The 144,179-nt window shown below is 44.4% G+C and overlaps 4 protein-coding genes across 9 annotated transcripts; 2 read left to right on the top strand and 2 right to left on the bottom strand.

Moving 5' to 3' along the window:
• Positions 1 to 7,860: 7,860 nt before the first annotated feature.
• Positions 7,861 to 8,787, top strand: LOC309594079 (G-protein coupled receptor 55-like; the record flags this gene model as incomplete). The annotated part of the gene is made up of 1 exon (XM_082319357.1): positions 7,861 to 8,787. The coding sequence occupies exon 1, from the start codon at positions 7,867 to 7,869 to the stop codon at positions 8,785 to 8,787; it is 921 nt and encodes a 306-aa protein (XP_082175483.1). The 5' UTR covers positions 7,861 to 7,866.
• Positions 8,788 to 26,081: 17,294 nt separating this feature from the next.
• ITM2C (integral membrane protein 2C) lies at positions 26,082 to 75,000 on the bottom strand (the record flags this gene model as incomplete). Of its 6 annotated transcripts, XR_014229031.1 has the most annotated exons (11): positions 39,401 to 39,510; positions 53,975 to 54,048; positions 56,179 to 56,408; positions 57,479 to 57,600; positions 59,903 to 60,116; positions 60,904 to 64,873; positions 67,502 to 68,575; positions 69,319 to 69,447; positions 69,570 to 69,597; positions 73,489 to 73,607; positions 74,923 to 75,000. XR_014229031.1 is itself a non-coding variant. In XM_082320104.1 (6 exons), 6 exons carry the CDS (start codon positions 52,134 to 52,136, stop codon positions 28,347 to 28,349), a joined length of 804 nt encoding a protein of 267 aa, XP_082176230.1. In that variant the 3' UTR covers positions 26,082 to 28,346. The 6 variants fall into 6 exon arrangements, 3 of the variants coding, with proteins under 3 accessions (XP_082176230.1, XP_082176229.1, XP_082176231.1); XR_014229030.1 differs by lacking the exon at positions 39,401 to 39,510 and adding an exon at positions 36,763 to 36,876 and having other exon boundaries at positions 59,903 to 64,873; XR_014229032.1 differs by lacking the exons at positions 39,401 to 39,510; positions 53,975 to 54,048; positions 56,179 to 56,408; ... (6 more) ...; positions 73,489 to 73,607; positions 74,923 to 75,000 and adding exons at positions 26,082 to 26,290; positions 28,275 to 28,438; positions 29,757 to 29,907; ... (2 more) ...; positions 36,739 to 36,876; positions 52,014 to 52,136.
• A 1,063-nt stretch (positions 75,001 to 76,063) lies between these two features.
• On the bottom strand, positions 76,064 to 120,325 carry CAB39 (calcium binding protein 39). Its single transcript, XM_082319825.1, has 9 exons — positions 120,190 to 120,325; positions 98,545 to 98,701; positions 89,798 to 89,962; positions 85,733 to 85,851; positions 81,962 to 82,130; positions 81,131 to 81,190; positions 80,461 to 80,526; positions 79,458 to 79,601; positions 76,064 to 78,556 (listed from the first exon to the last, which is right to left on the bottom strand). The coding sequence occupies exons 2-9, from the start codon at positions 98,656 to 98,658 to the stop codon at positions 78,368 to 78,370; spliced, it is 1,026 nt and encodes a 341-aa protein (XP_082175951.1). The 5' UTR covers positions 98,659 to 98,701; positions 120,190 to 120,325; the 3' UTR covers positions 76,064 to 78,367.
• Positions 120,326 to 135,258: 14,933 nt separating this feature from the next.
• Positions 135,259 to 136,980, top strand: LOC309594650 (transcription factor HES-4-A-like; the record flags this gene model as incomplete). The annotated part of the gene is made up of 4 exons (XM_082320852.1): positions 135,259 to 135,321; positions 135,771 to 135,866; positions 136,002 to 136,080; positions 136,535 to 136,980. 4 exons carry the CDS (start codon positions 135,259 to 135,261, stop codon positions 136,978 to 136,980), a joined length of 684 nt encoding a protein of 227 aa, XP_082176978.1.
• Between the last annotated feature and the right edge of the window lie 7,199 nt (positions 136,981 to 144,179).

Raw genomic sequence — 144,179 nt, 5'->3', positions numbered from 1 at the left:
CAATTTCTGCTACCTTAGGAAGACCAGAAACCATGATTCAGCCAGCAACCTACCTGCTTTTTCTGTTAAGCAATTCTAAAAAACACACTACTACTGCTAAACACTGGAAAATTTAAGTTGTAGTACCATAAAATTTCTTTTTTTTTTCTTTTTTTAAGAAATGTTCCTGAAGCAGCAGTTATTAGGTAATATGGCTCATCAATATCCAGCTGGTTCCCTAAAATACCAAAGATACATGGATAAAACATTTCGGTATTTTCAGCATAAAGATGCTAGAATTGTCTGCTAAATAGACATGTGCATATCATGTTCAATGCATGGCATATATCCGTAAAGACTCAGTAGAAAAACACTGTGGGATATGGGAAGAGGAAAGTCTGGAACCTAACTAAGGGAGCCTTTATGATCAAGCTTTCCTTATTTTCTAAACTGCTTACTGCTGGAAGCACTATCAGCAACGGGAACACAGTTTCTTGTGCTCTTCCCGTAATCATCCACTGCTGACTTCATTCAAAGACAGGATGCCATATTAGATGCACTTTTTCTCTTGCCTAAAATGACTCTTATGTTCTTCTTCAGTTCATTATTTTCTCATAATGACATTCAACGAACTTCCCTCCCTGACATGAGCGCTACCGTAAATATGCCTAACAATTTCTCACACACACACACACACACACACACACACACTGTGCTGTTACACAGGCCCCAGAAACGAGGCAAGGAAAACTGACCTTTCCCATTAAGAAGAAATGGAGCCGTGAGCCATGTGGGGTCTGATTGAGATTCTCCCAGTCACCACAGGGTGCACCCCAGAAGGACGCAGTTCCTCGGCCATACGAGCAGCCCAGTTGGCTCAAAATGTGTATGAGTGCCTTTTGGAAAGGGGGTCCAGTTATGCAGTTACTTTCCTAGAGTTGTACGTGCACTTCAGCACTGTGAAAAATAAAATGAGATCTCTTTGATCATCTTCAGTCACTGATTTTTTCCCCACCTTGCAAAATTACAGCTGAAGTGCCTGTCTCATCATGCCGGGGGAAAGGGGGGGTGTCTTATGGTTTGGAGGTTTGTACGATCTGTTGGGAAATAGTTGATTTACGAAATGCTGTCTCAAGTCTTTCAAAAGTAATTATGAGTTGAAGACCAGTGTAGATAATGGTTTGAGTAGGAAAAAAAAAAAAAAAAATACCTTAGAGGTGTCAAAATGACTCAGTCATTAGGCTGGAAAGAGGTATGTGCTATGATGTGGTACGTAGGGCCCTCAGCTGGGGTGCACGAGTCCCACTTGAACACCTGCTCTGGGGAGTCGGAGAACAACTAAAAGTGTAAAATCTGCAACACAGGAGACAGATCTCCACCAAGTTGTTGCCATTGGTGCTGCAGCTTGAGAGTTAGCAGAATAAGGATGTAGGGGAATGAATGCCTGAATTGCCTGGGCCTTAGATCAGAATGTATTAGAAGATTTGGGAAAGAAAGTTTATTTTCCTTTGGGTTTATTCACATTTCACCAGTTTCAAATTTCACCAGTCTCAGAGCACTGACACAGAAAATACCCACCCTGCTGACCTGGCCTCAGGAGCCCCACAGGAGCATCGCCAGCTGATTGCTCTGTGGAAACTGAGACATGTCTCTCAACAAATACTAGATCACTCCAAAACTAAATGTGTCAGGGCTCAAAGAGAGAAATCAGCTCACCTGCTCTCCCAAGCAGCAGATTTAGCTCCTTCAGTGTTGAAAGGACTCTTCTCTGCTGGGACACTCTTGGCCCTGGTGCACAGCCAAGGTTTGCTGGTGCCTCCCTCAAGCTCTAGGGTCCTTCCAGAGGACACTAAAAGCCAGTGAGAAGGCCATCGCCTGTGGTCAGTCCTCTTTATTAGCACAGCAGCTTCCTGACCCTGGCCTCTTAGACTCACCAGCAACCCACAGGTAGTACTTATGGTTACTTCCTCTACAGAAAAGCTCCATTTCAGCTGTTCCTGTGCTTTGGCCCTCTCCACCCATCACCATCAGAGCTTTTGGGTCTCTGTTTTCTCATCAGTCCTGGGCTGTCCATGGTGTGGACGGTGGAGCAAATGCAGAGGCCAGTGAAGACAAGGAGTCTAGTGCTCACCTGGTGGAGGCAAGTTGTGGGATAAGCTGGCTGAGCTGGATAAGCTGTTCCTCCTCATGATCAACCACAGATAGACAGAGAGACATTACAGGGCTGAAGCCATGTTTCTCATTTCCCCTGTAGCCACGAGATGGAGCAACTCAATAACAAACCGCTCTGCAGAGCCAGCGGATTTAGGTGATGGGACATTCTATCCCAGTTCTGGCTCACCCAGAGGCTGCAGGCAGCCTTGGCAGGATGCTGCAATAGCCCAAGGCGAGTACATGGCCCATGGTCCAGGGCGGGCAGGAGCAAGCTCTAATAGTCTCCTGGCCTATGTCCCAGGTGGGACACAGGGAGAGGGTGGTGTTCCGGGGTGCCACCCAGCGAGGCCTCATAGCAGGACCAAGGAGCTCAGACATGCTCTCAACCCCCCATGGCAATCCCAACCAAGCACACTTTAGCAGTAAAAACTTCTCTGGGACCATCCCAAGGCTCCACACATTGCTCTGTTGTGACCTCTGTTGCCCAACCTCCTGCTGTTTCCTTCTGGCTGGCTTCCGAAGCCTCCTCCCCAGCACAGAGCTAGAGCAGCCCTTCAAAAAAGAGAAAATACAGGGGGCCTGGGGATGTGGGAGGGCAGGGGGGAGGTGAATGAAACTGGAAAGTGGAGAAGACTTTAGTGGCACCTGGGGGAAATCAAGAAGAAAGCAAGGGGATCACAGCAGTGGATACTCTCTCTTCTCAAGCAGAATAAATATTTTCTCACTAGTTAGACTCTAATTTAGATCAAGAAAAAACCTCCATGTCTCCACTGCACAACCCTGTGTCATGCAATAGTTACTGCTTTAGCTCCTGAACTGGTAGGATGTCAGCAGCACCAGCCCCATATTGACACACTTCCTGAGAGCCAGGGCTGACAGCTGAAGAGCCAAGACCATGGCACTGTTGTCTGTGGTGCAGTCCGGTGTCAGGGCACAGCAGTGGACCGGCAGTGCCTTGGGATGACTGGCACAGCCCAGCACTGCAAGGAGAAAGTCAGCCCCAAGGGCAAGCACAGAGAATCAGCAGTTTCACTGGTTGCCACTTAGGGATGTGCACGTGGCCTGAAGGGGAGGTCTGTGTGGCAGCAGCAATATGGCAAAGTCTTCAAGACTAACCAAAAAATGCATGTGAAACAGCTCCTTTGTCAGGAAAAAGGAACAAGATTATGCATTCAGCATTTGAAATTGCATGATTCAGGTGCTGGTGGCATCGGTGACATGCATAGAGGCACCAACGACAGAGCAGAGTTTGCAGGGTGCGACCCTCTTCTCCCCTTTCTGCAAGAAAAGGGACAGTACACGTGGTCTTGAGGACTTAGTGAAGAGTCACGTCCCATCAGCATGGAGTAGGGCCTGCAGCAAGAAAAGAAAGGTACCTTGCCTGCCGACAGCTTCCTCACCCCTTCATCACAAGTTAAGCTATTAATCAACACTCAGAGTCCTTCATGGACTATCCCAGCCTTTCCATTAAGCTGCTCTCTCAGTTTCATTTTCCCCTCACCATCAGCCCTCAGCATCATCCTTTTTCACCCTTTCAGTTTTGAAGGGAGAGGAGCCTTCACACCTTGTCCCAAGTGCATTTGTACCCCCTGCATGTCTTCCTGGACATTTCTCCTCAGATCCGTCCCTAAAAAACTAATGAGGATGTTTGCTGGAAAAAAAAAGCAGACCAACCACTGGTGGCAGCTAGACTATGACACGCCAACCCTGGCATTGCCACTTCCTCATCCTCCCCTTTCCAAAGCATCTTTCTCCAAACGTGTAGCTGCACAGGGCATTGTGCCGAAAGCACGCCCAGGGAGGCATGCTTCTGGGCAGCCTCTGGCAAGGTGGGCAGCACTTAGGTGGCATGAGAATGTGAGTATCAATGAGAAAATCAGAGAGAAGAGAAAGCTCCAAGTGTGTGCGAGGAAAACCTTGAATGGGGAAGAGAGCATCTGCTCTGAGCATTGGTGGCTGTATCAGGACTGGCATGCACAAACCCAGGACCTGGGCAGGAGCACAGAGAGCACTTTGGCAGCTGGGCGTATGTCCCACGCTCACGGCAGCCTCAGTTCCCACCACCCAGGCTGGCTTGGGCCCCAAACGCCTCTTCATTGTAGTGGTGCCTGCCTGTGTTGGGGCGAGGGGGTGGTGGTGGTGTTATTTTTTTTAACATTCAAAATGCAGTCATGGTCACAAGACCACCACTGGATAGACAGAAGTGAAACCTAGCTGAGGAATGCAATGAGGCATTGTTCACTCAGACATTCTACCATGTTTTTTCCCCTTGGTGGTGTTTCTTTTTTTTTTTTTTCCCACTTAAGTAGAGTCATCTCAACTAAAATACCATGGGGAAACCCCAAGTACTATTTTTTCTCTCATCTCCTAACCCCCATCTCTTTCACAGATGCAGTTTGAACTCAGCCAATACAACCCTCAGTTCTGATATTTAAGGGGTATGCAGAGGACCAAGCAAAACTACCCCTCTGCCCTTTCTTTCTCCCTTTGGTAAGAAGATGGCAAACACACATAAAACGGGCAAAAAAATCTTTTTTCTCCTTCCTCCCTGAACAAGATCAGCACATGACACTCTCCATGAGTACACTCCCTGCTCCCTAGGAGTATAAACAGATTTAAGACTAACTCTTGTCTTTTTTTTAAAATACCAACTTGAAGTGAACATATCAGATCACCACTGAAAATCAATGATCACTTTTTCCTTTTTGGTATCATGAAAAGTAAGGGAAACAATGACAGTGATAGCTCAGGATTTAGCTTAAAGCACATTTTGACAGCTAATACTCTACCCACAGATGTTACATACAATCAAGAAAATCATGTCTTGTAGAAAAAAAATCACAGAAAGGTCTGTAAGGCCAGAATTTCCTTCTCTGTTACTGAATGGGTGACTCAGAGACGCTACCCCCACAAAGCCATCTACTTATAGCCTTAAATGAGCTCTGTGTGGCATACTATGTACATAGTGCGTGTATGCAGACATAGCGTGGGGAGACCAATGTTGTAATGGAAATACGTCATGAAACGAAAAGCAGGAGCACTTCAAGCTTTGTGACATCCTGACCAGCAGTTACTTTGCATGCAGCTCACACCACCGCCTTACAAGAAAACACAAGACTCAAGAATTCTACAAGCTGAGAAGTCAACAACCAGAGCTAGAGACATCCCAAAGGTAAGATGACAAGAGAATATTTCATTGTAGTGAAACCTTGCCTTAAAAGCTTTCTTCTTGCTACAAGATCTGAAAACTAAGTATATTTTACATAACTTGTTTTGCTTATAGCATATTGACTATTTTTTTTAAGAATAAACAGAGCTATCCTTTGTATTTATGCTTTAAATAATATTTTTCTGTTTTGTTTAGAAATCTATACAACAGACTAGTCTAAAATGCCTTTTTATCATAACTAGATTCTTCTCAAGTAAAGTCTTGGTAAGAAGCTGAATTTTTTTTTCTTTAGACCCAGAATTTCCTAGACACACTACCATACCAAAAAAAAAAAAAAAAAAAAAGAAAAAAAAAAAAAGAGAGAGAAAAAAAAAAGACTGAAGAAAAAAGGACTAATGAAATCTCCTGCAGAGGCAATGAAGTAAAGGACTTTGTCGATATTTATTACTTTTTAGGAATTCCTTAAATAACTCTTTATTCCTTTGTCTCTCAGTAACAGGTTCCTTCCCAGCATTAGACTCTCAGTGCTTCACTCAATGAAGGGGACTCAGCAGAAAAGCAGCATATTGGGTTGCTAAGCCTAGGCCACCCTCTTGTACCAGGCAATATCTCTGCCCAGGTAGTCAGTGTAACCCCTTGTCTGCCACGGGCCACCTAAATCTGGAGGTTCAGGGACCCAATCCACCTCCAGACAAACTCCCCAGCCCTGTGGCTGCAGGAGGGTTTAAATCCCAGGCAGTGAACAACCTGCAGCATAACAAGGGGTGCTTCTCCCCTCCAGCCACTCAGATCCCCAAGCACTTCACAAACTCAGGCTTTTCTGCCCCTTTTTTATTTGGGCAAGGGAATTTCATTATTTCCCCTCAAACTTCCCTCAGTCCCTCGCAGATGGCAGCAGAGCAAGTGCTGCTGTCAGGGCTGCTGCCCCCTTGAGCCATGTCTCCCCATGCCTGGTGGGCAGCGGTGCTCTGCAAGGAAGGAGGCTGTTAAGTGCTTTACGCAGCCAGCGGCACTGCCTGATGCAGGGACCTGAATAAAACCGGTACCTGCTACAGCAGGACAGAAGCTGCAGATGGATCCCAGCACCTGACCCTGCCAGAAGTATGCTCTTCTGCACCCACAGCCCTGCCAGCACCCCATTCTCCTCATCAGGCTGGGTTTCTGGATCTGGTTTTCTCATTTCTGTAATGTAAACTAGTAACTTACAGAATCATTTACCTGGCATTTGTGTGTCCTTAAGAAGCAAACAGCCAACCTAATCTTGCTTCGTAACAGTAACTGCTAGTTTTTAAGTAAGAAATAAATTTCCTTTTTCCTGATCCTAATCTCTCTCAAAGAGACCCTAATCTCTCTCAAACCACAGCATGGGAGAGCTTACCTCTGAAACACTGGGGGAGTGACTTGATCTGCAGAACAGGAACTTCTACTGCACAGTTGATGACTGGTTGACAAATCAGAAATGAAACAGCACCAAGATCAGTAACTTGTGTAGGAAAGGCACTAGGTAGAAGTAATAACAGTTACACAACAGCAGACGAAAGTAATTTCTGGGCACTGACAGAAAGATCTTTGAAAGGCTTTATTTTCAGGTTACATTTGCTGTGACAGAACTGGCAGGAAGAAAGGACCAGGTATTCCTGTGTATTTGCATTTGTAAGCAACTCTGGCTGAGACAGAGACCAATGAGAGCCTTTCCGGTCCTTATCAGGAGAGTCTGAGGGCAGGATCAAACCAGCACCCTTCTGCTAAAGAAGAGAATTACTTCATGACCCCTGCTCAGAGAGTGACTACCTCGACATTTTTAGTCACATCTTTGCAGAGGAGAAACAAGCTGCATGTTTGCTGCAACCCCTGTCTCTACAGACACAAATTTATGCACTGTGGTAAGTCTGGCTGGTTTAGGCAAAAGTTTGGGTTCTTAAATCTCATTCTTCTTCTAAAGACTTAACCTCTGCTAGAAATAGCCTGTTTGAAACTTCCTGCCTGCCTCCTTTTAGCAAGCTTGTCAGAAGGGCCGGAGGTAATCACAGCCCCTCTTTGCCCCGTGGTGGTGGGAGAGGGTGCAGGATGGCAGCAACTGTTTGGGATCTTCACGTTACAAATATGGGGGACCCTTGTGCTCTTGGCTCCCTTGGTCTCTTATGATAGCTTGATTCAAGAAATCTGATCCAACTAATTGCCTCCATCCCTACAATCCAAGCAACCCTAAAATCAGGGGCTACTACCCTAGCTCTGCAGAGATTGCATCACTGCAAGGGGATGGTGCCTAGCCTAAATCATAGGGCAGCACAGTTTAGGGTAACAGGTAACAGTGCAAGTGAGGCTTGGACCCCAGAAAGCCTTCCTCCTTGAGGCACAACCTTGCCCTAAGATCCCTTGGCACTGAGCACCTCCATGTTACTGGGAACTGCAATTCAGCACACAGCAGCCCCAGAGGAAGAAGTGTCTCCAAATCTGTGGACACACAGAGACCTCTCACTGGCCTTTGTACTGGGTCTTAAATGTGATCTGTACCTTTCCTTGTGGTGAAGGCGATTTTCTTCTCTTCCAGCATACCTGGAGATATGAATGACACCGATGCCAAAAGCAGCAACATCAGCGCTACCGTGGAACTGTTCCAGCTCATCGTGTACACCCCCACATTTACCCTGGGATTGCTGTTCAATATGATGGCTCTGTCTTTCCTGTTTTTTAAGGTTAAAAAGCTGTCAGAATCTACAGTCTACATGATAGCCCTTATTTTCCTGGATACTTTGCTGCTGTTTACTCTTCCTTTTAAAATCATTTCCTACCACCTTCAGGACAACTGGAACTTGGGGTCTGTGTTTTGCTCCACCTTGGAGAGTCTTTACTTTGTAAACATGTACGGCAGCATCCTCATCTCACTCTGCATCTGTGTAGACCGGTACATTGCTATCCGGTACCCTTTCATGGCTCCCACCCTGCGATCTAACAAGAAAGCTGCTATGGTCTGTGCTGTCATCTGCCTGGGCACCTCAGTCGGGACAGTCTCTACTTTCCAATTGCATGGACAGGGCCACAATATCTCGTCCTGCTTCCATAGCTTCTCCAAGAGCACATGGAAAAACACAGGCTTGTTCAGCGCCTTGGAGACTACCTTCTTCATCACCATGGCAGCCATGACCTTCTGCACTGTTCAGATCATCACGTGTTTGAGAAAGCACAGAAAACCAGCCAACCCCCACACATGCTTCACCAGAGCGGAGAAGATAGTGGTGGCAAACCTTGTGGCATTTTTGGTCTGTTTCACGCCTTACCACGTGGCGTACTTCCTGTACTTTTTGGTGAAGAATAACATCATTCACAACAGTTTTCAGCAAGTGCTACGAGACATGGTTCAGGTCACCCTTTGCTGGGCAAACCTGAACTGCTGTCTTGATGGGGTGTGTTATTATTTCATTTTAAAGGAGTCCTTGGAAGACCCATTACAAAACAGTGGAAAAACAGCCATGCGAAAGCCTTGATCCACGTGTTGCATGTTAGTTACTTGTGATGATGTGTGGAGATGCTTTCATGGAAAGTACGGGGTCCTGAACTACTTACCTAAGCAATTTACTTTAAATATTCAGATCTGAAAATATTTCATAAAAAACTGAACTAAGTCCATTCCCAGGAGACTGCTCCTAACTTTTTTTTATTTCCTTCCGTAATGTTTTATGTCAGCATTTAAGGGTAAAAAGAAATGGAATTATTTCCTGTAAATGATGATGCATATCTCTTTGGATGTGATTCCTCTTTACTTTGAAAAAAAAAATTGTTCACTTATACGTGGTAGCATCTTTCAGCCTCCCTGTCTATATAGCACCTGCAACCCTCCCCAGGCCTTCAGTCACTACAGGCTTGGGCTGCTGAGAAAAAGAGATTTAGTTTATGGTAAAAGCTTCAGACTAAATTCTCTTGCCTCCCCTGCCCTGATTATGTATGCTCATGTTCACATACATGCACACCTGCAAGGTTTAGATTTGCACATGCTGTTTAAAAAAATAAAATTATTGTAACTCTAAGTCCAAAAGCAGCTTTAGGTTAACATGGGTACGGCAAGATCTCCATGCCATTCCTCCACTGGCTGACTTGCTCTGGAAAGTGCAACGCTTGTTTTAGTGACAGGTCTTGTGCCTACCACATCACACTTCTAACTAATATTGCCACTAGCTCAAGTCACCGGATAGTTCAGATTAATTGACTATCCCAGTTCCAGGCTTCCTCACCAGCTCCTCTCCTGCTTGCAGGCTTTTCGCATATCTGTTCCTTCCTGCTTGGTTACAAACCTAGTTTCATGAACAGAGCCAAACCAAACAAGAGCATGAAATAAAAAGCCCGAGTCCAACATAGCAGCAAACACATGAATCTGAATGAACAACCCCCACCTTACTGGGGGATAAGATAAGATCAGCCCTGATCCCTAAAGCAGCAGCCAGCAATATAGGATCCCAGGGGAAAGCAACCTTTCGGACCGCAGAGCTAGCTGAGCACTACCACTTCCCAAACAAACAAGGCAATAAAAAATAATCAACCAGCAGGAGCCTAACATGCCAGTCAGTTACTTATCAGAGCACACAGGCATCTAGATAAACTGAATGACAACATGCTCCCAGCCTGGAGAGAGGCAGCTCACTGCTCTGGGGAACCCCCATTGCTGCCCCTACCACTACCCTGGTGGCCAGCTGCCACTTGCCTGAGCAACGAGGATGATGACAACTAAAGTAATTAGTTTTCATATTCATGTTGAGCTGGATCCTTGCAGTATATCTTCTAGGCAGAGATACTAATCCCAGCCTTTGAACTGTCTTTCCTTTGTACACTTTTGAGAAGGATAACGCACAAACCATGTATTGATTTCTTCCTTGAGCTAGCGACTTTGCATGTGGAGACTCTAGTCTGTAAAAGTGAAATTTTTTGAAGTCACTGTATCTATATATGAGATTGTACCAAAGAAGTCCAGTTGCTGAGGAAGGAAACACTGACCCGACATAGACATAAGTGTCTGCTAGTGTTTACAGAGTCCTTTGGGTGTTCAGCCGATGAACTGTGCTTCTGACGATACAAGGGCTGTGCATTTACACTAGCATGTCCTGGTTATGTCCAAGTGCATGGAAATAAAACCCACCAGGATATTCCAGCAAGAATTCCTTCTCCATATCAATTGCCATTTCCATTGGCTCTCTCAGTAAATTCAGAATATCTGACTAGCTTCCCTGCCAGCAGACACTGAATCCTCATCATCTCCTTGTTTATAACTTATCCCTTAACTAATTGTGCTTCAATAGACACAAAGGTTTTACCACTGAGATTTCAGACTCCTTTTGGAAGCAGAGTTAAAAAATAATAGAAGAAAATAGTGCTGATGCAGGGGATTTATTTTACATTTCAAAGCAGCGGGCCATACCAAGAGGGCCTCCACTTTAACTGATAATGCCTGTACATAGGGAACGGGGATTTTGTCAGTACCTCAGGAGGCAGGAAATGCCAAAGTATATGAGGAAACTGATCTCAGTTGCATTTCTATAGCCCAAGGCAGCTCCATTAGTTTTATTGACATGACTTTGGGCTTACACTGCTATAATTGAGACTAGAAGCTCACCTGTAGTTTTATGCTTCCTGTTGCTCAGCTTTTCTTCCATTTTTAAGTATGCTTGTTCTTATTTGTTTGTTATCCTGCTGTCCTTGGTCCCACAGATCATAAAGTAACTTGCACTGTAATTTCATTTAGAGTGCTGGTAGACAGTAGCTAGACGAATAGCAAATTTAAGAATTTTTAGCTTGGCTACCTTCCTCAGCAATAACATACTGCTTAGAAGAGGCAGGAAAAAACTGTTTGAAGGACAAGTTAAAAGCACTTGAGGCATTTCTTCTTCTCCCAACACCCCTACCCCCCCACCCCCTGATTTCTCCAGCACTTCTGGCCATTGCTTTTTTTCTAGAAACAGACAGGCTGAGGTATGGAAAAGCTACTACCTCCTCACAGACAGGGTACAGCCAACCACTGTCTAAGCTCCCTGCCTCTACACATGCCTCACAGTGCTTCTGACAGGTCTCAGAGAGCACTAATTATCAGGACAGGGTAACAACTTTCATTCTAGATTTCTGGGGGAAATGATAATTTTGCAAAGGCAACATTTTCAACTCAAAAGTTCTCTGCTGGATCTTATTGCTTCTAGGCCTTTGAACATTCACTTTCCAGGTCAAATCTGGTGTGGTCTGATCCATTCTCTTTGCTCAGGCGGGTAGCTGTAACAGCTTTTTCATTTGTAGAGCTTTATGACACTGGGAGCCTAGTGAGACTACAGAGATTTCTGTTTGCACCAAGAGAATACCGAAGATCTACAGTGCTAAGAAATAAAAGGAAAAAAAAAAAAATCTCGAAATCTGCAATCTAAAGCCATCACAGGCTTTCCAGAATACAGGTAATGATTCATCTGAGGAAAAAAAGAAAGCAAAACCCAGGATTTGTTTGGAAATGATTCACCTCTAAGAACGGATGACTCATTCCTAACACATACAGTTCTTAGCTAAAAATCATTAGTTTATTCTGAAAGAATGAGAATGGGTGCTAGAGAGCTGTTATGGAGCACTTCTTTCCATTTGCACTTGTTTTTGCATTTGGATAGTGAAAAGGAAAGGGTTTAAACCAGCACTGAAAGCATAGCAGGTCATGGGAGGTGGTGAAGTTGCTCTGCCGGGGAACTTCACCCTTTGGGCCAACCAACTCATTTCATTTGAGAGGCCTTTCACAAAACGCACCCCGAGGCTGCCGGATTTCTTGCCAAGAGATCTGTCTTGCAGACATTCATGCATGTATTGTATTCACATAAGTAGCTTCCCTACTCATTTATTTGCAGGTTTCACTGAAAGACTGGGCATGTGTTTCAGCAGCTTTGATATTTCACACTTAAACAAGCCAAATGTCCTATTTCCTGCAGACTCACTCACCTGGGAAAGCAGTGAAGCTCAAACTTAGGTATCCGCTCTGCACATCTGTCCTTTGCTTTCCAAATTTATTTTCTTCTAGTACAGCTATTATCTTGTGTTTCAGGCTCGGGAAGTATCTGTTTGGATTCAGAAGGAAAAAGGTTTGAAAGAAAACATCACTGATGATATTTGCATATAACCACAGAAATCCCCAAAAAAGCATTCATCTCCCAAAAACAAAGAATCAGCACAAGTACCAGGCATGCATTATCCCCTACAGATTTCACTACTGTCTTTCAGGTTTTATGAAAGACGTCCACATACAATGAATGGAACAAAATATTTACTATGAGCAATGCCACATCTGTGGTCAGTGATAATGAGAAAAACCTCAGAAAAGCATGTCTCAAGAGAAATGCATATGCTTTTACAGCAATTTTCGTATGCATATGCTCCTCTCAAAGTGGTTTTAACATTTCTATTGCCACTAGAGAGGGTTAAAATTGTCCTTTGTTTTCTCTGCAGAAAGACAGCACCATGAGCTAAAGATGACTTTGTAGCACTCTAGATGCTAGGGAGAAGCCCTCTGAGAAAACTCTCACAGACAAGAAGTGTGAAATAGTTACTTCTGCTGTGAAAGTGGAGTACTACAGATAGGCACATGCAGAAATTGCACCCCAGCTCACCTCAGTTATTTCCCCACACAATAAAGCTGTTTGTGTGCTTTTTTCATCTGCTGCATTTACTGATGGTATGAGATGGAAGTCTCAAAGAAGCAAAAATGTCCTAAGTGACACAATATAGTGACGGAGCATTCCCATTGCTGACCTAGGTGTGACAGAGACATGCAGAGCCCTGGACATGTCTGGTTTCTGTGGGAGGATAGTCTGGCTCTCAAACTCAACCTGTGCAGCTTGCTCCTAGATTTGCAACTGGCCAGTGCAAAGCTACAAGGCAATCAAGTGCTCCAGCTCGCCTTATCCCTGTCTTCATCCTTGCTTCCTTTTCATATGCCTCTGTCTTCAGCTTTTTGGAGGCACTGAATTCTTTGGAAATGCTGAGACTTTTCCCCCCATCGGGTTTCTTGTTCACTGAGAAACTTCTACCATAGCAACAAAGTCTAATGAATCAGTGTCTTTAGCTACTGTGAAAGGCAAAGGACACCTACAACTCCTCTGTTTATCCTTCATTTTATGTCAATTCTTCTTATTCTGATTTTTTATATACTGTCACTCCATAAGAATGACATTTACCACATCATCTAATATGATAAAGAAGTTGCTGTGGGATACTGATACAACCAAAAATCTATGAGGAACTAGAAATGTTTCCCAGGAAGAAAAGCTGAATCAGTGCCATTTGCAGACACCAAAGGATGTAAAACCTCACGTCTGCTGTATGCCACAGATTCCTATTGATCCTTCTCTCTATTCCGAGACAAAAAAGGCATTAAACTGGGATTATACTTGAGAGCAAGCATCAGCAGTTTAGAGTTATAAACACTGCCAGGCAATTGTTAATCTAAAACTAAGCATTACAAACCCAGGAATCCCAGTTTAGATTACATTTCAGAGTACACCAACACAATCCCGACCATTCCCTGTTAAGTATTAACTGTGTGACTACAAGTAAAGCCATCTCCCAGAGACCAGCATCTAACCTGGTCCTGCTCAGCCAGTCATAGTATCTGAGATGATGAAGGAGACTACTTGAAATAGCTTTATTCAGTTTAAAGAGGAGCTTAGGAAAGCACGAGAAGTTGCAGACAGCAGGGACCAGTCAAAGTGCAGTGGCTCAAAAACATCGCAGCTGGAAGGGGGCAGAAATAAAGCAATGGGACTTTTGACAGACCAAGGTCAGTGTGGCTGTAAAAACCCTGCAGATAGATTTGTTTCCGTCATGCAGAGTAAAATAATTTGGTATTAATAATAAATATGTTTATGTAGACCATTTTATATGAGTAGTGAGAAGACAAAAGGAAGCCTGAGCTATAAAAAACTCTTCATCTCACTCTGAGCTCAGGCTCTCACTGTTGTTCCTGCCTACAGCTGCACAGAGACGCGTTGGGACCTTGGGGCAGGACCTTGCTGCGTGACAAGGCGTGTTTGCTCCCATTTAGGATGCCCTGGTGTATTCCACCCAGCTTTCAATGTCGAATCAAATGGGGATGGGCTATGCTGGGCCCTTCTCACCTCTACCTGTCTCTCACTGCAAAAACTATACAAAAGGAGCCAGATCAGACTTAATGCAAACCCACAGCCTGACATACCTTGCCTTATGATTCCTCTGAAAAACACATTTAGGCTACCAGGAGTGGGAGGAGGTAAAGCAATGCGCTGGACACATTTGCATTTGTAACCATCTGCATGCTATAATGGCAAGACAAAACCTAACCCTACACTCAGTAGCAACAGTGAGACCTTTAATGCCCCTGGCCTTTGCAACACAAAATACAGAGGCAAGAATAATATGTTCCCTTGTTTTGGAACAACAGGGCAGAAATCAAGAAGTATCTCTAAGCCTTATCCTAGATTTCATTTCTGGACATAATCACACCCTTCACATCGTTATTATACTTCATGCTATTATGGGTTATTGCTCTCTCAAATTAGCCTGTGTCACTTGCCTTGGGATGCCCACATACACCTATCACAAAACACCTTTAAAAGACATCCCAAATCTCTCTCCCACTTTTTGGCAATCAAAAATTTGATCGTATGGGTAATATATCCATTCTAAATTTTGCTTTATCAGGTTGTCTAACTTGCACAACACAGCAGCAGGACTCCCATGCTGAAAACTATTTTGTTTGCATCAGATGAAGTGTTTGTTTTTCCAGAACTCCGCTGCATACGTCCAAGAATCTTCTTTTCAACATTCTTCCTAGTCACATTAGGTTTACAATCCAGCTCCCACATCATGCTTACACATCCTTTAAACACAGATGTAAACAAGACCGCATAGGTCACAATCTCTCTTACCAAAGTTTTGGCAAAACTGTTCAGGCTACAAATTATTATTTTCTTGGATAAACACAAAATGTCAAAGCAGCAAGGCTTGAAGGTCATCCTGACAGAAGGCCGAGAGGAAAGAAGCACTTTGCTGGTCAGTTCAAGGACACCTAGAAAAGTCTTGCAACATTTTGAGTATTAATGAAGACAGCACAAAGTACCATTAGGCAAGTTTCCCAAATCCAACGAGATGAAGAGTCATAGAATCATAGAGTCGTTTATGTTGGAAGAGACCTTTAAGATCATCATCATCTACCTGTCTTTTAAATACCTCCAGAGACGGGGACTCAACTACTTCCCTGGGCAGCCTGTTCCAATGCCTGACTGCCCTTTTGGTGAAGAAGTTTTTCCTAATATCCAACCTAAACCTCCCTTGGCGCAGCTTGAGGCCATTTCCTCTCGTCCTATCGCTTGTTACTAGGGAGAAGAGACCGACCCCCACCTCGCTACAGCCTCCTTTCAGGAAGTTCTAGAGAGCAATAAGGTCGCCCCTCAGCCTCCTCTTCTCCAGCCTAAACAACCCCAGCTCCCTCATCTGCTCCTCATAAGACTTGTGCTCCAGACCCTTCACCAGCTTCGTTGCCCTCCTCTGGACACGCTCCAGCACCTCAATGTCCTTCTTGTAGTGAGGGGCCCAAAACTGAACACAGTACTCGAGGTGCGGCCTCACCAGTGCCGAGTATGGGGGCACTATCACCTCCCTGGTCCTGCTGGCCACACTATTCCTGATACAAGCCAGGATGCCATTGGCCTTCTTGGCCACCTGGGCACACTGCTGGCTCATAGTCAGCCAGCTGTCGACCAACACCCCCAGGTCCTTTTCTGCCAGGCAGCTCTCCAGCCACTCTTCCCCAAGCCTGTGGCGTTGCATAGGGTTGTTGTGACCCAAGTGTGGGACCCAGCGCGGAGCCTTGTTGAATCTCATACAGTTGGCCTCAGCCCATCAATCCAGCCTGTCCAGGTCCCTCTGTAGAGCCTTCCTACCCTCCAGCAGGTCAACACTCCTGCCCAACTTAGCGTCATCTGCAAACTTACTGAGGGTGCACTCGATCCCCTCATCCAGATCATTGATAAAGATATTAGAAGCAGCACCACAAACCTATGGCAGGTGACAAACCAGCCATGGACTAGAGCCACGTTGTAGGTGGCCCACTGGAGCAAAGGGGCATCAGATCAGGCACCTGCAGCTCCAGGATTCACAGCCTCCGGGGGAAAAGTGGGGCTTCAAACATGGCCAGAAACAGCACATGCAAATTTCAGTTCTTTAACAGCTACATTTGCCCCTTGGAGGACTCTGGGGAAGCATCCCTGTCAGAAAGGTAGTTCACTGATGTAACTTACATTTTCTGTATTATTGCACCTCACTCTCCATTACAACCATGTTTGCTCAACTTCTGCTGCATAATTAATCCACCTGAAGTTAGAAACCCTTTTCTATATCACAGTCAGTTGCTGTGGAAATGAGCCCAGTATCCCAGAGGATTAGAGTCTGGAGGGTCTGATTTAATTGCATTCCCTGGACAGACTCAGACTCCAATGGTCAATGTCCAAATGAGGAATAAGTAACAGGGATGGACCAGCTCTTGAGAAACACAAGGTCCTGTTTTCATGCAAATAGCATTCGTTAGAAAGAACAATGAAGGAGAAATAAAAAAAAGTCAGAGACAAAGCAGCAGAATCCTTCTGGGCTGAAGGTTTTTCGAGAGGGATCAGCTGCTCTTTAAACTGTAAACAAAATTTCAGAGCGGTTTTAGAGTTGCTTTTGCATCCCTAGGTAGGAGTCGGTAGATGCAACCAAAAGCAAGTGTCCGATTTGCTTTAACTTTCTGTCACTTAGCTCCTATTCACAGCCTTAGATGGGAACAATTTTCAACATCCGTTACCAAACCTTTAAAGGAGAAAGAAACTTTAAGAAAGAAAGAATAAAAAAAAGAAGGAAAGAAAAACACAGTGAAGAGTGGCGGCAAACGACAGCAGCTCTCCTCGGCCGGTGCCAGCTGTGAAAATCTCCTTTGGAAGATCTTGGCAACAGCACCCTTGATCCAAGGCGAGCGAGTGCCGCTGAAGGCTGACAGTGGGAGATGATGGAGGGCTGAGGGAGCATCTCGGAGCAGGCATGGCGAGCTAACAAGCGGTGGCGCAGCGGTCAGCAATGCCTGCAGCGGAAGGCAGAGAGCATTTAAGGCCTTGTGCAAAGCACTGCTACATCTGTGGGGAACACTCCAGCCTTAAACTGCCAACTGCCACAGAGGGAAAATACCAAGAAAAGGTATATACAGTGACAGGTCTTTGAATAAATCATGTATTTTGCATGTATTTCTCTCAATGGCTTTGCAATTTTTCCCGTGTTAAGCTCTGGTGACATATGATAGCTTTTTTCCTCTTTTTTTTTTTTTTTTTTCTTTTTCCCTTGCAAATTACACCACTGACATCAGAGCACAGTAGGTGCAAGTCACATCCAACACCCACATCGAGAAGGGCTGGCTGCCGCCCAGTGTTTCACTCCAATCATGCCAGCTACTTCTTTTACCGCGTTTTTTAAAATGACAAAGCAATGACAAGTGACAAAGAAACGTGGCCCCTCGTGGTGCCACACATCCCCTGAGAGCAGGCTGCAGCGCCAGCCCTTTCTCCTCCTGCCGCCCTCTGCCACAGCTGGCTTGCTTTGTTTAAAAAAACAAAATGAAACAAAAAAAAACCAACCACCTTTGAATACTTTCCAAAATACAACACCACATTTGGGATTTCGTCTCCATGAGATGAGCTGGGGATCCTGTTTTTGGAATGGCCCCTGACAAGAGACCAAGGGACTGGGAGGGCAAGCCCAGCCACAGGCAGACTGCGCCTCGATGCAGTGGCCCGAGGGTTACTTTTAAATACGGACAGCAAAGGATTTAACTTCTTTCTCCTCAAAGCCATTTACCAAAAATAGTTTCAGTCAGAAAAGCAGTATTACCTTTAAAAGTTTCTTGTACACAGGGAGGATTTTGCACAGAAACACAGCTCCAGTGACAAAACTCTGCCCACAGGGCCACATTTCTGTGAGGAAATAATGTGGGTTTTGACATTGAACTATTTCTTTAAGCTTCCCCCACTTACTTCATGTTTGGGTGAGCACCAGGACATGAACACAAGTGAATATAAAACCAAATGTGAGCAGGATCGAGGCACGGGGCATGCAGGCCCGAGCTGGCAGCTCCTTCCCTCCCTTAGCCCCACCGCCATGAGCAGCCAGCCCAGCACATCCCTCGGCCAGCTGAGGCAAGTCGCAGCCAGGAAACCTGTTGAATGATGGGGCTCATTTGATGAGCTAATGACATGCTAATTTATGCAAGCAACCCCACATGCTATGGCACAGGTGCTGAGCAGCCCTCAGCCCCGCTCGCTGCCTGGGACTGGAGCCATGATGGTGGCGGCCGCCGAGCCCTTGGAGGCACGTGTCAGACACGGAGAGCCTTCTCTTTGCTCGAAAAATTCACTCTTTTTGGCCAAGCCGGTGGACGCAAGCAGCGGCCACCCTGCCCCATCACAGCTGCATGCATCTAAGGTTACGCGGCCCACAAGTTTCACAGCAAACGAACTGAATGCGCTGAGAAGTGCAAATATTAGCAGGAATTAATCAATTTTACAGCTTCTGCAAACAGCCACACACAGAGCTGCCCTTCCAGCAGTCATAGCATAAAAACAGCCAACCACTTGCTGTTAATGAAAAATTTGGGGAAAGAAGTGAACTGAAAATGTAAAGACCCACCAAGTCCCTACAGGCAAGCACAAAGCACTGCTCTGGCACAGGCAGCGTTTCAGAAACAGCTATGCTGGCTGAATTCAAATTGTCAAGGAGATTGATACCAAATATTTACTTTTTAGTGCAATTAAACTTCATCAAAAGCACTGAATGAAAGCAAAGTGCATTTCCTTTGCAAACCTCCTTACAGAATTGACATGCCTTCCTCTCCCTGCTTAACGTTTCAACCAGCCAATTTGATATTTGGTACCTGCTGTTATAAAGGCAACTAGGTTTGAGTTTGTTTGTTGTTTGCTCATGCATTTCATAGGCTAACACTAAAATACCGGGGCGAGGAGAAAGACAAAGCATTTCTATCCATGACATCTTAATTGAATCTTTTTTTAAAGCTCAGAGAGAGTTGGGCCAAAACGCTTACTGCAAACCCACCTTACGTTTCATAGGGACCCAAGCTACAGTGCAACTGGATGTACTTTTGTAGCACTCATTTTCCTTGGAGAGGTGGATGAGCATCAATTTTAAATACCTCCTTTCCAAATACTGCAAAATGCTTCTCAAAGCACTTTTATCAGGCAATTCTTTTTCCACTGCTCAGCAACCCAGCCTGCTGCCGCCAAGAGAGAAGCCCCTCCTGGCAGTGCAGGGGACCTGGATGTCTTCAACTGAACTGAGAAAAGTGACCAAAATAGGGCAGGAGAGAGAATATGTTTAATTGGCCCTCATTTCCTTCACAGGTAGTGCGCTCAAGCAGAGGCAAGACAGCTGTGACCCTTCGAACATGCAGCTGTCCTTGAAATACAGCTAAGCGCCAGATAAAGAGAAAGACCTACTTAAGGGCTGCCTCTATGGCTGGTGGGCCAGGGAGGTAGCACACAGCCAGCCACAGGCGCCCGGACTTCGGATGAGACTCAGCGCTCATTCCCAACAGTCACCATCTGGCATGACAGAGGCAGACGTGACAGTCTGCCCCAAAACAGCTGCCATTTCACTGTGGCCATCCAAGCAGGTCCCAGGGGCTAACCACATTTGCCCTGACCAAGACTCCTGATTTAGCGGGCAGTTTCACAGTGACCTTGCCCACAAAGGGAAACACAACAAACAGGTTTAAACACAGTTAGTGCCAGCAGCTGAGTGGGAAATCACCTGCTTGCTGTTCCCAGCCGCATTCATTGCCCCAGGGAGGAGCAGGTGAACCCTCCTGCTCTGTGTCTGCTTCATTTACACCACAGGGACCTGTGCAAACAGGTGCTGCGTGTGGTGCCGCGGGATTTTTCCAGCGTTGCTCAATAACTGGATGTGCTGTTAGTTTTTAAGGAGGAAGTTGTGTTAGCACCTCAGACCCCCGCAGGCAGCCTCGAAGGCAGAGTGCTTCAAGCCCTTTGCGGTACGTGTCCTACAAAGGCATGTGAGCCCCCCAGTGAGCTGCATACATACCATGCTGCATCCAAAGGGACATCTGAAATATGTATTAAAAGCTTCGTATAATGCAGGGAGTCTTCAGTAGCGCTGGGGAAGGCCAAGGATGGGAAGCGCTTTCTGAAGTTTGGAGCCAGCATCCAGCCCCCCACACCGAGTTCCCTACTCCCTTCCCCCTCAGCTAGTCTGACAGCCCTAACTCACTCTGAGATCTTGCTAAAAATCATTGCAAAACCAAAAGCAATCAGCTCCACAACTGGCAACATGAGCAAGCTGGCAGCATGAGGCTGCCAACCCACACAGCCACCCCTGTTTCCCCCACTAGGAGCTAGGGCTGCAGGTGGCTGTGCAAAGCCAGTCACAGCTAATTTTAAAGCCAGCCTGTAGATGTAGGTGTCCGTACATGGTTTATTTCTCTCTTGAGCATTTCTTTTTTTTTTTTTTTTTTTTTGACGTTTTTGTAGTGACCTCCAGTGTTTATTCTTAGCTTGAATAGCAACATCACATCAGTCTACTAGACTGCTCCCAAATATTTGACTTACAAAATGATCAGTCCATTTGGAGACCAAACTGAACCCAGCAGTCATATAAAATGCTGCCTAAAGTTGCTACTTTCAGCACTCAAAACCAAAACCACAGCTGTGTCAGGTCCAAACCTTTCTCTAAAGGGTAACTCCATTGGTCTGTATTTTCCAATACTCCCCCACTGAGACCATTAACATGGTGCTGCTGCTGTAATTACCACAAAGGCTGCTATACATTCAAAATCACTGAGCTGTAATTTTCTTTCATTTCTCAAATCCAGCTTGGCAAATTTCTCAATGATGTGCATTGCTAAGTCACCGCCCGCTCACCCACAGGCGCTGCCCAGGCCTCCTCGGTACCGTCAGACACAGCCATGCCGGCAGGAGAAGGTACCTGGGGGCCAGTGGCAGGCTGCACCCCCCAAAAACCTCTGCAGACTTTGCAGAGGGCAATGCTCTGACAACGCTGCTTACATAGGGAGTTTTCAGAAGGCAGCCCCGTGCATCCACAGTGCCAAAGCAAGTAAGCTTGTAGCTCTTTCGAGTTTCAACATGCAACAGTTTCTGGAGAAGGGAGAACAGCTCATGAGGACTGACTGTCCTTCTAGCAGTGGCAACTACAAAATCACCACCTGAAAAGAGTGAGAAATTAATTCGGGCCTGATCCAAAGCCTTTACTGTTACTTTACTGAGAACAAGTTGCTCTATGAGTAACAAATGGGAGAGCAGAGTGACATCCTAGAGAAATCTCTCTAAAAGATGACAAATTTTATTTTGAGAGGTTTTCTTCAACATTAAGTTGTCTTCTTTCTTGAAACTTCTTTCCCTGGTCAGACCACGAGAATATTTTAATCATTGCAAAACATGATTTCAATTCAATTCAAATACAGATCTAAAAGTTCAAGTATGAAATTACGTACTTGGCCTTTTCACATTAATTAATCCAAATGAACAGAATAATGTACTGGCTTCCACTGGAGAACATCTTTGTGCTAGCAAGAATGGTTAATTAGAGCTGGCACAAACACATTCCACATTCACTATGAATAATAATATTCCCAGAACAAATATTCTCAGCAAACATAAGGAAATATCCGATTCTTGATTCTTCAACCCACCCATTTCTTTTAAGATTTTAGCAAGAGTGAAGGAGTTGAAGTGCTGGGAATTGTCAAGCAGTCCCTGCACCATGCGCTCTTCCTGCCTGCCTACCGCACTCAGCTCCAGCCCGGCCTCTGACGTGACCTGCCTACAGAAGAGGTGTATAAGCGCGTATAATCAGTCACAGTTGCAAGGCTGCCTTGCATGATCATCTCTGCAGTATCCTCCGGTCGCCTCCAGCAGGACATTAGTCACAGCCCACTCATGGAGAGGCTGAGGGCAGGGGCTGAGGAACTGGGCTGTGCTGCACCGCTCCTGTCCACAGGTGTTTTGTCAGGAGATGCCTCTGGGGGACCATCCTCTGCAATGGGGCACTGCCCCATGCCGCCTTGCTGGGGAGAGTTCTGCCCCGCAAGATCCATCTGGGAGCTGTGAAGACGCCGTGGAAAAGGGGCTATACTAAAGGAGACTATGGGGATGGGGAAGGTCACTTAGTGATCAGCTGAAGCTGCTCTGGAGGTGGCTCTAACCTAAATCAAGAGATTTTCCTTTAATACAACAGAGACTGTGAAAGCAGCAGCCACAAGCCACCACACAGGGACACCCAACTGGTATTTCTGCTAAACACTTACCTCCTTACCTGCAGACCCAGCAAGTCAGAGCCAGCTGCGTTTCAGAGCAAGCAGGTCTAGTCCTCAGGCAGAGAAGCAGAAGTGTCCTGCGTACAAGGGGCCACGTACACAGCAGCCAGGAAAAGCAATGGCCAGTATCATCCCATCCTAAAGTCAGTCTTGTTTTAAAAAATGCCAGTCATTAAAAATATCTGACACACAAGGGTGTTCATATTGTCTAACTTAGGAAACTAAGGTATGCAGAAACTCCTAAAGTGAGCACTCAAAATCATCCTCTAGAGATTTCCGTACTCTCTAGGAAGCAAAGGCTCCTAATTTCAGTGTGACAAGCTGGATGGTGTAAATGTCGCTCCAAGCTCCAGTTCCCTTATCAGTTCCATTTGGCCCTGCTGGCAGTAAGGCTGGATACTGGATAGAAAATAAGGGACTTTTCCTGTTGGGATATGAAGCAAATTAAAAAAAAAAAAAAATTCTGGTTCTTTATCTCAGGTTTTTCCAGCACAAAAAAAAAAAAAAGAAGTAATGTTTTGTTGACATTTTGGTCAACATAAATGTTTCTTTTAACACAAAATGTACAGTGCTTGTTTTATTCCCATGTTACTCAACCATTTTAATTCAGCATTTTTAGATAAAAAATGTTTCAAACCAAGAAACAATAACTTAATTACTAAAATATTAAAACAAATGCTTCAGCTTAATATCAGGAAGTTTAGGTGCTTCCACCTACCTTTTTACACTATTTTTATTTTCCCAGCGGAAACGATTCACTAAAGCTCAACCCATATTTGTTAGCGACTCTCCCCTCAAACTCTGCTTTCTGTTCATTTAATCCAGAAAACATTCCCTCCGATGGACCTGCAGTACCTCTTTCACTGGGACATGAACATCACTGTCAGGAATTTTACTTACCAAAAGGACGAGAAACTGGCATTTTCCTGAGACCTGGGACACTAACTTGGGAAGCTATTTTTGGTAGATTATATAGCTTTTTTTTCTCTTGGAAGCTGTGACAGCATCCACAATACTTCCCTGGGTGGAAATCAGAATGATGGCAGCAAAATGCTCGGGAACAAATTGTACATCCTAAGGCACATACGTAAGTATGTATAAGAGTGAGAACAGGCTTTCATTAGCTTGGCATCAACATAATATATCAGGCAGCTGTTCATGTTGAGCTAAACAGGCTGTAGTCAATTCCCAGTAAGGACAACTGAAAGTCTTATAAACCATAATAAAAAGGGGACTGCTCAATTTTCAGATACATGCATCAGGGAGCCATTTCCCAGGGTAACACTTGACAGATATTTTCATTCTTCACACCATAAAAGCGGCCCAACAATCCCTCTTCGTCCCCAAAACCAAAAGGCGATTTGTAGAGAGCAGCTCCCTGCTGCCCGTACCAAGCCAGTGTGGGCAGCACGGCCTTTCAGACACCCAGGACACCCTGTGGACCAGCCACCCCACATCCATGCTGGCAGTGGGCAGCCAACCCTTGGCACCTGCTGTGTCGGACACCTGTGAGCACAGAGCTTCCCGTGCCTCGTGGCATCAGCAGGCTGGCAGCGGACAAATGTGCCCACTGCCCATGCTTGGCTGCCCCTTCCCGAGGGGCATAGCAGCCCTCCTGCCACCTACCCAGAAGCATGCCCGACACATCAACAAGATGCAGCCATTCCCCTCACCAAAAATGGGCTCCCCACCATGCTGGTGAAAAAGCAGGTCCTTCAGCCTCCTTGCTGGAGCCTATGTGGTCCATCATGGCCCAAACATTCCTCATCCCAAGTCTGCAGAAATCCCAATGGGCTGCATTTCATGGGATAAGACTGGACTGTGAATGTAGCTGTAAAAGATTTGTCACAAATCAAGAGCTCATTTACGTTTTAGAAGAGACACTGAGGTCCCTCCGCTCAACTGCTAATTTAATAGGTTTCCAGTCCATTTTTTTTTAAAAATCCACGAGAATCTGGAAGCAGATGCTCCTACAGTTAAACCAAAACTTTGACTTACTTAGCACTGCCTGGCAAAGCTAAATAACAACCCCTGAGATGTACTGCAATATGCAAGTACTAAAAATAAAAGGTAAATTATATTAGATGCTAGCTGCTATCACAGTGACCCATATCTTAGGGTTTCAACTGCCTCTCTGCCACACAGTCCTCCTAAAGCAGGCTTTATTGCCAAGCTTTTATATGTGCCACTGTTCAATCAAATAAGGCAGCCTTCTGCCAGGGAGTGTGAGCAAGATTAGGAAGTAGAACTGACTTAGTTCAAGCCTCCCAAGAGCAAGGGGCAATTAGCACAACCTCAAGAAATGAAAAATTGAGCGAGTGAGTGTTCAAAAGAAAATGCAAAATTTCACAATACGAGCTGGTTTTCTTCACACTGGACAAGTCTCGAGGTGGCTATGTTTAAAGGTAACTAGATTTACTGAAATGCATCAGTCATGTTCTTAATATCAGCATTTCAGCCTTCAAAAGGTGAAAATGTCTAAAGAAGTCAGGTTCCCCATGGGATGATGCAGAGTTGCTTCCTCAGCCGAGTGCCAATGGAAGGAGAGGGCCGTCAGGCAGAGCTGGCTGGGCCAGCCCAGCAGAAGAGGCTTTGGCAAACACAATTACTGTAAGATGCAGATCTCTTCTGCAGAACCCCAATAATAGAAAAAGTATCCAGATACTGAAGAGGTAAATGCAAAATGCAGCAAAAATGACTGTAACAAGTGAAATGTGAACTTCCTCCCTGATTGACTAATTTTGGAAAGAGGAACAGTCAAGTTCAGGAGCAATATTCTAACACTTCCCTACAGGAAAGATGAAAGAGGGGGAGAGAAAGCTTGGAAGAACACTAACAGACCCACATCGCTGCGTGCAGCGAGGAGAAGAGGGCAGCTCATCGAGCCGGCCAGAAGGCAACAGCAGGCTTAGGCCACACGCAAACAGATTTCTACATAGAAGTCAGGCAGCTGGAGAAGCAAGGCTGAGCGTGAAGATCAGACACCCACAAGCCACCCAAGCAGCAGAGGCATCTTGCTGCTTCACAGACCTCAGTCTGGCAGTGACTTCCCCACCACGGGCTGCCCTTCAGTCTCCCAGGGAAGCACAGGGACAGGGGAAAAGCCCCTCAGAGCCTGCAAGCACAGGCAGGTTCCGACACCGGGGGGCTCAGCCAGGTCCCCACGCAGCTCTCCCATCACCATGAGGAAGGGCCTCTGCACTGCAGCATCCTCCCGCTGCCCAGCTCCAAGATGCCACTGGGCTGGCCCCTCCAGGGGTCACCCTCTGGGTGCAGCCTCCCACAAGCAACAGCTTCGTGGAGGGCATGTGCTTTTCGTTCCGAACAAACACACGCTTTACATATCAGAGGTAAAAGATTTTATTATCCCACGGATTTTTCCTAAGAAGTAAGAGTCCTACCAGACAAAATATACAAAGCATCTTATGTTCTCTTTCTAGACAACTGCATTCTCATCCTATGAAACAATGACCACGTTAGTTCACCTTAAAGAACCAAGGTTTGTCCTTACAGCTGCGGGATTGCACAGAGTTAGCATATTCAATGACCAGTTAATTCATGCAGAATCAGAAGGAAGGGGAAAAAGGTCCATATGCTCACCTGAGTGCAGGCTTAGGTTCCTAGAAATGAAGAGAAACGCAGGGCTTAAATTTACCAGTTTGCAGTACTTCCATTAAGCAAACCAATTCTCTGACCCTTCCTGTCATCCACTCCGCAATGAAAGGTTAGGGCTAGTAGCAAGTTATCCTTGGAAAAACACAACACTAGAAAAGCAAATACCCCTGTGGCAGTGCGAAGCTTTCCTTACCAACCTGCGTGAAGTGCACCTAATTCTTCATTTTACATCAAGCTTAAAACAGAATGAAACCAAAGTGTCCTCCTCTACCTGTTAAAACTTAATGTTTATAACCGACTATGTTTATACAAAAAAATAAATTCTCAGTCTCTAAGGACATACTAATTCCTATTGCATTACTGACCATTTTGAGATCCTGTTCTGTTTTCACATAATTAACTCACAGTATTATTACTTAAAAGTTCTGTTCTAAAATATATTCACTTTTTTTGGTTCTGCTGAGTTAATGATTGTACTTGCATGTACTTTATCCTTCCTCTTCTAAAACAACAAGCTCATTTCAACAGATGGTGAACACGTCCAGATTTGCTGGAAACCAATTAACAAGAATGTGCCGAGCTGAAACTCACCCGAGTCTTTCAAGCCAAAAAACTGCCTGCATTTCAAGAACTTAATTAGTTTTAACTATATTTATGGAACAGAGGGAAGAATATTTAATTACTCTGCAATTCTGCTGTCTGATGATCAATAGAAATGCAGTTTTGGTCACACAATTTCTCTGCAGTATATTGATCAGCTGAATCTTGCCTTGTATCAATATCTGTACTACAATGGTGCCTGCAGATAATGTGACTCACGGCTGGACTGCAGCAATTACTATCAAAACAGCTTTCATCAGAGGAGTTCTACAAGAGTACACATTCTGTTAAAAAAAAATAAAAAAATTAAAAATTCTGCTTCTGCACTTGCCAGTAACTACCAGTTCTGCTGCTGACACAACTTTGTACGTGGCATGGCACCCCATCTGCACACAGATGGGATCTCGACAACTCAGGAAGGAAGACCCGTGTGAACATAACTTATCTTTCCAGGCAAGCAGAGCTGGCCAGGACAGACACGGGGCTGGAGTAAACCACCGGCTCCACCCACAGCTACGGCCTATAGATAGGACATCAGTGAGCTTTGGCACCTTGCATCAAAGATTCACCTCTCTATTTACTTGGGGCAAGTGCCAGCAGATCTGCCCAGGATCCACAGCAGATGTAACTGTGTGTTAGAGAAAAGCCTGCACAGCCTTGCACTTCACCCTCTGCTTTGCGGCCATTCCCAGCCCACCTCATTGCCCCTTGTCCCGGCCTCCTGCCCACCCTGAACACCCATTAGGATACCCGGCATTGCTCAGTGGGTCACGCTGAGCCATGCTGCGTTCAGGAGGAGACGTGGTGAGGGGTGAGTCCAGGAGCCAGTCATAAAAACAACACATCGTGGCTGCTTTCAATGTTTGAAATCTGGTCTTCAGGGGGACAGCACATCGCAAGCTGGGACCACCACAGCATGGTTTGGGCAGAAACCCTCCCTCTGCTGAGCTTTCTGAATCACCCTGTCTGTAGCCTCACAACTATTCTTTTCCTAAATGCATCTGGTTACATCTTTCTGGTCATTACATCAGCATCAAAATGGTAACCCTCCTCTTGTACATACACCTTCTGTCCCGGTGCCATGGCAGCCCGAAAGCACTATACAGCCTGAAATCGCCCAGCCAGGAAAAGAGCACCTATTTCCAGCACATCTGTTTCTCGGCCATCCCTTCTGCCCCAAATCTGCTCCCAAAAGAGATTCCTGTCCTGTGGCGTGGAAGAAGCTGCATCTACTCCCAGGCTATCCTTGATCACTGTGTAAATTTAAGCCCAGCAAATGTCTCGGGTAGGTAGCAGGGAGAGAAGAGAATCCACTGGGAGGCCACAACGGACCCAAGAGGTTAGAGCTGCACAAGCAAGGGAGGGAGTAAAAAAAGTAAGACAGATTACCATGTCTAAAGAGAGGGCTGAGAGCATGTGTGTGCAAGCAAAGCCAAGGAACGTTACATCTGGAGAGCGGCTTCATGACTTTTTGCAGATAACAGTTTCGACCACAAAAGTGTTTTCAAAGTGACGAATACGATGACAGTTTTCAGCCTCGCGTCGACTGATACCTAGAAGTGATTGAAAGAGAGGAGAGAGGAAATTCAACAAATGATGATCTACAAGAGCTGCAGTGAGTAGGGGAAGGAAAGCAGATGAGATGCAACCGCTGAACACTGAAATGCAGGAACAGCACAGCCCATATGAAAAGCAGCATAACCTGGTCTTTGGAAGAATAGCCATATTCTCTAGGCCACGGTCCTGCACTAAGAGCTGCCATGAGCTGGGGGACCTGCATGGAAACAGCTGGTTTCAGCTGACAGCATCTCAGTGTTATCTCAGAGACCAGAAAGCCTCATGAAACAAGCAGAAGTCACACGCTGGTACAGAGCACAGCTCTGAATGCAGCCAAGGAGGGCTTAAAATCACCACCCCTCTGGCTGTTTGTATCCCCGCATGCATTGATCCTGCTATGACCTCAGCCTCTCTGGGAAACAAGTAATGCTCCCCACGCCCTTAAACTGCAAGACCTCAACCCTGGGGAGCTCTGCCAGCAGCTACTCCCCTCTTACAGCAAAGCCGGTGGTGCCCTGCTGACAAGCAGGACTGTGCCAGGGCTCCACGAGAGCAGCAGCCAGCGTGCTGGCAGCCCCATCCACAACTGTGCAGCTTCTGTTGGGAAAGCAACCACAAACAACAGCCATGGTGACTTCTGCACCCAAACGCTCTCAGCACCCTGCAGCTTCCCCAGAGATTCAAACCCAAAATGACTACAGGTTCATGTTTCAGGTAAGCCTGTAAGTACACCAGTATCTAAAACAAATAAATACAAATACTGAAATTAAGGAGTTTTTTGCAGCAATATTACCATTTGCATACAAGATACATATTGCTGATTTTCATTAAATCATTTTAAGGTAGTCCAATGTTCCCTCTTCACAACTTTTCCCATATTATTAGGAACTTAATTAATTAAAGGCAATTTGCAGATCTAATCTGCTCTGAATAGCTGCCACTGAAGCGGGTGTCTCCATTAGGGAAATTTTCCAAACAATTCCCAACAGCACTGCTATTAGGTGAGCCCCAGGAGTCCACATGTAAATGAATTGCTGGCTCCTGCAACTATTTTCTCAATGTTTCTATTAATTAGGCTGATAGATGCAGCGCTAGAAACACAGCAGCCTGCACCCATTTGCAGCAGCATCATCCCACATTTGGATTTAGATGAATTAGATGGGAAACACCTCAAAAGATCTCCTGTGTGCTTACACCCCCAGGGAAACCTCCCCTCTCACCATGAAGAGGCCAGCATGGCTGTAACAGCAGAAATAATGACTGTGATGTGGGGGGAAAGCAAGTTAGGACAGCTGAACACGGCAAGGCTCTTACGTCTCCTCGCGCTCCTCCGCTTCAGCCTGTAGGTCTCCTTGCCACTGCAGAGGCGGTAGATGAAGGAGCCGAGCTGCTCCATGTCACTGACATGCTCAGTTGCAATCATCTCCTCCTGGATTATGTATGTCTGAGGCAGATATGTCCCTTTCTGAAATGACAGGGTTTCCACCAAAATAAAAGCACAAACAGTGCCGTGATCTCCTCCTCAAACAGAACTGTCTCACACAAAGCACCAAGAACAGCCAAACTGTGGAAAATTCACTGTTTGAAGGCTCAAACCCCACTTACCGAGGCTGGTTAACATGCTTCCCTGTCCTTGCAGTAAACTGTCCCATACTACTAGTACAGGGCACACAAAATGGATCAGATCCGAAAATTGAATGTTCACGTAAGGGATGAAGCCAGTGTAGGATCAAGCCTGTTATAAACTAACCCCAGTTTTACAGGGGGGTGTGCGAAGCTGTAACTCTGAGAGCACAACGAACCTGTCTGGAGAAGGATGAAGGCTCAAGCAAAATGCCAGGAACTCCACTGAAAATGTGCATTTTACATTTACTTCAAAAGGCAAAACCCAAAAACGCCAGCCCTGCTCAGATTCCAACAGTTTGCTGAGTTTTCCACACTTCCCCCTCCTCCTTGGTCCATTCAGCACAGCCACAATAATCTCCTGCCCTTATAGCCCACAGGAACAGGGACTAGATATGGGCCATGGGCACCACATTTAGAAACGCCCCCCTGCACGGTAGCGGTGGGCACTCAGGGGAAAGTGAGTTCTCAGCACACTTCCATCACCCCAGGGACATCGTCCAGCGACTCTCGGGCAGTGCAGGAAGGCAGCTCACGCCAGGGACCAAGCTGAGGCAAAGCAGCACCCATGAGCTCCCTGCTGCTGGGGTGGAGGCCACTATGAAGACCAGGGTGATGAGTGGGGTGCCTGGTGGGGAGACACAGCAGAAAGCCACCAGGGGCTAGAAAAAACAAGGAGAGAGAAAATGGGGGACCTGGGAGTACCCCAGGGACGGAGGCAGCCTCTTTCCCTGCAGGAAAGAGACCTTCTGCTCAGGGCATCTTGCAGCTGTCCGGGCATCGCTGTGACAATAAGCAGCTGTGTTACAAGTACAGCCTGGGCCGGGAGGCACTTCTGAGCAGACTAGATGCTAACTAGGCCATGAAGCAAAGACTCACTTCTGGTCCTTTTAGCTTAAGAAGAGTCACAAAAATAAAAGAACTTGCAGATCCTGGGGCCAATATAAATATAATCAGGGAGCAAAGCAACCAACAACAGCACAATTTCAAATATCACCTCTTCAGTTTCCGCCACAGGACTGGTTGTCTCCATAGAGATGTACCTGGAAACATGCTGTCTTAACTTAGCGCCGTGCTGTTGGGCTGGCATAACCTACTGGGTCGATAAAGCTCTCCTCTAATGCTGGAGGACTAGACTATTAGTGGAAGTTTGTACTACACTAACACAACAGTTCTGCAAGAAATTCAATTATTGATTCTCAGTGGGAGAGTGCAGGAGAGGGCATGCGATACGTGCAGTTACTGGCAGGAGCTGTCATGTTAACACCCAGGGCTGGGGCTCAGGGTTTGCCATATCCTTGACCTGGCGACAGGGCTTAGAGACCGACACATGCACACAACCCACTTTCTTCATAGTTTTAGATTTAAATAGCTGTGGCAGCTGAAGTAGTCAGGAATCATTGCTCCTCCATTGCAGGACTGTGCAACAAGCATGATACCTTCAAATCTCCTCCAAGAGTTTTAAGAAAACTACAGTACTGAGCGTCTCGGGTTCTGCAAAAGATATGGATCATCCACCATTTAATGGATAGGGGATCCCTCTCTGGAGGGTGCACCAGATAAAATTGAAGAAGGTGCCGCGAACCAACGCAGCCTAAGGGAAGGCCACCCTGACAGAAAAACCACTGGCCCTCCAAGTCATGGGGGTTGGGCAGGAGGCCAACTACCTCCTCCCGGAAAAAAAATAAAAAGTTGCAGAAACGACGAGCATCAACTCGGAGATGGAGAAAATCAGTAATGAAGTGAGGAGGAGGAGATGGAACTGGATCGGTCATGTCTTGAGGAAAAAAACAACAGAAGACTGTGCTGTGGCCCTTGGGTACTCCAGAGCACGTAGCCGCAGACCGACCAAAGTGGAAGAACGATGTTCGCGCCTTGTGTGCCTCCTGGCACGGAGAGAATTCAGATCAGATCCACCATTTACCTGGGTCATCTCCAACTTCCTGCTGCTGCACGGGGGGAGCATCCCTCCCACCCTTTTCTCTCAGATACTTATGCAGCCCTGTTCACCGAACCGTTACACCTAAACAGAATAAAGTCTGCGAGAAGTAGCAGGGCTGCCACTTACAGGCAAAAAATCAGACACAAGAGGCCTGGTAACACATACATGGTGAGAGCAGGGCCAAGACGTGAGCAGGGTCTGGCACAGCCGTTGCCCGCACACAGCAGGGATTGCAGAGCAGGCATAGGGCATGCAGCAACCACACTGCAAAGGGGCACCCCGGCACCAGGCTGGCCAGGGGGAAAAGCGCCAAAGAGCTTCATTCAATCCCTGTGCTGCCACAGTCTGCTGGCGCAAACAACTAACGTTATTTGCTGGACCGAGGTTCAGTCCTAGAAACAGGACTGAAGCCACTGAACATCTTCAAAACTAAACTTTCAGCTGGAAACTAGTATTATTCATTAGGGACTTCACTGGATTCAGAGGAGCAGAGAAGGCAGAGGTGCAAGAGGAGCAAGGCAAAAGTCTCCAAGTCCAAGGACCAATGCAGCTCATCCAGCGTCCAAACAGGAGCACTTCAGAGCAGGGGGACAAGTCATCAGGTGATGAAGGTCCACCGCAGCAGGGAGAAATCTCCCCTCTCTGCCTGACACAGGCCACCAGCAAGGCTGCACCTGTGGACATGAGGATCACAGGCTCATAGGATAATTCAGCTGGGGAGGCACCTCAGGAGGTCTCCAGGCACACCCCCCGCTCAAAGCAGGGGCAGCTATGAGATCAGACCAGGTTCTTCAGGGCTTTATCCAGTCTGGTCTTGAAAACCTCTAAGGATTTCAAGGAGGCAGCACAACCTCCCTGGGCAACCTGTTCCACCGCTTCTGTCCTCATGGCAAAAAAACTTTTCTGAGCTCAAGACCAAGCTAAACACTTAGAAACAGTGTCTCTAAGATGCATGTTAAAACCTCCATAGACAGATTGGACACTCATCCATCCCAATAATCAGAAAGTTATTTAAACCCACATCTGTTTTGTAGTGTCTTTAAAGAATCAAACACGTAAAACCATTTTAACTGTATTTTTAATTCAATTTCTGATAAAGAGAAAGCATCCCTTTGTGATTCTATATCTCTTATTTTAGAATGTGACCAGCATTCCCAGTCTCTCATTTTTTTTCTGGGGCTCTGCTGTCAGCTTGTACAGTCTTGCCTTTTCCATTTCCCTCTGCCCCAGGGACAGGTCATCTGCCATGGTCAGAAGCTGTGGCTGGTTTGGAGCAAGCTATAAGTAGATGCGTGCTGTACCCCAGCAGGGATCCCAGCACATTTGCCAGATGGTCACAGTGCCTGAAACCGGGAGGACTGCTAGGAAACAAACTGGGAGTTTGGCAAGGACTGGAGATCAGACATCTTTCACGGCACAATCTTTTGCCTCCGAGCTTAGCCCCTACAAAGTTCATCACACTGCATGTAGCAGCACGTGAGCAAAGGGAATTTAAGAAAGAGTAAGAGTTAGATTGGGGTTTTTTTTCTTTTCTTTTAAACAGACCATCACAGAAGGAAGCAAGAGACCCAGCCTCAGTGCTTTGCTTTACCTGCAAAAGACTGAGACATATTTGCGTCTTCTGCAGTCTTAAAAATCCTGGGTTTTTTTCCTGCTGCTAAGATTAAATAGTACTCTATTTTAAGACGACTGTTTTCAGTCACTGCAATAGCAGCACGGGCTTCTGAGCTGAACAAACCTGCTGGTACTAAACCCAATTAATGCCTGCTGTGAGCAAAGCTGCATGAGCACAAGTCCAGTGTTGCAACCTGCAGCACAGCGGGGAAGGCAGCACAGATTCCCCCCACAAAGGGTGAAAGCTGAAGGCCTGGTACTCCCCAAGGGACACAGAGTGCTACAGATGGCAAACTGCAGCAGTAACCACAGCAAGAGTGAAAGGCGGGAAATCTTTCTTTTTTTCCTTGATCAGTAAACATCAGAGGGAAGGAATCTGCTGCTTCTCTGTGTCACCCTGGTCAGGTTGATCTGTCATGCCAGTGTTACTGTGCTGTCTGCAAAATTAATACTTCAGCTAAACCCCCTGAAGCCTTCACTCTATGTGAAGGCTCAGCTTGGTCAGGGACAAGGCTTGTTTCCACAGACGAAGCAGTTTTGGTACCCCATGAGCTTCTAGCTGGCACTCAGGAGCCAACTCAAGAAAAGCATGCAAAATAAGCAGGATTGCAGCTGTACCTTCACGTTAACCAGCAGCTCCCACAGGTTGCGAGGAGGCATCACGATAGTGGTGTTCAGCTCAATGACGTAGCACTTATCCAGCGTTATGTCATGGTAAGCTGTCAGACCCTGCATTCCAGAGAAATTAAGGAATTGAGCCCTTCACAATGAAACGTGGCTGTGAAGATGGGTGAAAAGAGGGAATTCAGGGAAGACAGGAAACTGCTTTAAGCAACAAACCTGTCCAAGGACCTCCCTACCAAGCAAGACGAGCAGGTTGGAAAATCTCAGGGAGGACCTTGGGAAGGAGGACAGCTCAGTAACAAGATCATCGTAGATATATATGACAACAGTGATAGCACTAGGCCATGAGCACCGTGCTGGTGCACCCCAGCTCTGCCCCATGCTACACCCCCTAAGGCCCCACGAGCTCCTTACTCGCTGGAAATCGTGAATGATATCCGCAGGGTCGCTCCCTCCAAACTGGGGCACTGGGACGTTGATTTGCTCGTAGTTCTCCTCCATGTAAATCTTGACGTCTTCATGCAACTCCAGCTGCCCTTTGAACGGCGAATAGAGTGAGTCTTCGTAAAGGACGCCGCAGTGAAACACACTCTCGCGGGGCAGCTGTGGGGACGAGATCCAGGTGGAGGTACAACACTCATACACCCTACTAACAACTACAGCAAACACAGGAAGAAACGTAGCCATACTGGGTCAAGACACCCTTTTCAAACAGATGCTTGAGAATATTTCAAGATCAGTCTTTTTACCAGAAACTATTCTTGATGAAGGTAGTGCAAAAGACCCTTGTGAAATGACCACATCTCCCTTCCTGCTAGCCAGGTCCAAAGGGAGTAAAGGATTCCCTGTGGGATTTCACAAGGGGTAATTCAGAAAGGCAAACTGACTGCCTGTAGGCTCTTAAATTTCCTAACTGGGCTGTTAACGTCCCTCCATAGACAGGGCTTACAGTAACTGCATTTTTCTACATAAGACATATAAGCTTGGGGCAAGCAGAGTAACATTTCCAAAGGCACTTGTAGCTTGTATATGGCAAATGGACCAAAACAAAGTGGCTTCGCCTCGCTGCAAAACAGGAGCTGCTGCTCTCCAAGGCTCCAGAAGCACAAGCTACAGGCAAGAAAGCCAACACAGAGTGATGAAGTCTGAGCACGAAGATCACAGGGACAAACTGCAGCCACTAGAGACTGAGACATAAAGGTCCCGTTGCCCTGGTCTCCAAAGCATCTCTGACCATGTTGAACGGGCTTTGTTGTGTAATTGGATATAAGCTGCCATTTGGTATCGCAGGCAGGCAGCGGGGGTGACAACGGGTAGCCCCAAATGGGCCAGCAGGCATTTCCCAGCACCGTTCAGCGTGCGCCGAGGGCAGGCTATTGACCGGGTGATGGACTGAACACTGTCCGTAACCTGGTCAATAATCTTCCCTCAACGCCAGGGGCTTCATCTCATAAGGAAATGTCTACACCAAAAGCCCTGCAACAGGGTCCCATCACACTAACACAGCAGTGTATGGGAGGGTTGAGCAGCCCTACGGTTGTCACAGGTTTCCAGATCGGGTATAAATGAGCATGGGTAATAAAGTGCTGATGTATCTTAAAACAAAGATTGCAAATTAATTTGACAGCAAGAAAATTAATGGAGCAAGGGAGTGTATAAAAAGACTATACTGCTGAGTGGATAAGTGCTGGCTGCAGAGATGAAGGCAGCCGGCAGTCCTGGAAGAACTCATTCACTAATAGCTGCTCTGCAGCAGAATGAGGGCTTCAGTGCAAATCAATGCTCTGGGGTTTCTTGGCTAAACACTCAGGAAGCCACAGAGCTCAGCAGTTTCCTCCTTAAAAAGCAGCTCTGCTCTCTCTCATTCCCTATTCTCTGACCCACCACAACGCTGCCAGCCCAGTGCCTCAGCTAGGCCAGGCTTTGCAAAGACAACATGGAAGAAAAGGTGCTGAATTTAATGGACGTTGAGGGCTTACCTTCCATACCGTCTCTCGCTTATTTTTCACTTCTCCACTTGCTTTATTAATAGCAGCACTTATTTTTCTTACACCTACAGAGTTTTGCTGTGCTAGGGCCTAAAAAGCCTACTGCAAAAAGCTGTTCCCTTGCCTGTACCTCCCTGCTCTCTCCAGGGCTTGCTCTCCCCTTACAAAAAGCCACGCTTTCAGACTGCCTTACCCCTGACAGCAGTGATCTTGGGTTTAAAAGGCAGAACTAGCAGGATATTTTTTATGGAGTTTTTTAAAAAAAGGCAAAACAAAGCCACAAGGGAGGGGAAAAGGAGGGTTTCTGAAAGGCCCTTCCTGGGAATCAGGATGGAGGTGAGCCTGAGCCTGCCACTTAAGACATGCCTCGTCTGCAGTGCCCGGAGGACTGGCTCCCAAATTACTGCAGTGCAAAGCAACAAATAACAGCACCACCTCTTTCAAAGGCTGAAGCAGCTTGTCTGGCTGCTCCGGCTGAAGAGCCAGCTTCCCGACTCGCCCGTACCTGGGTGATGAAGAAGTATCTGTACACATACATCGATGCAAAGACCAAGCCCAGGAGCAGCACAAGGAGACCCATGGTCAGGTAGCACACCCCGCTGAGCGATGACCTCCGGCCCTGCACCGCGGGAGCCGGCTCCTCCTGGGAGATGAAAACGAGAGCATCAGTCAGCTGCCACTGCAAGGGATCAGAAAAGCAACTATATTTTATGCAAAGGCCATGCATGAGTTCGTTGTCTGCAACTGAAGAAGGCAGGCACCATCCTGCAAAGTGGCTTCACATCTGGCAGCGTTCTGGCAAGAGTAAAACACTTCTAATGCATTTTCCTCTCCCAGCCCCCAAATATATATATTTATTTTTTTACATATATGTGCGTGAACATACACATATATATGCATACTCTGCTTCCCACCAACTGCTCAGAACAAAGTCAAGCTTTGTTTCAGTGGGCGATGGATCAACCAAAAAAAAGGAAATGAGGAACTAAGAGTTCCTGGCTACTGAATGTAACAGCATTTACGTATTTACACTCAAAAATTTGTGTTGAAATGCTGCCACTCTTGCAGCATTTTTGAGGTGGAAATTACTGGTCTCAGAGAAGAACCTCCTGGCCATGCTGGGGTGAGCCTACCCAAACAGCTATGTTGATCTCAACTTCCTTTTCAAGCAGATTCCTGCACACGTTCCAGGAACATGGTCAGAGCATCAAAAGAAAACATATCTGCCTTTTTTAGAGTGCTGCCCAAACTACATAGACAGGAGCCAGCTCACCTCATCACAGCCCTCGAAAAGGAAGGAGGGCAGTGCAAAGGCATGGTTACCTCCTGGGGACCACTCATCCCAGCCTACAATGCTCTTGTTTTTACTACCAAAATAACCCTCCGAAATGTTAAGCAGGAAGATGTAAGGCCTTTCAGAAGAAGACGAAAGAAGCTGTTTCAGGGATGCCCCAGTTTCCACACAGAAGAGCTGAAAGCTGCCCTCAGCTGAGCAGGCAGGCAGGGGAGAGGCACGCCAGGGAGGGCTCCTGCAGATTAACTCCCTCTCCACGGTATGTGATCTGATGTGTTGGATTAGAAAGATGCTCTCTCCACGGCTAGCCAGAGACCTGTAGAGGCTGGAGAAACAAATTTAACAGGTCCTTCCAGCCCCTGAGACAAGGGCATCGCTGGGGCGCCCTGATGCACCAGCATCGCTGGGGCGCCCATGGGGGGCCTGCCAGGTGGGGATCCCCCCCACCTCCCCGGCACCTGAGCTCCATCGAGGTACAGAACAGGGGCAGAGCCAGGATCCTGCAACCCCTCTGCTACCCACTCCACTCCACTCCCAGCCAACGCGGACTGCTCCAGCTATCGACCGCTTCTTTTCTAGCCACATTCAGACTGATAACTGCGAAGACCAAATTGCTTTGGGAGAGCCACAATTCCAGCACGCCTCCAGGAGAAATTAATCTATATTTATTTCTTCTCCATCCCAGCTGCTGAAAGCACCTTTATTCACCGCCAGCTCCCTACACTGAAGGATCAGTTTTTAATCAGTTTGTAACTGCTCCTCCAGCAAATAAAGGGATGAGCAAACTGAAAAATACCACATTTTAAGTTCAATTCCAATCTTTCCCTTCTCCTTCTTCTACAGATGAGGGGCAGCAACTGTGACAAGCCACAAAGAAAAGAAGAAAGAAAAAAAAAATCATATCACTAGAGGAAGTTTAAAGGCGCTCTGACATGAACTGCTAGGACAGGAAAGTCATGCTGTATGTCAAGTGTTTCACAAAAACAAATTTCCCCAGACACTTGTCATCAGAGAAAGAGTGCAGACAGTGGGGGTGAAGAGGAACGAAAGTATCTCCTGCTACTGACACTGAAGCACAGCTGAGAAAATGTTTAACGCTCTGCCAGTGAATTACATCCAAAAGGTGCCAGGTTCCCGTGATGGATAATGTACTGCTCGCTTCCTCAGTGAGCTGCAAGTGCTAACTCCACAGAGAGCTTGGGGAGAGGGTTCAGAAGGACACAGCAGCTCAAAGAGAAAAAAAATTACCCCCACTAAAAAGAAAAACTGTGTTTGAAGAATGGTAGGGAGGGGCAAATAAGCCCTCACTGGTTTGCTATTTGCTAGAGCAGGTCTGTGCTCTTTGCACAGCCAAAGACACAGCGAGACATCCCACCCCTCACCGCCAAAGGAGATGAGTTCGGCTCCCTACAAAGCATTCCTGGCTTTGGGAAAAATGCCTGAGCTTTGCATTTTTGGAGGAGGTGGGGGAAGCGAAGCAGAGCTTTGCCCTGGGAGAAGTTACAGAACACTGGGAAAAAGGAAAAAAACCTCATAATTCTGAGGGAGGAAAGAAAAACTCAACAGCAACCATTCTGATGGAGAGGAGATTAAGGCAGCAAAGCTAAAAATGCTGCCAGGCAGGTCAAGGGGAACAATTAACCACAGTCCTGCAAAATACTGCATAAAAATCACCTCTGCAAACCCTCACTGAAACACGCATCTCCTTTCCCAGTCCAGCAGATTAAAAGGCCAGCAGCCTTTCTCACGATGAATGAATTACCATTTAAAAGCAACTACACATCAGTCAGCACCTGAGCTTTGGGCTGGAGGCGTTCTCAGTGCTGACAGCCTGTGGACCGAGCAGTGCACAACCTGCTTTAACAGCATTTTACCCAAGATAACAAATCTTCACCAGGTTGGAAAAATCCAGGCAGCTTCTTCCACAGGCTGCTGCCCCGCTCATGCCGCAGCGTACCTCCTTCCCCACAGGACCGCCACTCCCTGCAGTAGAAATGTGGGTATTTTAAAAAACAGGAAATCCATCACAGCTGATCTCCATCTGTTCTTGCCGTAGGAACGCCGGGCTCCCCAGCAAGGGAGCAGTCTTCCCCTAAGCTAACCTTATCATAAAGAGAATCAGGTGGTCCCAGCAGCAAGCTGCAGGAAAGCCATCCCTGCCAGAAAGACCCCCAGGACCAACCGGCAAACCAAACTATGCAGCACGCTCATGCTGCACAGCAGGCTTTGCAGATCTGGCAGCATTCCCGACCTCCATGAATTTCAGTGGTGGGGAAAAGAATTAGACTTGGCAGTGGGGTTCTCCTGAAGAGCAGACCGCACCTTTGAGACATGTATTTCCACCAAGGACAAAAATCAAAATATTAACACACAAAAATGCTGTACGTTCACCAGATGTTTATCAATATTCCATAAGAATTCATTAATCAGACACTCTTCTTGCAACAAGCCATCCTACTAATTTTCTGCCTCAAACAACTATGGGTTTTTTTAGCCAAGAGAAATGGGAAAGGTTGGGGTCAAAACCATCCCTGGGACAGGTATTTCAGTTCAGCAAATGGGCTCTCCTTTTCTTTTTTCATCTTTTTAAACATGATATTCCAACAGACGGGCATATTTTACACAAAAATCAACATAAGGCCCTTCTTCCCCTCTCTGGGCTGTGCAGAGGACAAACATTCATTTGCTTCTCCATGAATGAACAGATGGAAAAGTGACAGCAGCAGCAGAAGAGCACAATGTCCACAGCCCAGGCATTACAGATGTGCACGCAAGGAGGATGCACAGACAGATCCACAGCTCTGCAGAGTATCCCACTGCGATTTCAGGGCAGGAAAACCCTGCCACTCCACACGATGATCCTTTCTTTGCTCCGTATTTCTTGGCACTGCCAGATGCTCCAACGCCAGTGCAGGCAGCAGAGGCCTCCACTTTGCTGACCCTACAGAAAGGGCCGGTCCAGCTCCCTGTCCAGTGTGAAAACTGGAAAAGGCTGCAATCCAAAGGGAAGGCACAACTCGCTTTTCCTCCGCATGGGTAATGGGGGAAAGCATCTCTCTCTCAAGGAGAGCGCCTGCACGTCTTGGTTTTCTGCCAGGCTAATACTTCCTGCTAATACTTCACCCCACCGGGCAAGAAACAGAGACAGCTCCAGCGCACAAGCCTGAATAACCCAGACGTGCTGACTTGGCTTCAGTTTGCAGGCACGGTTGCTTCACAGACACTCAACCCAGCACCTGGCAGCAGACAGGATACTGGAATACAAAAAGAAATTCCTTTCCTTGGATAAAACGGGCTCTTTACTATGCTTCAGCACCCTGCCTGCTCACGGGGCCAGTGCAGGAACAGGACAGGCAGCAGGTGCCCAGATGGGAGAGGATGAAGTTATGATACAGACCATTTGGTAAAGGAGACTTGAAATTAGCCTGAGGGTTAAAAAAAAAAAAAAAAAAAATGCTAATTCAATCTCTGGGGATTTTCTTCAAAAGTTCAGGTCCTGCTGAGGACACAATGAAAATGGCTGGTGTCCTGTTATCCCTATTTGTTACTGAATGGCTAAGGAGCGCCTCTCCTACAAGGGGGTGTTGGACAGAAGCCTGGCTGTGCTTTACAGGTGCGGTGGCCGGTCCACAGGATGGAAATCAAGTCCAAAAGCCAGAGGAAGACAGAGCAGGGAAACCATCAACGCCTGCCAGGCACTGCCGAGGGCACCTACTGCTGAGCAAAACCCCCCGGGCTTCACAGTGCTGCAGACATGGGGTCAAGGGGAGTTTGCAGCCCGGAGCTGAGCTCCCCAGCCCCAGGTCAGCAGCTCCGGCCCTGCAAGGCCAGGGAAGATGAGAGCCTGCAAGCATTCACTCCCAGCTGGAAACTTCACTCCCCAGTGCCAGTGACTGGGCTTCCACAGCACCTTGTTCACCCTCTGCATCCTTCTCCAGCCTGCAAAGCAGGTCTAATGCCCGCACAAGAGATTTTCTTACAGCAAGAACCGTGTAGATTCCCAGCAGGGCTGCCATGCCCTGGTGTCCTCCGTCTTTTTGAAGAACTTAGCCTTTTAAAAAAATGCAGAAGTCCTTGGAGGTCCTCAGCTTTTGGACACACAACACTAGCACAAGCTGCTAGCAAGAACCATACCCAGTGAGGTGTTGCCTTTGATATTTCTCATTAATACAGTACAGGCTTATGAAAAATAGATATTTGATTCTATCACTCCATCATCACCAACATCTTGCTGAAGATGACAGAAGTGAGGAAATTAAAAGTGTCATGTCACGTCTTGCTCCCCCCTGAATCACACACCGCCTCAGCAGAGATGGGCTCAGCTCATGCCCTTTTCCTGCTTCTTCAGCTTTGCAAACAGCTCTGAGTTCTCCATTTTTCCAGCATTTCTGAAACATGCAGGTTTGATATCTTTCATTTTAGGTGTAGCAGGGCCTGACAAACAAGGAACACAGCCCGGCAAGTGTCTAAATATACATCCCCAACAGGCAAAGAAGCTTGGGGCAACCAAAAATAGTAGGTGCGATTTCGATGACTGACAAGTGAGGAGAGAAATGTGATGCAGAGTAAATACTCAAATGGATGTGGTTTGGAGAGGAGTGCTATCTGAAAGGCAGCAAAATATGTCATCCCTCTCTGGGAGGTTGCTTGTTTCAAGGGAGCAGCAGCCTGAGCTCTCGATGTAGATGTACTGACGTAACTACAGCCACTACCACAGGCAGCCGTGGCTTCTTCAAAGGAAGAAGACTCAAAACCTGAGAAACCCACAACAGAAAAATCTAACTGATCTCGCTGTTTACTCATTTCTGGTAACCAAAGGCCGATATGGAGTATGGGAAAAGAAAAAAATCAGTTCAAGGTCTCTACCTTCAGCACATCAAGTCCCATATTCACAGTCAAAATCAGTTACCGCTTTACAAAATATAAGGACCTGTGATAGCAACACCTCCATTGACTTCAGATGGAAAAACCCCACAGCTGACTGCTGACAAATTGTAGTGCTACTGCAGTGGGTATAATCTGGTATGGACTGACCTCTCCTCCAATGCACTGGGGCTTGGATTTGAGTGTCGCCTCTTGGGAGAGCGACCCCCATGTCTGCAGAGACGCAGCCTGCTCTTCCTGCAAGCGAAGCAAAGCCCTCTCGTCCATCCACCCCACAGACAGCATCCCTACTACATGCAGGTGCTGGGCACTGCCAGCACTTAGTACCACTGCTCTGTACAACAAAAAGCACCAGAGAATTTGTGGGGCAAATTGTAGGGCAAGGAGATCCAGACCTGCCTCCCAGAGACAACTCCTCCCGTATTTAGGCATTCAGACCCAGGGCAGCTTGGTGATGAACAGCCCCCAGGGATGGCCAGAGAGAGCACGGGTGGCCAGCCAGGGTTTGGGTCTGGAGTGATTGCCAAGCTACAGCTCTGGAGAAAGGAAAGTGAGAGACTATGTTCAGGGAAAAGGCAGATGAAGGAAGACAAGAAGGGAAGAGGAACGGAGAGAGATAAGCCATCACAGCAAAGGCAGTTCATCCTTGCATCCACTGAAGCATCTCCCACACTCCAAAAAAGGCTCCTCTGCCAGATGAACAAAAAAAATGAGTCCTGTCCTTAAGAGCAGTTATGCTTGGAGAGAGGAGAGGGAGTGAAATGAAGAGAAACACCAGGTGACACCAAGTGAGGAACAGTGCCTGAGCCATCGCCCTGGCAGAGAGTCACAGGGGTCAGTGCTCAGCACTAGCAATGAGAGGCCCCTGAACGAGCCTACTACCTGGAAGGAGAGTCCTTCCAGGCTGAAGAGCATTAGGTCAGAAAAGAAAATAATGCGCTTGTGCATGTAGATATATACACACACATATACATATATATAGCACACAGTTTCCAAGGCAACTGAACTCCCTGCGCGCAGCACTTGAGCAGCGCTTGTGCAGGGCACGCAGCAGCTTTTCCACGGAGAACACAACCGATGGCTTTTGGACTCAAAGATGCCTGGAAGCCAAAAAAAAAAAAAAAAAAAAAAGAAAAAAGAAAAAAAGGCTATAATTAAGACACTATCACAGCCGAAGGCAAGAAGGTTGCAATAAATGAATCTAATCACATCTTTAAATGACACCACCACACGTGACTAGCAAAGCCACCTGCCTCAGGAGTCACTTCACAGCACTGGAAATTAGAATATCAAAAACAACCACTGGCTAATTAAAACCCCCACCTTTGTTGCTATACAACAAAGACAGTAGGATGTTCAAAATGCAACCTAGCATGTGGGAGCTCCTAAGTGCTCAGTGATCATATTTTCCTTCTCCCCCGTCAGTAAGAGAGATATAAACCCCCGTCTTTTCTCCTTTTTCCATCTCTTTCTGGAACTAAGGGGCTGTTTCTCCTCCCTCTTTGCACAGGGGTAATTCATTTCCATATATATTTTTTATTTTATTTTTTGGCAGAGGCACAACAACTTCCAGCTGGAGTTTTTCCAGCCTCCCTCTCCTCTTTCCCAGGAGTAAAACCATTCAGAGCATTAGCAGAGCCAACAAAGCCCCTTGTAAAAAGAAGCCTATTCTTACCAGGCACATAGCTAGAGTCCCAGGCGTCACACTGAACAGACAGGCAGGCAGAGAGAAAATAAACAGCTGTGATAAAGAGGCAAAAAATGCCCCAACCTGGGTGTTTAACAGCCTGACTGCCAAAATACGGAGTCTGATAAACATGGACTGATTTCCAGAAATCAACAGGAGCTGCAGCCACTCACTGTGACGATGGGGAGAATCAGTCCCTGCCCCAGGGCAGCTCCACCACCACAGCTAAAAGGCTCTGGAGCACCTGTGCAGACCTCACCTGGGACAGGGAAGGAGGAAGCATGGCCAAGTGAAGGCCAGGGGTTTTTTTTGCAACCCTGAAGTGGGAGGTGGCATTAAAAGAATGGGAATTTTCCCCAGAAGAAGAATGAAGGTTAGGCTTTGGCATTGGGTCTCAAAACCTATCTAGAGCAATTAAAGACAAAAGACAGCTCAAGCAAGAGTGAAGCAGAGCGACTGCTCTGGGAATAAGGGAAGCTCTTACATAGAGGGGTTGGCAAAGCTAAAGAGGGAGACTTGATTCAAAGGTAAAGACATATGCAGGTGGGCAGACACCTGGGTCCTTGAAAGATCTTTGACCAATGCCAAAAATATTCAAGAACATTGAGAAACTGATGCAAGGAAATGCCAACAGCTTTCAGCTTGTTCTCAGTGTACTGTCTTTCTTCTCCATCTAGGTGAGTGAAGAGAAGCTGCTACCAGCTGCTCACAAAACCAGCCTGCTTGCTTCCACCTTCATGTGTGGCTTGGGAAGAAGCAAGCTACAAGCCTGACTGCCCACCAAAGCCACGAGCTGTCCCATGGCAGGACAGTGGGACCACATCCTCCAGAAGGAGCTGGACAGACTTCCCTTCCGACAGCCACACACTCACCTTTCTCCAGACTAAAACTGTACAATTTCTCCAGTATAAAACAAAACCACCTACCAACCTGTGCAAGAGGCCCAGCGAGTTCTGGGCACAAGCCAAGAGAACTAGCGATTGATTTTGCAAAAAGTACGAAGGATCGGGTGCTGTCTCAACACATTTGAAAGTGGAAAATGTGACAGGGAAAAGACCACACACATCAAAAGGTTTCACACGATCTCACCTGAAGTTGTTCGCCATCAGTGATGGCTTTGGATCCTGATGAAGTACCACAGCAGAGCAACGGCGGGGCAGAGGACTCACTTGAACACCGCAGCTGGGCTCTAACCGCTGCTTCCCCCCAGGAAGCTCCATGTCCAGATAGTTTTGGGGTCCGAACAAATGTACAATTTAAAACTACAGCACCCACCTCCAAGCTTCTACAGTCAGGCAGGCAGAGATGGTCAAGAGCAAAGTAGGCATTTTGGGTGCTGCCAAGGGCGACAAGCACTGCTGATCTGGTTGTGGCCAATTAAGCCATTGCTGTCCTGCCTCACTCATCCACTAGCAGTGAGAGATTCCCAAAAGGCTGGTACAAAGGAGGACACGGCCATGCCCAAGGCGCTTACCAGCTGGAACAGCCAAGGTACTGCCTTCTGCTGGCTCTGCAGATGAGAGGGGACATCAGAGCTGTAAACTCCTACTGTTCACTCTGAGCAGAGGGGTGAGAGTCCAGCGCTTCCCAGAGTTCAAGCTGAAGCGTCTTAACAAGGAACCAGATTTCAGGTTACAACATTTGCCTCTTCCCTGAAAATCAGGACTTACAGCGTCACACCGTAAAATGAAGTCACTGTTCCCTTTCAGAAACACTGACAGCGATTATCTCTTCTCCCAGCAACAGCATAGGAAAACCCTGACAGTCAGTCCTACACTCAAGAATTCACGACAAAGAAACAGCGTCTAGTTTAACAGTAGCAAGAGAGGAGGCAAATTTACCCTTCTCAGATTTATTGTTCAAACTGACTTCAATGGTAGGGCACAGCAGCAAGGAAGACAACTCTGCAAAAAAAACGCAGAGGGATGGATTAAAAAAAACTAAACCCCTCACACTGTCCTCACTGAAATGGTAACACTGGCATTAAAAAAACCCAAAATATGCCTAGGTTCCCACACATCACCTGGGAAGAAAATACCTGTCCAGAAGGGAAAACGCCTTTTTGATCTCCTGTAAACCCATTAATGAGCAAAGATTTGGTAGCACAAAAGCAGGAACTGCAAAACTGCGCACAAGGGCAACTCATCCCCCCTAGATGCTCCGTCTCGCCAGACCTGGAAGCGATGCTCTGCTGCGCAGGAGCTCCTCTCCTCTGAGCAGCCATGCAGCCCACCTGCCAGGCCACCTCTCCCCAAACAGCCACGCGAGCAGCACAGCGCAACGACAGGGTGAAAACCAGCATTCAGCTTATCACTGCACTGCACAGGGCTTCTTCCAGCAGAGCAAGGAGGGTTCCTGTCCTATGGACAGGACCTATAGCACTGCAGTATTAATACATGCAGCGTGTGCAGAAAAGCTTCTGCCTCTTGCTTTCATATGGTTTATTTGTTCCCTTTTAGAACTACTTCTTTTTAAAGATATTTCTTTGTTTTCTGTGTTTTGCCAGAGAACTTCCTGCACCCAAAGCAGGCAAGTGCAACAGGTTCTTCCCATGTAAAGAGCACCTACGTGCAAAGCTGTGTTGGCTTCGGCTCTCCTCCAGCTTTGGGAGAACGCACACCTCTAGACAGACATTTCAAGTTTCTCTGTCTCCAGCTCATCAGTCTATATCTCTTTGGTGAAAGAGAGCTCTGCATTTCCAAATTCAGTCACATTTATAACATTTCTGCTAGAAATAGTCATTCCCTCTCTTAATCCCCCTGCCAATTTTAGCCAGATCCTTTGTCATGCTCAGTTGGAATATGAAATATTCATGTCTGGAGTCCAGTAAGATATTCAAGTCTAGCACCTCACTAGAACGGATCCTGTAAGGGTCCAGAGATGTTTTTCTAATTCAGCCTTTTTCCTCTGCTTCCAAGGCATCCCAAAACCACGGAGAACTAAGAACCAGCGACAACGCTTCTTTTTAAGCTGATGACTCCATACAGGACACAAAAAGAAGTCATCACTTTAGCCTGCGTGGATACAGGGGCATTGGGCAAAGGCCAGGAATAATCTTCTGTTACAGGAGCCAGCTTCTTCAAATTAATATCTACTGTGTTTAGACCCCTAAATCAAGACCTCGACACGGTGAAAATACCCACAGCTCAGGAGCATCAGCCCTGGACTCACACATGCAAACACGTCAACGAACGTAATCAATCCACATCGCTGCCAGCTAGTTTTTCTCCCTCTCTCTGGATTTACAACTTGCTTTGTGAAAAAGCCTGTTTAAAAGACTTTTCCTCACATCCCCTTCCCTCACCATCTGTCTTCCACCCAAAAACATCCTGCAAGGCGGTCGCTCATAAAACGCAGCACTGCACTGGCACAGCAGCTACCACCAAGCTGGCATGAACCCACTTTACAGGGCCAGCAGAGTTGCCTGCATGGCCAGCAAGAGCTGCCGCTCCTCCGTCTGCCCCATGCGCTGGCACCCAGCTCTGGACCATCATGGCTCACGGCACACCAGTACCTCTGGGAAGGCCAGAAGCAGCATTGCTGCCTGTCCTGCTCCGATCTGCTGCCACCTTCCATGAAGCACGCGTCTTCTCAGGCTCACTCGGGCAGATGCAAAGCAGTCAGAGCTCCCTGTCCCTGCCTGAGCACAAGAAAAGACAGGGGAGTGGGGGCACAGCAACAGCCCCAGCATCACGACACTATCTGTCTGCTAAGAGCTCCACATCCACAGCAGACCTGCTCCTCACTGGGGAGTTTCGCAGTGGCAGCCAGGGAAGAGCTTCCCGGGCACCAGAGAGGCAGCCGCCCCCTCAGGGAACACACTCCCCAAGGGCTTCAGGGCTTTCCCCGGCTATTTCTGTACAAACGGAGCAACCAGGCTTGGTGCGGGAGCTGCTGCCAGCTGCCCCAGGCTGGCAGCAAGGAAGAGGCTGGGGCAGCTTCGCTGTCAGCCGCCCAGGGAGTGGCAGCCCTGCAGCCAGGAGGCTGAAGCACCCCATGGGACGGTCATGCTGAGGTGCAGCCTACAAAGAGGCCATACAGAGAGACAGAAGGGTTGGATGGATCCAGCACCGGGCAGCAAGCAGCTCCTTGTGGGAAGGCATTTCCAGATGATGAGGGTGTGTGTGATCCAAAGCCCACCAAAAGGAAGAGTCTTGTCAAGTCTTGGGTAATGTGGATGAGAGGAAAGGCACGAAACCAAAGCCTGGTATTACTGCAACCAATCAAGCGCAAAACATCAGTCGCACCCACAGGACACCATTGCGTGCACCCTGGAAAGCCCCTTGCAGCCCCTGGGCCTCTGACCCGCTGCCAAGGTGTTTCCAGAAGGCTTGCCAGTGCCTGCAGGTATAGAGAGCACTCTCCCAATCCTCCTGCTTCATCCGTAATGCCCTTCTCTCCCACCAACCAGACCTAGTAGCCACAGCCTGAGCAGACGCCGTCCTCCCCTCAACGTTCATCCTTCTGGCAAGCCAAAAACAAACATGATCGCACGTGCCATCTCAGCACAGCCTTTCCCAGACGCAGGACAACAGGTTTTGCTTTCTGCTTCCTCTCCCCAAAAGGCTTCTGTGAAAGCATCCCCCGACACGCACAGATGTCTTCCCATCGTCTGCAAACTGTCCCGGTCCCCACGGACACACAGTCTGTGCCGCAGCATTTGCTGTAAGGCACGATTCACCCTGGGCCAGCAGGGAGGAGCATTTGGCAGAGCTCTTAGCCAGGGCAGCTGAGCAGCCGGTCTCTGCTACATACAGAGCAAGAGGGATGAGAGGCGCCTCTTCCCTCCAGTTCTTATCATTTACCCCTTGTGAAGCAGAAAATTTTAATGAAACCCCTTCTCCTCCTGCTCTTGCGCTGTCTCTGCAGAATAAGTAGCTGCTAGTATTAGAAAAGGTTTAGAAGGAAACAATCAAAAAAATCCCCAAACCAAACTTTAGAGAGCTCCAGCCATCATCAGTTTTACTCAGCTCCTGTGGATTTCAACATCCATCACAAACGCAAGGAGCATACTTCCCAGAGCAGTACACACAGCGTATGTATTTATTTCCATTTCAGACTGTAAATCTGGAGTTCAATTAAAATTCACTGAATACTATTTTGCAACTGAGAAAATATTTTCCAGCAAATACAACAAATTACTGACTGCATAACCTCAAACTGCCTTCTGCTCAAGGCTGCTACGTCCTCCCAGCTCCTACTAATGACAACAAGACTGTTTCTTTTATAAGCCCTTAAAACGTTGCAATTGCCTCAAAATTACGTGGATTTTTCTGACAGAGTTCAAACTGCATAGTCTTTCCAGTTCAAACTGAGCTGCGCAGGGGAGAAACAAGGCTCAGCACATGCAAGCTTGCTGTCACCTACTACTTGTCGGGACGCATTAGCATCACAGACATCTTCCTGCGTGCCACATCTTTGCATTCATGGAGCACCTGCCAAAATTCACAGGCTGCGGAAGCTGCCGCTGAATCATATCCCAGCTCTGGCTCCTATCACTGGGACTGAAGTTGTGAGATCAAAGAAGAAAGGAATGCAGAGCATCTTGTTTGCATGTCACCAATGCCATTTTGCTGCAAGGCAGCTAGAGCAAGACACACACAGACAGGAATTATTGGCAGCAAGAGAGAGAGCATGGCAAGAAAGCCTGGCTATGGAAAGACCAACCCCACAAGTTGGGTGTTTTACAAAGCAGCACACACCCTCAGTCCAGCTAAGTACAAACTACAACCAAAAGACCATTACAAAAGAATGCAGTGTCATAGCAATACCCTGAAAAATAGCATCAGGAAAAGGCCACCTTCTTGTCAGTGGATGTGCTGCTCCCTGGATGCCCTCATGCTGTACCGACTCACAGCAACCTGCTCCTGCCCTTCTGTCACAGGTCTTATGCTGATTTTTCTTACATGCATGTCTGCTGGAATTAAGAGACTGTTGAAGAGTCTTTGTTCTACATTCACGTTTTTATGTTCCTTTGTAGCTCATGTGGGCTTAAAAGAACAACGTAGTGCCCCTCAGGAGTCAGAGAAAGGCCGAAGGCAATGTAAAGAACCCAAGATTTGTTATTTGCTACCTAAGCCAATTTCATTCATCTGGCAGGACCTGAATTGGAATAATTTTGATTGCTGGGATCTGGCAGCACTAATGATGGAAATAAGCTTCTGTTACTTTTATTTTATTGTTGTTTAAACTCCTTTTCTCACAGTGCATGTGAGAAGGAGCCAGATCCTGCCCGAGCTTGTGCAGGATCGGCAGAACGACCGACTTCCCAGCTGCAGAAAACTGATTTTATGGCAGTGTGCGCTGGAAGTCCAGTGTGATAGTCAAATTTCAGGGTTGAACATCAAAGGTGGGAAAAAACCCTACCACCTTCTTTTGTTCGTAATTACAAAAGATGAAGTCTGGAAATCACCAAGAGATCACAGTTGGCCACATTGCCCCATTACAGGTTTCTATACAGCTCCTAAGCATTACATTAATAGATGCAATCATGACAGACTGAGCACACTCAGACACTGACAGCCCAGCTGAGAGGCGCGAGCACATCCGTGCATGATGCAAGGGATCATTACAATAGAAGCGACTCCCTGAACTCTCTGCAGAACTGAGCAATCTCCTGCAGCCCCTACTGCAGAGCAACTCTCTGGGGCAGGTAATTCCCACTCGCTCAGTAAGGCACGTGAGGAGGGATGCTCTGCACTGCTGCAGGAACGGAGCAAAACTACAGCTTCCCCCATAGTTTTTTGAGTCAGGGAGATAATAGGGTTCAATAAATGATCAAACTGCTCGCACAATCTAAGGCATTTGTGAGGAATACAGAAATGCCATTTTAGTCTCCTGTTCTGATACAGAAGCACTGTAACAAGGCAGACTTGATGCTGTGGGTCAGGCCCACCTCTCTGAGCAACACCCTCCCACTACACAATGCCATATTTACCCCAGCGGGTCTACCCTCGCAGAAGAGCTTGCAAGCTGGGGGCTCTCCAGCACAACAGGCTTCAGATACACTCAACTCTTGGCCAAACGCAACAGTGCCCATTTCATCTTCTCCTCCTTGAGAGGGGCACCGGCCGCACCACCCGCTGCGGGCCAGCGCCTGCCCGTGACTCACGCGGTCTGGATGGGACTTGGCGTAACTCCACCCCAAGGCCCCAGCCATGCTCTGCATCGGCCAGGGGTGCCCCAACGCCTTCATCCACCTCGCACCTGGCAGGATCCCAGCCTCTGCAGGCAGAAGCACTCGCTCCCCTCTGACACCCATCACCTGAAGCCAGCAGAGCGGTTCAACTTCAGCATGTCAACTCCCATCTCGAAAACTGCAAAGCATCTAGAGAGCTGTGCATGCTCTTATCCCCTTGCTTCCTATCTTGCTCCAGCACCAGCCGTTTTGATCCTCTCGCCTCTTCTCCATGCCAACCCTGAGCCTTCAGAGATGTTAGAATTTGAACTGCACCCATGAACGATCAATCCCAAATTACGCTCCCCCAGGCAAAATCACCTAGACCAAAGAGATGAGTTCTGATGCCCCTTGTCCGCACTGGCCATTCACCTCAGTACCCATGGATGTCACTCCCCGTAATGGTGCAACCACCCTGCCCCATCCCCTCCCCACTCTTCCAAACTTCAGATGCCTCCGCGCCCTCTAGGACACGAGCTAACATCCATAAAACCAGATGCTTTTATCTTCCCCCGGGCACCTCTCCTACCAGGAGCAGAGCTCCGAGCAGACACCCGGCCCCACGCACGCACTTTCAAGCTCTGACCGGCTCTAACTTAGCAGAAAAGGGAAAAAACCCGGCGCACAGAGGGCCGCCACCGGCGGCACCCGCGGGGCCCGGGGGGCACAGCCCGAGTGGCACAGCCCGGGGGACACAGCCCGGGCCGCGGCGCCCGCCCGCCCCCGCCCCGCACTCACGGCGCCCGGGGGCAGCAGCACGGCGCCCGGCGCCCCATCGCCCCCCGCCGCCGCCTTCGCCTTCTCCTTCTCCTGCTCCGGCTTGAGCACCGCCGGCGGCTGCTGGACGCCGATCTTCACCATGGCCCCTCGCCGCCGCCGCCGCCCGCGCCGCCGCCGCCGGCACCGGCACCGCCCCGGGGAGGGGCCGCCGCCGCCCCCGCCCCCGGCAGACCCCCGGGCCGCCCCGCCGCTCCGGTTCCCCGCCCGCCGCGCCGGTGGGATGGGGACGGGGCCGTCCCCCGAGCCCTCCCGCCGAGGGCTGTGAAGGCAAACGGGGGTTTGCAGGCAGCAGGGCCGCGCCCGGGGCACCGGCGGGCTTCGGGGCTGCCCGGGGGCCCGCAGGCACCGTCCGAGTCTCGGGCGAGAAACCTGTCCTTAGGGATCCGCCTGCCGCCGGCACCCACGGCTGCTTCCCCATCTCAGCCGAAAGCTGTTCGCTCCCCCCAACAGCCACCGCCAGCTCTTGCTTCAACAGCCTTCGGCTGCAGCCCTCGAGCCCTCCCGCAGGCTTGAGCACACGGAGGGTGCGGCAGCAGCCCCAGAAGGCCCAGCTCTCTGCGGTGCTGAATCTTCAGTACTGCAAGCGGCACCGCTGAAATCGGACAAAACCAAAATAAACTTAAACAACCCACCAAGCCTGATGATGCATCAGCCTGGAGCGGATGCACACAGAGAGGAGAGGTTACTCTGGGGAAAGCTGGGATAAACCCAGCTGCCGCTCGCTTCAAGGCCTGAGACCAGAACCCGTGGAGGAATGGAGAGCATTCAGGTGGGCTCTCCCCGGGATCAGCTCTGGGCACCAGAACAGATGGATCACCTTCATCGTGGGGACAATGACCTAGAAAAAGCCCTTCCCGACAATAGCAGAGTGTGGCATGCAGAAGAGAATTTGAGGCGGTTGCTTTTGTGCCACTGTCTCTGGTCCCGCGGCACTGACTGCTGGCTGGGGAGCAGCAGGAGCAGCGCTGCCTGCCAGGGGCCACGGATGCGAAAGGGCTCTGAGCAGCAGGGACAGCGGGGCTTTACCTGGCGGTACACAGGATTCACTGAAGCACTTGCACAGCAAGGAGTAAAGAACACGTGTTGACAGTTTTGTTAAGGTAACAAAACAGGAAAAAAATATTAACAAAACCCTCTCTGCCAGCTGTGGGTAGTACAGAAAGTAGCAAACTGTCAGTGGAGAAACACAGCAATACCCTTACATTGATTTGGTCCACTTAAACATAGTATTTATTTATAATAAAGTCATTATGAGCATTTGCTTTCGATCCAGAAGGATTCATTATGTACTGAGTGCTTTACATCATGTTATGAACTAACCCATTGATAAATTAGTGCTAAATTTTATTTGCAAAAAGCATCTTTGGCAGGGATTCAATGTTGACTCACAACAATTGCTCATAGTGCTGACTTGCCATTGTTCAATATTTAGAGCCACTCAGTCCTCCTGGCATCCCGCCGTGTGGGTAAAAGTTACATCAGGATTGCAAGTTTTATCTCACACAGAGCTAAGGGGCAGCATTTCCAAAACAGCCCCTAATTTTAGGAACTCAAACTGAGACAAGATGGTCCTGAGTTTCTGGCATCAGGAGTGCTTACAGCCAGATCCAAACATCTCACACTCAACATGCAAGCCAAGAGACACCATCAGAATCTTCTGTGACAAAAGCTATAAGGCAGTTGCTAACTACTCTAATAATGTTTATCCTAAATGACATGTAGTCTTAGAGCAAGGAAGTATCCAGAATAGGAGCAGAGGGGCAGAAATCCCTGTGCCCCAGTCCTCTTGATCGCCAGGTTATCCCACTTTCTACCCCCTTCATTACTCTTGGGCACAGATTCGGTCCTGCCTTTTTTTTAGATTGTGCGAGGAAGAGTGTAGCCAAACAAAGTTCACTGTACGAGAAACGCTATATTACCTCCTTTGTCTCCAGTCCAATGGTCTACTGGGCAGCTCTCATCACAGAGAAGAAATCTAAAGCCAGGATGCCAGCTGGGGAAAAGTGATATGAAATCTCTCAATACATCTGATAAATGGCAGAGAAAGCTTGTCACAAAAATCTTTAGTTTAAAGGCAGAAGCTGTAGAAAACCGGGGTTTGTTCTTTGTGGCAAACATGCCTCCACCCCCCATCCCCAATCAGTCAGTCTGCAGGACTGGTGAAACAAGCCTGCAGTCAGATGAGCAAAGGATCCTCTTCTAATATTTACATCATTTGTGAAAGATACTGAGAGAAATAAGCACGAGGCTCCTGATGTTCATCAGGGCTCCTGACAGAACTAGTCTATTGATTTGCAGAGGCAAACAGACTGAAAGGTAGCATCATGCCATGCCAAGCCAGCAGCAGAGCACCAGGCAGCAGTGACAGCGGCTCTGCCCTTTCTATGCAAGTCAGGTGCTGGCCTGTCAACTACTGAATCAACCTGAGTCTTCTCTGGAGTACAACAACTAATTTCCTGTTTTAAGTGGAAAGTGGTATTGATCAAACATGCGAGACTGACATCGGAGCGTGTGTGTTGGGGGAGTCCCCTGTTCACAGCTCAGAAGCAGCCCGCTTGGACCAGTCTGGCTATTCTCCGCCAGGAAGCCCCACCTGACAGCCCACTGCCCTCCCTGGCCGCTGGTTCTGCAACTCGTGCCCAGGCACACCTTAAACAACATCACCCTGTAAAACACAAACCGGCCCCCGAAAGCACCCGCGGAGAAAAAACTGCTCCCCATGAGGTCAGGAATCCTGCAGGATGCTGTTAATGTTAACATGAACTTTGAAAAAATGCCTTTTTAAAAATTATTTTTTCTTCTTTTAATGGAAATATGCACAAGTGCCTCGAACAATCTACCAGTTTGCAGTATTTGTGAATACAACTGGAATACTCGTATTAATTTTACTGTACCACGAAAAAAATTTGCAGGACTGGTGAGGAAGGCAAGTTATTCTCAGCATAACAATGGACCCAAAACAGGTATTTTAAAAATTTATAGGAAAACATCCAAATCATTATAAAATGGGTCAACATTAAAGGTCTAAAACTTTAAGCGTCTTTACTTATTTAATATCTCAAAATTTAGTATCAGTCACAGCCATGTCATTCTGAGGCATCTCCTGATTTCAATTACATATCTGGATAAATGGCTTTGCAAGCATTAAGAAAAATCCCCCTAGTCATCATATGCCAAGTTTCAGACTAAAAGAATTTTTCAATAAGAAATCTCCTCCAGCTATAGGCCCTTCAGTCTGAGGCTTAGAGGATAAACACTGACAATGAACTTAACGTTTCTTGCTAATGCAGCTTAAAAAATGTGTCTCTTGCCTTGCAGTGGAGAAATGACACGCTGCTTATAAAACATCTTGCTCAAATCTACTGTCTTTTCTATTATTAAGCCAGCAGGTTTCAGTTTAAAACTGCCACCTTACTGACTTCATTAAAGCCACCTGGTATTTTATTAGTCTTTGATAGCAAAGTTTCCATCTCTTGCATGTAATTAAGTTGAGTCCCAGGAACAATTTACTTGACTGTTCTTTCATTAAGCATAGCAGCATGATAGCACTTCTCAGGTAATGGACTGGTGGGAACTTTATAAACCTTTATTAGAGAAACTGTCCGCTACCTTGCCACTTTTCACCTTTCAAAAAAGTACCACTTTATGTAGAAAAAAAAATATTAAAGAGAGAGCACAAGATAACTGCCTTAATATATTCCAAGCCAAGCAAAATGTGTTTGTCATTTACTGAGCTGCATCTATTTCAGAGGTCTGCCTGGTGTATTAATAGTCCTTCACGATATCAGGCTGGAAGAAAATGTGAATTTTAGAGTCCTTAAATCATTCAGGTTTTCCACTGCAGTTCCAATAAGGGTTTGTACTAAATAGCATGCTGTAAAAATGAGCAGAACTCAGTAATATGCTGAGAGTATACTTTTATTTTCCCTTCCTATGCCATACTGATCAGCTGGGTAGAAAGCAAGAGACAGGCTGGGCTAAAGAAAAAAAAAAAAGTAAAAAAATCGTAATCACTCTTAAAGGAACAGATCACAAATGCAGAGGATGCACTGATGGGTTTTGCTATTGCTTGTATAATCTACTTCTGATTACCCCACATAATTGCACGAGGCAAAGTAATTACCTATAGCCAAAGGTAAAGAATCAATCCAGTAGTTTCCATGGAATGTCACAGCATTCATCTGCAGCTGAACTGAGCTGAATTTCTTGTCACTCCTGGGTGTGCATGCTGCACCAGCTGGGGTAACTTGTCAATCCCTACTACAGCTATCATGGATTGAGTCTTTTGTTCCTTCTTTTCTCTTCTTTGAAACAAAACCGACAGTTAGGCAGCAGCAGGAAGCCCTGGGCCACCTAGGAAGGTAAATGGAAATCTATTACCATTATGTACTTCAAAAATAACAAGTGAGTAATTTTCTCCTAATAGTAAGAATTATCCTGGATTAGTCTCCCTCCTGGAAACTAGCAAGCTCCAGGTATACCAGTTATCACTCTTTTATAAACTCTAGTCTATAAAAGGCTAACACTTAACATCCTTCGGTCAGTATTAAAAAATAAAAAAATATCCACTTTTCAAAAAGTTTGCACAGGCCAGATGTACAATGGAATTGACCTGAACCACTATACTCAGTTAACCACTGGTGGCAGGACTGCTGTAAGCCAGAGCCAGGATGCTTGGTAACACCTGGTTGCCTGCTGTGGCACCAAAACCCCCTAGCAGGTATGTGCAAAAAAGTGGGGAGGGATGGTGAGAAAGGGAAGGAAAAAGGTGGCTTAGAGACAGCGCCCTAAATACCCAATCTGTATTTCTATGTCGTAGGATAAGCAGGGAGCATACCAGAGACAAAACAATTAGCAGAACTGTTGTACAGTTTATACTTTTTATGATTTAGAGGGAGTTTTTCTATATAGGTATCCACAATTTTACTGGAAACATGTTAGGGGTTCCACAAATCAAAATACTTTGGAAAACTCCACACAGAGTACTTTGTATCACTTCTGGAAAGGCTGTGACCAGCAGGGAGGGCATTCGAGTTGGTGGGAAAGCACTGGTGAAAAGAACGGGATACAAACCTGAAAGCCAAGAAAGCCCAGGAAGTGGGAAGGGCCCTATTCCTCACCTTTACATATGAATGCAAGTGTTAAAATACAGATTAGGAAGAAAAGCAGGAGATAAGAAATGTAGGGGAGATGCTGGTTTAAGAAGATAAAAGGCATGGGACTAGATTTAAGTAGTTGTGGGAGAAGGCAGGTGGGAGGTCTCAGCCCCACACAGTTCAGCTGCATCCTTCCCCAGTTCCCAAAGAGGGACCCCCAAGTACAAGAGAAGACGTAGTCTCAGCTCTAGCTTTCCCTTTCCCTTCTGTCACCTCATTTCTAGTTCTGTATTCAAGAACAGAACTTTTTGCTCTATGTGCACCAACCTTGTAATAATATTCTGCTTGTCTGATGTTGAAAGAGGCCAACTGATGTGGAAAAGCCCAGCACATGCTTCTTCTCTGGAAGCAACAAACTGAACCAAAGCCCCCTCCTTCTTGCCAGGGACCTGCAAACCAAAAGAATGGGAAGGGATTTTGGGAGGCTGGCTGATACCCCCCTCACCATAAGGACTAATATCATGAAGTCATTAGGCCTGGCCTGGCAAAAACCGTCTTCTGACAGGTGCAGGCAAGTGTTCCCTCATCATGAGCTCTGCCAAAACAGTGGTTGAACCACCAGGCTCATTACATGAAGTTACTTAGTGCAGATGCAGCATAGTATCAGTCTTAGATGTGGGGAGTGAAGCACCACTGACTCCAGTTTCTACGGTGTCAGGTGCCTGGCTCCAAGAAAATGTGCCTGCAATTACAGTTCTGAGCGCAATGTGTATTTCAGTCAGCTACAGAAAGGCTGGGTAGTTTCAAGGTGTGTATTAGCTTACACCAGCAGCCCCCAGTTTTCACCAGCTCATGCTCATCCATCATGCAAGTAACATACTGTGAGCAAAGGCCACCCCACCTTTTTCTTATCTCTCAGTTTTCCTCCTCTTCAGGGCTTGCTAAAAGAGAGCGAGCATGCTCAGCCTGAATAAAATGCTTTCTGGCAAGAGCAGAACACACTGAAGAGAAAGGAGCATGACACTGAATACCAGCACCAGTTCTCCAGCAGATTTTATGCAGGGAAGGAGGAAAGAAAATGTGGTCTTTATCCAGGAGCTTGCCTGTTGAAGAACGGGTCTTCAAAGCTCAGAGATAATTGCTGTGGTGTTTCGTGACAGCCTCAGCCTCTAAATGAGTCTGCCGTCTCTTTAATTAGCAGATCTTGATGACCATTTCAGGTTTTTATGTTACACGCTTAGAAAACTACCATTACCTTAAACCCAAGAGGGATGAAGTATCACAGGACACCATAATAATACTAATAATGCTTAGGAGAGGGAGACTTCAATGTTAACTGCTTGTAGAACTGAGCAAGAAAGAGCCTGAATCTCTTCTCCCCACTTTCGCCTCTTCTGTCTTTACTGAAATTTTTGCCTGGTGCCCAGTCGTTGCCCAGAATATCTGCATAGCAGGCACCCTCCTTCTTGCCCTGGTTCCTTATATTTGGTACTTCTTTTTGGTGCCTTGCCTTTGAACGTAGTACTGAAAATACACACCAAAAAGATGAGAAACAACAACAACAACAACACCATGGTGAGCATGTTAGACATGCAGACAAAAACGTCTCACTGAGAACCCAAGCCAAACAACTGCTTAGACACCCTCAGTTTTGCCTTCTTTTTGGGAGGGTGACTCAGCGAACAACCCTTTTGTTCAGATACCTTGTTTGTCATACCCAAACCTACTGCAAATTGGGTCACATGGAAAGAATCTGCCATCCCTCCGAGCAACACATGGCATCCTATACATACCCGTAACTTAATTAATACCTAAAAAAAATCTCAGTATTGCATGGTTGACAAAAAGTTTTCAGTGCAAGAGACAGAGCCGCTCTTATTTATAGCATCAACACATATTACACAAATTCAAGCAAGCTCAGAGTCAGCAACTGGCAGAAATTGATCTAGTCTTTGCTATGTAATTATCCTCTGCTTTGCAGCCCAAATGAAATAAAAGCCAAAGCAAGCAAATTCAACCACATCTAGTAATTACCATGCTCCCGTCCAGAAGGTCCCAGGGACAAGGGAACAAAGATACCATCTAAGAAGACCTTCACCAAAAATAGTTTTTGTTCAAACCCCGAGCGTAGGCATCTATATGTAGGATAGCTGAGTTCTCTAAACTCAGAGGCCTCTTTTATTCTGAGGCCAGCTACCCTTACGCAGCACTGAGCATGGCCTAGTCAGCTCCACCTTCACCCTTGACTGCTCCTACTAATTTGGCTGGCTTGGCCCGCTCACCCATCAGCTTTTCTGGTGAACAAATAAGACTGTTTTGTAGGCAGATCTGCCACTATTCCCTTAACCCTGAGGGGAAAATCATTGAGAGGAAAAAGGGCACCAACATTTATTCTTAGTTTTAAGTGATGAGAATGATCTGTCCACTTCCCTTTGCACTCACCAGCTAAAACATGTTCAAGCATTAAATAAGCTGAAGGGAAGCACCTGGTCTAGGGACCTTCAGCTTTCCTTTGCTTCAGCTCTATAAAAGTATAAGCAGTTCAATACAGAGCTAGAAGCACTGCCTAATCCCACCTATTCTAGTTGTTCCCTCTTCCCTTATTACTACTATTAACTATCCTTGACAACTTAAAGATGAGAGTAGAACCTGAAATTCAGCTGATGACATGGAAATTGGGTTTATCTTCCAAGCGATCGAGGAAAAGCAGCTGGCTTTCCTTTGAGGGAAAAAAAAGTTGTAGCTACTCACTCCTATTTCCAGTGCCTGGTACACTCACATGACCGGGCTCCAGCTTCACAAATGTGGCAGCAGCACTTCAGCCTGGTGATCTTACAGACCAGGGATTGAGATCAGGGCCCCCTGCAGAATTCAGTCATGAAGAATGTTTTTCCAGGTCTTTAATCTTCACCCAACTTGCCAGCCATAGGCAAATGCTTTCTGGCAGGGTCTGCCTCCTAAGGGACTGAGGAAGAAATAATATTTAATGGTGAAACATTTAGAAGAACAAACTACTATGAAGCCTTTCTCAAACACACACACTTTACTGTTTGTTGTTGTTTCTTCTAAAGCTGGCCTAATCTCACATGACATAGAGGGCAGCTGCTCATTGACTAGAAGAGACTGCTTCATGGGGTCAACCGGCCTCCACCACAAATAGAAGCCAATAGTGCCAATGGACAAGCAATAAAAAATGTAATTAGATTAGCTCTAATCCAGCTAATTACATGGGCACAATAGTCATGCAGCTAAAGCAAGCTCTCTATACATCCTCTTCTTGTCCCCCTACACTGTTTCACACCTTTCTGCCCAGAAACAAGGGCAACCCAAACGATTACAAGTAGATGCCCAAAGTACGCTGCAATCTTTCTCTATCCACCCTCTCATTGTAGCAGAGACAGCAAATCCAGATGACTTTACGTACAGAGCATCCTCCATCTCCCTGTGTTTATCTTCAAGGCCTATTGAATTGTATCTCTCCCCACCAACTACCCTTATTCCCAAGAATGTGTATTCTGCTCATGATCATGTGGACACAGCTAGTCCCTGTTCTGCCAGTGAAGATGCTGGTCAGTAGAGCATTTAAAGAGTCTTGTTAATGCCCAGAGGCAATATTTTCAGGTTTATATTACAGCTGGAGTGCCTTGAACAAATATTCTTCTCAGGCTTTTTCAAAATATCTAACATAGCTGCATCAACAGCCATGCAGTTGGCTGTGCCAGGAGCAGGCAAAGCTTCAGTGCTGTACTTACCCTCAGTAAGTTTGCAGATGACGCTAAGCTGGGTGCGTGTGTTGATCTGCTGGAGGGAAGGAAGGCCCTGCAGAGGGACCTGGACAGGCGGGATCGATGGGCTGAGGCCAACTGTATGAGGTTCAACAAGGCTCAGTGCCGGGTCCCACACTTGGGTCACAACAACCCCATGCAACGCTACAGGCTTGGGGAGGAGTGGCTGGAGAGCTGCCTGGCGGAAAAGGACCTGGGGATGTTGGTCGACAGCTGGCTGACTATGAGCCAGCAGTGTGCCCAGGTGGCCAAGAAGGCCAACAGCACCCTGGCTTGTATCAGAACTAGTGTGGCCAGCAGGACCAGGGAGGTGATAGTGCCCCCATACTCGGCACTGGTGAGGCCGCACCTCGAGTACTGTGTTCAGTTTTGGGCCCCTCACTACAAGAAGAACATCGAGGTGCTGGAGCGTGTCCAGAGGAGGGCAACGAAGCTGGTGAAGGGTCTAGAGCACAAGTCTTGTGAGGAGCAGCTGAGGGAGCTGGGGTTGTTTAGCCTGGAGAAGAGGAGGCTGAGGGGAGACCTTATTGCTCTCTGCAACTTCCTGAAAGGAGGCTGTAGCGAGGTGGGGGTCGGTCTCCTCTCCCAAACAGGAAGTGACAGGACAAGAAGAAATGGGCTCAAGTTGCACCAGGGGAGGTTTAAACTGGATATTAGGAAACATTTCTTCACTGAAAGGGCAGTCAGGCAGTGGAACAGGCTGCCCAGGGAAGTGGTTGAGTCCCCATCCCTGGAGGTATTTAAAAGACAGGTAGATGTGGTGCTTAGGGACATGGTTTAGTGGTGGACTTGGCAGTGCTAGGTTAATGGTTGGACTTGATGATCTTAAAGGTCTTTTCCAACCTTAACAATTCTATGATTCCACTGTACGGTGGGACATCAGAGCACTCTCTTGGAAATTTCAAGCATGACTGGAGTTACCCTCTAGGGTATTTCCACAGAGTTGGTTCTGATGAATGGACTACCCTATTCTATGGCTCCGTGCTTACGTGGAAATTTATCTTGGTGAAGTCCTTGCGTGCACATGCTGGCCCTGCTCCATCTTCATGACAAGCCTAGAGTGCTCTGCGCAAGTGGGACAGGAAGTTGGAAGTCTCGTTTTTAATCACTCGTGGTTTTGATTTCATTAGTGTTTTTCCAGATTTTTATTCATCCCTTGTAAAATTTTCCAAAAAGCAGAAAGTCTAGTCAGCCAGGTCAGATTGTGGAGGATATACCAGTTTGTCCCTTCAAAAGTCATCAGGACATATTCTCCTTGTCCCATCCTGCTGTGCCAAGAGGAAGCTACAAATCTCTTCAGCATTAAGTACCACCATATAGGAATTTAAAAAATCTCCTACTGTCTTTATTGTCCAACTGAAAAAGATGACACACTGGGGGTAATGGAGGGCATATACTGTGGGACTCCTGAAAGCACACAGATAATTTTTATGTAGTCATCAAAAAGAAAAATCAGCAGTCTTATGAGCTGATCTGCCACTCTGTGCTCTTGTGACTTCTGAATCATCTTTCACACATCTCAGTGAGACACACATGCTGGTGCCTGAATCCAAGAAAATCTCTTACCCAGCAGCATATAAGGTCGCATCCCTGAATGAATACACTATGCTGTTGATGAGCTGAAAGCACCTCATGTATTAAAATCACTTCTTTTCTGGGTCAAGAAAGAGAAGTTAGTGTCCCACAATCCACCACAAGCCATACACAGAATATCCATGTTTCAGACATGACCCTGGAAAAGCACATGGCTGCAGGTATGCACGATGGCACAAGTATATGAAAAGTCCATGTGGATGCCTAAAGATAAATACACTGAGCTGGCTGAAACTCCTCTGGATACAAGTCAAAATATCAGCTTCCCTAGCAAGGGACAGTCCTAAGAGGCAAGAGTTCAGAGGGCGATAAGCAATAGCATTATTTTTCTTCAAAAATCTGTATCCGAAGTTTGATGCTTGGGCATAAACATCATGTCTTTTCCGGGACACAATTCCAAGAAAAAAATGGAGAATAAAACCTTTACTTAAAAGTCTCATTTTACAATTCTTGTAAATATTTTAAAAGGGCAACAGAGAGTTACAGGGGACACAAGATACAAACACCTTAAAACATTCCTGTTTGTTAAAATTCATATTTGATGAGTAATGTAGCCTCCAGGTTACTATAGCAGCAAGATCCATCACCTAGGTGACCAAGCACTAATGATGTCAACATTAGCCTATCCCTACACACACTCTCACACTGTGCACATTATCAGACTTTCATTTCTTGCAAGATGTTTGTCTTCATACCAACAGACAGATAGTAACAGGCCATATGGACAGTCCCTGTGAGGAGTGAGCTTTCCTGACAGCATCAGCCTGCCTTGTTAAGGAGGACCATTTCAGAGGGCATCACCTGTGTAAGAGCTGGGCACCTTAGGCATCCAACATGTACAACCTGATTTAGTACCAGAGTAATAATTAGCAACAAAACTTGCGTAAAAGCTCTTAGGAAAAGCTTCTGATGGACAAAAAGGCCACTTAACATACTAGAGGGTCTGGAGTACATATCTGCTCAAAACAGCAGGAATCTCTTGGAAAATGCATTGGCAAGGTCTTCCCCCAAATAAGCATTCCTTTTGGGAAGTCAAACTTTCACTAAGGAACACCAAATGCAATAAAAAAAATTCCCAAATCAATACATTATCTATTACATGGGGATGATCTATTCCAAATAAACCTGTGCTTGCTACCTGTTTAAGGCCTTGCAGGCAAGTATTCACGGCACAACACAGCAGTTCACCAGCTTGCCCCGAACCACTAGCTGGGTGACAGGCAGCAGAGCCGCACCAGGTAATCACACCGGTGAAGTAACTCAGAGAGACCCTGGGTGTCTTCACACAGCACTGCATATGGCTGAGGACACGCCCTCAACTACGGGGTTTCACTAATGCTGTTTAATTCTGGATATCTGAGAAACACTCATGAGTACAGATGTTTTTGTTTACAACCAAGCAACATATCACTTTGATTACAAAGAAGGATTAAACCCAAGACTCCCGAAAAATACTGATTTTTTGGTAACAACATTACGTAACTGATAATTTCCACAGTCTAAAAGGATTTTCGTTGGTTAGGTTAAAGGGAATGAAACGGAATTGGGATTTCCCCCCCCCCTTTTGTTAAAGGCTGCCTTTATATCCCATAGAGAAAGGAACTGAGGCAGAAATCTCTTTCCCTCCACTTTAATAAACACGGATGACTTATTATTTCCCCATTTTGCTTTAAATACCCCGTCATTGTTGTGGTTTGCTTTGTTCAGCTATTCTCTCAACTTCATATATCACCTGCTGTAACGACACAGGAAGTCCTCTGTGGTTCTTTTGCCCCTTTAATATGTCTCTCTTATCAACAGAGCGCTCTGACCTTTAAACATCACTTACTTCACTTGCCCAGCAGATGCTTGCAACCCCCAAAGCCAGTGTTTCTTTGATCACGCTTCCTAGATGGTAGGAGATTACACTGTCTTGACAGAATCACAAAAATATGCCATACCTTTTCAAGCCTTTACCCTCATCGAAGCACAATCAGATTTTGTGCTGCAGTTTAAATTTTCACAAGTAGCGTGAGCTGTTAAAGCTTCACTAACACTTCAGTAGGTAGGGAAACCTCTTGAATCAAATTTATTTGTTTGAAACCTAAGTGTTTGCTTCCTTATCTTTTGACCATCTTTCACTGCCTGCTGCCCCATGTTCCTTATGCTGAGTAAAGACCATGGTGTCTTTTACCTGCTTATCCACGCATAGGTTGAGCAAAGACTGTTAGGAGCCAAGCCCTTCGTAATTCTGGAGAATAAAAGAATAACTCTGTTCCTGGTAAAGCCAGTTTTCTTGTCTCTCTCACCGGCCAATGATGGGATAACACCAGCAGAGGAAAACAAGATCAAACTAGTGCTGGATCTGAGAAGATAAAAGACAAAATTCAGAGAGAAAGGAACATTAGGCAGATGAGAGAAATAAGAAACATTTCTACAGCAAAGGATATTTTACACTAAGGCTAGACAAGGGCAAAAGATGCTAGGAGAAAACAGGGCCTCTCTTGTTTCAGGAAAGAAGACATCTGCTGGCAGAGGGCTACTGGCCCCTGAAAGATTCAACCTCAACACAGAGAACACTTGAGCAGTGGAAAACAAAAAATAAGAGCATGAAAATGAATAGATGTTTTATTGTTTGCTGAGAACTGTACATTCTTTGTTGTGGATAAATGCAGCTTGAATTTTGCAAAGCTTTTCTATCTGCTCGCTTCCATCACAAAAAGGCCCTTCAGAGGTGAGCCACTAACCAGGAACGCCCAAGGGCTCCCACCCCGGTCAAAGGAGAGGCTGGAGCTGTCTGGGAGGCTGAGGCTCAGCCCTGGCTGCGAGAGCCAACTAACAGCAGCAAAGTCCAGATTCTGTGAGAGAAACTGAAGGACGTGGACGCCCTGATTTGCTGTCATCAGACAGTGAACAGCGGTGCTTCGAAACTGTCAGATGAACGGTATACATCTATGTAGTTAACTGGCCAAGGAACTCTCCACGTTTTTCTAGTTCATACCCCTAAGGGTCCTCTTCAAAGGAGTGTATATCCAAGGTCAGCATGTCTTTCTGGACAACTGGGTACCTTTAATGAATAACTGAACTTTAAACAGTGAATTTAATTAAAGTGCATCACTTCGCTAGAGAAAATATTCAGCACTTGTGACATTATGCAATACTGCACTCAGTGCAAAGATACAAGATAAACAAGGAATGTTTGGGGCTTGCATATCGCCCTGCATGACAACTTCCTATTAGTTTCTACCTTTTTCTTTTTAAATACATATTTATATTTATATCTTCAGAAGAGATAACAGACTAACCAAACACTTCAGAACTGCCAACAGCTGCTCAGGTGGAAATCTTGCCATTATGAGATTGCAATCACGCTCAAATCTTCAGAAACAAGACTTCCTTCATTAAGCGTTTGGTTGGTCTTTCCTGCAGGAGCGGTGAAATGCCGAGTGCTTCTAGCTCCATAACCCTGAGAAATTAAATGGGTCCAAAATGCTGCCTAAAAATTACTTTCATTTTTATCACTCTCAAAACCGAGATGCAACAACAGGAAAAGCCAGTAAGAATTAACCTGTTGTTTCAAAGTGCAAGAGCAGCTCATGTCGGTACCTGAAAGGCAGTAGTGTAAAGCTTCATATTTTACCTAAAGACAAACAAGAGAAACTTTATTCATCGGTTTCTTTGTGGGGAAGGCTCACACTAGAGAAAACCCAAAAAACAGGATACAACTGCTTGAACAAAATCATCAAAGGAGGCCTACAAAGGAAGTGGCCACAGAACCTCTGGACTACTTTTTTCCCATTTTTATAATGCATAGAGGACATGAAAGGGTTTTTTCAGTAGTTCTTTCTTACTCTAAAAAGAATTTTTTGCTCCTGCTTCTGTTTTACATTAAAAATTGAAGGCTTGCCTAGAATTGAAGGCTCTGAAGCAAACAGCATCAAAAACATGCACAAGTCAGGATCAAGCACATTGGTAAGGACGTTTGTTTAATGCCCATCTTGCATTGGATCCTCAAGGCTGCAGATGGAAGTCAGCAAATCTGAGGATTCAAAAACCCAACTAAACCAAAGCCTAGTTCAGCTGCAAGAAATATTTTTAAAAGGCCCAAAAAATAGCATCTCTAAGTTGATAAAGGTTTAGTTTTAAAAAAAAAAAAAAAAAAAAAAAAAAAAAGCCCTCAAAAAATTCATAGCTATCCTCGGGTAGAGGAAACTTGTCCTTGATATCTGAGTGAAATTAGTGATAAATAAAACACCTTTTCATTGCCTTTGACAATAACTCATGTTGATGGGTCTGTGGCTGGATATTTATTGCAATTTGTTCTGTAGACAGTCTTTTTAGGTGTGTCTGGAAGAAGTCCCTGTTAAGGAAAAGGAATAATCAATTTCTTCACTCCTGTGCTATTGGGACTTTCAGTAAACAGTAGTGGGACAGTGACCGAGTAACAGCTTGGTCTGTTCTCAGGCTCCAAGAAACGCTTTAAGCTAACTTGCATCCACACAGGTTTCAAAACAGAAGTTCTGCCCCTAAGCCGTGCTGACATAGCAGTGCTGCCCCATGACACCACATATCCAAACCTGAACCAGAGCTGCTTCTTTTGCTCAGTTCATGTCAAAGGCAGGCAGGCAAGCCAGCAGTTTACACTGAAGCTAGAAAAGGAAAAGTACTCCAGTGTCTGGATAGGCTTAACATACACTATAGTCCATGTTTGGGACACAAGTTTGAAATACCTGATCACAGCCTGTGAGCTCAGCCCTAAAAGATGAGCCTGTATGGTCCACACAAAAAACAAAGAGACCCATCAACACACTGTGGAAGGACACTTAAGCATTACCACATCTTGAAGCACTTCACCTGCCTTTCTCCCTCCTTTTCCCTTCCCAGCATGATATTGTCTTGCGCTGCCAAGGCATGTTTCCTGTCCAGAAGCCTGCTTTTTTCGCAGGATGTGTGCTAAATTGGGCAATGCTTCCACGAATAGGCTTTAAGCTACCTTTTGAGACAGGCTTGAATCCCAAATCCTTTTTCTGCTGAAGGGAACAGCACTTTCTCAGTCAGCTGGTCTCTCTTCTGAGTAGGAAGGCAGCAGCAGAGATGTGGGAGAAGGACTTGAGACTATTATTTCTTGTGCGTCAACAGAACCAACTTCAACATTTAAGTTTGTTGTGCCTGCAAACGTGCCAGATAATTTTCTTCCCTGTATACTTCTTATAGGAGGAGGAAACCTTTTTGTCTCTCGGACTGGTTGCTGGTGAAACTACCTGGAAAAAAAAACATAAAAAAAAAAACAAACCAAAAAAACCCCCCAAAAAGTATCTTCTTATTTGTAAAGTGAACACTTTGGATTTGGAAGTAAGAGGAAGCAGATAATGGCGCATCTGATGACATTTTGCCAGCTTTTTTCTCAGGGTAGAACTGAGCTTTCAAAACTGAAAAATGATAACTCTTTTTCCCTGTTCTGCATGTGTGCTTTTGGTGGACTGCCTACTGCATGTTGAGTTAGGGATGCTGAGTGGCTGCTCATGTTCTCAGATTCGTGTGGCTATGTTGCCCTAGTTAGGATTAAATGATACATTACACCCCGAGTTACCCTCTGCTAATGCCTGCTAGATGCTTTCTGGCATCAAGTTTTAGAATTGGAGCTGGTTGGGAATTTTCCATAGGGGAGATCTGAAACAGAATTCTGTTTCTGAGAGAACAGAAATTTTCCATGAGGGGAAAAAGGTTGTTTCCGCCAAAATATATTAAAAAAGGTTGGTTTGTAAAGACGATCGAAACACAGTATTTAATTTTGAATTGACTCGGACTAACTAAACTGTGCAATGCCCCAGAGGATCCCCATCAGTTTTGGATACTTTCAGACGGAGACAGTCCAGCCAGAGAGCCCAGTCTCAGACAAAGCAAGGGCCGTGACTACAGTTTTCAGATGGCCCTGTGTGACTGCCTCATTTCTGAGAGCCATGGCCGCGAGTGCCAGAGATGCCTGCTGTGCAGGGGGTGTTCAATACTCCTCCCCAGTTACAGAGCGGGGCAGAAGGTTACAGCAGCCCTCTGCAGGGATCTCCACCTGCAAGACACAGGCCCAGACACACGTTTTCCAGTGAGGAAGAAGGTACTTCCCAGTAATCCCCAGATGCCTTCTGAGCTAGCATTTCCATCTCCATGTCCTTTCCTCCCTGCTGGAACCACCTCTTCCTCCTCAACCCCCTTCAGCCCTGAGCCATCCTGTGGAAGAGCATTCTCATCTCTCCCACCCCCTTCCTCTCTCAGGTCCCATCCCTGCTCCCTCACCCCTCGTACCCCAACTCCCACTACTCCAGAGTAACGTAGCTGCTGGCTGCTGCCACTCAGCGGCTCCACATTGACCCTGGGAATCCTCGTAGCTGTCTCCTCCTCCCCATCCCACTTCCTTTGCCGGCTGCCTTCACCCCACACAGAGGCACAAACTCTGCTTGGCACCAGTAAACTGGGCAATGCACACATGTAGAGCCACAGTGGCCACCCCCATGCTGATTCCCACCTGTAAGCCCGTCACAGGGAACATGCATGGGAGACAAGTCCATTGGAAAGCAGACTCTCTCCACTCCTTTGCTTATAGAGCAAAAGTTTCTCCTACAGCTGGAAACACTCCCAAGGCTTGGTTTTCATTCATTTCTTTTTGCATTATAAACAAAAACGCCTAACCTCCTGTACTTGGCTAAAAGGAGGCTCTCCTCTGCCCACTCAGTACTGATCACGAATGCCTTGAGACCTGGACTGTCCTACAGGCCAGGTCTAAAGCCCTGCAAGCCACCAGTAATCTTCTCTTACATTTCAGTGGGCTCTGGATCAGGCCACGGTATGCGCAGAAACATCAAGGAAGCCAGATCCAAAACCTGAAACTGATGTCACCAGGAACAACCAGTGTCTGGCCCAGATCTGCTTCTGTGCCCTCCGCTGCTGTGGAGGCAAAAAGGGACAGAAAAGAACCCACTTTGGCACAGCAGTTTTCTTTGAGGCGTGGAGAACCTCAGATCAGAACTGTCAGTACTCTGTCTGGGTAGAGATACCTTCTCACTTACCTTCTGCCTCCTGAAGTTAAAGGCCACACTGTAAGATAAGGACAATCAAATTAAAACCATATCCTGGCTGTCGCAAGACTTCTGACCCTTCATCTGTGGACTTTTTTTTTCCCTCCAAAGAAAGCAAAACCTCCCTGTACAGTGAATGTAAACCTGTAGACATTGCAGACCTCTCAGAAGCAGACCACACATGTCCAGAGGTATAGCAGCTGCAGGCTGAAGGACCTCACTCCAGCAAATCACTCCAGGCAGCATTATTTCCAGCAGCCTTCAAACAGCTCTACACTGTGCCAGAGGATAAGGTTGGAGAGGCGTGGAAATGTTGGCACAAAAAGCAGTTTCACTCAAGCAACAAACAACAGTGACAAGGGTATCATCACCCAGCACTCTCCAGGAGAGGCTGCAGGCCAGTCCTGAGAACAGCCTTCATTTCAGGCCATGAAGCCAGTTGTCTGGGCAATGTTTCGAGCTCGTTTGTCCCTTTGGTGTACCAATTCAAATGCTGTTCCACTTGCAACTGCCTTTTCTTGTCCTGAAAGTGCTAATGAGTAAGACAGTAGTGGAGGGAAACAGGGTCTGGCTGAGATATTTACCTTGCATGCAAATTGCAAGGGTCAGTCTGAACCTGGGCACTAGGGGCATCGATTAGTCCTTAAACCTGTCACTTCTGGTAGCAGCACAGCAAATCAAACTGTTGCAGCAGGAACAGTCTTTTTAGGACTAATGGACCGAGAGAATAGGAAATCAAAGATTTGATCTCTGCTGAGTTCAGAAGATTCTGTGCAGACAGCTGTCTAGTCACAGGACAACACAGACACCATTTGACTGTTTGGAGAGCAAGGTTCACCTGTAATAACACCCTGCCAGCTAGCTTGCGATCAGAAGGAGACTGTCCCAGCCACCTTCCTACAGCACACAACTAACAGGAAAGATTGCAAAAGCTCACTCACTGACAGAGCCCATCATTGACACCAGAAACCCAAATACAAGAGTTTATACAAACAGGGCAGCATTTTGAAAGCAGAGATAAAATACTGGCTGCTTTATAAATCAGTTACCAACTCCACGTATTTAGTGCCCCACATAGCTGTGTGTGGGTGTTGATAGCAGCTGGCTTCCTAGCATTACCTGGTCAACCAACCCCCATGCCAACCTGTGGCACCTCAACCATTAGCAAGATTCACCCTGGTCAAACTATGCTATTTGCTCCCACCCCTCTCCACGTCACCGTCAAAATTCTCGTGTGCCTAACACAGTGCTGTGAGCCACACATGTGCTGTACTCATGATCTACTCTTGCTTTGCCTATTCTCTATTTTCTAATGATATACAAATAGTGGCTTACGGGAAACCACGTTGCCTGCAGCAATGATACTGGATGATAAACTCTTTATGACTGGAGAAAAAATTATTAGACATAAATAACTCCACTTCTTACAGGAGATTCAGCAACTACAGAACATTTCCCAAGATATCCAAAAGAGCCCCTTGGAAAAAGGACAGAAAAGACAAATAGCAGGAACTGGAATGGAAGGGCAGTTCCCAAAAGAAGTGATTTGCCAAGAGGACTGGGATTTTGTAAGTAAACAATCTGACTTGGTAAGCGAGGGATTAACTAACAGAAAACAGAACTGCAGGAAATATCCTTTATGGGCTTGGAAGTTCAGAAGCAAGGAGTGGGAGCACCAGAAGAGAGAAAGAAGATTTACAAATCATCGTATCCCCAGACCAGAAACAGTTCAGCTCACGTGGCTGACTAACCACGGTTATCTGAGTCAGAGACAGGTAACACAAAACTGCTGTTCACACTGCAGTGCTGTGTTATGAGAATGCTGGCAGCTCAGCTGCAAAACTGTGTCTTTTCTGACCCTTTGCTTCACCGACTTACCTTGCTCTATGTTCTTCTCCTGAAGGTTTTTATCTAATGTGGAAGAAGTCTGTGGCATGAGGCACAGCCAGGTCAGCCAGGAGACTGCAGAAAGCTGACTCCACAGCAAGGGGCAGCTGTACCAGCAGCAGCGCCAACTGCCTCCTGCCCAGGAGCTGGCAGCAGAGCCTATACAGCTGGTGGAAACGAGCTGAAGCCACAAGCCACACAATAATATTTCACCTTGGGTGTTACCTGCCTAGCAGATGTTTTTCAAAACTAGATTGCGGTTTACTGCTCATTCTGAGAAGCCATCAGCCAACATAAATATCAATACGATTATTTGCAATTCCTAGGTTTTGCACATCTTTATTAGTAAAAGGAGGACTTTCTCTTCAGAACGGGGATGTCTAGAGCTGTCAATAACTCACTGTACTCATGAATTTAACCTACTTGCTTTTTCCCCGTATGAACCTTATACCAGAGCACACTATAAACTATAACACCACCTGTGCACAGCTGTCATGTGTTACTAATTACCAAAAGTGCAATGTGTAGTCAAGGGAAATTTAATTTACACCAGTCAAGGCTAAAAGAAAAAAACATAGCTCAGAAGAAACATTCAGCTAAAAGAAATGAACTCACAACTTAATGCTCTTTTAAAAGTTTCTGTACAAACGTTTAAATTACCCCATACTAGCTTTCAGTTTATTCTCATATCAAAGATATAAAGGGAAAACATTTTAAAATTGTAAAGTAGCAGTAAGGAATGAGGCATGTGCTTTCCCTGATACTTTAAAAATTTTATTTTTGTCACCATGCCTCCCCCCTTCCACCTGCAGGTTTCACCCAAACTGGGTGAATACCCAAGAGAAGGGAAGACTGGCATTAGGAACTGGAGAGCTGGACTCCAGCTTCCCAAATAACACCAAGAAGCAAGAATACTTTCAGCCACTGTCCATCATAGCTTTTTCACTCTTTGTTCTTTCTAAAATATGTGTTTCTTACATTAGATAAACTGAAGCCAAAATTCAAATCCTGTCTGTATAGTGTGTACCATATTACATGTATTGTACTCTGATGGCCTACAACCTAGCATGGCAAACCATTTCATCTCTTAAATTAAATAACAGATATTTACAAGCTATTTAGAACCTCCAATAATCTTACTCTTCTTTGTAGGTTTGTAACTGTTCCTGCTATGTTAGCTTTATCTGTGCTTTTTTCCTTCTAGAACATTGCTCTGATATGACTTAAAACTAAGATCCAACCCTAATCTGCATGTCTGTGCTTCGAAAGGGCTCCTCAAACATGAAGCACGTGCACCATCACAAAGTTACGTCTAGAGGCTTTCCCTACTGTTCTAATGGCCTGAAGAAACATTACAAAAACCTAGCTCTGTCAATACACTATTTTTGTTTGTGAGATTGTTCTCCTACTTCTTTAAGAAACAATTTCTAGGGCAAAAACGTTTTATGTAAAAATGTATTATTGCAAATCCTCAAATGCTGTTTTCATGTAATTGGATATTAGCTGGCATGACCCAGCACTCTATAATTCCAGAGACGGAAAAAGATGAGGAAATTCAGCTGCTGCAAGCTGTTTTACAGCCAGGTAAACCTTTGCGCCTTTTAGTCTCTCCAGACTGTATTTCTCAACCTGTCTAGATGCCTAGAAGCCTGCAATACAGTCTGATTTCTCTTAGTGACACATTTTCTTTTAATTCTGTACAATCTGTAGAGGCTATTAAAGAGCTGAGGCCAGACACTTGGCTTACTCACACCTCAGTGGTTTAAACACTGTACTACACATACTGGATGCCTTATTTAGATGCCCCGAATTATAGTTACGAAGGCTTATTTAATGTTAGAATACACAACATTCTTAAACTTGCCAAAACAGCCCTAAAAATCTATACAGCTTCTATTCTTGTTTTTTGCTCAAATTAAATGCAAACCTAATCCTCTCCTGCAAGTCTCTAAGTAACACTAAGCAATACTAAATTCAGTTCAACATCTGTTTTAATAATAGAACCTTGTTAAGCAACACTTACATTTTTATCACCCTGAGTTTCTTGATGGTGGGATGCGAGGCATTCCCAAAGGCTGCCACAAGAGGAAGAAACAACAACTGTAACGGGATCCTCCATGACAGCTCAGTATAAGGAATTTGCTGGGGAAGAAATGGAAAAAACCTACTGTTGATTTAATTTTAGGCAAGGAGAACGGACAACTCCAGTCGTAATCATTTATCTCAAATAGCACATACGTAGCTGTTTCAGTAGATATAAAAAGCAGCATATATATTTATCTTGTTTTTTCCAAACAGATCCACCCCCCCCAAAACATATCTAAACTATATCTTTATGTTACAGCACATTGTTTATCTTCCTTCACTCCAAACATGCCCTCTTGATCAATCCTTTAGTGTTACCATTATTAGGAACACGTAAGGCAATTTGGCTAACGTCACCTCCAGACGCGTGACACACTCCCTCAGTGGATGTCACCCTGCGTACCGGAGTTACGCTCAGCCCCACCGCAACGCAGCTGGAAAACTCTCCTGCTATAGATGGTGAGGAAACCTTTAGCATGACGGGTCCATTTATGAAAAGTGACAGAAAGCCAGTTCTGGCCAGGGCATTTCTGAGCAAGAAAACAAAATATCCTTACTTTTGTTGTGTAAACCAGGATCTCCAGTATGAGCCCTCTAAAAAAAGAGCTTGCCTTTATATTTTGCTGTGAATACAACACACTTACCAAAAATCTAATTATATGTTGGCCGTATAACTCAGGAGTTTGTGGTGGTGTTTTTTTTAAATATAGATAAGTCAACAGATATCTCTAAATGGGAAGCCAAACAGGTCTCTTCTCTCATGCAATAGCCAATTTCCTTCAAAGAATGCAATATATTGAAGTGTCCCTCTCCTCCCTCCTTTTAACTTCTTTGCATATTTTGATTTTTTTTGATATTTTGACCTGCCTCCAGTCATATGGGATTTAAACTGGATCTACCGAGGTACACTTGTAAATATAGATCACATACACTGGAAACAACTCTTCACAAGCTCAATGTGCTCAGATTAAGTTGAACACTATTTAAAGAAATACCATGCAAAAGAATAGGGTTATTTTTTCCTTATTATGATACTAACAATCAACTTAAATTACAATATGCTGAAAAGCTAAAAGAAACAGCGCTTAAAACAGCATTACAAAGACCAAAACCTTTGGAGAAAGGAGTATGGATATATCATGAAAAATAACCAAAACGATGACAGAAAATAAAGGTACTGCACCCAATGAGATGGCACCAGCTCAAGTAAACAGCCACGTAAGGGAAAGCAATACGGACAGGAAGATTATTCAACAAAGCAGCCAGCAAAGGTCTAGAATAAAGGAGGGAAAAAAGGGTAGCAGCAAAAGGAAAACCCATGAAGGTGCCTGTTAGGAATGGCTTGGCAGTCCACAAACAGAAGCAAACTTACTGAAAGCAACTTTGTCCATGACCTGCTCGCATGGGCTCTGAGGGCGACTCTTACTCCGGTTGCTAGATGGCAGCTCAGAAGGCAGGTCCTGCTGGTCAGCTCTGTAGGGAAAACAAATTTTAAGAAGTCAGTGCAACATCTCCTTTCATTTCCCATGCCTACTCCCACTAGGGCCGTTTCATCCAAACACCCAGTCAAGTACCCAACTTGACCACTCTTAATTAAAATTTGCAATTTGTTTGACTACAAGTATAAATTATTTCTTCCCCTTGTAACCTGTGATCTTACTGTCAAGTGAGGAAGAAAAATACTAACATTTTCTATAAGGGCTCAAACAGGTATAGCCCTGAGTGGGAGGCTATAAAAGGCCAAATATTTTTGTCTGCAAGGTAAGTATGTTCCTGGCAGGAAACCAGATTTTTCAGTAATTTTGCTAAACAAAACCATCTGAACAATCTGCATCAAAACCTCCTGAATGGTTTGGTTTTTTTAGTGTAACACAACTCCCATGATGTTTGCTACCCTCCATAACTTGGGGTATTACCTGTGAAAAACGGACAGAGCCAGACAGCTTCAAAGGCAATGAGACCACAGGATTTCCTAAGGAAAGAGTAAACCAATTACACACTCTTTTGGCTCCTGAAATTTAGAGAGAAGGGCCAAAAATTACTGAAGACTCACTTCCACTAATCCTATCAGGTCCTGTCTCTAGATGTGATGCAGGAAACAGCATCTCCTCTCTGCCCTTGGTCATGCAAAAAAGGAACAAAATCAGCAAATAATGCTACAAATAGGCAAGAGAGACTACCAACAATTAATTAAAATTGATTATATCTCTAATACAGCACTTTGTCTTAATTCCTTAAGAATGTTTTTGCAAGGTAGAGTTTTTCATGACTTAAAATTATTTCACATTTAAAAGGGAGAAAGCTGAACCCCTCTAAGGCAATAAAGGAGAACAGACACACATCCACAAGAAAACTCATCCTCTTCAGTAACACAGTAAAGAACACACGTTTTTCTTCAAAATTTTATTTCAATTTAAATTACGGGGCCAGCCAGATTTTTTGGATAAGAAATGCATTTTCCTCAGGAGAAATGAAATGCTACCACAGAAGTAGAATTACAACTGTATACATCTCTTATTTAAAAAAAAAAAAAAAAAAAAAAAAAAAAAAAAAGCAAAATCAAGAACCGCTCACATTTAAATAACTTTTAGTAATACCCTTAAGCCTTCAAGCAGATAAGAAACCACTTCCAGAACAATAGGTTTTTAATACAAAGAGCACATCAAATGAGCTTTAATTTAAATACAACTTCTTTTCGAGAGCCAACATTCAAATGTTTCCACGTATTAAAAAAGTCACCATAGCCATTGTTTCCAAGGCCTAATATAGAGTAACCTCTATCCCAGTCCAAATGTTTTCACTTCTTTACATATATAAATCTTTAGCACATCTACATTTTTCTAAAGAGGAAGCCTTATATGTTATGGTGAGTAACTTGGCAAATAATGTTTTCCTCCACTCAGCTATGATAAACCAAAATATAATAGACTGTTAGTACTGAACTATAATACCACCTCATGGCCAATTCTGCCTGCCTGTGTAAGTGATCTTCAGTAAGAGTACGCTATTTTCTTTCCTGTAGGCAAAATGAATCGGTTTGCAAAGGACACATTAAGAACCTTTAAAAGACCAATTATAACGTTAAGAGCAATTTTAAACAACTGAGTGAAAACACTCAGTTTTCTGGAGCTGACTGACTTCCTGGTGAAGGCTTTCAAATCAGCTTAAACATCACTTAGGAGTTTCATCTTGCTGATTGCACAATATTTTAACTAGGAAGAGGACAGGAAGCAACAAACATTTTCCATAGCATTCTCAATCAGACTCAGCCATGCAGAATTTGAACTTTCAGACTCCAATCCGTAAGTTTGCTTGGTTGTGATCTTAGCGTTACTATATGATGGATAGATACAATTTTAATAACATCATTTAGCTATACTTAGTAGATTCCTTTTGTATGGTCACAGTAACAAAAACATGGTGCAAAATCAGTTGGTTTTTTTGTTTTTATAAATACTGATAGTTTGCAGCATTAAAGAACAAAAATCAACAAAATTAAATCATTTTGTTACACTAGGACATCTATGAAATTGTTTCTTGAAGTTGGAGGGAATTAAATCATTCACTTTCACAACTACTGTACTGAGTTATTTACTGTAAGAAAGAAATGATGCACTGCAGGCTCCCCAGAAGTAAGAGGATTCAATATTAATTTAGCATAATCTTTGCCATTTGCAGAGCTGGTGAGCACAATGCTAGTTTAATTGAATAAGGCCAATATTATCCAGTAAGAATGTAGTATAAAGGGTTCCAGTTCTCTATTTCAGCCTACCCTAATTGATGGCACCCCATTAGATAAGTGAATACAAAGAATTTGTTTGGGTTTTTTTTTTTCCTTTTAATGCTGCAGTACTTAAGATTGTTAAATCAGCATTTCCATGTGATCTGAGTATTCAATTACATATGAGCATTCATTTTGCAAAACTCAATATTAGGTAATAGTTACAGACTAATACAATAACATTCCTCTGCTGTACAAATTAAATCATATTTTAAAGAAATGAGCAGCCTAGGAGTTATATACAAAAGAAACCAGCAAGCATTGTTGAAATGAAATGCAAAATGTCACTGCTAGGTCTACTGTCTGAAATACCTTTAAAGTAAAATTAACAAAAACCCTTAGAACATATTTCCAAGTTTACAAGTCAATTCTCAGAAAAATCAAATCATGTCAAAAAAAAAAATTCTATAAAGCAGTGAAAGGCATATATACATTTTCCTTATGAACCTTGAGATTTCACTCTTTTAAAAGTCGCTAAGTTTCAATATCAGTTTATTTGCAAGACAACTGTTTATCCCAATAAGCTCACATCTTAGATACATTTCCCCTTTGATTACAAATAAAGCACTGCGCATTTTTTTTTTTTTAATCAAGGCATATAATCTTATGCTATGGTGCCAGGTACGCACAGGTCACATTGTGCTCATATCTCAAACAAGGTAAGTGCAAACATACAGATTTATTCAGATTTGCAAGCATGCAACCTGTTAACTACATTAATACCTTCTCTCCTAAACCAAACTAGTATCTATATGTTTGCTTTCACGAACCTAGAATCTTTCTTTTCAGGACTCCTAAAACAAGCAGTGTCTTTGAATTCTGAAATGACACAAATATCAAGAAAGTCCACATTGTGCAAGAAAGCAGCAGCTATGTTTTTCAACTTGGACTAAAAAAGAAAAGAGAAAAACAAAAACCGTTCACTGAACAGCAGATTAGCAGTAATGTTCCTCATGAATCGATAAGAGTGCCTGATGCTGAATATCTAACAGCAAATGCTGAATTTGGGTTTAATATTTTAAGGGTTTATTGGAGATTAAGCTTCTTGCTGTGCTGGTCTCTTCAAATCCCTGATCTGTTTAACTAAATAGGTCTTCTCATCATTAAATTGTTCATCCTCGGTCCTGTCATTCTGAAACTTGCTGAGGAACTCAATAAGTTTGGTCTGGTTCTTTAGAAGGATGTCTAATATAGGCTGTGTCTTGTTAGGATTGGCTACAAACACCTGCAAGAAAATAAAAGGCATTTAGCATAACAGTAGGAAACAGAAGGCTATGTTAAAAAACAAACCTAGCCAACAAAACAGCGATGACAACAACTTAAGGTGACATTTTAATTATTCCATATTCCAGTATCTCTACAGAAAAAATTATGGAGTAAATGCAAGTTCTAAAACAAAACAAAACAAACAAAAAAAAAAAAGGAGTAATTTTATTTTATTAGAATAGAAGCTGAACACCAGTACCAAAGGAAATTCAATTTGTGGGAGGTGATCAGCCACTACACCCTCTGCAGAAACCACTGAACACACCTCACGGATAAATTCTATAGCAAATGCATGGTTTCATACTATACACAGCATCAGATGGGTATCTTAAAGTTCACTGAAAGCTTTTATATGTCAAACTGTATCTCCAAGCTCTTAGCTATTTGCTTGTCTGCTGCAGAGTCAGAAGGTATCTGTTACAATGTGCAAACTACAATTTAGGCTTTGAAATGTAGGTGACGACTAAAATACTGCTATCCTTCATAGATCATGCAGCATGATGAGAACACTTTTGAACTCCAAGATGCTTCATGATTTCACATGAAATCATGCATTCCTCCTTATCTTTACTGCATTTCACCTTTCTTAATTCCAGATTTTTCTAAGAGAGATTACAGTGACAATCATATGAAAGTCCCTAAGTGGTTTCTCAACAATTTTCAAAAGATAAAAAAAATAGCTGTTTGTAAAGATGGATCATAATAAAGACAAACATTAGCTCTCTCTTTATTTAACCACTTAGTAGACATTAAGATAAGCTTCGTTTAGGCTCAGCTAAGTAGTTTACTCAACTAAACAACTTCTGGTGGGGTTCTTTTGTTGTTTGTTTAACTGTGTTGGGTTTTTTTTTCAAACATACCTTAAACACATGAAAGGCCTCAAACTGAATGTTACGACTCTTGTCTCGTAGAAGGTTCATCATTAGCTTGAGATTTTCAGGTTTACTGATGTACTTCGTCATAATTGAGAAGTTGTGCCTGTCCAATAACAATTCACCAAGAAGCTAAAAGTGGAAAACAAGCCCAAATGAAAAAATGACTGACACCGGACGTAAGAAACAACTTTTTCATAAGTGCTTTCAAACACACTGAGTAGTTGACACCAGTCTGTAAATATACCAACAATAGAACTCAAATGCCCTTAATTTCTAAGTGCAGGGTGCATTTTCCTCTTATTTCGATGATGCAGTTTCTCTTTTTTCTCACAAGTGAAAAAAAATCACCTTTTGTTCCCCCCTTATTATGAATTGGAATTGAAAGAAAAGTCTTTTACATTCCTTTTCCCCATGATTTCTTTTTTTTTCATTTATACAGAAGCTATACATCATCAATAAGAATGTGGTTTTAAAAGACAAAAAACCCCAAACAAACAAACAAAAAGAGTTAGTATTTCAAATGAGAAATATTTACACTTCTTTTACTACCTTCTTTGTCCAGAAGGGAGTAAAAGGATATTCCCCACAAGTACCACCCTTGCTACAAGTTATGTATTATATTTACATTCACTATTTCTGACCTACTTGAATGTAAGATTAGTATTGCTCTAGTCACACCATGTGAATCTTTATTATGTTATTTAAATGTGTCCAGATTTGTTGAAGAAAAAAACCAAACAAAAATAAACATATTTGCATATAGCCATTTCTGCACAGGGAGAGAAATGACTTGGTGTGTGCTGGACACTAAATAATGGAAGGACTGGACTAAAGAAAACTAGCTGATCCCAAGAATTAAAACGTATGAAAAATTAAAATAAACACTATCCAAGGCAGTTACTGAAGCCATTTCAATTAAAGTCAACCCACCCTGAAATTAAATTAATTCTCTAACTTTGCATTTAAGAAGAAAATAAAATTGCCTTACCTTAAGTGACTGTCTCTTTGTCACATAATTTTCCGAATGAAGTAACTTCTCATATTCACTGAAGAACTAAACACAGAATAAAGAGGAGGGTTAAGACCTTTCCAAGTGTCATACGCACTCTTCTTCCAAATGATTATAACAAACTGGAGGAGATGCAAATTCATAACAAAAATGTAAACAAAATCTGAAATCTCAGTAGGTTCCTGTAAGTCACTACCGTTTAAACATTGTATACGCTTTAAAAAAAATATATACTCTCTTAGGAGCCTTTGAATGCTTAGATTGCAATGTGGTGGAAGAAGTTATCTCATTATTTCTTAAACTATAATAGTTTCTGGTACTGAACACTGTTCATTAATTTTTGTTTGTTATGGGTTAATACAGACAAAAGAGAAAGACAAGGAAAGGGTTCCCTCTAGCGGAAAAATCCGATCTAGTTTTCACAGAACTAGATTTCTGCTGCCTTCTCTTGTTTTTACACCTTTCTACATTCAACAATAAGGTCTTGATTTTAATTCTACTGCTTGGCAGAAATTACTGTAATTTCAATTGGTTTAATATTGTATGTAAATTTCCAAAAACAAAGCTAAACAAGGAATGAAAATACTGACTTATTCAAATAAGATACACAGGACTAGAAAATTCTGAATATTAAAACGTATCTGCTCACCCTATCATAATGTTGTTCCAAAAATTCTGCACTTAGCAGCTTGTGTCTTGTAAGCAAATCCTGTAAAAGAGCAAAAACCCAATATTTTCACTAAAATATTTAAACAGTACATATACATTCTCATTAAACAGCAAGCATACATAAGACATCCAACAGAAAAGTTTGCTATTTCATTAAACAAAGAAATTTAGCACATGAATGCAGTTACCTGGACATTGCTAAGGCTCTTGGTATCACTTAGGAAAGGTCTGCTATGTGTTATGTTTATTCACATAATAAATAAATAGCCTGTAAATAGCCTGTGGAATTATCACTGAAGAATGCCATTTATGGATCAAGGCTATGCTCTGCACAGAACTATACACAATCAAGGTTAAGACCCACTATTTAATACTGATCAGTATTATGCTTATAGTATTAATAACTGATTGTTTTAGGACAAAAAAAAAAAAATTCCCCAGACAAAGCATCAGCATCAAATATACTCAGGTTCATAATGGAATGAAAAGGAGTTTGCTCACTTGAAGAGCTGGAAACACAGATTTAAAAGCCCCTGGCATGGAAGTGCACATATATTCAGCTAACATATGATAGTTTAAATCTTGCTTTCTAGAATAAAAGTTATCAGGAACATAGTGTACATATATTTAAAGGAATGTCTCATGTTCTAAGAAATAAGGAACAACAGTGTCCAGCTTACCCATCTGCATCACACCTTTTTTTTTTTCCTTCTGCCTAGGCTTGTTTTGCCCAAGAATGTAACATACAATGTCTGGGTTCACACAGCAGAGAACTACAGAAATAATAATTCAAATGTTGTATGTAAATTACCTTGAATGTGGCAAATGCATCTGAAGCAATGTCAAATGTTGACATTTCCACGTATCTGAAGAAATCATAGAATTGTTCTGACCACAAGATTATTTTAGCAAGTGGTTCATGCCTGATGCATTCTCTAAGCATTATTCCACAATTTAGAGCGATTTCTGGAGATTCGTACCTATTTAAAAAAAAAAAAAAAAAAAAAAAAACAAAACAAAACAAAAAAAAACCAACAAAAAAACACACCAACAAAGATGCTTTATAAATACTTTCACAAGTTAGTGCTGCAGTACCACACCGCTAATTACAGTTTTCAGTGCTATCAAATAAACAAAAATTCAAAAAATTAGAGGTACTTATTTCTGCATTAAACTCCACTTTTAAATACCTCTACGAAATATTACTGAAATCATTACCAGTTAAATGCCAAATTATAGCCAATACAAATGACTTTCACAAACTGAGAAACAAGACTAAATAAAAATATTTTCTTCATACTCAGAATCAGTTTTCTTTTTTCATATTGCTGGGATTGCAGACATCTGGAAAAGCAGTAAGTGATTTCTGTCTTGAAAGCTGTTTGCTTAAATATGACAGCAATTTACATAAACTATCCATAATATGAGCATGAAGGGTTAATAATACTGGACATGAATTCATGCCTCCTGTTTCATTAAACCATTTTTCAGCATCACTGCCCACTCTATACATCACAGGCTTCGAGCCTGAAATGCTGGCAACAGTGTCTTCTGATTTTAAGGACAATATTGAACACCTTCTCTGTGCCTCAGTCTTTATTGCCTCTAGCAAAGTATCCACACCTTCTTACAAGAGACCTCTGGAACGTGTCCATCACTGATTTGATGGAAGTCATGAAGCCATCCCTGATAGCTTAATTGTCGCTACACTTTCTTGGCAGGCTTTCTTGCTCAAATACTACGGGGTTCTCTCTACTGATTTTAGCATATGCCAACAGCAGCTGCCAAAATCTCACAACAGCATGTTTAAGACACGTTTGATAGAAATATACCGTTATACTTGTTACTAGCTCCTTGTTTTCCCAAGCAAGCTAATAGTAGGACCCTGGAAGAAGATGGGACTGCCTTTCCAAACCAAGAACTCATCCTAGCATGTTGCAATATATGCTATCCCAGTCTACAGAAAAGTTATGTCTGTTGTTCCTACCTGGTCCTGGTGCAGTCAAAGCTTTTTATACACCTTCCTGCCTCCCACCTAAAGAATCCTTCATCCTATACCACTGGAAGCCAATTTAAATTCACCAGAATAATTCAGGAGCAAAGTATCATTGTGCATACTAAGCACTAACTACATTACCATACAAAAACATTTTCTTGTGAACTAATTTTCATGTTAAATCCTGCAGTGCTTTCCTGTCATGGAGATTTGAAAATCTACTGAACTTTTTGCAACTCACTCCATAGTTTAAATTTACATAAATTTGACTCAGTTGGATACAGATGTAACATTTAAGTCATTAAAGCTAACTAAATGCCCATTTCAAACATACTGACTTATGAATATGTGTTTCAACAATTCCTGTCAAAATAATGCTCTCTGAGGAGTGACAAGACAGACTAAAAATTAGGACAAACGTGTTACAGCCCTCATTCAGTCACATATCAATGAGAGCATGCTGAGAATGTAGCTTCATCTCTCTGCACCTCTAATGTCTTTGCCTTATTTTGTAAATTATTTTGAAGAAGTACTGAATCAATATTTTCTTTTGTGTTATGCCACAATTAATAATCCTTTTGTCCCACTAACATTTAAATCTCGCTTCCCCCCAAAATCAGGGCTGTAATGTGAGGGGAGGAGGGGGCAGGGGGGGAACAACAACAAAGCACTTCTGGCAGACAAGTGTACATCTTACATGCGTATGAATTGAAGAAAATATTCCATACCGCTTCTGGTGCTAAACCTTTGGAGTCAGCATGAAACTAAAAGATGTAAAACTCATGCTTTCTCCACAGAGGAAGTGTCTTGTATGATCCATTTTCCAGTGGCTTACACAAATGGCCACGATGAGGTAAACATAGAGATATTACAATAAAATAGCCTAATACGCCATGTATGTGGCAGGTTAGTTGGCATCTCTAATTACTACTATGAACTAGGAGGGAAAAGAAAGAACACAATAAAGCTTCCTGTTTAAACGCTGAAAATATACTTGATTATCCTCACATCTCAGTGCTACCAACATAACACAGGCAAGTACCTCACTGAGAAGCGTGGCCTTTTCATAGAATCATTAAGGTTGGAAAAGACCTCTGAGATCATCGAGTACAACCATTAACCTATCTGCCAGGTCCACCTCTAAACCATGTCCCTAAGCACCACATCCGCACGTTTTTTGAACGCTTCCAGGGACTGTGATTGCACCACTTCCCTGGGCAGCCTGTTCCAATGCCTAACCACTCTCTCCATGAGGAAATCTTTCCTAATATCTAATCTAAACCTCCCCTGGCACAACTTGAGGCCATTTCCTCTCATCCTGCTGCTTGTTACTTGGCAGAAGAGACCAACTCCCACCTCGCTACAGCCTCCTTTCAGGTAGTTGTAGAGAGCAATAAGGTCTCCCCTCAGCCTCCTCTTCTCCAGGCTAAACAACCCCAGCTCCCTCAGCCGCCCCTCCTAAGACTTGTGCTCTAGACCCTTCACCAGCTTCGTTGCCCTCCTCTGGACACGCTCCAGCACCTCGATGTCCTTCTTGTAGTGGGGGGCCCAAAACTGAACACAGTACTCGAGGTGCGGCCTCACCAGTGCCGAGTACGGGGGCACTATCACCTCCCTGGTCCTGCTGGCCACACTATTCCTGATACAAACATATATCCTCTAGCTGTCCCAGTAGGTGGAATAAGTACTCATCAACTGCAGTAAGCTTAACCAGCAGCTTTAACACAAATTATAAAATGAGCACTTGAAATAGCTGCATTTTTAAAAATAGTTTATTAATATTTGATGAACGCTTCTATCCCAAAATAACACATTGGAATTGCAATTTTCAGAACCTTCTTAATTAATGTTATTAGTAATGTGAGCGATTCTTTTTAAATGGAGAGAGCACATTTTCAATTTTTTTTTAAATCTTATTTTAACATGAAAATGTTAGTAACACCTTTCTGCTTTCATGTTTGAGATCCACAGCTCTACATGTGCAACCACGTATTTAGTATGGAATGATCCTCCAATATCCAGCACACCAGATAATACAAGAATAGAGGCAGAAACAGCCGTCTGGCATGCACCGTACGCCCCAAATCATTCTTTGTTTGGTCAAGTTTGAGTTGGCGCATTTGTGTCACTACAGGAATATAAATCACTATGAATAAAACGTCTAAGACCAAACTAAAACTAGGGGATAGGACAGAAAACTAGACATGACAGTGGTTAAAGGAAAAAAACAACAGCCTTTAACTCTTGATGGGAGAGTAAGTTCACAAGGAAATAGTTTAAATAGGATCAAATAGTATTCGGAAAGGAAAATGTCTGCAATACCCCAGTAAGAATATTTTAGGTTACTAACAGTTCTCAATTTTCAGTCATATTTCATGCAAAAGTATATTTTTGGTGGTTTATTACTCAAATTTTCCTTTACTTAGAGGAATTACAGGCCCCAAGACAAAAAAAAAAAAAAAATTTTTTAAAAAGTCAAGCATACTGCAAAGGAAGAAAAAACATTTCAGAACTCACTGCTTCTCCATGAATTTAAAAACTTCTTACTTCATGTAAAAGCATATTTATGCTTCACAGTGTACATACCCTTTTAATAGCATGAACAATATATTCTGTTGAGTGCAGATGTATTCAACTGTGGGAGTTCTTGTACCAATCTGCCTTCTGAGAATGTTGTTGAAAATTTGCGCAACATCTTTTTTGCCCTGTCAAAAATATTAGCAGTTAAACACGTAACATTCAAGTCCACTAGGCAAGTAACAATTAAACATTATCATCATCTCCTGCATTCATAATGTGTGAGTTCTGCAGTTCAGTCAGCCTCTGTCCTCTGATCTTGAACAGATCAAATATTCTGTTTCTTTATACCCATTTCAAATATGCCAAAGCACTCAAAACATTACATCATGTTGCAGTCAGATCACAGGTAATTTACATTAAGAAGTAAAGCCAGTTGATGTTGCATCAGATACTTCTATGTAGCATTAATTTCCTGGGCTTGTTTTATACTTGTTTTTGCTAAAAACATACCAGTTTTTACTGTGTTCTTGCCTGAAAGTGTGTTTCTTCACTACTCCATTATCCTCTCCCCTTGCCTAGGAACATGTAATGCCACCATTAAGAGTATGCAGAGCATTTCTGACTGCAGTGTTAACATACAACTTAAAACTGTAACTTGTGGAAGTTAAATAAAAACTACAAAGAGAAATCATCCACTGACCTAAAATGCAAGTCTCACATTTTTCAATGGACAAAAGAAGTATAAATAAGACCAGGATGCTGAAATTCAGCACAGATTATGCACAAAAAAATGCACAAGGATAGCACCGGACAGTATAAAAGGAGCTGGGAATGTTCTCTTTTTTGAATATATACACATCTATTTCTTTCTTCTGTCAGATCATAGCTGAAGATGACAAATTGCTAGGGACATCTAACAAAAAGCTGATTATAAATATAAGCACTTTTCACTGTCATCCATATGTATCATTTAAAAGCCAGATTTCTGCAATTAACCTTCCAGTTTGGACTGCCATAAAGACAACTTCAGGACTACGTGTTATCAGATCTACTCCAGAAAAAGCCTAGGCAAACTCGTTCTAAGCCTGGACTTGCAAATAACGGCCTGTTAAGCAACTCCACATGAAGGTTCCCTGAATGTTATACACAAAAACCATACGCAGATAATGTTTCTTGGCAGTCTCTAGCTGTACTATAAATGCCCTGAGTAACATCAGCAAGCTTTTGAGTAAAATGCAGGGCATATTTAATTAGCAAGAATTTTAAAAAAACAGCAATTATTCAAAATTATTTCAGTGTTCTAATCAACATCAAGAAGATTGCATAAGGGGAAAAAAAAAAATCACATGTTTATAAAAATGTAGGAGAACTGTAGTTTTACAAATGGCATGTTTGTGAATTACCAGGGACAGTTTTGTTAGCGTTGTTTTCAGGATATAAGAGTTTGTTTGTAAACGCTTGTTTTCTCAATTACAATTCCATTGAAAGCCAGCCCAAAGCAACACCAGAACTCTTTGTTCTCAAATGAGTAGAGCAGTGTTTGCAGAAATTGCTTTACTCAAACTCCACATAATATAGTCATCAACTCTCATTCACTAACATTGCCAATTTTGCGCTGGATCTCACAATTTGCTTTGGATTCACCAGCAAGAACAGCATTTCCTTATTATGCACATAATTGAACTGATAGTGGTACACAGTAATACCAAATCTAGTTATTGTTAAAAGGATGCATTACTAAGTGATCTCATGGCCTAACAAGGGCAAACAGACACTGAACCCTGTGCCAATAGTCACGACTGCAAGAGGTGAGAGGGAGACTGTGCTAGTATTGTCTTCCGAGCAGAAGGATTCAGGCTCCCTGATGCAAAAGACGTTTTTGTTTTTTTGTTGGTTTTTTTTTTTTTTCTTCATTTAAAAAAACAAGAACAAAAAAAAAAAACACAGTTCCACAAGGGATACCATCTCTCCTACAGACACACTAGCGCAAATCAGCAGGGAGATAACTGTAAGTTTATAAGACTGTTAAGTAGATGGTTGTGTTGACTGCTTTACTTAGAAAGCAAGCTTCCAGATAAGGGTATCATTTTAAACAGGCCTTTACATACAGCAAGGTCTGGATAGTCAAGAGAGTTTCTTAATTAAAACATTACAACATTAAATCTGTTACTTTTCTGGTTTTTACTTTGTTACTTTTCTGGGGTTTTTTACCATACTATTCAGATTCAAATACATTTGAGACAGTTTAAGAGTCAGAGTGAACAGTCCTTGTCTATTAATTAGCTGCTTATTCCTGTTCTACAAGGAAACCTTCTTCAGGAATGAGACTGAAGTTCTTGACCAAAAAAAAAAAAAAAAAAAAAAAAAGACATTTACTTCATCATTGAATGACCTCAAGCTGTCATTGAATGATGCTAGATGCTAGATGTCTAAATGCTAGACCTACTCTTCAAGTTTAAGAACCAACAGGAAATCAAGTTCGCATCTCCATTGGTAATGGAGAAATCCCTTTCCAATGCAGTAAACCCCCAACCATAGAGATTTGGGATATCAAAGCCAACATCTGATTGACTTTGTAACAGCTGGGAAGCTAGTGTAGGTTTAGAGTAGAGGTGTGTTGACATTAATTCTAGGTAACAACAATAGCTGCACAGTCTGCCAGATCCCATCCTTAAAAAGCAGACATGGTCCAGCCTAGAAAGCAGCGTGAATGACTTGTTCTCTCTAAAGGGGAACCGTCATATCTTTGTGTAACAAAGCAGCAGAAAGTCCACAAGCAGGAAACCACTCACAATCTTTTCAAGTCCCCTTAGAATATAAAATGAATAGTTCTCCTTAATGAGAGCAAGCCTGTACAAACTGTTATCATTCTTCATTACCAGGAGATAATGAAGCTTTCCTTCGCTAATAACCAGTCTGAGTAAACACCAAGCTGATAAGAATCTAGAGGTCAGCAGAATCCAGATGACGTTTCATGATTTCCTTTCTTCAGCAATTAAAGGCCATCACATTTCAGCATTCCCTCTCGGCTTTCCCAGGTCTCCTTGCTTATTTAACAACTTGAATGTTTTATGTTTGGTATAAACAGTTGTTTGGGTAGGGAAAAAATACCACCATATTACAATTAAACACAAATCAGAAGGAGTTATGGGTGGGGTGGAGGGAAGAGAATAAAGAACAGGGAAGAAAGCTATTGTCCTTTTAATGTCATAATACAATAGGACCTTAAACTCTTGTGTTCGCATTGTGAAGAACTTGTTTATGAACAATACCATTTATAAGCAACCTTAAGTAGGATGGTCTTCATGGTCAAGGCTGTGGAGTAAGATACATGGGTTTTGGCTGCTTTCCTAGACAACCACACGCTTCTTGCAGAACCTCAGGGAAAATAGGAAAATCCAATTGTACTGCAATTTCTTATAACTAAATAGGGTGATTTTTCACAATGGCATCGGGAAGCTAAATTATTCCATGTCGTGTGGTGACAAATCCCAGATAGAGGTTTGTATAGAGATATGTTTGAATAGAAATAAGTATTGCTATTTTGAAGTAATCAATAAAAACTTGGGTTTGCTGTTTTTTTAATGAACAGAAAAAAGATGAGGAAAACAGAAAAAAAGATTGCATCACTTGTTTCTAAAGAGAGAGAGAGAGAGAAATACTGGACTGTAATTAAAACTACCAGCTTTACCTTAAATATTTAAAATTCTTCATAAATGCTATGATAATTCCCTTATTTTTCCAAGTAATTTAATTTAATGAGATGAGACATGCTTTGTAGTATTATAGCTTGTGTTCACTATGGCATTACCACTAAGAGATTAACCCTTCTGTGTACACAACAATTAAGAACTATTCCATAATTTTAACAGAACTGTATCATTAGAATTAAAAGGTTTATCTACTTCAATTTTGTGTGGTTCATGTGCCTAAATTCACAGATTTCATATTCTATATTTGCTTATTTTTCTAGGCAGTTTGGAACAATGAGTTCTCCATCTAATGGGTTTGTCCCAGCCAGAAAAAAAAAGCTGAAGATCGAAAGATGTCTTAACCAATTAAAGTGGAAGGAATTCAGATGTGTTTATTCTAACATATACAGTATATGAAATGTCAAACTTCTTTTCTTACCTCAAAATCAATTAGCTGCAAGTCGGCTACTAGGGTACTAAGAAGACCACTGTTATACAGCTCTTGAGCAAGCTGTGCTACAGCTTCTGTCTGTGGTTCTTTTTCATTTGTGCCATACAAGATTTCTTTCATGGCAACAAGGTTTTTTGAGACCTCCTCAGTGGCCTAAAGAAAATGGGAAAAGAATACAGTTAGAGCACAATGTCATTTGTCTTTGTAACTGTACACTGTATTATTCTTATAATCTACAAACTTCCATTGAGGGGGAGGGAAATCAGGAAATGACAACTTGTTAAAAAAACAATAGATAATCTTTCTGCAAATAAGTCCGTTATATGTTATTAAAAAAAAAAAAAAAAGCAGAGGCAAGACACACGCAATTTATTTGACAAGTTACCAAAAGTAAAAATCTCTTCCTTTTTACTGCCTTTAAACTTCCCATTCAAAAATCCCCTAAAGAATAGCAATGGGATAAAAAGAACCTGACAATTTTTCCGTTCTGTAAAACAGAGGTACACAGGATCAGACTGGAAAACATGACATGGAGACATATGCCTGTCTCTACTGAACTGCTCAGAGAGACCAAACGTACCCCTCCTACAGATTTTGCACTCATCAGGTTTTGTCAAATACGAGGCCCTCATTCCAGTCAGTGGGGATGAAATTTTTGCTTTCCAACTAACAAAACCTGAAAGAGAACCTCCTTTAATTTTCAGGTTATCTCAGTATACATGAACAAACTGGCAAACAGACCTAGAAAGAGACGCACTCAAAAGAACACAGCAATACAGGAGACAATTAGAAGTCTAAGACGCTTCCCATTTGAAGTTCATCTTACAGAAGACAGACAGGTCTGAACTCTCACTTTGGGAAGGCAGTGTAAAGTATTCCTAAGTTGCTGTGATGGGCTGGAGCAACATTTAGCAGTAGAAGCAGAGTTCTCTCATGAGTAAAACTACACACACAAAAAAAAAAATCTACAAGAACACCTCTAAATACCCACTTCTGAAATCTTAAAACACAGTTATTTTGGAGAAAAAAGAAGAACTACTGCCTTCAATATATATGTTTATGTAGCTTGGGGGCAAAACGCTGAAAATAATCATCATAAAGAGCTGCTTTAATTATATTGTATTAGTTCTTCACGTGCCTAAAAAGTATGAATGGTTTGTAAGTGTACTAATTTTTAGTAATTAGATGAACCTGCCAACAAGGTACGCATACACTTTAATGCAAAGTATTTATGATTGGTAGCACATGGAAAATTCATGAAGTGAAAAAATTATCACTTTCTGGATATTTCCTGCCTTGTAAGAAATATGTAAAAAGATTTCTCAATTGTGCGTTTTATCTAGAGGGGCTTAAGATCAGCGTGACCCATGCACTATTCAAGCCAAAGCCATTCCGGCTTTGCTAGGTATGCAAGTAAGGATTCCGTGACCTTTAAGGAGGCTCCATAACATTTTTAGCTCCTCCACAACTTTCCACTCCCCACTGCCTCCCTTTTCTTCCTAACTGCAGCTCCTAGTCCCAGTTGTCTCCTCCTTAATCGAAATTCCAAAGGATTTTCTGTGCACTGTTAGTAAGACAGCAAGAAGCAGGTGCTCGATACGACTGCTTGGATTCGTGACAGCTCCTGAAGACGTAAAATGAGAAAGCCAGCTCACCATATTATAATAGTACTACGCCACACAACTGTTCCATTTCTTTAGAATTCAGAAGAATTATCTCTTTACTAGGAAAAGAACAGGAACATCTGTCAAATGTGAAGAGATGAAGAGATGCCTTCGAAGCATGGCTACCAAGAAAAGAGGAAGCAGCAATAAAAATTCTATTGCAGTTTGTCCCTGCACACTAATTTAGAAAGCAAGATGAAAGAGGAAGAAAGGCAGAGGTTCAAGCAGCAACCTATTTTAAGTAAGACAGTGGCAATATTGAGGGCATGCCTGCAATTAAGAAAAATGCTAGTGGAGAATTTTTCGTACCAAAACCCCAGAAGACAGAACAACCCTCACAAAACTTTAATAGCCACACTTGAAGGCTCTCCCTCACCACCACCCCGAGAAAGACACTAGTAATGGAAATGCTTACAAACCAGACAGAAAAAAATACGGTGTTTCCAAACAGTGAGTGTTCTTTTAAAAAAAAGAAAAAAAAAAAAATCCTTCTGGCCTAACATGAACATACAACTCAGTAACTTTAAGAAGAGACACCAGGACTTTTAATTTATTTCCCATGCTCTTCACAACTGTCAAGACCATCTGAATGTGCTTCACTTGAATTTGGAATGACATATGGCTTTAGTGGGAAGTAATGGTTAGAGACACAGTAACACAGAACAGCTTCTGCTCTAATACTCAACGTCTGCTACTCTAAATCTCAACATCAAAAGGACTAGAAACAGATTCTTACAAACTTGTTCTAAAATCTCTCTACTCTTCTATATTCCATGAACTCCTTCTAATATATTCCAAATATGTGATGTGCAGAGCTATTTTTGTCATTTCAGATGCAGAATGGAATTTACACCTGAAAATATAATGCTACATTAAATATCAATGTTAAGAGCTAAAAAAACTAGTACAAAAATTTCAAAAAAGACAAAAGGCTGGTTAGCATTACTTGCAAGATTTCCTAAGATACTGAGGCCTAAATAATTGCCTAATGTTCTGCCTTCTTTTAACAGAAGAAAAAAAAACTCTAGAGAAAAATCAAAATGCACAATGAAGTTCATCCAGCAACCCATGAGCAAAGGGAAAGCGGAATTAACAATCAGATGCCATATATATATATATATATAAAAAATACATATTCTAATATAATATATAAGCACGATATATTTTATATATACAGAATATATACATTATAATATATAATCTATATATAGTCTCTAGATAAATATTACATATAAAATATTATTTTTAATATAAGTATTTTTTATCTTTTTTTTTTAATTTTTTTTTTCTCAGTATTGAGAAGCAGCAACCATGGAACAACCTGAGTTTTAGAGAAAAATTCTGTGACAAGTCACATTTGAAGTTCAGTGATACCAAACAATCAGTAACATTTGAGGACAAGTCAGGCTATAAATGTAAAATGTAAAGTAAATAAAGTACTTTTTTTCTCTCTTTTTATCAAAGACAAGAAGCCATTATTTAAAAATAAAATTAGACACCATGAAGACACACGTGTGATTGTCACACCAGAATCAGTTGCATGTCTTCATAGCTATGAACCATTATGGTTTATTCCAGTCTCTAGGGTATTTCACAGATATTCCCAAAACTTACTATCTCCTTAAATGCTAAGCAGTTCAAATACCAAATACTACATATAGACTCGTACAGCTGGAGTATTCAGCTAGAGTACTCGAGTTTTATGAAGCAACACTTGCCTTTACTTAGAAAAACAGTAGAAAAATATTAAGAACACATTATCAGTCCTTAAGTATTTAAGGTGAGCTCAGCAGGCTCCAGGCCTATGGCTAAGGGTTCTATCCACATCAATAATGCAATTACATAAATTGCACTATTAATGAAAACATCTATCAAAAAGGTAAACTAGCTATAGTTTTGAGCCTGTACTTGGTGAATATTTTTACTACCCTAGAGCAGTATCTATCGTAAGTAACAAACACCTTTTTAATAATTCTATTTAAATTGACTGGATTTCAAAACGCTTACAAAAACATGCAATTCTGTAAATACATGATTATCTACTTTGGTGCCACCAGTTTATTCTAAAGGCCAAAAATGATTACATTATTTTTCAGCAGACATCTAGCATGAAGATATCACTAAAGGAAAGGCTGAGAGAACTGGGTTTGTTCAGCCTTGAGGAAAGAAGGCTTAGGGTAGACCTTATCACCATGTTCCAGTATTTAAAGGGTGGCTACAAAGAAGATGGAGACTCCCTTTTTACAAGGGGTTACATGGAAAAGACAAAGGGTAATGGGTACAAGTTACTCCGGGGGAGATTCTGATTGGACACAAAAGGAAAATTTTTCACAATGAGAACAATCAGCCATTGGAATAATCTCCCCAGGGAAGTGGTGGATTCCCCAACATCGGACACTTTTAAGATTCAGCTGGACAGGGTGCTGGGCCATCTTGTCTGGACCATGCTTTTGCCAAGAAAGGCTGGACCAGATGATCCTTGAGGTCCCTTGCAAGCTGGCATTATCATAGAATCATAGAATCGTCAAGGTTGGAAAAGACGCTTAAGATCATCGAGTCCAACCGTTAACCTAGCACTGCCAAGTCCACCACTAAACCATGTCCTCAAGCACCGTATCTATCCGTTCTTTAAATACCTCCAGGGACGGAGACTCGACCACTTCCCTGGGCAGCCTGTTCCAATGCTTGACCACCCTTTCCGTAAAGAAGTTTTTCCTAATACCTAACCTAAACCTCCCCTGGCGCAGCTTGAGGCCGTTTCCTCTCATCCTATCGCTCGTTACTAGGGAGAAGTATTCTATGATTCTATGATTAAAGAGCTAAATTCAATGAGAAGAGAAGCATGTCTTCTCATCCATTACTTCAAGAAAAAGCCCCATCCTTACCGTTTGAGTAACAGCCCCATGCAGTATGCAAGGCAGATTACTTAACCTTTAGCCTTCTTTCAACCATGAATTAATTGTACACATGTACATAACAAATTTAAAATTCCACTGCTTTGTAAATGGCAGTGTTAACTCACTGAATGAAATCTGATCTATGCCTATGGCAACATGACATAATATAACAGTCAGGCTGCCGAATCAAAACAGCATATGGCATTGTCCTATACATATAGTATACTGTCCATTGCATAGAACTGGTAATTTAAAGAAGCGAGACTGACCGTGCCTGCAATGGTCAACCTGCATGGGTTAACAACATGGCTGAAACAATTATCCGAAAGCCAAAACCGGAGCTGTTCTGAGCAGGTTAGCCCAAGGTCAGAGGGTAGGGAAGAATAAGTTTATTACATGAGTAAATATTTACCTTCACAACAGTTAACATGTGCTACAAACCAAGTGAACTGGTAGTATAAAAATAAATGCTGACGTCAGCCAAAGGGGAGGAAGAGATGCAAATAAAAGACTAACTAATGGGCTAGATCAAGGGTAGGTCCCGCTTATATGGAAGTTCTCCTTCTCCTTCCCTTTAGCCCCCCCTTTCTGAAAAAATACAAGTAACGGAAAACTAACAGCATATGTGATGAACACATTTGCAGTTATAAAACACTTGTTATTTGTAGTTTCCCTTCCAAAATACTAACAGACAGCAAGCTACCACCTCAATCCTAAGTACAAGGCTGCAGCCAACAAGCAGCCAGAGTTGTGGTACACGAGGCAGACTGTCAGCAGCGAGACACAGCCCAGCTTTTATAGCCACTTCAGATCTCGGTTCCTAAGCAGGTACCACAAACTTAAAGAACATTTCAAAATGACCTGGAGAATTGCCTGGTTAATTTTTCTCCAGTATTCACAGAGCTCAAAAAAAGGTAGATTAACATGCAACTAGAATTCAGGTTTTGAATTTCAGATTTTTATTTATAAAACAAATTTTCCAGTATTACAGGGCAGAACGTTTCATAATTGAACGAGATGCATTGTGATCACTACCGTTGTTTTACGTCTTTTGCTTTGAAGAATCTCTTCCATTTTGGTTATACAGAACATACAGGAACACACACTGTCCAAGCTTTAGAGATCTTTCTTTCTTACTTTGCTTTTTCTTCCTCTCACTAAACATTAAACGTTTTACATTTCAGTTTAAGCACTGAAAAAACCTGAGGTATTCTGTTCAAACATAATTAATTACACTTTTAATTTCTCTGGAAAATTATTTGTCTAATTTTCTTACAAATCTGTATTTCCAAGTGTGTTAGGAAACTGTCAAAGAGCATCCTCTACATAGTACCAAACTAAATATTTTCATAACAGCATTGTGCTGCTACCGCGTGGTAGGAACTACAGTGAACTACATATTAAAAACACTGTGGTACTGTAGTAGAAAAGCACTAGTTTGTCTTTGGAACCTCAGTGAGCCATAAGGTGTAAAATGAAAGGGCATTTACAATTAATTTCATTTTGTGGAAGAAATATTTAAAACAACAATTAAATTTTGAAACATTCACTTCACTTCAACATGTGCTGAAATTTTTTTTAGTCTAATCTACATACACATTTCAAATTCCGTATGTTCAAGAGTAAAGAAAAAAAATGCAACTGTGTGTACTTAATTTTAAGAAACAAAGTAATATAGGAAAAGTAAACATTCCCTGCACCCCAAAGGTTGTCTTTACCATAAACAGTAACCAACACTGAATATGTACCCTGCTGCTTCGCCTTGAAAGTTCATTGTTGTTACCTGACAGGCTACAAAAGCACACCCCTGGATGAAACAGCAACAATGAAGCAGAAATTACTGAGAGAGACTGTATTTTATACAAGTCTAATCACTAATAAAATGGAGTTATTAAAAAAAGAAAAACTCTGGCATTCTTCTCCCCTTTTCCAAAGGGTAATAATTTTTGTGCTTTTTGTGCAGTGAGTTTTTCTATTTCTGTTCCACTCCTGGCCACAGAACTCACCCTTTCATCAGCACAGAATTCTTCTCCAAAGGAGGCTGGAAAGTTACACTGCAGAAAGGATCATAACAATAAAAGAGGTAGTGAAAGATAAAAAGATGCCTAAATATTGAGATACTGCTCAGACCCTTGCTGTCTTTTAACTCCAAAGTTACTCCAGTCATTTCTACAGACTGGACAGGAAGAGGGCACAAATTCAGGGTGTTTAATCAGAGCTGTACTCTCAAAAGATGTGATGACTGGTCCGTAAGATATTGAAGAACTTTCGCTATTAAACCAGCAAACAATCTGAGAATCTGAGATAAACTTCCACAACCACAGTCACCGTCACAGAAGGCTGGGCTTGCCAATGAAGCAACTAAAGCAACTATTTCCTGAAGAACCTCTGTATGGAGATGCGGACGCTGGTGCTCTGAATGTTCAGATTCATCAACTGGTCTCTTTTGTGAATAACGAGGATGACAGAGGCCAGCACTACTATACCCAGCTCAGTCTTGTGAATGTCAGTTATTTAACCCTCCTCACACTTAACCTAGAGAACATGGGTTACCTTCTTTTTTCCTTTAAGCAGCATGTGTTGCTTTCCATATAACACAACAGGAGAAACAACTCTACAGGCTTAGCATATTATTTCTTGTCAAACCAGCAGCCTCACATAAACAAAGTCTTTAAAGAAGACGGAGGTATGGGATTAAAGGCTAGCAAGAAAGAAATGGTACATAATAATCTTCAGCTACAGTATCAAGAACACAGGTATGTGATACAGCTATGTGCAATGGAATGAAGCTGGTCTGTTCCTCATTAGAGGTCTAAGCAAAAAGCAAAAGATGACACAAAAGAGCATGGATTTTAAGATCAAGCCACATCTCCAGGAATTAATAATGAGGCTGAGATGAAGGAGGCAGTCCCATGTCTCATCACAGACTCTTCAGAATGCACCTGCCCCTCCTCTCCTGACAGATGTCTTTATTAGAGAGAGAAGAAAAGCAGCAGCAAATGAAAATCCTCCCAGCCTCCACACAGGCCTGCATAACAGGCCATAACATTTTTCTCTCCAGCAAGAGAGAAAAAGCATCAAGGAAAAATACTACAGAAGACTGCAGGAGACCTGGAACATACCGTATGCTGGCATTGGGGTAGAAGATGCTGATTTTAAAGAATATCAGGATAAAGATGGCAATTCAGTTAAGACCCAGATTCTCCTGCACTTACAAGTAGTAGTGCCGAATCTAGGTGAAACTGGATGTAGAAAAGCTGGCCACACTCTGCTTAAAAATATTGGTGAACATGAAAACAATTGTGACTAACTCCTACACATGACTCTGTAAGGGTGCCAAAAATGGCACAGAACAGTTAAATAATGCTGGGAGAGGATCCAGGGAGGGTATCATAGCCTGCTTCAAAAGCTGGTAGATTGGAGATGGTGATGTTTTGTTTGCTTTTTTTGTTTGGTTGGTTGGTTTGGGGGTTTTTTGGAAGTATTGAAATCTATGCTCTTGTGCTGAGTTTATCAGGAAAAACTTCATCTAAACAGTAAATACCCCTGTCATACGAGTCACTAAATGGGATGCAGCTGCACACAGGCTGAACTTTTAGCAAAGCTATCGAGACTACCAGTTGAAAAGTAAATGACTGTCAACAGGTAACAGATCCTGAAGTAGCAAACCATCCTATCTTAAGGAAACTGTACCAGTGCGGGAACTTTTCACCATGTCTTCCTGTGGGCTGAAGAAAAGGCAAGGAAAGGTGCAAGTATATCCTCTACTGTCATCCATGGAGACACAAAGTTCCTCAGTTTCAGTAAGAGAGACACTCCGCTCTGTGAACATTTGCATGAACAAGCACAGACAGAACTACTGCACAGTAGTAAGGCCACTATGGTGGATACAAGCACCAGAACACTGTACGGCCGTGAGGTGCTTATTAAAGAATGCAACGTCCTACAGTTCCAAACCACATTATTTTAAATATCTTATCAGCTGCCAGTGACATAAAAATGCAAAGCCAACCAACATGATACACAGCTGTTCAAAGGTACATAGTAACTTACCCTTTATCAGAGTATAAAACCCAAAAATAATTCCTAATTGACTTAGTTTCAACAGCTGTAAATTTCTTTTTTTTTTTCCCCTTTCAATTACTGTTCAGGAATTGGAAAGTCCCAACTGTACCTTTTCTGCCTTTTTGTCAGAGATATCTTGCTTTTCTAGAACTGCCATACTTTCCTTCAGGTTCTTCACTATGTCTGCAGGAGACTTGTGGGACTTGCCAAAAGGGAATGGCATGATTGCGAGCCACAAGGTCTTCCTACTACAGCTCCTGCTTCACCTGGAAAAGGAGGAGAAAAAAAAGCATGTCAAAAATAGAAACATGAGGTCAGTATAACAACACACATGAAGATCAAGAGAGAGTAGCAAAGATATTCATATGTGGAATAAACATCCCTGATAGTTGAAGTAGAGCTTACCATAACAAACTTAAATGCTTGTGTTTCTAATTCTTTTAAAACACAAGATACAGAATCTAAGCACTCACATTAAGATCATTATCTTATGCTACTGGAACAAATTAAAGAGTACATTAATTACATTCAAAGCCATATACTGTACCAATGCCACATATGGGCAAGACTAACAGGATAATTTATTCCAATTAATGCTATCAAGCAAAATGCCTTCTTATATTAGGTCTTTGACACACAAGTCATCATGTCTCGGTAGCTCTGCAACAACTGCCCAGGTACATGCTTTTACCCATATTCATTCCCTAACAAATGCAAAGTAGACTGCAAAGCTACAAGCATGATGCAGTCAAGGCTACAGACGGCAGCTTATTCCTATGTCAAAACACTTGGTACAACCTGGCTTTTCTGTATCAGTATTACTGTAACTTCATATTGAATACAGTCTCACTCCCACTCATTTTATGGGAAACAAAATTTGTCACCAATAACAGAGAAGTAAATAAGGCACTTGAAAACATTAAAACCAAACACTTGGTATGTATCTTTTTCAAAAAGACAAAACCTCTCTTATGGGAGCAATTTTCCTTCCCTAAAAATATTTCGCTCTTGAATCCAAATACATTTATTCCTCTGTATATTTACATATATTTGCTTTTACACACACACACACACATTAATTTCTGTGTACAAAACAGAAAAGTATTACTAGTATAAATGAGTATACAAAAGCTTTTGTTACTAAACACATACACCCCCATTTAAACAAGAATAAAAACTTCTTACAAGTGATTTCCATAAAGCATACTTCTAGAACTCTAATCTAGACAGAAAAGAACAGGAAATCCTGCATTAAAAATGCTGACAGTGCTACTTCTGCTAGACACAAAAGACAGCTGAAGCTGACAGAGCAGAGATTACACTGTCATCACAAAGAAGGGGTATTACCCTGGAAGTTAGTAATTTCTATCTCCATACAATGTCCGTGAAGTTAGTAACAAGTCAACTATAACCACTACATGTTAAAGTTTCTTATCTAATACCATGTGCTTTGATCCTTGATTAAAATACCAGCTCATTCACTATGAACTCCAAAATGTTAATCCTGATGTTATTCAATCATGTTTTGATCAAGGATTAAAAATACCAATTTGATGCTATTTTTGAGTTATTTTGATTTTTAACACAAACAAGTTGGGCTGGCCCAAGGGCAACAATTTAAAGGTGAAGAACAGAAGCACTCAGATCTTTAGCCAAGTAAGTTTCCATAAATAGGTATTTCAGGTAACCGGCTACAGAGATCATACCTTCACTGTTCCATGCCTGCAGCTGACCTAACACAGCTGATAAAAAGCATAAGGTAGGTTGTTTTTAATCAGATTACTTTCAGATAAAAGTTATCAGCATGAAGGTTGAAGCAAGACCTTCCACCAGCCATTTCCATTCTTTAACAGATCACAAGGACTTTCTGTTGCTTTTATTTTGTAGTATAATAATTGTCTCATTATAGTAATCTCTCATTCATAATCTGCACAAAGAAGGGGTTGTAACACTGAAATTACAAACGCAGGACTCGTACCCTAAGAGATAAAAAAGTGCCCACAGGTCACGTCTTAGACAAGAGAATTTTATGCCTCAACGGTGTCACATGTAGTGGAACAGAAACCTACCTTTGTGTGGAAAAGTGTGACTACTCATTTTTATTTAATGAAAATTTAATGGCATTTAAAACAATATTTAATGAAAATTATGGAATTTTCACACAGGAATTTTTTTTTCCTAGAAAGAGACAGGTGTGAAAATAAGGACAATTTCTCCATGACATAGATGACATACTTCGAGCATCACAGCAACATTTGAAATGTTCCCTTTATCTCTCCCTTTGATTACTACCCCTGCCAAATTAAGACGAGCCCTGAGAACAATGCTGCGTTCTTTCACGCTTGCATATCATCACTGATAATAATAGTATTTAACAACTACTCAGCATATTCATTCTGGAAGATGGTTATGCCCATGTAACAGAGCCCAACTGGCTCACAAAGTTGCTAGTCTTAACTCCTTGCATTATGTGTTAAAACAGAGTAAAATCCAGTAGGAATCAAAACAGTTCTTTGAGAAAATAAAAATATTGTATGGAATCACAAAATCTGGTATTACAGCAATACACAAAGAAAAGAAATCAAAACCAAGAAAATGCCTCTGCACACTCACTTTCTGAATCACAACCATGTTATTTCTAAACTAAAAGACAATATGGATAACATATATAACATAGAAATACAGAACAATGACAAACAACTGTCCTCATGGTGTGCCAAACGTCTAGGTTTGCAAAACCTGATCTCCCTCCAGACAGTGCTCAATTTCTTCTTTAAATTAAAAATAGTCTACCACTTTGACTTATTCATGAAACCTTCCAGTTTCTGCATAAATCAGATACACCTACATGCATACACAAGTTTTACTGTACATATCAGCATATCTAATAGAAAATAATCAATTAATAACAGTTCACTAGCACATTTTTATACTAAACATTTTTTTCGCAATTCAGGTAAGTTCCTGTATGCATTTCTCATAAGCAATTTAGAAAAATCAGGAAAGATTGCCAGCACCGGTAAGAAGGAAATCCACATCCTTGATTACTGAACGTGACATTTTGCTTCAAGGTCTTTCATTTATTACAAAAAATGGAATAAACGCATTGTTTCTGCTATTTTAATTTTACTACTGGAAGGAATGCAGTGGCACTGCCAGGAGCTTCCTCTAGGGCCTCAAGACTGAAGACCACACCAACTCTGAAGCAAAACTCTATTACTGAAGAACCTGTGCCACATCCTGCCAAAAAAAAATCAGGAGCAGTCCTTTGTCTCTCAGAGCTGTACTTCATGCAGTGAGGAGAACATAGACAGGCTGTTCCCTTTTCAGCCCAGCAAAACTACCCCAAGCAGCACTCTGTGCACAATAGACAATGACAACATCTGTGTGAGATCGGAAAGAACTGCAACCACCCACATCTGCAAAACGAGAAAAAAAGGAAACAACATCAAATGACATTTTCTGTAAATAAGAACAGACCTTACATCATGTCAAATGATAACTGTTTCACATTACTAGCACCTGGTTGCCTTGCAAATTCATGATAAAATTTTGATTGTGGCTTAAGAAAGGGATCACAGGATGCTTGAAGAGTTAAACTGCAACAAGTATATGGCCACCTCTGTGCTCTGCTGGGCTGCTTTGCTTTATCTTACCTTCCCAGAAAACTGACTGCTTTTATACATTTGTTAAAAGAGACCATGAACGATATGATACAAAACTCAGGCTTTCTTAGGCATGCATTTTATTTCACCAATACTCAAGCCTGCCAAACGTAACAAAATTTAAGGTCCTCAAAGCATTGGTGTCATGGCCACATTTAGAAATCTTAAATAAATCCAATTGGACCATCAAACAATTTATATGGCATGCAGCCAAACACCCAGAGATTTAAGCTCAACTGACACAGAGCAACTGACACACACTCAGGAACACTGGGACATTTGGGCTTTTGTGATAACAAGAGATAGTAGTCCCACTGTTTCAGATAGTATATAATTTCCAGCTCTGTCAATGCAGCATGCATCCGTGCAGTGTTTGCTTTATGTACAAGGCTTTATATTTTTTTATTCGCTGCATTGACCACAGAATCAATTAATGTCCAATTTACCCGTAGAAGGGTTTTTTTTGTTGTAGGTGGTGTGGGGGTTTTGGTTTTTTTGTTTTGTTTTGTTTTTAAATAAAGCATATTGTAAGATGCCTGCATGACTATTTTCAAGAAAAATACTGGTACAAGAAACAGTACAGTAATGCTCATGACTGCAGTGGCACGTGCAAAGAGTTACTCCACAGACAAATTAGTTGCCAGCACTGAAGTCTCACTGATGCAGGCTTTTAAAGCTATAATGAAGGTAAAGGAATACTACCTGCTATAAGGAAAGACACAAAAGCAAACTCAGCCTTTCTGCTTATGATATACCATGAATTACCACAACATAAAAAAGCTGTAACTTTTTTTTCTCTGCATAGAAGTATAATTCATAAATAAAGCATCAAATGAATTCAAGTATTCACACTATACCAGCTCAGGAGAGCAAACATCCGCCTTTGCCCCATGCAAAATGCTACGTAAATAACGTACAAAAAAACCTCCATTCACAATTTTGTGAAACAACTAGGTACAATAAAATCAATTTCTTATTCTATTGCAGGCCTCACAGTTTAATTGCACTATATTAAGTCTTCAGCTAGATCTTGTTGCCTTGTTTACACACCAAGAGTTTAAGGTGACTGCTTTTAGTAAGCTCCTAATGAGGAAAAGAGGAGGAAAAAACCCTTTGGCCACTTCCTGGCTACAACTGCACGTGTTAGAAAAAATCCAAGCCTAGAGAAAAAGCACCTGTAAAATCCAGTTAGTGTGCACATAAGAAGAAAACTGCTGAAGATCAAGCGAAATCAACATAATTTTAATAAGGCCAAATAATTAACAGTAAGGTTCCCCAAGACAAATGAGCCAACCCAACAGCTGGCTGCCACCACTGCCAGGGACATCCCATTCCCCTGCTGCTCCCAGCGCCGCACTCCTTCCCCTGCTTTTACGCCAGGGCCAGCTGACCTATCCGTGAGCTGATTCAACTCACTACGCTATCAGAAAACTAACACGTAAAAGGAAAGTAAGCAATGAGTAGTCTAGGGAATGTAGAAAAAACAGCCCTTTGACCAGCAAGTAGTTGTGAATCAGCTCCCTCATCTCATGATCTCACCATACTGGCACTTCATGGTAAGGCTGGAGCTGAATCAACATCAGGACTGAAGGGGGAAGGTCGCTCTCCATCAGTTACTCTGAGTTATTTTGAGTGGTCTGATATTTTTCTGAATGACCAGTGTGCCGACTGAACTCACCAAAATGGCGGAAGATAAACCCAACAAAACTGAGGGGATAAGAAAGAAAAAGAAAGGGGGGGGAAAAAAAAAAAAAGATTTCTGAAAGGTTCTTAAAACAATCCAGTACAAGGCACTCTCAGCTGCAAGCCAGAGCCAGCCCAACGAAGGGAGGAGGGGAGGAGAGGGCTGGGGCCAGCAGGAGGGAAGGGCACACCACCACCTCCTCCTCCTCCAGGTAGAGGGAGGCTGCCAGCCCCTACCCTGAAATCATATCATGTGTCGATTACATTCAACAGTGTTAATAACACATAGGAGATTGACTTAAGTAAATACAGTAAAATAAGTTAACAAGTCAACAAAGGCAAAATACCTAGATTCACAAGAAACAGTTGGGTCTACTCTGTATACGGATTTTTAACTGACAATTTATCAGTCTATTACTGACAAAACATGCTGCATCTTTCTAGAGAGACGCACGTTTGTATTAAAAATATAACACAGCCAGCGAGTGTTTGTCCTGATAGAACTGATTTCCCCTCAGAACCTGTTCTTTTGTTGTATGCCCTTGGATTAACAAGGATCATTAAGCCAGTATTGAAAACAATAACGTAAATCAGTTTTCATCAGGTCTTATTGTTACAAGCGGCTGCTAGTTTAGCTAGAATTCACCGCTGTGAAGTCTGGTTGGAATGATAAAAACAGAAACAGATCAAGAAATTATGCATTTTTAAAAGCACTGCCTCACTCTCAGACATGCCCTGCATCCAGAAGGATGACGGACAGCCATTCCTTTGATCCAGCAACCATTTTTTATGCAAGGTACCATGCTCCTTGGGAAAAGAATATTCAAGCACTTCAAAGCCAGAAGCAGACACCATATTACCTATTCAGCCCTCTTGTACAAGATTATAGAATTTTACTGGTTATCAGAGTATTGAGCCAGACTTAAGTTACTGACGGCAGTTTCTGCAAGCACCATTAGCGAGAAGAGCAGCAGCTGCCCTGCGCTGCACCGGGGCACGTGCAGCAGCTGGCATGGCAGGACAGCAGCCGGGTGCCACTCCGAAGCATCCGAAATACCGCTGCCAGCTCACCACTGCAAATTCCGGGCTACGCATGTCTTCCTGAAAGGCCTTACCACTTCTAATTGCAGAAGTACAGCTGACCGAAGGCAGCATCCATCATTTCCTTCAGTACATTATTTTAATTGAGTACTCACATTCATTATTAAAACATTCTTCCACATTTTTCACGTGCTGTTGTCTACTACATCTTTCAGTATCCTGGCTCTGGATATGTGGTTTCCCACTAGATTAAACAATTTTCTAAAGCCTCAGCATTGTACCAAAATCATTTTTCAGTTTTCTTTTTTATATGCTAAACGAATTGAAACATGACAGCCTCTCATCCAAAATAGTTTACTAATACAACCTCACATGCAAAACCTTCCTATCATGGAGGAAATGAGACTGATAAAGAGCAGAAACCACAACTCAATCCATTTCAGGGCTCCAGCATGAACTATTTAGTATAACCATGGTTTACCTGCATAAGCATGTCAAACAGAATGGCTATGATTGTAAATGGTAATTACTGGCACTACCAGCTGGCAAAAATCTAAGAGTTTACTCCAGCTCTAAGGCATTTTTGCTATCCTCTAAATACTAATGCACATCTTTTCAGCATTTCTTTCAACATAACTTTAAAATGTGGATAGAAGGGCTACATCAACTGTCTCACATATAAGAAGTAAAACTTTTGACGTACTAAATGGCTAAAGCAATCAATGATCTGTTTGGATCTGTTGTGACATTTTGTGAGGAACATAATTTGTACATGTAAGTTTTCTTGCAAGACAGGCATGTTCATCTCATACCTGGCATGTCCCACCCACCACTGAACACTAGCAATCTTCCTTAAAATTCACTATTAACTTGTTCTATGAAGTCTGCAGCACACAAAAGCTTTAATCTGATTCAAAAGCAGTTTCACGACTCTGCATCACAGAATTATTTGTGGTGTGACCCATTTAAAGTTTAAAATGGGAACAAAATCCCCTATCTAAGAATGGTAACTTAATTCAGAGTAAAATGAAAATCATGAAGAAAAAAAATCTGCTGTAACACGGATGAACAATTAAGTGAACAAAAAAGATTAATTCAATGGATTCAGAAAAAAGAAAAATTGGAAAATGAATTTCTATGTAAAAATGAAATACATAATGTGAGATAGCTTCTCACTTTCTGAAAATTTCAAAGCAATTAAGTCCCCAGCAGTTCACAGCCCTGCTTGTTTCTTTAGCACCAAATGCCTGCCAATTCCTTTCATTAAGCAGCCTTCTCTCCTGCCACTCAATTACTTTACTGATCCTTCTGCCTCTTCAAGAGCCTGCTTCTCCACCAGACACCTGCACCATGCTGGGGGAAGAGAAGGGCAGCTACCGCTCACTGTGGCATCCTGAAACTACGTTACACTTTGTGACTTGTACGTTATTATATTCATTGCAGTTTAACACGCAGCTACAGAGCTTTTGCAGAAACTTAAGTAGAAATTGGTTTTAAATAAGGCTGCTGCCTTTAAGGGGCTTCAGAGATCCAGCATGAGCACAAAAGCTTGTTAATACTAATGCTTAGTATCTGAGATCCCAGCTCTTTCTCCATATTCAAGGAAATCTTATGACTCAGCTTCTTTCCCTGGTGTACTGTTTAGAGTTACCCCACCCATTCATTTCCCCACAAACCTTACTGCTATATTGCAATATGGTATACAGACCAGCATGTAAATGCCTCACCCATTCCTTGGTAAATATGTTTTTAAAACAATAATAATCACAAGTTTCACCACAAAAAGTAACTACTCTCTCTAACACACTGCACACAAAAAAGAACTTACTTCAGGCTTCAAGAAAAGTTGTCAGACGATATACCTACTTCTGGCCAGGTTGAAGCTCAAATAATTTTCTCATAACCTGGCATTACAATCCCCTGTTGGCTCAGATGCCTCTACTGCATCATCACGAAACCCAGAATATTTGTTACATGACAAAAAATGCTGCAATTATGTACGTGCCATTCTACCCACCCTTGGAAGCAAACATGCAACGCAAAAGAGTCTCCTTTGTAACTATTTCTATTCCTTGGTATATATTATTCCCATTCCTTTCCAGAGATTTTCTCTTTGCATCAGATTTCTGATATCCACCTGGGGTTAATTTTGAGAGTGAAGAAGTGGCAAAAGGGGAGGCAGAAAGTACACTGCAGTTTAATCTCTGACTTCATTTCACATAGTGCAATACGTCTACAGTTAACACGTTCCAATAACTAAAGACGGCTGTATGAATATCAGAAACCGCACAGGCAAAGGACAGGAAACCCCACCAGCACCACAACATCAGCATTTAGTTTTAACCAGAAAGCCGGTGCAATGGACAGAGGAAAAAGAGATTACCTAAAACGTGAATTAGTTACGTAAGGAAGGAGGATGAGAATCGTAAGTACTAGCACAAGATAGGAAGGGAAATGCACGTGCGCTTTTTGGGCGTTCTGTTTTGAAGAGAAGTTGAGAACAATTAAACTGCGAGAATGGTCCTGGGATTGCTCCAGGTGCAATCCTCTAAGGTGCAATCTTCTTTAGAGAGTATTCACTCAATAAACAAAAAACTACACTCAGTAAAGCCATTCTCTAGAAGCACAAGTAACAAAGCTAGGAAAAAAAAATCAAAATGGATAAAGCATTTACCCAAATGTAGTTTCAGTAAGAACCATGTCATAGTATTACTTTTAAAATAACATTTCCTTTACTTCCTTTGGAGACCAAGTTCTGTGGCCTGCTAGAAACTTCTAATGTTCAACCTAAGTTTGTGTAAGTTCAACACATCATAGCTCTTCATATAATTTATCTGAAGAACAACAAACCTTTAATAAATATAACCTACAAAGGAACAAGATCACTTACGAACGACAACATTAAAGCATGAAGTTAATGGGCTATGAAACACTGATCCCGATGTAGCTCAGGAACATCCTAAAAACACTGACTTAAGAACTGGGAAGATATATCCATCTTCCCTAACTGATTACTACTGGCCCCTGCCATAGGCAGAATATCACACACTACATCAGTCTCTGCTTTGACAGATTACACCTCTGAAGGCTTCCCTTCCAAAATAATCAATTTGGGAGTTCACAATTAAAGACTATTTACGTTAGACAACTGTACAATTCACCTCAGTCCCAACAGCCCTTTACAAGCTAGCTGAGATGACATGCAGTCAAGCATAGCTTAATGTCTCTGGGTTTACATTTGTGCATTAGCTTGACATAACTAGGGCTGAAACCCAAAACCAACAGGCACAGCAAGCTGCACTGCAAAAAGATGTCGAGTCACTTGGTCAAACTCCTCAGAGGTGACTCCGAGACCATGGATGACTCCTCAATTCTGCCATTTTTACCCCTATTGAGAGATCTCATTGGTGTGACACAAAGATCAAAATGTAAATTATTCTGAGATCAACTCTCATGAATCCCAGCTGATTCTTGCTACACGAAACTGAGAGAACTTGGCACATTATTCAATGATTACATATCTCCTCTGTGAAAGGGAGTTCCTGACAAATAACCTATGGGAGTTATGTATTGAGTCACAGAGAAAGCAGGAGAGGGCAATCAATAAACGACTCAGAATCATGACCCTGTCATTAGTTTGAATCCCTTCCTTCTAGTTCATTACATCCTCATTCAGTAAAGAAAAAAAGTCGTTAACTTTTTTTTTCCTTAAATTATCTCTTACCTAGTACTAGGAGCTGATGTACAGGCAATATCTGAGCTGATCCATAAGGTCATTATCCATTTGACAAATTTGCTTTCTGTCAAACTATTTTTTTGCCATAGTCCCTGGCACTTAAAACACAGTTTTGACGACAATACAAAGGGTTTACTGACACAGCTCTGTTGGTAAATCCGACTAGTGCAGATACAGCTTATATTAGTAAAAACCACAACCTCTGACCATGATAACTACAACTGTGCTAGGGCTTTACTGCTTAAGTACCTTTATGAAGGGTGCTCTTTCCTTCACACTGCCAAACTAGCATCAGTACCACCATAAATCAAGTGCCCGATTTTCCCAAGCTAGCTGTGTGGAGCTATCTTTTAGTATGGAACTTTCACCGAGCTTATCCTCATATGAAAATCCCTGCTTCCTCTTGAGTACACTGTACCGAGGACTATGTGGCAGATGGGAAAACAGCACGAAGATCAGCAAAATCAGAGGCTAGCCAGGAGAAACTTCTCTTTTCCGTGAATACTCAAGAGCAAGAATTAGTTTCATGGGCATCACTTGAAACAGAGGGGGGCAAAAAAAAAAAAACAAACAAAACATATTATAGGCCAGAACACATCTGTGATGTGCAGATGTACATCTCATTGCTACCAAGACATCAGTGCGTTTGTAAGAAATAAACTTATGAAAAGTAGTTCCCTGAAATTTAGCCTGAAAAAACTGTCATGGGTTCAGGGAAGAGAAAACATATTGATAATACCATCTCCCTTTTCAACCAAACTAGAAGTCATTACTGAATTGATGATCAAACTGCGTGCCATGATAATAAAAAATAAACAAACAAGCAAACAAAACCTTAAAGGATAATTCACTCCATTCTCCCAAGAAAAGAACCAGCCACAGCGATACAGAAATTCCACATAAATAATTTCAAGATCACAATACACCTAAAGCAGCTGTAAAAAAAGTGTCCTTTACACAGTTTCCTCAGACCACCTCTGTTTCTCATGCCAGTTCACATGTTTGGTCTAAATCTTCAAAGTAACTAATGGATTCGATTTCTGATACATAAACCACATCGCACCTCAATTGCCAAGACAGGTGTGTTCCTTTGGGGCAAGGCAGATCACAGAGCACAGAAAAACATACTTTAGGGCAGAGATGATGCATACCAGGGTTAAGAGAACTATCCGTGGCCCAAACCTTCAGCAGAGATGAGGTGAGAGCCAGAACTTTTAACACCATGCCATTGTATTTTCCTTTTGTAGCAAATATTTTGAGACAGAGGGAAAGGAGTTTCATCTTAACCCTGAACTCCATGCTCTGAAATGCTCTGCAACATAGGAATCAAGGAGGGGGAATGATCTAGATTGCCCCTCAAAATGTCTCCAAGCTCTTACCATGCCAACCTAACTTAAGGGTCCTTCCAATGACTCACAAGTTGCCAGTCCAAAGATCTAAGATACAGCAGGATACATCAGCATACACGCTCTGAAAAGGCAGATATTCCTGAAAAACCCACGTGAAAGTCCTTTTCCCTCCTGGCACCACCTGAGCGTTCCCGTTACTGAAAGTTACTCGTACATTAAATGGAAATATAATAGAAACAATGTGCCAGATGCCTGTGGTGATCCATCACATATACCTACATGCTACATTTCATCTGTCTTCCCCTTTTGGGGACACTTGAGTTCTCTTTCCAGGTAGACCCCATCATGGCAAGCGAACTTCTCTGCTTCCATCACAGTAACAAATACAAGAAAATAACAACCTTGGGACAGGTGGGTAGAAGGTCCTCATAAAATGTTTAACATTTAAATTTATTCCAGCCAAAACTCACAAGAAAATACCTTACAGTTCCTGCTTGCTAGAACTAAGACAAGTTGCCCAGAAGTTTCAAAAAGCGTTTTTGCATTTAAAAAAGGGAGGGGCAGGGGGAATACCACAGCAGAAAGGTATCTTTCCAAAAGGAAGACTTCCCAACTGATTTTACTTCAAAGCAGCTAGCAATAGCTGTTGTAGATGTGATTCTCCAAGGCAGAACAGCCCAGAGCATTCACAAAATGTAACTAAAACCAGCACTGTTGATATTTTCATAGTCGGCATCTCTCCTGCAACACACCTAGAGGTCCACAAACCAAAAATGTGTGAAAGCTTCCAGTCTAGAGACAGCAAGTAAAAAATGAGGTTTGTAACAAGAAGCGACTAAGATTAGGCCAACTAACACAGTGGAAAAACCGAAGCATGTCTGAGGGACAGTTCCTTTATCTGATCTGCTAAGAAGAGTTGGACTGGAAAAAGGAACTATCAAATTGTTTTGCAATACTAAAATAAGAGCTCCCAACTTTCCTCTCATGCAATTACTGTGTAATGCTACCAAGAGAAACTTTGAACACTACCACAAGAAGTTATCAGCTCTACAAGTTTACCCACGGAATGATCATACATCATCTCTGTAACTACTGAAAAAATCGTTCCAAAGGACAGCAGATCTTCCAAAGGGCTGACACCAAGCTCAGGTGGAAATGCCTGCATTTTTGCTGATGCTTAAACTCCTACATTGTGTATTATTAATTATTTCAGCTATGTCAGCATCCTGTCAACCCCTTCTCTTCCTTAGGGCTATGTGGGGAAAAAAAACAAACAAACAAACTAAAAAAACCCTTTAAAATTGTTAAATGGTGCACCAGTTTAACACTAATTTTATTTAAATAAGGGATTATAAAAATTACTTTGATAGGAGTTTACAACAGTATAATCTCATTGCTTTCTACATCACCAAGAGGCTTCAACCAAATAAAAGCCCTTAAATCAAACAACCAAACACTCTAGAAATAAAAATTTGCAGCTATCAAAATTCAAAGCCTTGGTAAACTCTGAAGTTATTCAAAAGCTTTAATGGCTTAAAAAAACAAAAATCTTTTCTATGCTAAAAGACCCATTCTAATTACAAAGGTGAGCCAAAAGAAACCATAATTCTCTGAGAAAATTTTTAGACTGTAGTTCCATTTTCAATGACAAAAGCAATCAACATGTTAGGAAAATGATAAATTTAAGAAGGAGAAGGTAAGGTTATGCTTTCAAGACTGTGGTTTAAAACTATAACATAAGGTTTGACTGCAGTCAAAATGTACTATTGATTATAAATTCTATAATGGTAAAATGGCTATAAAATCTGAAATGGTATCTTTAAAATTTCTGAAAATAACAAAAATAAAATGCATGCAGTGACAGTTTTGGAATCTGATCAACTGTCCCATTAGATACAGAAGTAAATCAGGGACTTCACAGAATTAAGATATCTATTCAAATATTTTTTTTCACTACTAAGTCAAAAAGTATTCAAATAATGTGAAAGACACTATTGCTTTTCAAACTATCCAGATTTCCCTTTTAGCTCCTAAAATATAGATTTTAATTTTCCCATTCACAATCATTTTAAAATAGGTTTAATTTGGTTATCTATTTTAGGGACTTGATGAAAGTCCTGATTTTTCTCAGTTTTGGTATAAATCTCAGAGGCACGAATCCACAACACTGAAAGTTAGAGTACCATAATAAACAGACGTGACAAGTTGTAGAAACTTCTGCTGTACTTACTAAGACTTTTCAATGCTTGTAAGTCATTCTGAAAGTTAAAAATAACCCATTTATAGAGGACAGATTCTGTATTTCTGGCCAACAATCCTTCTCCTTGTTCACTAAACAGCTCAAGAACAGCTAATTCTGAAACACAGATTTGACATTTCTTCCTACATTTGATACTGTTAAGTCCTCAACCTGCATAAATACATGAGGGGTGACTGCCAATGCCTGGGGGAGAGCAGAACTACTCTTCAGACTCTGCTCCCAACAACTCAACCGCAGCAAAGCTAAGACCTTATTCAGTAAATTCCTAAGGGAAGCAAAAAGCTTTGCATGGTCAGCCTCAAAGGAAAAAACAATCCATCTTCTGTTGGTTGTATACTGTAAATCCATGCCTATATGGCTGTTAACATTTTTTATTTATACATATGCACACATGTGCATATATATATATATTTATATATATATAAAAGTTCCCAAACAAGAATGAAAGCTTACTGAACAGAGTTCATTTCTCTTTAAGATAAATAAAAATGTATATGTACAGGTAGGAAGGAATAACTACAGTCACCAGTTAGAAAGCTGGTGGGTGGGATGCTGTTTTTTCCAAGTTAAAGAAATGAAGAAAACTGACATGCAATTCTTTGACAGAATTTAAAACTTCAATACATTCATAAGTTTGTCATCACACACAAATGCCCTGAAGTGTTCGTGACTTCTTTGGAAAATATTCCATAACCCTGAAATAAGGAGGCTCTTTTGGATCTAAGGATGTTAATCCTTTCACCGTAACACATGGGTTAAGAGTAACACCAGTCAGACTGCACAGCTATGCCACGGCTCTGCCCAAAATGCTCTGTGAATGGATGCAGTTCCTAACAGAAAATCTGTTTACTCCAGCTCCACCCTATTACAGAGTTAGCAGAGTTTAAATATTGCTCAATGTCAATTATAGATGTAAAACGGAACTATGTTAGTCAATACTGATGAGTCAATATACTGCTTTTCTTAGAGATTACAAATCTAAATAATCACGTCCAGAACAGCATTTGTTTAGAAAACGTAGAATATTTTCAAGAAGCTTCCTTCATTGTCGATCATTATCCATGAAATCCATGGAAAAAGACTAGTTGACCTGGTCACTGAAGTTTGTGTTTGCTTTCAGACCATATTTTAAGACAAGCTTAATTTCTCACATTCAAGTAGCAAGGCCCTCAAGTCCAACACCCAACACTTTGAGGTTTAAGGTTTTCTAATGATCTTAATTATTTTAGTTTTCCTCAGTTGTACTTTTTTTAAGAGAAGCCTTTGTTCCTTTCACTGACAAACTGTATCAGACTACAAAAAAGATGAATTTTCCATAGGAACTTTTCCTTATTTGATTTTGAAGTTGGAAAGCATGCAACAAGGCAGAGGACAGCAAAACCAGGTCCCTCAGTCAAGACTCAAGTACTGCCCTGGACAGCAGAATTCTACCTTGAATCTTCCTTTCTCATTAGGCAACACATAACCCAAGCGCCTAACGCGTGGTCACTACTTAAGTACCCATCCTCTTCTGGGAGCCCAAAATGAGATTCTGAGACTAACAACTGATACCACGGCAGCAATTCAGGTGCCTGAACGACGAATGTCACTGCAAATGCACTAGAACAGCACATCTGGTCTCCAACTGCCCCTTCAGAAAATCACAAACCTTCTACCTGTCTTGGGCAGATGCCTTGGAGCATCTAAAATAATACTAGATATCTATGTTTAGGCAACTGAATCTCACATCATTAACGGATGCCACCAGAAAAAAAGCTTTGGAAGTGTAAGCTCTCAAGTGCTCCACCAGGCAACACACAGGTCAGGTCACCCACTCAAACACAGGAGAAAATTCTCTGTGCTTAAGCACCGTTATCTGAAAAAGGGGAGAATCACCATGCTGCTGAAGAACACTGTGAAATGTACTTTCATTAGTATCTGTGAACCAATCAAAAAAACACAAGGACCTGAATCCTCCTGTATTCAGAGAACTGAGTTTTATGCAATAAAGCAAAAGACTAAATAATACATTGCGACCAAATAAGTACTTGCAAAGGATGCCCCTTCACTGAGCATTCTCTTGTGCACTGATGGAACAAAAAGTCCTGCTGAAAAAAAACTGAAAACAATCTCGTAATCAAACTTTTTGTACCAAGTCAGTATAAGCAAAGTGAGGTTATGAATATTTGCTAACTTTTGAGATGTTAACTTCCCTTCCTCAATATTTTTCTAATATAGTACTGAGCATGTACAAAGTCTTTATCAAGAACTGTGCCTCAACTCTCTGCCCTACAAGGTATCTCTTTAAATTTCTCCGTAAAGTTTCTTCATCACTACCAATCTCCGGACAGAAGAAACTTAGGACTTGAATAGCAGGTGTTACAGGTTAGAAGAACGATGCATTCATAAACTGTGTGGGAGAGACTTCTCAGCGCTCACCTGTGTTACACTCAGTGCACGTCTGTATCACTAAGGTCTCATTTAGGTAGAATAAAATCCCTTACATTTTCTTTTCTAAAATCTTACTTCTCTGTGAACAAACTTTTCTTTTGCTTTTTCTTTGTCTACACGACATTCAATAAAGTCAAAATGTTATATGCTGGTTAATTTTATAAACCATTACAATATATCAAGAAAAAAAAAAAAAAAACACACCAAAAACTTTTGACATATATTAAAAGGACCATCATCTGCCAAAGCAGTAAAGGGCATATTTCACATGTAACAGTCAAAGTAAAATATAACGACACAAGTATCTTTTGCCTCATTTCTACAACTGTAGCAAAAACTCTTGAAACCGCTTACCAAGAGGAAGAGATCAGAGACTCCATTGCAGCAGGATGCTCTGAATATGTGCTATCAGCACACACATCTATCATACCATACAAGATGCTACTGATAATTCAATGTCTACAGATTTTTTTTTAAAGCAACCTCCTCAGCAGATGAGCTGGGAAGCTGGCGTGGCTCTGAACAAATACTTGGAAAAACGGTATCCATCCATGGTAAGCCTTCCCAGGTGAGTAAGGAGAAAAACAACAAGGCAAGTCGCACAGTCAGCTTCTGCTTGGCAAAATCCGAGGCAGCACCAGACACAAGAGCTGGCTGGCAAGACGGAAGGGCCTTCCACAACTGTCCATTCAACAGGCGTTCTTCATATTTCTGTGTACTAGCATGCTTTACTTAAAAGTCAGAAAATAAAACAATAAAAACTTTTCAGAAAGGAATTTCTTCAGATGTCAGCTGTTTGCCTGGGCACCTCTAGCAGCCAGAAAAAGATTATGCATTCCACATTTCTGGGAACACTTCTCAGTTTTTTCATTATATGTTTTAACACAGATAACTTCAAAAGAGATAAGGCATTTTGCACACACGAATGACTGAACATAAGTACTTCTCTTGCAACTGTGCATATTCAACTCCCTGAAAAGTTGACATACTAATTCAATTTAATTTATAGCCAAGTTCTATCTTAGCTATTTTTAAGTGTCACGTTTCAAATCTTGCAGGGTTTGCAGTTAAACTTTTAGCTACATTCTTTTAGTATGAAAAATGAATTTGTTACCAATACAAATTGATAAAAAAAATACACAACGGGGTAAGGACCAAAAGCAGCACACAGCGATTTTTCACTGATGCAGCCATTTCACTGTGAAACACTTGACAGTATACTTGAACATTTCAAAATAAGTCCAAGTAGTAACTCCTAAATAACTTCATCCAAAGATGTTTCTGAACTTAGAAAAACATGTTACACTAATACTACAGTTCTGTACTAATTATAACTTCTCAATTTTTGAACTGTCTTGCTATATTTAACCTTTAGCGATGAATTCTCTGAGTGTTTGAAGGGGAGGGAAGAATTACAGAGTGAACAGATCTTTAGAAAGGAACTAGGTATTTTATTAGAAGTAGCAGATTTCCAATAAACAGAAAGATTAGCTACAACATTCAATTTCCCACAGAATTTTATGCACTTGTGGATAGGCTTAAAATTTGCTTCCTTTTAGCATATTTGAAGTCCACAGTCAGGAACTTTTTATAGTGTCTTTTGACTATATGAAGTATTAGCTAGAATACTCAAAACAAGGGAGTTAGAAAGGAAATTGCAGTTATTTATTTAAACCTAAGCAATTTACTTTCTAAATTAATATTGTCTTAAAAAGCCACAGGCTATGAAGGCTGCTGAGGAATGACCACAGTTACTCCTGTAAACACAAAGTATTTTGGCTGCTTCCAGTTTGGATCAATCCTGAATTCAGTCCTTTATAAACAGTATTTAAATAGGGACAAATGAATGTGCCATTTTATCATAAGGTGGAATAATGACAGCACACAAATCTGCTCAGGCTAAAGAAAGACCAAACTCACATGACACCAGTTTAAGCCTTAGGTACTCCTGAAGCATGCATTTAAAAGCTGAGCTCGGGTCCATTAAAATAATTCAAGACAGCCTCATCTTCTAATTTAACCTTTGTGTTTGCACTTGGGGGGTGGGGAGGGATCTCAGCATAGTTTCACCTTCTAACTGAAGACATTCAGCTTCCTTCTAGCTCACACCTCTACATCTTGTGGTGCAAGCAGCATGATACTGAGAGAAAATGAGGGGAAAGAGAGAGCCCAGATGGAAGGGAAAGAGAGCCAAACTTGCAAACAATTCAGACTAATGAACACCCTAAATTAGACAACAAATTGGGGAAGTAGCATTTTAAAAGTTCTCCTGTTAGAACAGCGCAATCTTGACCACTAATAGCAACGGGAATTTTTCATCTTGCTTGAGGTTTATCTACAGCTACAAAAATACAGTTACAGTGAACACTATGACTTTAGTATCTGCCTTCAACTTGCAGCTAAGAAGCAGTGGTAAAAGTCCACATAGCTCACTGTTTCCTTACCAGAAATTGCTAAATTTACAAGATTTCAACTACGCAATGTAGAAAGTACAATATTCGTAATTTAACTCATATTTTTGCTTTGCACATTATTCACATAAATAGCTGCAGGCTGTTGTGGTACTGCTAATTTTGAAGGAGCAGATGAGTCAAATCTTATTTTCGATAGAAAGCTGCAAGATGCCTCCAATTAGACAAAGGTAATCACACTTTAATAAACTGTATTATAAAGTGTCAGAAGTACAGAAAAGCAGGGCCAGAAGGGAATTCAAAAGGTCATCTAGGCTCCTTCCTGCCCTTGGCTTCAAACCAGCATCAACTATTAGAGCGCCATTCCAAAACTCTACATGCACTGCAAAAAAAGACATCATTTTAGCAAGTGTCTAAAGCCTCTAAGCGCATTACAGAGATTATCAAACCTTTCAGAAAGGTTTTACACAAAAATTAAGGCTGCAAACATCTCATTAAATCTACAAAAACTCAATACAGAATTGATTCAGAAGGGAGGACACTAGTCGGTAATTCTAATATTCACAAAAATGCCATAAAAAACCTAGAAAGTGCAGCATGTACGGAGCAACAGTAAGGGCTCGTTCGACTACCATCCATTAATTAGTAAGAGACCAACGCATTAGCTTCCACGGTAGACTGCAAAATAGATACCATTCCCTCCTGAATAAATGTTTCATAAAAGCAATCAAGGAATTCCAAGAGGTGGAGTTTTCTTAATATTATCACACCCCACCGGGAATACGCATTTGTCTATGCTTGATAATACCCAAAGAGCATAATTATCTCTCAAAGACATATTGTCACAAAGTATTAATTAACTGGCACTTTTATTTAGTCTCCTTTGTTTGTATAAATACATGTATCTTAAAAAAAACATGAATTCTGTTTTACACTTCTCCATCTACAACCATGCATGAAATGCCTACACAATGCAACAAAGTTTCAGAACTCTGCATCACCATAAATAAGAGCGCGATTAACTTGAAAAAGATCAATGCTATCAGCATTTTAAAATATTCAGCAGCACGTTAGTCCACACATACAAACTTACATTACAACACCTTTATTCTGCTTGCTCCCAACACCACCGGACACAATCTCCTCCTGTACTAAGGTACTTTTTCTGTCTGACCAAGGAAAGTCCCAAACGACATGTATATCACACTACCATCGAGATTACAGTTTAAATACAAGTACATTTAAGCCAAGCATATACTAGCTAGCTGACTCAATAGTTTCTCACATCGCAAGACAACCATGAAGCTAACTGTAAAATACAATATTCTTACAACAGCGAGTCCATGACAGACAGAATCCTACCAAGACAGAGTGCCATAGGGCAACATAGAATCATAGATCTCTCATGCCACTCTCACAGATCAGATAAGCTGCCAATTCGTACAGGACAACTGGGGGGGGGGGGGGGGGGGGGGGGGGATCAAGTTATTTCTGACCCTGAAAGAGGTACCATGCTTATTCTAATTCACAGAATATTTCTTGGCCTTTTTTTTCTCTGCAGTTAAAGGCATGTGCCACATCAACAGGTATTAGGTAACAGGTATTAACTAAAGGTACAGTGTTTTAAATAGCAAAAATCTATTATTTAAAAGCTTAGATGCCAAGGCATAACCTCAGGATGTTAAATTTCCTCTGACAATATATGATTTCATGAGCTCTTCACGTTAAAAAGGAAGACGCATTTCCTGATGATGAACTATGCTGCTGAAAGGAAAACACAGGGCCTTGAATTAGAGTTTCTGACAGGTAAGTTCAAAAAACCACACACACAAAACTTTACAATATTTTGAAGCTAATCACATTTCATTTCTGATCTACATTTAAACTGTTCTTCCAAGCTTTGTTACTTGCCTCACTGAAACTAAAGAGCCTAGGTCATGTAATTTAATCTTTGACTCATCATGCAAATTAAATCACACCATTCCCATAAGGTAGCATATCGGTTTTAAATAAGTCCTATGCACCTACATGATCACTTACCAAACACTAGATTTCCTTTAAAAGAAAAAAAAAAAAAAATCTAAAAAAAAAAAAAAAGATGATACTGGATACATCCCAGTTTCAATACTAGTAGTATTTCACAGATTTGTAGGAAAAAACGATGAAAAAACTTTTTTTCTTCTATAGAACACAGAGATCACGCTGTGTTAGCTTTCTGTGGGGCTGTCTGCAAAAAAATTTGGGTCTTAACAGCCCTCATACAGTTATTTCTGCACAGAGGCCTATTAGGACTACGAACATGACTAACAATTGTAGGAAGAGGCCTTAGACCTAGGCACTGAGAGGACTGCGTAAGTCAGCGCCTGCTCCGCACCTCCAATGGTTTCATGTCATAAGGGACGTAAGGAAGCGGAGATTTCAGCTGACCCAAAGGCGAACCCGGGTGACGGCCGCCCGCCCCGCCGCCCGGCTGGGACGCGGCGCTCCCCCCGCTGCCGGTCCCCGGGCCGCCGTGCAGCAGCGGCTGCCTCCCAGCCCACAACCGGCTCCGCTTCTGCGGGCTGAGGTAAACCCTGCGCCGTTCTGCGCGTTAATTCGTTACCCGGATACGGTATTTGAGGAACTTCGGGATAAAAGGCGCTGCCGCACCGGCGAAGCACGGACGCTGCCCTCTGCCCCTCCCTTCCCGGCTGCCACACACGAACGGACACACACACACACACACACACACACACACACACACACACCCCCCAGCCCGAGCGGCACAGACCCCCGGGGAAGCCGGTACCAGCCGGACACTGCCCCCCTCCCCAGACCGCCAGCGAGGCCAATCTGCCCGGCAGCACTCGGCCGCTCCCTCCCAGCACCGGCCGCCGCCGAGCGGCGAGACAGGGCCGGAAAGCGGCGGGCACCGGCCGGGCCAAGGCCGCGCTCCCCGGCGGCCTCCGCGGCCCGGAGGGCACGGCCCGGCCCTGCCCCGAGCGGCCGCCCCGCACGCACCGGCCGCGGCGGCGCCGCCTCCCGGCCCGCCCCGGCCCCGCGCCGGGGGCAGCGGCGGACAATGCGCGCCGGGCCCGGCGGCCTTGGCCCCCCTCACCTCCCGCACCGCCCGCCGCGCCGGGCCTGGCTCCGACCCGCCGCCGGCCCCCCGCCCCCGCCCCGCCGCGCCGCCTCGGTACCTCGGTGCGGAGCGCGGCCTGGCGCCTCCTCGGCGGCGTGTCCGGCGGGGCCTGCCCCTGGCGGCCCGACCGCCCCGGCTCCGGCGGCTGGCGGCGCGGCTCCGGCGGCTGCAGGCAGAGGCGCGGCGCGGCCCCGGCTCGCCCGGCCCCCTCCCCCCCCCCGCCCCGCGCTCTGCTGCGTCGCAGCGGCCCTTCCCTCGCCCGGCGGCGGAGCGCGGCGGCGGCGGCGGCAGCGAGCGGCGGAGCGCGGCGACGCTTCCGCCCGCTGCCGCACGCCACCGCCCCCTGCCGGCGCGGAGGGCCGAGGGCGGCGCCCACGCAGGACCCACGCGGCGGGGAGCGGGGACCCCGCGGAGCCCCGTGCCCGCCCCCGCGAGTGGGGGTGGGGAGCCCGCGGCCGGGCGGCCCTGCGCCGGCGGTGGGACACCCGCGCCAAGGCCCCCCGCCCCGGGGGCTGCGTGGTGTTGGCGTTTAACATCCTTTTTTATTCCTTTTATTATTCGTTGTTACTTAAATTTTATTATTTTTTATTATTCTTATTCTTTATTAGTCTTCTTTTGGTTTTTATTAGTATTCAGTATTTCATATTCTTTTAATTATTTTTTATTATTTAAATTTTAGTATTTATTTTTTTATCATTTTTATTTATTATTATTATTTTTTATTATTATTATTTCCCCCTCTCCTCTTTGCCCCAACCTCCTGCACCCTCTGCGCTGTGACAAAACTCTTTTTTCCCATGTCGCAAACCTCAGGGCTCAGCCGTGGGGTTGTGACGCAGCATCGTGCTTTGGACTTGGACCTCAGCCGGCCCCGCACGTCAGGTTGCCGGTGAATTACAGTCCGAAGGTTTTCTGCTAGTTCCCATCGCGGCGTGGAAGGGCTTGGGCTGTTTCTGTGTCCCTGGAAGGTAATACTCATATATTATTCTCGCCGTGACAAATGCAGATTAGCCTGAATTGAAAAAAGCCCACATCTCTCCCAGCATAGATCAAGTTGATATTGTCCATGAGCGCAGCATAATACACAACGTGATTTCAAAGCAGAAAAATATATTTTTATGGAATTTCTTACAAGCCATGAGGTGAAACCTTGCCCCTGCAGGTCTGATGCATTACTGCCGTGCAGCAGCGTGGGACTTGCTGGCCTGGTTTCCCGAAACATCCTTAAGCTCCTCATGCTTTGCTGCACTGTGCAGCTCCAGCTGACAGCTCCTAGCTTCAGCTCCTTTTTAATGACATGTCTCCACTTCCCTTTCCTGCGCTTCCCTGTCACATCGCTGGGGAGGGTTTAGGTCAGGCTTCTTGATGCCATCGTTTTTTCCTGCAGCAGCATGTTGCTGCTCTGAACTTCACGTGTCGCGGTTGCCTTGTCTGGCGTACACCAAGCAGGCGGCGTTGGGTGGGCAAAGCTGCCTCCTGCGGCCCCGCGGGCTCCCGTGGGGACGCTGCGCTGGACACGGCAGCTCTTGCTGGGCGGCTGGGGGAGCCAGGCACGGATGGGCTGAAGCTCCTCTCGCCTTGGCTGTACTCACAGCTAAGCAAGCTCCTATTATACAGAGTGAGAATTTACTCTAGCCACGGTGAGGTGGCTAGGCAAGTGAAAAGCAAAAGCAATTTCTGTAGCGACACCTGAATTAGCGCAATGGGGTTTGCACAGGGTGCTGGACCTACACGCTCCCCTGGGGACTGCAGGGTCTCCTCTTTTCCCCCATGCCTGGCAGGCGTTCCCTTCCCCCGAGCTGGAAGTTTATCAAATTAAAACAAACAAACAAACAAACATAAGCAAAAATAGTCTTCATATCCAGACAACAAATACCACCCCGAACTGTCCCAGAAATCACAGCGGTCTGGCGGTGCTTGGCTGGCGTGCCCAAGCAGTGTGCTCAGCCATCGCACTGCCCCATGTGTTGCATTTTCGGATGTATATCCCGTGTACTCTGCGCTAGCTATGTCTTTTAGCAGCCTGACAGCAACCTCCAGTATTTCACAGTCCATCATCTCACCCCAGTGAGATGGATTTTCATTCCTGGACCCTTTGTACGTCGCCGCTTGCAACATCCCGTTGGCTTCGCTGTGCAAAGTCCCCTTGTTCTCCTCCATTTTCCACCCTGGGAGCTCCCTGGGCTTGACTGCAATGTCCTGCGGGAAACAACTCTTAACAGCAGAAGAACAGGCTGATTAAAGACAAAGTGAGATTCCTGGTGCCATCTCTGATGTGGAAAGACCTGTGAAATGCTCAGCCAACAGGTCTTCTGCGTGTGTGGCACTGCCTGTGTGAATCAGCCCGCTGTGTGCTATGGCTCAGGCACAGAAAAATGTTTCTGACTACACTTGCAACTGTCCCTGTGTAGGACAGCATGGAAGCGCAGAGGAATTTGCCCTGGGCGGTGTGGCTGGGCAGCTGCAGCAGCGCTGGTTCACTGGGGATGCTTCCCTGGACTGGTACTGTGGACTCTGGGTCCAGCCTGGCAGCGTGCCAGTGCCGCTGGGGGCTACCCCAGCCAGCCCTGTCGTGCTCAGCACCTCACCGGATAGGACGTGGGGGTATAAGCAAGCATATATATCTATATAAATATAGATATATACAAAAAGATACAAGAGCAAGTGTGTGTGTACATATATATTTATATAAATATATTTTTATATACTTGCTTATATCCCCCATATATATACTTGCTCTTATATATATTTGATATAAGAGATGAAGCAGCGCTGGACCCAGAGCAGGCAGGGGACACACTGCCTGTGCAAAGTGATGGGGCCTTGGGGCATGGCTTGCCAAGCTTGCCTGCGCCCACAGCATGCAGCTGGCAAAACATTGGCAGTTCGTATATCTCGCTTGTGAGCTGGGAATAATTGTTTTCAAAGCCAACATGGGAAGGGTGTGTATGTCTGTGTTCAAATTGTTAACCTGTAATTATGCTAAAAACATTCAAGTTTAAACAGATAATATTCCGGGTACTGACTAGAGAGAAGAAGGAATTAAAGGCAAGCGCCAGTACAGGGATTCAACACCAGCTCCTGGAAAATAGACACTACTGCTTTACAAATGACCATTGGAAAAAAGATCATGCAAGTAATAGGTTCAGTGCAGTTACCAATCCCTGTACAGTATACTGTAGGGAAATCCGTGAGCAGAGAGAGCATGATTTTTCTAAGCTCTTAGAAACAGGAATTAAATTCAACATGTGAAAGAGCTCTTGGTACACCAGCAATTCACTAATTCACAGCCATGACTAAGACATCCATTGTGAATTAATTAATTCTTGCAAATTAGGAAGTGAATAAACATGATTAAAAAATCCAAGTTACTTCACTGAGAAAAAAAAAGGTAGTTAGAAAGACAAGTACTGAGGTGGTTTGCTCCCCAGGGACAGGCGGCTAAATGGGATCCTACGGCTTTTTGCTGCTGGTTTGAGGTTGTAGGGAGCTCTGCAGCTCAGGCTCAGCTCCGCTAATCACCATCCTGTACCAACAAATGACAAAAGTGGGGAAAAATATGTCATCCTGTGAAATCAATCATCCTTTGAGCAGCTCTGTTTTGCTCACCCCTTTTCTTTGACCGTATCTTACGCAGAGCCCCTGTGCCCTGTGTGGGATGCTGGGTTCTGCATGACAGCAGCTAGCTCTCCAGGACCAGCCTCCCTCGGCTCTCCCTGAGGCCAAGAGCGGAGGGAGGCAGGGAGGCTGCCAAGGGCACCGCGGGCTCCTGCAGTTCAGCCAAAAACCAGGCTGAGCCAATACATCCCTGCAAGAGCATCGCGCTTGCAGGACGTCGTTTACACCGGGCTGGTTCCCTTAAGACAGCGGCACCGCAACTGCCTCTCAAATACAGTGTTAAAGTAGGTCCCCAGCAGCCCTGGGGTCTCTGTCCCACCCCCTCCCCAGGGATCGAGGCTTATTTCTTAATCCCTCTGCTGCACCCTCCTCTTCCTCAGTACTTCACGCAGGGGAAGTAACTCATCGCCTGGTTTATCTTTTCTCTTTTCCAGGCCTGTAATGCAGTAGGGCACAGAGGCCCTTTCCCTGTGGAGGGTGTTTCCTCTTCTCCCCCACTACCCTACTGCGGGGGCAGGTCCTGAGTGCCGCTCGTCATGGCCCGCACGGCGTCCCCCCAGGTCTTGCAGCCTGCCACACACTTTCGGATGTCACTGCCCATAGCCCAAACGGGCACAACCCCAAGCAAGATAAATGTCACCCCTACAAAAAGCCCCACACCAAGTTTTACTGGCAGTGGTGCACGTGAGAACTCCCCAGCATGTGCCCCATTTGCACAGAGCCCAAACCATCGTAGGGAAGTGGGGCAGGGAGCAGAAAGGTAGAAATAACTGCCCGTACCTCGTGCATGCCACCACCTCGTCATGCAACGGGTATAGAGATGTTCCTGCCAACTACATAGCCATCTCAATAGGCATGACACGGACCATTTGAAAAAATAATCTGGGTCTTCTTGCCAGCTGCCTTGACAAATATACAAAGAAAAGAATGTAACCAACATCCAGTTTATGTTTTAACTGGGCATGGGCATGCATTGGTGTGATTCACAGACCAGAATCCGGGTTCCTGGTCCTGACAAAGTGTTTCAGGGAAAAGCCTTTGGGGAGGAAATATTAGGAGTAGGGACGACTGCAGTTATGCTGAATACCTTCTACTTAAAGTTTGGAAGGACAAGAATCCTAAGTGTTTCCGTGGACTTTGGACCAAGCTGAAGTGGCTGAATTTAATCACGCAGGTTTCACAAGTGCCTGTGGCTGTTCCTGAAACTGTGTTTCACCCGTTACTGCCTGGGGATGTTCACTGCAGAATCTGGAAGCTTTTCTCAAAGAAATATCTCTGGGTGAGCATTTTGTGACCTTTCAGTTCATTCAATTAATACATAGTGAACAGATTCACACCCCCCAAAACCTATTTACAGTAGCAAGCACAGATAAATGTAATTGTTATCCATATCAATTGGTTTTTTCCTCACAGGGAAAGCATGCTTTATCCTCAATTCAAGGTGCCACTTCAGAATTAAAACACATTTTAAAAATATTATTGCAAATCACAAGAACTAAGGATAGCATGTAAAGATTGTCAGAAAAGAAAAACAATTGCCAGAAGAATCACAGGAAAAAAAATCTTTTGCAAACTCCTTTCCTGGACAGCAGAAAGAGCAGTATGTCATTCTGCAGAACCATGTCCTTTTAATAAACTTTTTATTACTGTGAAACAACTGAAAGTTATCTATAAAGTGCAGCATCCATTCCAGTGAGAATCTACTTCTAAAGCCAAAATCAGATTTCCATCAGCGTGGTAAACATGAAAGGAAATAACAGAAGTCGCCCTGAAAAACAGCGCCATAGAAGAATGTATTTCCTGAGCTAAAAAAAAAAAAGGTAAAAAAGCAGTCAAATACATCCATTAATTCAATAGAACTGGAAGCAAATACATTCACGAATCCCAAATCATGCAGGAAAGACACGAGGCTGTGAACACTGGTGAAACAATTAAAAGGATATGCCATATATTGGCAGGAGCCTTTAGTTTTCATCCTTTTAACACTTGTATTGTAAGCAATGGCAAGAGACAGCCTAGGCCCAGGAGGCCGGCAGCCTGTGCGGGTGCTCTCGGTGGGCGATGTTTTGCTCCGCTGGTCACCCAACATGCCTGAATGACCACCATCCCCGTGAGCCGGCCTCGCTCCACGTGTCCCTGCAAGGGCTAGCTGCCATGTAAAAATTTCAGGGGGCTTTGGGAGAAGAGAGGCTGAGCTACTGCAGAGGTACTGCAGGAGCTTTCTCTACCGACCCGAATTTACCCACCAATCTTTCCAAAAGGACTGCTTTTCTTCTATTATTTCCTAGCACTTTTATTCTCCTGCTTGTACCAAATCAATTCTAAAATAGAAAATTATTGAAGGAGAAAGGTTTTTCCTGGCTATGCTGGTAGGTTAAGGTTGAAAGCCAGGGAAGGGGAACTGGAAGCCAATTGCTCATCTGCAGGCGAGCTGCCTTCTTTTAATGACTCTTCCTCAGGCTCAGCACTACCAAAATGACTGGTGAGGTTTTTTTTTTCAGATGCTTTCCCTGTTCTTTTACATTTTAAAGAAATTATGAACCAAGTTTACTAATTCGATTCATATTTAAGTAGCGCCCGTTAAGCTTTGAAGCTCACACCCTCTGGATAATGCTGCTATGCACTTACTTAGCACTTACCCCTTCAAAGGACTTTGCAGAAACTAATTAATTAGCTCTTACAGCAGAAAACTTCTGCAGTGAATGGCATGGGCTTAGTGCTGCTGTTCAGCTGGATTCAGTCTCAGCTGCTGTGGGGCTGAGTTAGCACAGGAGCCATTGCCATGTCTCTTGACACTTAAATGTACATCAAGCCACTCCAGCAAATATGTGCAGGGACCTTCCCCAAGACTCTCCAAAGCTTTTCTGTGCCTCTCCTCTTCCTCCTCCTCCTCCTCCTGATGGGAGCCCTGGCTCCCAAGGAAGAGGCCACTCCAGAGCTCTGCCTGTCGCCACCTTCAAAGTCAGGCCCTGCTCTTGGGAAGGGCTAAGTCCCTTTCCCCCAGCTCAGCAGGATTCACCTTCAAAAGCGAGTTCATTTACGTTCTACAGCAAAATTTGTATCTTCTGAAAATCTTCCATGTGCAGGTGTGTAAGTGAGTCGCTGTCTGCACGTATGCATACATACGCACCAGGAATGGGGAGACGGGAGGAAACATCACCGTTGAAACATAACAAAACACCCAGCTCATCCCAGGTATTCTTCTGGAAAACTCCTTGGGGAGCTCACGTGTGTTGTGGCCTCTTTTGCTTTTTGACAGAGCAAACCCAGGGCACAACTCCTAATGCTAAAAATAGACAAGAAAGAAGAAAAGGGTTGTGACAGTGGGGTTTTTGTTATTATTTTTACATGCCTCATTATGGAGAAGCTGAAACGAGTGCAAGCTCTGCTTTTCTGCTTCCCAGACCAGCTTGTGGAGCATCACCCACCTTCTCATGGCTCCTGGCTGCCCCCTCATGCTGTGGGGGCCATGGGCATCCTTCCACCGAGTGACCGTGCCCCAGGAGACAGCAGGACTTCCTACACCCTTTGGTTCCTCCAAAGGAATAAGAAAGCCTCATCCCTATAAGAAGGACAATCCCCTAGATACATATGGAAAGGAAAAAATTGAATAGATTAAAGAGAGAGATGGTTAAAACCAGACAGTATTTATAAAGCAAAAAGCAATATAAACCTTTTTGCTTTGATTGGTAAAAAATTTAGATCTAAAAATACGGATGCAAAAAAATCAGCTTAGAGAGCAGGATGTGTACAATTTATGTACAATCCAGGCTGGACTCGGCTCGCAAAGACCAGAGACGCTGTGGCTCATGCCCTCCCATCCTAAACCCTTGCATTTTCTGCTGTCCCAGCAGCAGCCAGGCTGCACTGAGACTGAACCAGCAAGTGCAAAAAAAAAAACAAGTGAGTGTTTCCCCACTTCCTCGGGTGCTGCAATCCCAGCTCTGCAGCACCAGAAACGAGCAGCGCGTAGGAAACGCTGCTGATAAGCCCAGTGCCCTCCTGGCTGTCCTGCTGTCCCCTGCAGCGGCAGCCCACCTGCCCGCGGGCCAGGACAACGTGCTGGCAGGAGGGCTGCAAGTCGCTCTCCCTGCAGAGCATTAACGACGACCAGCCTCATTGCCTCATTCGTGCTGACAAGGTATTTTGTGTCAGGGGGTCAGGATGTGGTGTCAGTACACGTATACATACGTACTATAAAAAGAAAGCTGCTACTGGCATGTGGCCAAGCCGGGAGGAAAGTCGCGTTTACTCACAGTCACAGAAGAGATATTTGTCTCACAAAGGTGAAACTTAATCCAGGTCCTTCTGCAGGCTTCGGAACCCAGACGCTAAGAAGAAACAGGCTGTGTGGGATGTGCAGGGGCTGGGTACGGGGTGTGCGGGGGCTCGGTATAGGGGGTGTGCAGGGCCTGGGTATAGGGGGTGTGCAGGGCCTGGGGTACAGGGTGCTGAGCCCCAAGTTCCAATGTTTGGGGAGCCAGGCACCCATGCAGACATTGCTGTGCACGTGAAGCTTACTGAATAAACCAAGCACTTGCTGCATTATAGATGAGGCTTGTTATCAGGGGGCATCTGGTAACGTTACACACGCAGAGAGTGTGAAAAAGCCCAGAGCTGCCCTACTGAATGAAACAAGTGGGATGCCCAATGGGGAAAGTTCAAGAACCAGCTTGAATATTCCCTCAAAGCCCCCTGCACCCTCTCCACCATGCTTGGCTCTCCCCCCTCGTACCACCGCTTTGGCGCAGGCAAGGGGCTAACGCTTATCAGCATGTCACCACCCACACGGCTTATCAGATTTTCTTCTTCCTATAAGGCGCTCTTGGCCTAGGAGCCATGTTGCAAGCGGTAGCTTTCTGGCCACAAAACAGCAGATAAGACTTCCTCCAGGGCCGGGAGCACTGCTAACCCGCCAGACAGGAGACATCTTGAGCAATGGCAGGAGCATCAGCTGATCCTTAACACGAAGGCTGGAGGGGGGAGTGTGAAAGAAAAGCTGAGAATTACTCAGCTGGTACCAGCATTGTAATTATTTCCTAGCCTAGGAGTCCATTCCTAAAGATGGTAGGTCCAGCTGGTACCAAGGAAGCCGAGCTGGGGCTAGCGAGGTTTGGTGCACTCAGTAAAGGAGCTGGATCGAGAGACATCAACAGCTTTTCCAGAAGATGTGCAATGCCACTTCTGGAGCTGGACTTCACCTGTGATGAAAATACTGAAGGTAGCACTGTCCAATGCCATGTATGTCCTCTCTCTCTCTACCTGTAAATGTCTCTGGGGCAGGTGAACCTCCAACTGTGCTCCTACCCCTGTCTACACCACAGTGAATTGCGTAGGACACTGCCTCGACGGGCCACCACTTGACCATAGACATCAAGACTCATCTCCAGATCCCTTCTGCCTCTTCCCCACTTGCCACACAACTCTTGCCCAGCCACAAACCCCATCACTTCTCAGCCCTCTGCCAAAAACCATGACCTGGTACAGGCAGTGTCACCCCAGCCCCAAGGATTTAACCGATACAGCCTTCCAATGCAGAGTCTCTGGAGCAGCCTTCCCCAACACAGCCACAGCTCCCCTCGCTGCAAGCTCTGACGGTGCCTTCAGTCCCGTGTCCCATTGTGGGTGGCGTCTGCTCCATCGGGGCTGTGCTATCAGGCAACTCTCCTTGTAATAGCAAATGACTGCAAATGCTCTTCTCTACACCCCAAGCACAGATAAATCACCCTTTGCTTTTCTGCCCCAGCTTATTTCCAGCACTATCCTGTCCTAGCCAGGCTGCTGGACATGTGGTCCCCCTGCAGATCGTGCTGCGCCAGCCTGAGATGGGACATGGTGGGTCTCAAACTGAGGCCAGCCTGGAGACGTAGCCCTGGTCCCCCCAGGCAACCCAGCAGTGAGTAATCTCCAAGCGGCTGCGGTTTACGTGCCTGCGTGCCGGGAGCCAGCCTGCCTGCCCAGGCACCGCCTGCACCTTCCGGACCCGGCACATCCAGTCACCGTGCCGGCATGTCTTGCTGCTCCTCACATTCCTCTCTTGCTGTAACATTTTGGGAGCAAACCACCCCTGGGCAACACAGGGCTTCAGGATGGGCTGCTTGGGATTTACAGCTATCGAGAAACCTGCAGATTTAGACCTTTTCATGGAGAGCTTTACCCTCATTTATAGACCTCAGCCTTGAACCAGAACTGACATTCGGAAAAAACCCAGATGAAAAAAACTCTTTATTCATAATGACTAAAGCCCCTGTAAAAACAGCCTCTCCTCAGTGAGTGTTTGCTTATGGCAAGGCGGGTCTGGAGCCTGTCCTCGAGGGAGGGAGCGCAGGGTGCAGAGGGTGCACTGAAGTTGCACATCAGGGCCGACCCGCTTCTGTCCTGGCAGCGGCCGCTGCCCTCGCCTTACCCTGCCCGCTGCCCGCTCCTGCAGCTCCCAGACCCCCGCTTGGCTCCTTGCTTCACAAACCCCGCGTCACTGCGTGTGCCAAAGGCAAAGCCCCTGTGATAAAAGCAGACCCAGAAAAACCACTCACAGCTGGGAGGGCTGGAGGGGGCAGGACACCCCGACCATCCCCTCCATCCACCTGGCAGCCTGCCCACCGGCACCTCCTCCGAGTCAGGGACCCGCACTTGCACACCTCAGAAGAGGGACAAGCAGTTGCTTAACTGGGGACAAATCCAGTCCAGATGTGTCCCCGGCCTGGAGAGGAGAGGTGGTCCTGCTGTGAGCCCCATGTGCAGCATATCGGGTAGCATTCAGGAGCACCTGCTCATCTCTCCTCCCCTACTCCCCCACCATCCTACAGCAAATCCATCCCTGCAAAAGGCTCGGCTGCGTTAACGAGGCCATTTCGTTAGCCAGCCAAGGGCCTGGGTTGGACGCAGGGGCCGCCCCAGCACTGCACAGGCCTCCTGGTCAGTCCTGCCAGGTGGTGAGCTGGTGTCCACAGCATCGCCCCGAGCCACAAGAGGCAGGAGGGACGGGCCTGGGTGGGTGTGCGGGTCCCTGGTGACAGGCAGCGTCCCTCCTGCAGCGTGGGGCTCCTCAGCCCACCTGAGATGGCTCCTGCTTCCCAGCCGCCATGCGAGGAGGGCTCTGCTGATAGTAGAAACACAGGGGACACCCACAGCAGGGGTTTGGGCCGCTCGCCCCAGCACTTGACCTCCAAAGAGGCAACACAGCTCCATCACACCGGGCTTTCCCCTCCAGCCCCAAGCGGAGAAGAGGCACGGCCACCCCAGCACAGGGCAGCCTCACCAGCAGGAGCGGCTCTGCCCTGCCCAGAGCCCAGAGAAAAAGGGTCAGGACAGAGATGAGGCAGAACAAAACTTGGAGGAATTAGAGGAATAATCACGGACCTCCTCAGCTTTAACAGCAAACCAGCTTTAGTTACTTGCTTATGGGAATTTTCTTGGCTCTGCTCCCTTTTCTCTACTTCTCACTTTTTTCACTTTGTTCCTATCAAGTCTAAACTAAAATGTTACCAGCTCTCATGGCAAAAAACTTATTTTAAATCATTTTATTTTAGCAGCTAGAGAGAAGGGGAGAAGGTGAACAAAAGGTTCACAGAAACTACTTTTTTCTCTCAATATTTTTGCTTTCCATTAAAAAGTTTACTTTCCTCGAAATCAGTTTCAGAGGGATCTTCCAACTGGTCCTAATCAATAGGGCTGGGTTTGTTTGTTTTTTTTTTTTAATTATTATCTTGGCAGAACCTCTTACTTAAAAGCTTAATTAAATATGTGTACAAAGATGCTGTGTCTTCTCACATCCTTGCTGTCCTGTAGTTGCTCCTCTCCTGCTGCCTTGGCCGGGGGGCTCGCCGGTGCCTTGGCCGGTGCGTGTGGGACAGCCCAGGCCAGCAGCAGGTGCCTGCCCTCCATCTCCTCTGCTGCCTGACGCCATGGGGCAGCCAGCTCCCGCGCAGCTGAGTCTGCAGACCAGCTGAGACCATTTAGCACCTCAAGAAAGACCGTCCTTGGCCAAAGCGCTGTGTTGGATGCCCCAGAGGGAGCAGGCAGGGGGCAAGGAGAGGACACCCCTGCTCGCAGCCCTGGGGACGCAGCAAAATTCCTCATTGCGTGGCCCCCGGCTGCCCCGAACTCCTCCCCAGTGGGGCCGGGGGCTGCTGACCATTTCTCTGCTGGTTATTAGATTGTTCACGGCTCTCAGGTTTGTTTGAATAAGCCCTTTTGTTTGCTGGCGCTTTCCCACGTCCCTTCGTTCGCTAGGCAGTCGCGTGTCCCGAGTCAAAAAGGAGCCCTGGCCGCCAATCCCCAAAGAAAGTTTTCTTCAGAGCAAGACATCTGCGTTGGAGGGAACCTGCCAACATCTGCCACACTTTCCCCCTTTTCAAGAGCCTTTCTTTCCCTCTTAAAAAGTGCAGGAACAGATGTTAAAAGTTGTTTTCTTTCTCCAGGGTGTGAAATGTAGACAAATAGCAAAAAAGAAAACTCCAAGCAGTGCTGACCCCTTTCTCTTTCCTTTTCTTTTTTGGAAAGCCCAGGAAAAAAAGGAGGCTTTGTTTACGAAGGAGAATCCCCTTTTCAGTGAAACCTGGCAGTGGGCAATGCAAAAGGAAAGCGGGAATTTGCAGAAAGCTGCCTTTAATGCTCATTTGCATTGGCCTGTTGGGTCCCTACAATCCCGGCACAGATGTCAGCCTTCCCCCAAAGGCAGGGCAGCTCTCCTGCCCGCACTCCCCCCGCCTCCAAAATAAAGGCCTTTGCCCTGACTGAGAGGTGTAAAATAACTGTTTACAGCAAAAGCTGCTCTTCTTTTTCACTGTGGTGCTGTCTTACAAATGAACCTTGAAATGAGCTCACCCAGAGCAGACGCCAGCAGGCAAGCCGAGGGTCTCGCCCCGCCGAGGCTGGGGGCTCAGCTGCCCTGCAGGGGCTGGGCATGGACCAGGGCTGGGCATCAGGGGCCACCGTGCTGTTCTTGGGCCCCCATCACACCCAGCTGTCCCTGGCACCCACCACCTCACCACCCGCATCCCCCTGCCTGCTTGCTTCATGGAAGCTGCTTTGCCAGGGAAGCCTGTGTGCAACCCTCTCACAGAGCATCCCCCTTGCCCGGGAGCTCAGCAGCACCATGCAGGGCAAGGAAAGTGGGAAGGAGGGTAAGGCAGAAGCAGCCAGTCCAGGCCAAGGAGGAAAGGGAGGGCGAGGGAGGAGGTACCACCACCACAGAGACCAGAGAGACCTTTCCTGGTGGTGCCGGGGAGCCCCATGGTCACTAACACAGGGGGCACACTCAGCACCCCAGAGCCATGCCCAGCCGGGGGGACGCCAATGGGTGCGGGACATGTTTTTCAGAGCTTTTAGGCAATTCTGCATTCACTGTCACCTCTGGATGCTCAGCTGGGCCAGCAGCCTAGATGGTCTCAGGCTTCCCCCTGCTGCCCCGACTGCCTCTTTCTGCACAAGGTGCTGGTGGAGGGGTGTTTGGGGGGGATGGGGGACTTCTCCTCTTTCCCACCCACCAGCCAAGCCAAACCCAGTTAGAAGTTGCATGCCCCAGTGATGGGCAGGCGCTTCCAGCCTTGAGCACCCTAGCAAACTGCCCAGAGCCAGGGGTACGCCTGCTCCGCACCCCCTACCCATGTGCAGGGCAGAGCCCGACCCCAACCCACCCGCTGCCTCTTCCACGCCAAGCTGCTGGAGTTGTGTGGCGACACAGATGCCTCAGCTACGCCTTATAAATACCAGCAATGTTCCACTTCCCTGGGTGGCCTGGAAAAACCTTGAAAAACCAAAGGAGTCTTCACGCGTGAGCAGCCAGGGCTGGCTGACATGAGGGGCTCCCACACAGGGCAGTGGGACCTTCTTTCACTGTCTGTGCGGGGGACACACCTGAGATAAGGAGCCCATCCCTTTACCTGGCACAAAGGACAAGTTATTAATCTTCCCCTCCCAAACCCTCCTCTCCCAGCGCAACAACCACATCAGCCCGTCTCGGGCTCTCCCCTGTGAGCCCTTGCCAAGTAGGGCGCTTATAAAACTGGGTAACTGCACCCCAGCTCCGCATTTGACTGACAAACAACCTCTGCCTGTGAGATACCATGTCTGGGGACACGTTTTCATGGTGAGCCCAGGCAGCAGGGCGTACAGACATGCTGCAAGTATGTTTGCGCTTACACACAGGCAACCACACACCCACACAGCGTTTAAGCAACGGACGTGATGTCCTCGCTTTTATCGCTGGGGTACATCCCCACCCACGGCTGGAGGTGGGGAGAGAGGGCTCTGCAGCCATGGCGCTATGCCGGGTGCTGGGAAATCCCACCGGTGGGTCGGGACGGCTCGCGGTGGTTCTGAACCGCTGCAGCCGCTTCGTCTCCATTTCAATAAGGTGACACATTCGACACCAACCCAAAGGGCTTCACCTGCGGGACTCAACAGGACACTGCCAAATCCTGCTCATTAGCAAAGCAACTGTCAGAAAGCAAAAGCACAGTCATGAAAAAAAGCCTTCATACTCCCCCCAGACCAAGCAGAAGTGAGGAAGCATAAAAGTGCATTCTCATCCTGTGCCAAGTCTCCTGCAAAGGCCCGTCTGCTTCTGCACTAGCACTTCAGAGGGGCAAACCGAAAAACACCCTCCCCCCAAACCACCCAAGATTCCTTGCAGCACAGCGGAAAAAATCAAAGTAGTAAAAATCCCACAGAACTAACTCACCTCTGGGTTCATTTGCATCTGCAATGGCCTGTAAGTTTAATATTAAATTCTACACAGCAGCCAAAAACTAGAAGAGTTACATATTTCCTACATACAGCTGTGTGCAACGGCGAATTTGGGTTCCCAAGAGGTAAATAAAGTTCCTGTGTTTTCCCTGGAGGATTTGATGGAAACAACCTTCCTATGGGCGTCTGCTGTCAATAGTTTTTAATCGATAATAATTACCTTGTAATAATAATTCCTGGGAGCAGGAACTCCTAGCTCAAGTACTCTATTATTAAATTAAGAGGCTGCTTCAAAGATGTGAAATGGCTGGGGCTTGGGTTAGCAGGTAAAAAGAGGCATCGCTTCAAGGAGATAGAGGGGAAAAAGATGGGTAGAAGGCGTTTTCCCAGGTGTAACTCAACCGCTTCCCGGCTATTGTTTCCCTCCCTGGGAATCTGTGCAAATTGAGCGAGGAGCCGTGCAAGCTGCTCAGAGCGCGCCCATTTTCCTTCCCTTCTTCCCTAACAAAAGAGCCCTCCAAAGCCCGGCGTCGGAGGCTGGACATCTGTCGCCGTTTGGGGGGGCCGGCGTGGTCATTGAAAAGAAGCAGTGACCTGTCAGCTTTGATTGATGGCCACAAACCTCCGGGCTCGACCCCTCGTGTGGGAAAAGAAGTCCCGCCAAGGAAAGACCCCTTTCACATGCTAATTCTGGGTTATAAATACAGCAGAGGAGCAGCGGAGCAGCAAAGAACTTGTCGGGAAAAGGAGCGACCCACTGCCCAAGTGCCTCCTTCCTATCCCGTCCTCCCGGCGCCCGGGTCGGGCAGCCTGGATTACAATGACCGCTGCAGCCACCGCCGGCAGCACCCACAAGCTCACCAGCACCAAGGAGGAGAGGAAGGTAGGTCCCCTCCTCGCTGCTGCCACAGCAGCCCCACGCGTGGAGGCCAGCACTGGGCACGTGAATGATGAGTGCTGGGGCTACAGGCATGGAGAAATGGGAGAATTTTTTTCCTTTTATGATAAAGATGCTTTTTCTGAATTTAACCCATGTGGGTGTTTTTTCTGCTTCCTTTTGCTGCCTTAGAAAGATTTCTCTCTGTTTGCTTCATTTGGGTAAACTGTGCTTAAAATGAGTGGAAGTGGGAGAATTGAGACCCGATACCACCTAAGGGACAGGCTGGAGCTGGAGACGGCACACTCTCCACCCGTATCTTGTCCCTGCTGAGCATCGCGTCACCCTGTGCTGGCTTCACGCAGGGGATAAGGCTCTCTGCCCTCACTGAACTGTGGCAGGGAGAGTAAGAAAAAATATCAACTGCAATTTTTTGTCCTCCTTTTCCCTGCCAGTTAAGGAAACCCCTCATTGAGCGGAAGCGAAGGGAAAGGATTAATAACTGCTTGGACCAGCTGAAGGAAACTGTTGTGGGCGCATTTCATCTGGATGTAAGTGCTCATTTTTGTGCTGCTTTCTGCCCTTTTGCTGGTGGGGGATTGGTTTGGGGGGTCTCTCTGCTTTGAGAAACTGGGCACGGTACAAACCCTTCATTGCCTCTAACTGCTGCACTCTTTCCTTATCAGCAGTCTAAGCTGGAAAAAGCGGACATCCTCGAAATGACGGTGAAGCACCTCCAGAACATCCAGAGCAGCAAGCTGATGGGTGAGTGCCCGGCCCCACACCCTGCGAGCGCGGGCGGCGCCGGGGCAGGAGGGTGCCAGCAGGTTTAATCCGCTGGCAGCTTGGCAAAAGCATCTTTCAAACCTGTTGAGGCCCGGGCTGCTGCTCGGGTTTGGCTTTCTCCACTAGATGGGGAGATGGAGCTGGGCACTGGTTAACCCACGGAAGGTTTTTTTTCCTTCCAGAGCCGCTTTCTGTCTTTTGGTCTAGTTTTGCCCTTGGCGGTGGGCAGCAGGACATGGGGGCTGCTCGCACCCTGCATCACCTTCCCCTGCGCCCTGCAAATGATTCACCTTATAGTAAAGCCCAGCCGGCTTCAGCACCGAGCCCCCCAGGAGCCTGTGCACACGGGAAACCTGGTGAATGCTTTTAAGCAGGAACACAGCGGGCAGCTTTCACCCGCTCACCAACTCCCCTTGCCTCCTCTCCAACACAGCCGACTCCAAAGTGGGTCTGGAAGCCCAGCAGAGGTACAGCACCGGGTACATTCAGTGCATGCACGAGGTGCACAACCTCCTCCTCACCTGCGAGTGGATGGACAAGACCCTCGGGGCACGCCTGTTAAACCACCTGCTGAAATCCTTACCCCGGTCTGGTGAAGACGCCTGCAAAGCGGCATTAAGGTCTTCGAGCCCATCTCAGCAGCCTCTCTTGATGCCAAAAAGCCCCCTGAGCCCTAAAGGGAGCACTCGGGGCACAAACCCATCACAGGAGCGCTTCTACCCCGTGGAGAACAAGCAGGCTTCGAAAAATTCCTTCCAGCTGCCGTCGCTGTCGGTTTTCAGCCAGGCTGATGCTGCACCTCCCAGACAGGTCCTGCAGCCAAATTTTTCCCATAACAACCCGAGAATGGGGTCATTAGATATGTGGAGACCGTGGTAAAGTGTGTTTTAAAATGTTTATCCTAACCTTAGACACTCTTACGTATGTATCTTATAGATATGTTTCTTTAAAACACTTGTGGAGCAAGTCTGTTCCTGTAGGTGTACTAAAGACCAGGGTACTTCAAGCCGAAGTAAACCTATGTGTAGCCTGCATTGTAGAAGGCTGCTATTATTTTTTTATTTATTTAATACATCTAAATTATTGTATAGAATCCTCTTATGCTCTTTAGTGCATATTAATTATGTAGTTTCTTGTCTTACATTCTTAAAATAATTAACTTCCTATTAATAAAAATACAAGACAACAAGCAACAACCCTCTCTGGCGTCAGGCTTACCTCTCAGATCTCACATAAGCCACTGAGATCGCTTTGTTGGATAACGGGGTAAACGGCCGATCTCTTCTGCTTTTTACTTTTATTACCATCCCTGTGCAGCTGTAGGAGATTCTGGTTCTGATTCCTGTAAAAATGCTGCAGTGATTAGAAGAAAAGAGAGAAAGGGAGAGACTTGGTTGGGACTTTTTAGGCTGTTTAGAAACACTCTCTGGATTGTTCACTCTGGCTGTGCTGTTCCCAGCCACCTGGACATCCTGGCATTACTGCTAAACTAGTGAGCTACGTGTATATATATGTTACATATAGTTATATTTAGGGATTTTTTTTTGTTTCTGTAACTAAAAGTTCTAAATAAACTTTTGGAAGATAAGGACTGATATTTCTCCCAGCCTTGTCTTTTCTGCTCTGAATAAACAGTACTTGGAGATCTGCTTTTTTTTTCTTCTTTCGCAAACGGTTTTCCTGAATGTGGTTGAAAGAGACAGTCTGGTTTTTGCCCCTGCTGCTTTGTAGAAAAAGCAGTGTGTGACACACACACACACACACACACACACAGAATCACTGGGATCACAGTAACACTTAAAAAGTTACGAAAGAAATCAGGACTTGGGTTTATCAGCCTGGATCAATGCTTTAGCTTTTAGTTACAAGGGAATCACAGAAATAATCTAAAGGGCAGAAGGTAAAATTCCCTGCAAATTGGACCAAAGAGACTGGGACAAATCTGCTTGGCTTGTTTGCAACATTTGGTCCCAATTTTTCATCTCAAAGGCAGTTAAAAGTTCCTCACAGTTAAAATAAAAGAGCGAGGAGCTCTTAAACAAACATTGCGCATACTAATTAACGGACCCGCAGCTCAGAGGGGCTCATTATGCAGCGAGATCTATTTGATGATGTGCAGAAGGAGTGAAAACCATCACCTCTGGGTTTAGCATCTTTTTCTGTGAAGCTCTCCCTTTTATCCAGCCCTCTTGAAAAGCCATTAGGAGCGGTGGCATAAGGGTGGTAGGAGAAACAACTGGCCTACACATGGCTGCGCGGAGGCACGGCAGGTTTCTTCAACCGTGGGGTCAGAAGGCAGGTAAAGACACAGAATTGTACAGATCTTACTGCAACCTCAGTTTCCACGCTCTGCCTGAAAATTAGGGCTTTCCCCTTTACTGATGGAAACCTCCAGAGCGTCCACCAATACAGAAAATACATCCAAATCATCCCACCACAAAAATCCAGATGTGAGTGGGAGCTGGGGCCAGCCCAAGCAGAGAGCCGCAGCAAAGCGCACTGAATACTCACGGGCAGGGAAAACATTCAGGCAAAGCAAACCGCAAAATCCTGGAAGAGGAAAGACATTAAAGACCTTCCCAGATTATTATTATGCATATTGCTGAGTTTAGATAAAGCCCCCACACAAGCCCGCATGGCTGCACCCACCAGAGGAACCTCCATTGCCCAGCGCCGGGGTCTGCACACCAGTCAGGCAGATAAGAGGCGCAGATGGGGCCTGAAGTTTTCATTTACTTCTAGATGGTGTCAGTAATGCATCTCATGGCACTTGTGGCCACCTTATTGTTATGCTGGGAGAGGCTGTGATGAAAATATTTTCCTACGGTTTGACAGCATCAACTTAAAAACATACTTTCCCCCTAAAAGCTGTAAATCTCCAGTGACTATAATTATCGGCTATGGTTACCATGCTGAAAAGAGATCAGTGGGAAATATGTATTTCTCACCATCTCTGCTTGTTTACTTTGCGCATTTGAAAATACTTTGTGGTTAGTGAGTTTTATTATTTCCTGTTTCTAATCAGTAAGGTTTTTTCTGTTGTGGGTGTGGAGGGAAGGGTCACATAGCAGCTGGTGAGAGAGTTTTAAAAATAGAAAAGTGAGACTGCAATACTTGGCCAACAATCTCTAGGAACAGTTTTAGTACAAGACACTCATTTTTCATTGCCTTCATTTCAAACCGATGGCGACCTTTTATACGATCTCCCTGTCACGTATCCAACTAATGCTGCGGGAACCTGTTGCGAATCACTAGTTTTCAGTAAAGAAAACATTTATTCTGAAGGGCAGAAGATTACTCATAGCACTTCATATACACGAATTTCAGCTACTACATGTGTTTGACAAAGGAACTCTGTATTTACTTCAAACGCATTCAGTTTTACCAAAAGCAGGACTGTACAAGAGCAATAATACTTTGCTCTTCAATATAGGCACCACTCCACTGACAACCGAAAAACGCATTGCCAGCTACTACCATCTTCTCCCCAGCAAAAAGGAGGCATAGAGAAGCTGTCCCAGCCAACTAGCTAATGCAGAGTAGATAGCACTGTCCTCCTAAGTCGGTGTTCGAAGCTGCACCATCACACACGCTCTGGACACAGCAGCAGGATCCATACAGATGGTATTTTCACATCTGGAGCAGGCGCCAGCAGTTGTGTCTCTTGGCTGCCGGGTGTGCCACAGCGCAGCCCGGGGCTCGGTCCCCCAGCGCCCAGATGAGGCACCTTCAAGATTGCACCACCATTCCCACCTGGGACTGCGTGCCCAAGGTCCTAGGGGTTTGGAGGCACAGACAGCGGGGATGCTGCACACCCAAATCTTCACCTCAATACGCAGACTGGAAATGGCCAAGACAAGCACCCAGACCAGATTCCTTGGCGTGGGCATGGCCAGACAGACCTGTTTGCTAGAAGCGGTCACGAGGTGCATCACATCTCACCCAGCACATGCAGGGCTGGGACAGCCTGGTGCAGATCTGGGCTTCATTTGTCCCCTGCCAGAATGCTGTTCCAGATGCATATTTGTGAACGGACCATTAAAAAGCAGAGGCCGGTTGCTATGTACACAGGGATGTGAGGAAGGCTGGACCTGAAGCTCAGGACCCCTACGTGCCTTTAACACAAAGCAATTGCAGATTTATATAATAACGTAAGCCCAGGTGGACAAAATACCCATGTGCATAGCAGCTCCCTTTATATAAACTGCACTCCCAGACCAGCTCTCATGGAAACCAACAGAAAAACTCCCACTTACTTCTCAGAAAACAGGACCAAATCCTTTCCCATTAGGAAAGTACAGAGGCTCATGAGTATGTAAGAGAACTTATGGCCCTGCCACGCTGTCTTCTCCCAGACACACACAACCCTCAGGGACTCCGAGCATCCCTGCCTTTGCCCTTCTTACTCCTCCTCCCACCAACAGTCCCAGTCACCCACAGCAACCAGGCCAAAATGCTTTAGGGATTTAGGAGTGGTGCTGAGCCCCTGCAGATCATTACCTGAGCGGGCTGAGCACACTGCTTAAAAAGGGAACACGAGCCAAATTTTCAGCTGACCTCTTTGTTGAGTGGTGACTTTGGCAAAGAGGAGACTCTGGGCTGCTGGTGTGACCTCTCCAGGAGCCGTGGAGGGGCTCCTAATCCTCCGCACTCACAAGCAAGCAACCTTGCAAAACCCCATGCAAAAGCAATTCTGGGGCAAAATGTTTTCAAACTGATTTGAACCACGCTGCTGTGGCTGCGAGTGCTTGTAGCTCGCTAGCAAAGTTCTCCTCTTGGGAGGGAAGTGAAAACAAACCCACCGACAGCAGAACACCAAAGACTTCACTTTCCCTTTATATGTGCCATTATCTCACAGCTTCCAGTGTATACATTCCTGTCTTAACAGGGACACGCTCATATTTCATCTCATGAGAAGTAATGTTGTGTTGAGAACCTAACCCAAAGTCTGCCACATTTTTCAGGGCTTTCACATACTCATGAATAACGCAGTAGAAGCTGAAGCCAGCCCTGGATCTGATCTGCACTGCTGAGATGTTTCATTTATAAATCGCAGCCCTGGTGAGAACGTGGCTTGCTGCCCGAGGCATCACTGCAGACCTACCAGAGCCTGGGAACTCATTCTGCTTCTGAGATTCTCCTACGGTCCCTGCATTAGGTGTCACAAATCCTATCACACATTTGGAGTTAAAAAGCATGTTAGAGCATTTTCAACAAGTTTTCTATGGCTAACACCACCAAGCAAATAGACTTCTTCAATCGGTCCCACATCTGCTGCCACAGAGACATCTGGTCCTCTAGAAAGAGCACAAAGGGGCTCTTCTTTGGGGCTGAAGGACTGTCCCTTCTGCTCTGCCAAACAGCAAACACCCTTGAGGAGAGCTGGGAACGATGTCTCCTCTCTAGGGTCTCCTTCCTGAGGAGGCCAGGGGAAACGGCAGGGCAGAAGCTTCGTGGCTGTGGGAAAGCCACTCAGCAGGGAATGGCTTTGCTGGGGTAAGAGGAACGATGGAGAAACCACTGCTGAGCTACCCCTTCCTTCATTAGGAGCTTCCTAAAATCCTTTCCTCTCTCCATCTGCCCCTGCCCAGAACCCCTCATCCTTGAGCGTACCCACACAGCAGAAGTCTGCTGTAGGATGACTTCTCACTCAAATTGACATAACAGTGCAACCTTGTTTTAAACCCACAGCCCACAGCCCTGACACTTTCTCTGCGTAACAGACCTAGATAGTTCAGCTGTAAATTTGTTTGCAGAGAGGAGAAACCCAGTAGCTGGTCTTGCTATCCCATCAGAAATGCTGTCCTGTGCTGTAAAGAGCTGGTTTACTGCACTTCATAGCCATCTAATGAACGACTCACCTCTTCACATTTATCCTCTATCGATACCAACATTTACGGCAGCTCTTGCACACTCCTGGCACACCCTGTGTATTTAAAAGCACAGGACTTAGCTCTATGAAATAAGGCTTTACATAAACCATGCAGGCATTTCCACCTGGCGTGGTGTCCGCTTCACCCTCCTGCACAGGCTCTGTTGGGACCCTGCTCACTCTTGCAGCCCAGCCACCAGCAGCTGGGCTTTGCACAGCACCCTGACAGGATTATCCAGGGACCTGGCCAGCCCCTGAGGAGCCATCTGTCACAGCCGCAGCATCGCCGACCCCTGAGACAGCACACTGCAGGTCCTCCACCTTTAGCCAAAATGTTGGTGTTTTCCAAAGCCCCTGTGCTCACCAGGAGATGCATTCCCATACGGAGGTGGAGTTCATACCATTCTGGGCCATGAGCATCATTTTTGGTGGCTGCTGAAGGGAATGGAGCAAACCCTGCTGGAAGGACCTTCCTGCCCCTGTATGTCCCTCACTCCAGGCTGCACCAGTAAAAATGTTTTTCAGTTGAAAAACTGTAAAGCCAGAAGCAAGCCCTACACAACCACAAAACTACAAGGTGAGGAAAAACCCCGGAGTGGCTCTGGAAGGCCACTCCTTTTTGTCTCAGACAGCCAGTGGATGGAGTATGGATCATGCCAGGGAGCAGTTAATCTTCTGCAACACAAGCCACGTGCAAAACTGAGCTTAGCAAACAGCTTAGCTTTCCCCCAGCAACCTCTCTGCACAGTCACACCATTGCCCACTGCTCAAGCTGTTTCTTTCTACCTCCTACAGACTGAGAAAGGAGAAAGAGAGAAATAAGCATTTCCACACAGTTCGGAAGAGCAGACGTTAGGCAGGACAGTGAACTGAGCTAGGAGAGCCATGGCTGAGCTCCTCGGGACAGAGAAGCTCCCACAGCAAGGGCAGGAGCTGGGACTTTCCTGGGTCCCTCTGGGGCTGTGGGAAGAACCGCTCAGGAGCAACCACATAACCTCAAACCCTTCTGCCCCCTGCCCTTCCCCTGCCCTACCCTAGGTAGCTTACGCGAGTATTAAAGTACAAACCCAAGCTCTTTAAGATATGCACTGTTCCCACTGGAGAGGCCGTGAGAACAAGCAATCCACATGGGATAGCAATCACATCACCTCATGCACTCCTGAAAAGTGCTGAGATATTATTTTGATAGGTGTGACAGAAGAACAGTCCAGACCATTGAACACAATGAAAGTAATACCTGGACAGACAGGTTCTCCAAACCAGACATGTTGCTGTTAAAATCCTCTGGGGAAAAGGAGACCAATGCCTCCCAGTGTTTCCCATAGTTTGACACTGAGCACACACATGTTAGAAGCCTTCTGCGGCAGTCCAAGGCTTTGTCCTCCCTCATCCCTAAGAACCCATGAGCAGAGAGTGCTTTCCAACACAGACCCAAGACACTAAAGGAAAGCCCTAAGTCTGCCAGTATAGCTTATCTCACCCACGGCTTTGGACTTGGTGTCGATTGCTCTGTGGTTTTTCAGAGCAGATGCAGTTATAGCAGCCTAGTGTGGGGCAGCAGCTGAGCACGGTCCCACAAGACAGCTGATCTTGTTCTAAGCCCAACTCTCACCTCCACTTGCTCCGCGTCTGAATTTTTCCAGTCTCCTACCTGGGGGTGATGATTGTATTCATCTTGGAGATCTCTAGATGAAAAGCACTAGCAAGATGCCAGGGATTGCACAGATTAAAGACATGAGGCAGGACTTGCAAAGCACCTCTCCAACCGTCATATGAATCACTTCTCCACTGTCTTCCCAACTACAGCACTCACCTCCTCAATGTCCCTCGGTGCAAACATACCCTTGCTACCACTGGAGCCTTCCCTACAGTGCGGGCAGTGTCTAGCCCAGCCTTCCCATTGCTCTCAGCTTTGTCTGATCCACACTCCCCACCAGACTTGCATCATCTAACTGCTCTCCTACTGTCCTGCCCTTGTATTGGCAATGGTATGGTCAACCCAGGTCTCGCTACCTGATCAAAACTGCCCAGCTCACACAGTGCACAGCATCTGTCCTATCATTGGTCCACTGGCTGAAGTGCACGTCCCCCACCAGATCAGACAATGCTTGTCCTCCTGCAGCTGACATAAAGGCAACGTGAAAGTGTGAAGCTGTGCTTGGGAAGATTAATTTGTGGCTGGGAGATGCCTTGTTTTTGCAGAGTG

Source organism: Platalea leucorodia, assembly GCF_965183815.1.
Source record: "Platalea leucorodia genome assembly, chromosome: 8".
Taxonomy (NCBI): domain Eukaryota; kingdom Metazoa; phylum Chordata; class Aves; order Pelecaniformes; family Threskiornithidae; genus Platalea; species Platalea leucorodia.
Note: the sequence above shows the minus strand (reverse complement) of the source record. Positions and strands in the feature narration are given on the sequence as shown.

Excerpts from the sequence above, each read along its gene's own strand:
- CAB39 (XM_082319825.1), bottom strand. The coding sequence starts at position 98,658 with ATGCCATTCCCTTTTGGCAAGTCCCACAAGTCTCCTGCAGACATAGTG. Across the intron at positions 85,852-89,797 it reads TGCAGCTAATTGATTTTGAG|GGCAAAAAAGATGTTGCGCA; the intron begins GTAAGAAAAGAA and ends TATTTTTGACAG. Across the intron at positions 78,557-79,457 it reads AGGCCTTTCATGTGTTTAAG|GTGTTTGTAGCCAATCCTAA; the intron begins GTATGTTTGAAA and ends ATTTTCTTGCAG.